At 38.8% G+C, this 144,179-nt stretch overlaps 1 protein-coding gene and 1 non-coding gene across 8 annotated transcripts; one reads left to right on the top strand and one right to left on the bottom strand.

Moving 5' to 3' along the window:
* Positions 1 to 46,454: 46,454 nt before the first annotated feature.
* On the top strand, positions 46,455 to 119,870 carry PTBP2 (polypyrimidine tract binding protein 2). Of its 7 annotated transcripts, XM_055145554.1 has the most exons (15): positions 46,991 to 47,747; positions 47,900 to 47,930; positions 48,098 to 48,233; positions 80,969 to 81,044; positions 87,737 to 87,909; positions 91,605 to 91,748; positions 95,612 to 95,776; positions 95,859 to 95,969; positions 100,692 to 100,887; positions 110,745 to 110,899; positions 112,345 to 112,378; positions 112,797 to 112,889; positions 117,770 to 117,986; positions 118,082 to 118,159; positions 118,307 to 119,870. In XM_055145554.1, the coding sequence occupies exons 4-15, from the start codon at positions 81,023 to 81,025 to the stop codon at positions 118,437 to 118,439; spliced, it is 1,521 nt and encodes a 506-aa protein (XP_055001529.1). In that variant the 5' UTR covers positions 46,991 to 47,747; positions 47,900 to 47,930; positions 48,098 to 48,233; positions 80,969 to 81,022; the 3' UTR covers positions 118,440 to 119,870. The 7 variants fall into 7 exon arrangements, with proteins under 7 accessions (XP_055001526.1, XP_055001524.1, XP_055001523.1 ...); XM_055145551.1 differs by lacking the exons at positions 46,991 to 47,747; positions 48,098 to 48,233 and adding an exon at positions 46,455 to 46,737 and having other exon boundaries at positions 110,760 to 110,899; positions 118,310 to 119,870; XM_055145549.1 differs by lacking the exons at positions 46,991 to 47,747; positions 48,098 to 48,233 and adding an exon at positions 46,455 to 46,737 and having other exon boundaries at positions 118,310 to 119,870.
* Positions 94,503 to 94,610, bottom strand: LOC129406873 (U6 spliceosomal RNA). The gene has a single exon (XR_008631301.1). It is a non-coding gene; the product is annotated as a U6 spliceosomal RNA (small nuclear RNA).
* Positions 119,871 to 144,179: the final 24,309 nt, after the last annotated feature.

Below are 144,179 nucleotides of genomic sequence, written 5' to 3'. Positions count from 1 at the left end.
TGAAGGCAATGACTGCCACAGTAGGTCTGTTCTATGGATGTTTATAATGGCACAATGACACTATTAGTGATGCATTTGTGTTCTGAGGGTGGGCTTATAGTTCTATAGAGAGAGCCAAATTGGAGTTTACAGCAAAATTGGATGAAATGGTGTCTATGTAGCAAAAGGCAACAATTTTAAGGGGTGGAGAAAACTCAATGTCACAATGACAACCCTAAATTTTCTTTTGTTTTGTCCCACTGAATTGAAAGCAATAACAACCCATCATCCACGTATTATGCATTAAGTCCCATAACTTGTCAGCTGCTAAAATAATTGTCCAACCACTTAAATATTTCCAATATATGTCAGCAAGTGATGACAGTGTCAAATTCTCCCCCAAAGTACAGAATTTATGATCTTAGAATCTACTGCCTTTTCCTCCTGAATCCCTCATGCATATATATTTAAAGCCCTACTTCTAATAGAGTTATTTGAACTCATAGTGCCTGTCATCTGTTATTCTCAAAGTGCTTTACTAATAATAAATAATCTGTGAAATTTGTCTGTGCTCTCAGTATTACTGCTTCTGCTTCAGTCACATGTCCCTGACATTGGTTCCTTCTATTACTGCCAAGATGTCTGATTAGAGAAATTAAGAGTAGAACTGGAGACCGGGAACAGATTGCAAGGTGGGTGGCTGGTGATTCTGATGCCTTTTAGTGCTATATGTGTAAAAAAAATTCCAACAATTGTTCTACATAGGAAATCAGTGTCAGATTCTGCAGAGTCAAGGATGTGGCTCAGTGTGAGATCCTGCGAGTTCAATCCTGGCCACCCTCCTAAAGGAGGCTAGCTAAAGAAAGAGCTCAAAGCACTAGAGCACGTGTTTGCACTCAAGAATCCCAGTTGGATCCCTGGCACCAGAGGAGGGAGAGAGGACCAATGAGAGGGGAGAAAGTGACAGTGTGGGAAAGCAAGTCAGAGTCTGATTTTCCAGAAAAACAGCAGCACAGTAAAACTCTAGGCCGAAGTGACAGGTCCAGTGCAAAAAAACAGTCCCAATTCATACCTGTTTATAATTTCTTTAACTACAATTGAGTCACTGTTCTTTATTCCAGAGATTTAGCTCCTTTGATCCAGGAAACCACCAGAAGACCAGAACGACCATTTGGTTGGTTTTAGTTTTAAATATGATCAATAAGAAATTTTAATACTCTCTTAGAATAGTAGCATTGGAAATAATATCACTTTCCTATTTTCCTTTTTATAATAAAGATATTTGTAATTGGGGCTGGAGCGATGGCACAGCGGGTAGGGCGTTTGCCTTGCACGCGGCCGACCCGGGTTCTAATCCCAGCATCCCATATGGTCCCCTGAGCACCGCCAGGTGTAATTCCTGAGTGAAGAGCCAGGAGTAACCCCTGTGCATCGCCGGGTGTGACCCAAAAACCAAAAAAAAAAAAAAAAAGATATTTGTAATAAAAAGCATAGGATAATCAAATCATCTCCATAAATAAGTTATAAAGATTTGTCATTCCAAAACTGTGTAAGATACAACTTCTTAAAGTTAGCTGTTGTTAAACCTATGATCTGAAGCACCTGGAAAATTTTGAGTTTCTAATTGCTATTTATTCATTTATGGATAATGCCTGAGTAACACTGCCACAATTAAATTTGTTTCATGGGGTCAGAGAGATGGCATAACAACTAGACTACTTAGCTGTTCATGGCCTACTTGAGTTCCATCCCAGGCATCCCATATAGTCTCCAAAGCCAACCAAAAGTGATCCCTGAGCACAAGAGTCAGGAGTAAGCTCTGAACACTACCAGGTGTGGCCAAAACAAAACAACCAACCACCACCACAACAACAAAAACAAAAAGACTACAGTAATCAAGACAGTGTGGTACTGGAATAAAGGCAATCTCTCAGATCAATATAATAGAAGACCCCATGGATGAACCTTAGGTCAATGACACATCTTTAACAAGGTGCAATGCATTAAGTGGAGCAAAGAAAGCCTGCACTTCAGCTAACAGCATTTAGAAAACTGGTTAGCCACATGCAAAAAAAATAAAACAAAATAGAATCCTTATCTAGAATCCCTATCTCACACCATTCACAAAAATTAATTCAAAATGGATTAGAACTCTAATTGTTAGACCCAAGTCCATAAATTACATCAAGAAAAACATGGCAAGATTTCTCATGAGAGTGACTCAATGTTCACTTTCAATGACTCAATGCAATTGGCCAAGAAAGCAGAAGTAAAAATAAATAAGTGGGACTATATCAAATTTCAAAGCTTCTGAGTGGCTTGATCTTTTAAGCTCATGTTCTCTCTTGAACAGATATTCCTTTCTTTCTTCTACCTCACATCTTTCTACGTAAATTTTGTTCAATAAAAAATATCTTGCTTCACAAAATAATGAATAAATAATTTCTACACTCTGAAAGAAATGATGACTAGGATTAAAAAGGCGATTGCCTTTTTAATGATTGGAAGAAAAAGTGTGCTCACCACACATCTGGCAAAGGACTAATATTCATGATCTATAAAGCACTCATAAAGCATGACAGCAAAGCACAAGGAATCCCATCCAAAAATAGGGAGATGATATAGAAACTCCTTAAAAGAAGAAACCAGTAGTCAACAGATATATGAAAAGGGTCTCTTCATCACTTATCATCAGGGAAATGCAAATAAAAATGACAATGAAATATATAACTTCACACCAGTGGAATTGGCAGACATTAAAAGGAGTGGAAATACCAGTGCTGATTGGAATGTGAGGAGAAAGGAACCTTCATCTGCTCTTAGTAGGAGTGCTGTCTGGTTCAGCCTCTATGGAAAATAGTATAGACATCTCAGAAAAGAATAGAATTTCCATATGACCTAGCAATTCTTGGAATCTACCCCAGGAGTCAAAAAACTATATTGTAAAATGATATTTGTATTCCTATGTTCGTAGCAGTTTTATTCACAATAACCAAGATATGCAAAGAATCCAAGTGCCTAGAAAAGGTGAATCAATAAAGAAGTTATAGTGTATATACTACAATAAGATACTATTCAGCTATCAAGAAGATACTACACTGAGTGAAATCAGTCATAAAGAGGGATAAATATAGAATGACCATTTTCACATGTGGAAGTTAAAGAAATATAGTAAGAGAATTGAAAGTGGCCAGTTGTTGGTCCCTTCCCTGAGTTACCCAGAATGAGAGACCAGCCTCCAAGCCATGGAAGCAATCTCCTGGTACTTATTTCTACTATTCTTGGGCGTTAGTCTTATAGTCTATTATTTTATATTCCACAGATGAGTGTAATCTTTCTATGTCTGTCTCTCTCTTTCTGACTCATTTCACTTAGAATGATACTTTCCATGTTGATCCACTTATATGCAAACGCCATGACCTCATTTTTTCTAACCGCTGCATAGTATTCCATTGTATAGATGTACCAGAGTTTCTTCAACCAGTCATCTGTTCTAGGGCACTCGGGTTTTTTCCAGATTCTGGCTATTGTAAACAGTGCTGCGGTGAACATATAAGTGCATATGTCACTTCGACTATACTTTCTGGCTTTTCTGGGATATATTCCCAGCAGTGGTATTGCTGGGTCAAATGGGAGCTCAACCTCTAGTTTTTTGAGAATCGTCCATACTGTTTTCCAAAAGGGCTGAACTAGCCGGCATTCATGGCTTGGAGGCTGGTCTCTCATTCTGGGTAACTCAGGGAAGGGACCACCAAGTAAAATGTGGTTGGAGGTCATGTGGGGGAAGGGTGATGTGGGCCGAATACAGACTAGAGCCTGAACACAATGGCCACTCAACACCTTTATTGCAAACCACAACACCTAATCAGAGAGAGAGAACAAAAGGGAATTCCCTGCCATAGTGGCAGGGTGGGGTGGGGGGAGACAGGACTGGGGAGGGGGGGAGGGATGTTGGGTTTACTGGTGGTGGAGAATGGGCACTGGTGAAGGGATGGGTTATCGAACTTTGTATGGGGGAAACATGAGCACAAAGATGTATGGATCTGTAACTGTACCCTCACGATGACTCTCTAATTAAAAATAAACTAATAAAAAAAAGAATTAAAAAAATAAAATAAAATAAAACCCAGACGAACAAAACTGAAAAAAAATTAAATTAAATTAAATTAAATTAAATTAAAAAATTAAAAAAAAAAGTGGCCAGTTGTAACAGGTCCTGTGAGTTCACTTTGCAAAGCCAAGTTTGTCAAAGGACTGGTGAAGAGGACCTGGGGACATTGATGTAGGTACCCTGATGTTCTAGTGTTGACTGTGATATTAGAACATTTTATACCTGAAACACTCCTACTGTTTTGAAATTTGAAATTATAGGGCCAAAATGGTTTGTAACACAGGCACTGAGAGGTCCATTATCTACTTTCGGCACACATCTCCTATCCTGACTGATTCCTCCAGCCATCATTTTCTTAGTGATCCATCATTTTCTTAGGGAAAATTGTCTGCCATGGAGGCTGTGGGAAGGTGGGAAAGGGGGGGGGGTATACCTAGGATATTGGTGGTGGGGAATGTGCACTGGTGGAGGGATGGGTGTTTGATCATTGTGAGATTGTAACCCAAATATGAAAGCTTGTAACTATCTCATGGTGATTTCAATAAAATTTTATATAAATAAATAAATAGATTTCATTCTCTGGATGCAAAAAGAAAAAAAAATAAAGTCATTGATTCAAAAGAGGAATCCTCATGTGGCCCCTGTGAGGCACCTTGGCTGTTGGGATGAAGCGATGCCTTTGTACATGCATCCTGGGCTTTAGATTTATCAAGAACTGAACCCAGACTTCAGTCTCTTTTATTTTCTTTGGAAACAGGTGCTTCAGTTTTCTACGAGCGAGTTATTTTCACATAATATGTCTGTTCATTGAGATGAAAAAAAAAATGTAAAACTTACATTCTCCGTCCCTCTCAGAGAGCCTGGCAAGCTAAGAAGAGTATCCTGCCCACACAGAAGAGACTGGCAGGCTCCCTGTAGTGTATTTGATATGCCAAATACAGTAACAATTACAGGTCTCATTCCCTTGACCCTGAAAGAGCCTCCCTCAGGGCTGGGATGAATGGAGACATTACTGGTGCCTGCTCGAGCAAATCAATAACAATGGGATGACAGTGGCAGTGACAGGGCCAAAATAAAACTTAGTGGGAAAAATGTCTTAGAAGTCTGGTTGGTAACACTAATTTAATAGAGCTAGTTCATAAAAGAGTCATCATTTATCATTACACTATTAGCAATAACCAAAACTAATTGCAGGGGCCAGAGTGATAGTACAGAGGGTAAGGGTTTTGCCTTGTATGCGGCCAACCCAGATTCCACCCCATATGGTCCCTTAAGCACTGCTAGATGTGATTCCTGAGTGCACAGCCAGGAGTAACCCCTGAGATTGCCAGGTATGACCCAAAAAGCAAAATAAAAAATGCAAACAAACAAAAAAACGAATTGCACAGGAAATTATTTTTACAAGAAAATGCTCACTTATTTCTCAAATATGCATTTATATTTTATTATTTTATGAATAAAATATGATTATATTATTTTTAGAAACAAAAGAGTCACCATATGGGGCCGGAGCAATAGTACAGCAGTAGGGCATTTGCCTTGCATGTGGCCAACCCGGGTTCGATCCCTGGCATTCCATATGGTCCCCAAGCACCGCCAGGAGCAATTCCTGAGTGCAGAGCCAAGAGTAACCCCTGAGCATCGCTGGGTGTGACCCCCCTAAAAAAAAAGATTCACCATTTGTGACTAAGGTTAAGAATGTGTATATTATTTGATAATGCTCATTTTGGTCTATTGAATAGGAGCATCATTTGGAAATTAAATTAAATTTAAACTGACACAATGATACTGACACAATGATACAAATCTAGTAAGATTTGACCAAATAATAGCTGCTTTCAAATAAATATGTTAGCATATATTCGAAAATTCATGAATATATTGAATATCACTTTGGGGCAGAAGCAATAGTACAGGAGGTACAGCTCTTGCCTTGTAAACAGACCATTCCAGTGAGAACCTCAGCACCACAGATGAGAACCACCCGGGGTTGCCACTGAGCACACAGCAAGGAGTGGTCACTAGTCCCCATCAGGCATGGCCCAACATAAATAAACAAAATATTATTTTGACCTCTCAAGAGATTATCATAGTGTCTTCACCCTCAACCCTCCCCCGGTGCCATCTTGTTGCACTCAGCAGTGAAGAAAACCAGCGGGCACCACAACACCAGAAAATTCTCCAGGCTGCATACTGAGTCAATGTCCCCAGGACCCCCAGATGGAGCAGGTGCAGTCTCCCTGCCTTCTCTCAATGGAATCCCAGAGACCATGAGCTTCTACAATCATGGCTCCAGTATGTGGCCACAGGACTATTCCTCTGAAGCGCACAGCCGCATAAGCGACGTTTCCTGATATACAAAGTGAGCAATGAAAAATAAATGATCTAGCGTCTGCCTCTGTCCAAAACTAGAGAGAGAGTGACGACATGTGGGTCCTCATAAGAGGGGGGGTGGAACCGTCCCCTCTCCCTGCCCTGATGAGGCCCGAGTTGCCGCCCACGAACGGCTCCTGGCTCCTGAACAGCCGTGATCCCAGAGGCACACAGACCAATCTCGGAACCCAGTGGCTTGTGGCAGAAATGCATCTGGACTGAGCATTAATACAGCACCATGCTACCCCGGGTGGGGAAAGGTGTTTATCCCTTCTGCCTTTTCTCCCTGGCGGTGCAGTGGCCACCACCTTTTCAGAGCCTATTGGATAGCCAACTATGAGACTGCAATGACATGACATGTGGGTCCTCACAGGAGGGGGTGTGGAACCGGCCCCTCTCCCTGCCCTGACGAGACCCCAAGTTGCTACCCACTAACAGCTCCTGGCTCCTGAACAGCCATGAGCCCAAAGGCACACAAACCAATCTTGGAACACAGCAGCTTTTGGCAGAAATTCCTCCAGACTTATTACTTAAATATCAGAAATCCAAAATGCTTTTCATATCAGCAATAGAAAACAAGTTATCTAATGATGCCTTTCTAGTAGGTCTGAATGTTGGGGAAAATTCCAAATAATAATGGTGGATCTTTTGTTTAAAAAAGAATATCATAGTGTCTTACCTGATTTTCCTTGATCTCTGCTAAAAAAGAAAAAAATTATTCTTTTAAGACATATATTTAGCTGAGGCTTGCAAATGAAGCATGATTAATGACTAAGATTTATTTTATTGCTAATCATTGCTAAAGAGAACATTAATTGGGGGGCTTAAAAATTTATGACAATAACAGTAACAATAAGTCTCACAATGGAGACGTTACTGGTGCCCATTTGAGAAAATCAATGAACAACAGGGATGATAGTGCTACAGACAGTGCTACAGTGCTACCTTTTGGAGTGGCTGATTGTATGTATTCAACTATCTGAATGTACTTTAGACGTGTCTAACAAAACATTAACTAAAACTCTAGTAGAAACAAGAGGTTATATGCAAAGTAGGCCATTTTATTTTTATTTGTTTCTTTTTTTACCTCCTTGATCAATGTACTGCTGAGGAAATAGATTTCTCACGCAAATCCACTTGCATAGCTATTTTGTGTTTACCTTGCCTTCCTTGCCCTCATCCCCAAATTTTCAGACTGTTGAGACTTATATACATTCTGGTGCTTCATAGAAACATATACACTTGTATTGAATAGGCTGTGTCAACAAATACTAGTATCTACTCAAAATATAAAGACCAATCCATAAAATAATAATAATAATTAAAATTACAACTAAACTGAGTAATTCAGCAAAACTTTTGCTGGAAAATGTTTGGTGGTGGTGATGTGCAGGAAATTTGTATATTATAAACATGAATACTGTTGTTACCATATTACCTAAGCTATAATAAAAACTTTAAACAAATGCATTTCTCCGTGCCCGCACCCCCAGAATGACTGACGAAGAGGAGGAAGCTGCTTGGGACACCAGCAGCCCACCAGCAACCTGCAGTATGTGACTTGAGAGTTTCCGCCAGGTCCCCCGTGCGGAAATCTCTCTCTCTCTCCTTCAACTTTTTCCCTGGACTTTAGACAGAAACCCAAAACCGCGTGGCCGCTGCCGCGGCAGCGCAACCTAATGTCATCTTAGTATCAGCAATATGTAATGGTTCCTTCTTAATGGGTCGGACTTTTGTGGGTGATCCTAACAAGAATAGTAAGTATTTTGTTGAAATATTGAAGGCAATCAAAATGGTAGCCATCTCTCTGACTGAACTAAGCTATATCCCCACGCCGGCTGAGAAGAAATATCCTTCTTTCTCGGGAAGAAACGTGGTGTGGTGTCAAACATAGTGTGATGTCCATTAAGCAAACAGACCTGGTGGCGTGGGAATGGGAAATAAGGGGAAAAATTAGGTACATGGACCAGCGGAACGCTGGTGGTATCTCGAGCCGGAGCCGATATCAGCGCAAGACCTTTGGTTCCAGAAACTGCTTGCAGACACTCTACTAGACTATCAACTAAGCCAGAGCCCCACGCCGGCTGATGACGGGAAATAACCATCCTCTTCGGTTTTTTTTCCCTTTGTCAGACAGCGTGGCGATTACTAAACAGGCGTGAACTCGGTGGCGCGGGGCAAGGGGGAAAAAGAAAAGTTATGTAACAAACAGCAGGACTTAATATCTCTATATTCTTAGTAATGGAGAACTATCAAATGCCTCATTGGCAATAGGACTGTCTTTTTCTTTTTGGGGGGAAACCCCAGCAATGGTAGTGAGTTGTGTGTTGAAACATGGAATGTAATCGAGATAAGCGCGAATGAAGTGAAACTTATCACGTACAAGGGTGGGGACTAGGGAGGTGGGAGGGGGCGGCAGATATACTGGGGGGGTTGGTGATGGAAGATGGGCACTGGTAAAGGGAAGGGTGTTTGAATATTGTATAACTGACATAATCCTGAGAACTTTGTAACCCTCCACTTGGTGATTCAATAAAAAAATAAAAATAAAAATAAAAAAAACTTTAAACAATAAATTAAATTAATATATTCTTTCCATGTTTTGCATAAAAATATCTTACTAAACCTGTTAAATGTTTTCCTGACTTCTGTAAATGACTTCTATTAGCGTCTATTAATGATTTCAAAGATATTAAATCATTTAGAAAGTAGTTTCAGTGGGGCAAAAAATGATTTCCCAAAAAATATGTCCAAAAGTATTAACTTTCTACACACATATATTTATTGAAAAGCAATTACATATAAACATAATCAAGGCACAGAGGAAAATTCCTTTATCCATCTGGGTCTTTCCAAACTGAACAAGTAATCAAAATAACATCTACAAGTTAACAAAGAAAAAAAATCAATTTAATAATGTGCACAAGGGGGAAGTACAATGATCATGTACCTCCCTCAGACAGCAGAAAGGGTTATAAACCCAGAGGTAAGGGAACTCATTGAATTTCACATGATAAAGCAGGCTCCACAACTCGAGTAGCCTTAATGTGTAGATCCTGGTTAAAGACGAATTTTGCCAATAATAAAACGCCTATTTCTGGGGACATCCCTAAATCTAGATAATGTTCCTTTTAGGAGGAGAAAGGTTGATTTCGGACAACAACTGGCTGGCAGTGATCAGGGCTTACTCCTGGCTCTGTTCTCAGGGATCATTTCTGGTGGGGCTCAGGGCACTATAAGTGGTGCTGGGAATGGAACCTTGCCTGTATTCTCTTACATGCAGGCTTAAATGGCTCCAGAATGAAATGCACAAACTTCACACACTTCCCTCTTATTGTGTTGGGAAGGTGCTCAGTGATGGGATTGGTGTTTGAATAGGATCTGTAATGAACTATTGTAAACTACTTTTATGAAAATAAAATATATAAAAAGAAAAAAATGAAAGAATCAGTATCTGAAGTGATTACAGCACTGTACTTACCGAGAGAACAACTGTCAAACAAACTTTCAGTATGAACTATCAAGGACACAAATTCATAGTATATGTACAATGTTGTTGATGAGAATTTTGGCCAAATGAAGAGACCAGCTAATGTTATATAGAATAAGAATGACTTTTCCTCACCCACTGAGGAAGTCAGAAAAAAGGCCCTTATAAGGTAACAAATTTTGGGATCCCAGTCACATCAGTTTATACTTCACAAGGTCAAGACTGTGTTCTCTTTTATTAACATGTATATTTGTTGGAGAATACATCATCATGACCATTATATTAACCCCGCTTACCTCAGTGCTTCTGCCTTCCATGTGCAAGAAGAAATGGGACTTAAAAAATCAAATTAACACTGTAGCACTGTCGCACTATTGTCCCTTTGCTCATCGATTTGCTTGAGGGGGCACCAGTAATGTCTCCATTGTGAGACTTGTTACTGTTTTTGGCATATTGAATACGCCACGGGGAGCTTGCCAGGCTCTGCTGTGCAGGTGGGATACTCTTGGTAGCTTGCCGGGCTCTCCAAGATGGAGGGAGGAATTGAACCCAGGTTGGCTTCGAGCAAGGCAAGCTCCCTACCCGCTGTGCTATTGCTCCAGTCCAAACAATCAAAGTAGCTAAAGAAAACTAATGCAGCAGGAAAAATATACAACTCCCAAGATCAACTTACAAAAGTAAACTTTGAATTTGAAAGAGAAGATCCATTGTTCAGTAACATATTCCCCTGATTATAATTTAGTTGTCTTCCCCCAGAACCACTTCGGAGAGACTGTAGAATCCTTAGGGCAAATTCTTTGCAAATTTTCTTTACTGTTTTATTCCAAGCATCAAAAATTGTGCTGGCACAAAATGGGACCTCCAAAAAATAACATTAGCATCACAGGGTGTGACCCAAAAAGGAAAAGAAAACCCTAAGAACATAAAAACAAAAAACCAGCATTGTCAGCCAGCACATGCCCAGAGACCTGGCAGCTGAAAGCTCCACGTTCCACAATCGCCGCCATATTGCCCGTGTCCTGACTCAACAGCCACCCCCACACACACACACACTTCCTCAGGATGAACCTCCCCAGAAATGAACCTGCTAAAAGATTCAGGTATTCAGGTTTTGTGACTGAAATCTCTAGGATTTCACAGAGTCAGGATGCAATACCTCCCCACAGCTCTCTGTACTTCCTGAAACCCCAGCAATTACACGCACACACCTCAAAGCCTCCACCCAGTTAAAAATTTAACTACAGCTGTGTCACCCTGCTAAAAATTCTGGACTTGCTGGAGCAACATTTCAAACTCTAGAACTTTGATAACTCAGCAGTAACATACCAGATTGAATGGGATGGTAACGTAGAAGGCAACCAGTCTCAATTAACAGAACATCAAAACAGAAGGCTTAACCTGTAACAATGTCTTAGTAATCTCTTATGCCAGGATTTAATGGCTCCATGGTGAATACAACAGTTTTCACTAATTTTCTTCTAAAAGAATATTTTTTGACGATTCTGCTAGAGAATTATTGATAATAAACAATATAAAATAAATTACTGCGGCCTTCTATGGGGGCTGCTTAAGGGGTGGTAGAGAAAACTGGAAACAATGCTGGAGGGAAGACATAATGTCAGTGGGATTGGTGTCGGAATATTGACTACCTGTAACAAATAATCATGAATGACTTTGTAAACCACAGCATTTATACAAAGAGTGAGGGGAAATTTTACTCAGGTAAGCCTTATATATTTCATTTTATTTATTTATTTACTTATTTATTTCCCCTCACAGCGGAGCTTGGAAAGGTACCCATGACGTATTTGGTGTGCCCAAAACAGTATCAACAACGTAATCTTTGTGTTCCTGGAGCGAGCAGATGCCATTGGGCTACACTAGCACGAGACAGGGACAAATGAAGACGTTACTGGTGCCTGCTCAAGAAAACTGATGAACAATGGGATAACAGTGATACAGTGACACAGTGATCTATTCCATGTATGTAAACTCCAAAATATATTAACACAGAATTGCTTTCAATGTGTTTTTATCACTATAATGAAATCCAATAAGATATACTTATTATAGAATACTATAAGTATAAAATAAATTTAATATAACATACCTCAGATTCCAGAGTTGAAAATATATATATATGTAAATGAAAATAGGCCTTCTTATATTGTATTAAGTGACTTTAATTTTCCTATTTATATAGGTCAAAATCACATAGTAATCAATAATTTGCTCCTACTAATTATTTTCTGATCATTTTATTTGCCTATTCTTGCTTTTTTTTTTTTTTTTTTTTTTTTTTTTTTGCTTTTTGGGTCACACCTGGCGATGCACAGGGGTTACTCCTGGCTCTGCACTCAGGAATCACCCCTGGCCATGCTCAGGGGACCATATGGGATGCTGGGATTCGAACCCGGGTCGGCCGCGTGCAAGGCAAACGCCCTACCCGCTGTGCTATCGCTCCAGCCCCTTTATTTGCCTATTCTTAAAGTTTTGCTGGAATAAGCAATATAAAGTAAACTCTTATGTGCTAAAGGAGCAGGTTGGGATTGGTAGGAAAACTGGGATATTGGTAGCGAGAAGATTACACTGGGTGGTATTGGAACACGAAATGCTTGAAACAACTGTATAATGAACAACCTTGTAAATCATAGTATTTTTAATAAAAATCAGAAAAAAAGTACCAGTATTAAATGAGCATATTTCCCCTCCCCTCACCCTTGGAAATGAAAAAACTTTTTTTTTTTAATTGAATCACCATGTGGAAAGTTACAGAGCTTTTAGGCTTAAATCTCAGTTATGCAACGCTCAACACCCGTCCCTTCACCAGTGCAAATATTCCACCACCAAGAGCCCCAATCTACCTCCCCGAGCCCCCAGCATGTGTAGCTGATAGATTTCACTTTACTTTGTGTACATTCACTGTTTCAACAAAAAACTCACTATTATTGTTTGGAGTTTCCTCCCCAAAGTCAAACCTGTTGAAAAGGTACCATTTGATAATGTTTTACATTGCTGACAAAGAGATATGAGGCCGTTGTTGTGGCCCTGTGGTTTTGGATTTCTGTATTTTAGTAACTAAGTCCAGGGAAATTTCTGCCAGAAATTGCATCACTGCAAGCTTTACTTCCCTTTTGTGGTGCTCATAAGATGGAAAAGCCGAGAGAGAAAAACCCTTCCCCTCCTGGTGCATCATGGGGCAGTGGCTCAGGTCACAGTCTAGAGACATTTCTGCGAGCTGCTGGTGCCCAGAGTAGTTTAGCTGGCCTCTGGGATCATGCTCCTGCAGCCTCAGAAAGGCCGCACACGTGTGGCCGCTGTGCTTAAATCTCAGTGGGAGGCGGGACCAGTACCACCCCCATCCCAGGATCTTGCACACGTCCTGTTGTTGCAGGCTCGTACCTCCTTTTTGTGTTCATAAAATGGTGGTCACCACGCTGTGCCCGGAAAGGAAGAGCCAAGAGGGCAAAACCCTTCCCCTCCTGGTACAGCATGGGGCAGTGGCTCAGTTCACAGTCTAGAGACATTTCTGCAAGAAGCTGCTGTTGCCCAAAGCAGTTTAGCTGGCCTCTGGGATCATGCTTGTGCAGCCGCGGAAAGGAAAAGACTTTTTGAAGGACAAATCATCTTTTAATTGGGCTTTTTACCACCAAAATTTTGTTCCCTGTCAGCCTTCTTTGACAATCACTCATACTTGTTGAGTTAATTTATTTATTTGGAAGTATATATAAAAGAAACATTTCCTACAATTTTAAGATATTTCATTATAAGCTGAACTGGAGCAATAGCATAGCGGGTAGGGCACTTGCCTTGCACTCGGCTAACCCGGGTTCAATTCCTCCGCCCTCTCGGAGAGCCCGGCAAACTACCAAGAGTATCCCGCCTGCACAGCAGAGCCTGGCAAGCTACTCGTGGCGTATTCGATATGCCAAAAACAGTAACAACAAGTCTCACAATGGAGACATTACTGGTGCCCGCTCGAGCAAATCAATGAACAATGGGAGGCCAGTGCTACAGTGCAGTGCTACATTAAAAGCTATCTTTGGGCCAACTGTATGAAGGTGAAGTTTTTCAGTTCTCCTACAAACCCTGCTATTCAGCAGAGAGCCTTAAAGGACAAATTATGCCATCTTTTAAATAAAATCCACGCAGAAGCTGATAAAACTCTCAGGATAGAGCACGATCCAAGATGGCTTTTCCCAGACTTCAAGCATTCACAGGTCACTTTTAAAATTGCTGCTTTTTCTGCATCTTGTTGCACTGATATATTTTTCAATTTTTAATATAAAATAATTTTAATGTTAGAATAGAGTTTTAAAGGTAGCACAGAGAGTTTCCATTTAACTTTCATCCAGTTGTCCCTAATGTTCACATCTTACATAACATTGGAACATTTGTCAGTCCTACAAAATTAACATTAGTACACTATTAACTATGCCTCAAATTGCATTTTAGTTCACTTGATCTTTCACTAATGTCTCTTTTTGTTCCCAGGATTCAACCCAGAATACCACATTGCATTTAATCATACCATCTCCTCTAATCTGTGACAGCTTCTTCTCACTCTTTCCTTGTCTTTCATAATCTTGACTGATGTAAACTGAAAATTCACAGCAAATATTTTCTAGAATGTTTCCATGTGCACTAAGGCTTGAGGCCTATATTAAATTGCAGGGAAAAAGCATCAACAGCATTTTAATCGTCCAAGTTCCTGGTCTCATAAGATGCTGAAAAAGAGGAAATGAGAATGTTTGGTAGAAAAATACCCTAAGTGACTATTGGTTATGCCACCAAAAATATCTCCCCTGATTACCATGGGTTGAATACTGGACTCTGTAAACAGAATCTGACAAACTAGGTCTGGAAAATTTTCCCTTTAGTCATTGCAAACTAAAAATTGTCTTTAATAGCTAAAGAGAAACTGTAGGTAATAACACATCAAAAGTTACATTGGTTATAAGAGCTTCTAATAACCAATCTTCTATCAAGCGACAAATAATACATTTTCTCTTACTTCTTTGTTGAACAAAATAAAAGATGCTAGAAAAAATTGTTTCCCTTATATTAATTAGACACATATATATCTAATAACATTAAACAAGGTATTTAGATTTTGTATAATATTAAAGTGAAGTATATCATGGAAAGTACAATTTCTTATTTCAGGGCAGAAAGCCAGTACAGCAGATAAGGTGCTGCCTTACCTGACATGTTGCCTTACCCAGACTCAATCCCCAAGTTCCAGATATGGTCCCCCTGAGCACCACCAAGAGTGAGCACAGAACCAAGGGTAAGTCCTTAGCATAACAGAGTGTTGTCAGTAATAATAGCTCTGTAGCACTGTCATCCCATTGTTCATCGATTTGCTTGAGCGGGCACCGGTAATGTCTCTATTGTGATACTTGTTGTTACTGTTTTTGCATATCAAATATGCCACGAGTAGCTTGCCAGGCTCCGCCATGCAGGCAGGATATTCTTGGTAGCTTGCCGGGCTCTCCAAGAGGGAAGGAGGAATCTAACCTGGGTCGGCCATGTGCAAGGCAAACGCCCTACCCGCTGTGCTATCGCTCCAGTTCAGTAATCACTGTCACTGTCATCCCGTTGCTCATCGATTTGTTCGAGCGGGCACCAGTAAAATCTTTTATTGTGAGACTTATTGTTACTGTTTTTGACATATCCAATATGCCACGGGTAGCTTGCCAGGCTCTGCTGTGCAGGCGCGATACTCTTGGTAGCTTGCCAGGCTCTGACGAGAGGGGCGGAGGAATGGAACACGGGTCGGCCGCGTGAAAGGCGAATGCCCTACCGCTGTGCTATCGCTCCAGCCCAGTTCAGTAATAATAATAATAATAATTTTTATTTACTACCAAATCCAACTGTTGCACATGTAATTGACATCATTTATTCATTATTTTCATTGTTTTAGATGTGCCAGGAATAACTGCAGGGCCTCACACCAACAATGCCTGTGCTCTGTCATCAAGCTGTCTCCCTGGCCCTATGTACACTACAGGGTTTTGTTGTTGTTAGTGTCCAGGATCAAACCCAGTGTCTCACACATGCAAGCCTTAAAGGTAAGTGCTCTATCATTGAACCACATTCTCAGTGGTTGTATTTTTAAGGTTTTCACAATATTTTTAAGGGTTTTACAAAGAAATCTAAACATATACATACCAACTGAAAAAGCAGTATTTCTATTTCCTGCCTAAGGAATAGTCATAGCTTAAAAAAAATTTGGAAAAGGTTTTTTCTTTAAAAACCACTCATATGATTGGAGAGATTTTACCTTCAAAGAGTTTTACTCCAGAGAGAACCCCCTTTGAGAATTTTAAACATTGCATAATAAATGCATCCTTTGAAAATTTTCATGTTAAGAAAGAGTTGCAGACTTGGGTATCCTCCTTGAAATTTATTACAAACAAAATTTAAAGGTTTTCCCCCTTTGATTGTTTTCATGTTGCTGAGTACTGCCTTTCTGGAAAATGTTGCTCCATATTCAAATTATTTGCGTTTCTGTTCATCTTTCACCATGACTGTTAACATGAATTTTTTTCAAATAAGAACTATTGAAGACTACTGTATTAAAGTTCCACAGAATATAAAACTCAACTCCGATTTCCCGATATTACCCCATACATCAGATTCAGAAGTACTATAAAAATTATTATATCCAAGACCAGAGAGACATACAGAGATTAGAATTGCTTTCTTTGCATGCAGCCAACCCTGGTTCCAGCTCTACTGCCACCTGAGGTCCCGTAATCACCACCAGGATGACTCCTGAGTATAGAGCCAGGAGTAAGCTTGGAACACCATGAGGTATGGCTCCCAAGTGAAAAATTATTACTTCATATAGAAAAAATGTTAATATAATCCAATGGGAGGTGTTAGAGAATTGGTGGTGTCTGAGTGAATTACTGAAGAACGTCATAATTATTTACAGATAACACAGAACATTTCTTATAATAATTTCATCATCAAGTCCCTAAGTCAATTACAGCAAAAGAAGAAACAAAGAAATTTTGGAGATTGGTTAGATGAGTTATATCATGCTAATCTCAGCTTTCTTTCACTTGGATAACTTATTGTGATACCTATGATCTTTAGATGCCAAATGGGACCTAGAAAAAATAAGATCTCAGCCCTATTCTCAAGATGTTCACAATTTTATAAGGAGACAGAAAATGCACACAAATGGTTATAATATAAGATCTTGTGTTAATAAATTCATGGGAAATAGAAAGCCTTTGCCAGAGTTTAGGGAAAGCAAAGGCTGTTTCTGATTAGGGGGATAAAAGGCATCTTACCAGAGGGGACATTTTAGAAAAACATTAAAGTACTGTTTCAATTGAAGAATAGTAACCCATAATTGGGTCGGAAATCAATTTGATGAGATTAGTGTTTTCTTTTAATGAAACAGAATGTTAGAGATTGGAATACAGAAAAAATATTACTTCACACATAGCAAGGAAAAATGTTCCATTTTATTTTATACACACATATGTGTCTATTGGATTGCAGTGTAATATTCACTTCATATAGCAGATTACAATAAAGCAGAACAAAAGACTGTTGCAGTGAGATTAAGCTGAAAAAATAAATGACGTGAGGAAATGAGTGAACTTTGGAGGATTCCATAGCCCAGTCAAGACCTTTTCTAAAGTAAAGAATAGTTTTTGACAGGAAGTGGTATTTAAGTAAATTGATTCATCAATGCTATATTGCAGGAAGCAAAATTATACATGGGAGAAAGATTAGTGGGTTTGTGGCAAAACTAAGAGATTGGTGTTTTTAGCTTTTTTTGTTTTCTAAGACTTTTTTTTCTTGTTCCTTTCCCCACTTCCCTTTGCTGCTGTTGACAAGTAATAAGTTTTAATGTAGAAGGTCCATTTGAAAATCCATAGTAATTATAAGCAAGATTTTTCTCATTGCCAAGATCATTTTAACTACTTCTCAAATCTACCAGTTTTGGTTCAACGTAGCTTAGACAGTATTGGGCTTCTCTCCAGAAAATAGCTCCAAATGTCACACTATAAATTAGCCATGCATTCTGAGCAAACTCAGTCTCATCGCCTTTTTCAATAAATCTAAGCATGTGGAATATTCTGTCTCACAAATATTAGTTTAAGGATAGACCTCTGACCTTCATTGAGCCAATCAAAACGAGAACCAGAACATTAATTCACTGGTTATAAAAGAAAACTGTCTTCCCTTCCTGAATTATTCAGTACACAAATGAATGACCTGGAATAGGGGCAGTCATATTGTTTCCATGAGGGAAACCTGGCCGAGGACAGTCAGCCCACAGAGACAAATAAAACCTGAAAACCAAAAGTAGACCAGCCTTTGCAATCAATTCCATTCTACATTTAGGCCTTTCAGTTCATGAGCCTAGTAAATTCTCTTTTTTTGTTGAAGACAGATGAAGGAGATTTTTGTAGCTTGGTTTTGAAAGTATGCTGTTATATTGTCTTAATTAAACCACCACTCAATGGATAAGAAAACTCACTACAAGATACGTTACTTTGCTAAATTCATTTTTTTCTAAGACAAAAGCAATATGTGTGAAGGTACCTAGCCCAGATCATGGCACAGAGTAAGTAGTATGAATGCTGATTGAATCGGTGTATTATTTTTAATAATATTCTTCATTTTATTAAGTGATATCAGATTATACTAAGGTTTTGACGTGCACTTTTTAAAATTCTCACAGTTACCATCTATTATTACCCCTCACTTTACAGAGAGAAAAACTAAGAATCTAAGAAGTAATTAGTCCAGGAGACCTATCTTTCAAATCAGGCACATATTTAATTTTTACCATTATAGTTCATTTAGATAAGATTTTTGTGTTCTGTTCTTTGGCTAAATGACTCATGTCTTAGCTCTAAGAGATTTAAAGACTAAAAAAAGGACACTTTAGTTTACCAAGATCATATGGAATATTTGACAAAGGGTCCAGATATTGTGAATTTTGGAAGTACTTTAAATTTCCCCAAGTTTTGATGTAGATAAAAGTGGGGGGGAGGTGTATTGTCAAGAAGATCCTGAGCAGGATGGTAGAAATGTGTTATCAGTTTAGTCTCTGTAACTTTCTTCTTCCTCTTCCACACTGAAAATTCTAGAAAAGTCATGGCAAAGTGGGGAAGGTGTGATTGAATGAAAAATAAAAAAGAGCTGGAGTGGAAAGTAAAATAGGGAAGAATATGGACCAAAAGAAATAATTAAGAAATCTTTATCTAATATACACTTGAGAAAACCTATAGGAAATTTTTGAATTTAGGATGTGCTCTCTATAAACCTGGATATTGCTTTATTGCTTCCATTAAAATTCTACAGAGCCTTGGTAATTTTTTTAAAAAATTCAATTTTTTTAAAAATCCAACTTCTGATGCTCAGTCCATTGGTTAGGATAGTGATAGTAAAGTAGTGCAAGTAATATGCATTACTGTAGTAAAAGTAATTTGCATTACTATAGAGTATTGGTTTATAACGGAAGTGTAAAATTTGTTATACAAAATAATGCATTTTCCCCACCAAGACATCCACATCCTCATCCTTAGATCCTATAAATATGGGGAATTTGCACACTTGATGTCAAGGATCTTGGGAAGATAAAATTATTATGAAAGTAAATTCAATGTATTCACCATGAAAGGAAAACGAAAGGGTCAGAGGGAAAAGGAGCAATAGACAGAAGTGAGGTTGGAGTGATGAACAATGACAACGGCAAAAGGGGTAACAAGCCAAGGAAATCGGGTAGAAAGAGCAAGGAAATAAGCTAGAAAGCTAGAAAGAGCAAGAAAATTAACTCTTTCCTGAAGACCACAGAAGTTATACAGTTCTGTTTTCTTGGTATTAGCACTCAAAGACTACTTTTGGATTTCTATCCTCCAGTTTTTTAATGAGTTGTTTTAAGCCTTTGAGTTGTGGTAATTTGTTAGAGCAGCCATAGAAAACTAATATGCCAACTAATCATAATGGACACTGGCCATAAACAACTAGTATAAAAATAATACATACTAACTGAATATATTGCAGTCTGGGGGGGAAATCATTTCCTATTTCATAAAAATAACTCAGGCCTCAGTCAATGAGTATGCAAAATACTATATGATAATGATGGTTGTATAATATATCATATTATAATGTATTATAATATGATCTATTGATATACAACAAAACTCCTATAACCATAATGATAGGTTTTGTGCTAGATTCATCTCTCAAGTAATCCAATCAGAACAAATCGCAAAACTTTTATACAAAGCTACTGATAAAGAAGCTGACGTTATCATCCACTGGATATGAAGTTGGAAAAATATAGGTTGGAAGTATACTTAATATAGTCCCTGAGAATTGGACTGATGTAGGAGTTAAGTTAAAAGCTAAAGAAGTAAAAAGTAAACATCAATGGAATGTTTAAAGTTCCTGTATGAAGAGTTTTCAACTATGCTATATCTGTTATCTGTTACTGTGCTAAGACAACCCACAAATTTAAGGACAAAAGAAACACACAATATGAGTTAGCTGGATGGTTTTGCTTATCTGTTTTACTGGCTCATTTTGACCTGGCTTATTCATTGGTAACTCTCTGAGAATGACTGGTTTCAGTTTATGTCATTGACATATCTACTGATTGGTTGGTTATACCTGGTCTTTAATCATCTAGCAAGCTAAAGTCAATGATAATACTAATGCCACTATGATTTAGGAAAGGGAGCAAAGGTATGCAAGGTTCCTTAACTCTTTTATAAGGATCCCCTCTGCCAAATACTGCTGACCAAAGCTATTCACAATGGAAGCCCAAATTTAAGTGGGAGGGAATAGACTCAGTTTTTGGTGGAAGGAGCTGTCACTCACACTGGAAGGTCTGTGGATAATGAAAAAGATTAAAAATTAGGGATTGAGAGTCCCTTTCCCTTCATCCTCACCAGCACTGGTTGTTGGTGGTAATCTGTGCCCGTCTCAGTTGAATGAGAAAATATCTTATTTTTTAATTTACATCTTTCTGATGATTAGTGATATAGAGCATTTTTTCTTGTTCCTTTTGGACATTAGTATTTCTTATTTGAGGAAGTTTCTGTTCATTTCTTCTCTCCATTTTTTCAAAGGGTTGGACTTTTTTTTTCTTACAAAGTTCTACCAGTGCCTTTATATCTTAATATTAACCCCTTGTAATATTGGTATTGGGTAAATAATTTTTCACATTCTGTGGGCTATCTCTCTATTTTGGTCACCATTTATTTTTAGTGCAGAAGCTTCTTAGTTTAATGTAGTCTCATTTGTTTATCTTTGCTTTCACCTGCTTGGTCAGTGTTGTTTCATCTTTGAAGACGCCTTTAGCTTCAGTGTCATGGAGTGTTCTGCCTGTGTTTTACTCAGTCCAGTACTTCTGGAAAATAATATGGGTATTCTTCAAAAAAACTAGAAGTTGAGCTCCCATACAACCCAGCTCCAGTTGAACTGGAGCGATAGCAAGCGGGTAGGGTGTTTGCCTTGCATGCAGCCGACCTGGGTTCGATTCCTCTGTCCCTCTCAGAGATCCTGGCAAGCTACCGAGAGTAACCTGCCTGCACGGTATAGCCTGGCAAGCTCCCAATGGCATATTCAATATGCCAAAAACAGTAACAAGTCTCACAATGGAGACGTTATTGGTGCCCGCTCGAGCAAATTGAACAATGGGACGACCCAGCAATGGTACAACCCAGCAATACCACTTCTGGGAAGATACCCTGGGGACCCAAAACGATACTTCAGAAAAACCATCTGCACTTTTATATTCATTGCAGCACTGTTCACAATAGCTAAAATCTGAAAACAACCTGAGTGCCGGAGGACAAATGACTGGATAAAGAAACTATGGTACATCTTCATCATGGAATACTACACAGCCACCAGGAGAAATAAAATGAAATCATGAAATTTGCTTTAAATGGATGGACATGGAGAGTATCATGCTGAGTGCAATGAGTCAGAAGGAGAGGAACAGACATCGAATGACTGCACTTATTTGGGGAATATATAAAAACAAGAGTAGGCGGCTAATACCCAAGGGCAGTCGAAAGAAGGGGCAGGACAGACCCATGGTTGGAAGTTCTCTACAAGTGGTAGAGGGGGAGGGAAACTAGGGTAGAGAAGTCCACAGTAACAGTGATTGCTGGAAATGGCCACTCTGGAAAAGATCTGTGATGAAAGTAGGTAAAGGGATAAACGTGATAACCTTTCAGTAACTGTATGGCAAACCATAATGCCCAAAGGAAAGAGAGAGAGAGAGAGAGAGAGAGAGAGAGAGAGAGAGAGAGAGAGAGAGAGAGAGAGAGAGGAAAAGTATCTGCCACAGAGGCAGGCTGGGTGGGGTGAAGGGAGGGAACGTTGGTGTTAGGAAATCTAACTGATATAGGGAAGAGTTTGGGAACATTCTTGTATGACTGAAACCCAACTGTGAACAACTTTGAAACTTTGTATCTCATGGTGATTCAATTTAAAAAAAGAAAATAGTAACTTTTTAAGTCTGTCTACCACAGTGGCCTACACTGAGTACTACACTTAGATCTTTTAGTTATATAAAACAGTAAATTAATTTATGATTCACTTTAAGTCATTCCCTTTTTTTTTATCAACAACCAGAATTCAAACTGATGGGATGCCTGCCTTGGCTTTGCAGCCAGAGTCAGAGCTCTTAGAGTATGAAAATCACAGACACATTTATGTCTCTCAAAATTTGGGTCTGGATAGGCCAGAGAGACAGTTCAGGGGTTAAAGCACTTTCCTTATGCATAGCTGAGCCTAGTTCAGTTCCCAACACCATATGGTCCTCTGTGCATTGCCAAGATGATCCCAAGCACAAAGCCAGGACTGCACCTGAGCACTGTCGAATGTGTCCCAAGTGCTCCCCCTCCTCCATAACAAAATGGAGTCAGGGACATAGTGCAGGAGGAGCACATGCATACCCTGATTTGGTCCCTGGTACCATATTGCCAACTTGATATTGCCAGTTGAAAGCTGCGTGCTTTTAAGTGGATAGGCATTTACGTTGCTTCGGAATCAATTTGACTTCCATGATTTATTTTGTAGTTTAGTCATAGATGGCGACAAGGAATCTTAACACTAGAGCACCCATTAAGGTACAATCTTTCTAGGATCTCCGCTGAATGTCCGTGGAGTGCCATGAAAACTCTCCACTATGGCCTATTGGACCTCAATTATTTCCTGATTCTCTATGTGCAAGGGGCTTTGACAAGTCTCAATGGCTTGAGTCTTTGACCAGTCTTGTGAACTTCCACTCTCTGTGTAAGCACTCGAGTTGAGTATTTAACAACATTCATTCAGGGAACTCTTGACATCGCTGGAACTCTTTGCTCTCCTTTATCTCCAGTTCTCAGCACTGGAAATTTCAGGAAATGTTGTCTCTTCTAAGCCCATACCCTATCCTATTCTTTTCCATGTGGTAGCAGTCTGATGTAGTTAATTCCTTCCTCACCAGTTAGAGAAATCACAGTGCTGACCTCATTTTCCCACTTCTTTCTTCCTTACACTTGTACAAAAGTATGGAAACAGAATTTTCTTGATTTTGCTTTTTTGGGTTTGGGTTTTGGGCCACTGCCAATGATTCTTAAGTGTTTCTCCTGGTTCTGCACTTAGAAACCACTCCTGGTGGTGCTCAAGGGACCATATGAGATGCCCAGGATCAAAGCCCAGTTGGCCACTTGCAAGGCAAGCACCCTAACCACTGTACTATCTCTCTAGACCCATAATTTTTACATTTTCTAGATTTGGCAATTTGATTTTTTATGGATTTTTTTAAAGTAGTAGAGTAAGTTAGGTGCTAGTTAATCTTTAGTAACTAAGAACAGTAGAGAGCTTTGCCCACATTCTTATCTATGATTGACTTGTCTTGATAATTTACTCATGAAGCTTCTCCTCCCCCATCCTCCATGAGCCATGTGACTATTTTTCTATGAGCCCTAATATAGAAGCGTTCGGTCGATCTACTCCAGGGATCTAGAGATAGATATAATGATATTTTAAAAAAGAAAGTGGCCTAGTCCCTGTAATCATTATTTTTGCTGTGGATCAAAGACTGTGTTCCCACTACAGCTGGGCTAGCTATCCAGACTGGTGAACTTGTTGCTCATTAAGAATCTTGGTTATTATTTCTGCACCCAATAGATCTTATTTGCATTAATATTTTTAAATTATTTATGAAAATTGCTGTGAATGTAGGGTGTATATAAATAAGAACAGTGGTTATGAGTCAAATATTGTTAGAGTAATTGAGTTAAGAGGTGACACCTGACACTTAGCAATGTTTAATTATAAAAGAGAAGTAATAGATAAATGAAGAACCCCAGATAGCAGTGCTATAAGGGACAAGGAGTAAAACTTTATCCCTTTAGAAGAAAGGAGAACGTGCAATGGTTTATGTACATTATTTCATAGATGACATATCTGAAGTTGAAAGAGATAATGCATTGTGACCCCAATTTTCTCAGTGTAAATGATCTGAAATGAATGAAGAACTTATTGAGATTTGTGCAGATCTAGAAAGAGAACAGGCTATAAAAGTCATCCCTTTCAAGGATTCATGCTACTTTTATAGGAGGAACCAAGGGAAATAGTGACTGTGTCTCTGACCTTTCACTGCTTTTGAATAAATAATTTGAAGCACAATTTAGCCCTGTGGTTTTCCCGTATCAAGGACATGACATTTTCAAACATCAGTGCACTATCACAGCATATGCAAATTTTCTGAGAAAGACTGGGTAACCAAAAACATAGGTGCCTTCAGTAACTGTTGTAAACTTTGAATAAAACCAACCTGTAAGTTCCTATTCCTAAAGGTAGGTAAGTCAGTACAGCTCTCAATCCTATGACTTGTCCAGGACATTAGAAAAAGCGGTCAGCAAGTGGGATTCATCCCAGGGATGCAAGGATGGTTTAACATTCGGAAATCAATCAACATAATCCAGCATATCAACAAAAGTAAAGATAAAAACCATATGATCATATCAATAGATGCAGAGAAAGCATTTGACAAGATCCAACATCCTTTCATGATGAAAACCCTCGCCAAAATGGGGTTTGGAGGAACTTTCCTCAAGATAGTCGAAGCCATCTATCACAAGCCTACGGCAAGCATTATCCTCAACGGGGAAAAACTAAGGGCCTTTCCTCTGAGATCAGGCACAAGACAAGGATGCCCACTCTCACCACTCCTCTTCAATATAGTACTGGAAGTACTTGCGATAGCTATTAGACAAGAAAAAGAGATTAAGGGCATCCAGATAGGAAAGGAAGAAATCAAACTCTCACTATTTGCAGACGACATGATACTATATCTAGAGAAGCCTAAAACCTCTACTAAGAAACTCTTAGAAACAATAGACTTATACAGTAAAGTTGCAGGCTACAAAATCAATACCCAAAAATCCATGGCCTTCATATATGCAAACAATGAGGCAGAGGAAAGTGACATGAAAAAAGCAATCCCATTCACAATCGTGCCCCAGAAAATCAAGTACCTCGGAATCAGCTTAACCAAGGAAGTAAAAGACCTTTACAAAGAAAACTACAAAACGCTACTCCATGAAATCAAAGAGGACATGAAGAAATGGAAACATATACCCTGCTCGTGGATAGGGAGAATCAATGTTGTCAAAATGGCAATACTCCCTAAAGCATTATACAGATTCAATGCGATCCCTATAAATATACCCATGACACTCTTCAAAGAAATGGATCAAGCAATCCTAAAATTCATATGGAACAACAGACGTCCAAGGATAGCTAAAACAATTCTTGGGAAAAAGATGATGGGAGGCATCACCCTCCCCAACCTCTCACTTTACTACAAAGCAGTAACAATTAAAACAGCATGGTACTGGAACAAAGGCAGAGCCGTAGACCAATGGAACAGGGTGGAATATCCCTACACACAACCCCAAATGTATGATCATCTAATCTTTGATAAGGGAGCAAGAGATGTGAAGTGGAGCAAGGAAAGCCTCTTTAACAAATGGTGCTGGCACAACTGGACAACCACATGCAAAAAAATGGGTTTAGACCTTGACCTGACACCATGCACAAAAGTCAGATCAAAATGGATTAAAGACCTCAACATTAGACCACAAACCATAAGGTACATTGAGGACAAGGTCGGCGAAACCCTCCACGATATTGAAGATAAAGGTATCTTCAAAGGTGACACGGAACTAAGCAATCTGGTAAAAACAGAGATCAACAAATGGGACTACATTAAACTAAAAAGCTTCTGCACCACAAGAGATACAGTGACCAGAATCCAAAGACTATCCACAGAATGGGAAAGGATATTTACACAATACCCATCAGATAAGGGGTTGATATCAATGGTATATAAAGCACTGGTTGAACTCTACAAGAAGAAAACATCCAACCCCATCAAAAAATGGGGCGAAGAAATGAACAGAAACTTTACCAAGGAAGAAATACGAATGGCCAAAAGGCACATGAAAAAGTGCTCTGCATCACTAATAATCAGAGAGATGCAGATCAAAACAACCATGAGATACCACCTCACACCACAGAGACTAGCACACATCCAAAAGAACAAAAGCAACCGCTGTTGGAGAGGATGTGGGGAGAAAGGGACCCTTCTTCACTGCTGGTGGGAATGCCGACTGGTTCAGCCCTTCTGGAAAACAATTTGTACGACTCTCAAAAAATTAGATATTGAGCTTCCATTTGACCCAGCAATACCACTCCTGGGAATATATCCCAGAGAGGCAAAAAAGTACAATCGAAACAACATCTGCACATGTATGTTCATCGCAGCACTGTTTACAATAGCCAGAATCTGGAAAAAACCCGAATGCCCCAGAACGGATGACTGGTTGAGGAAACTTTGGTACATCTATACAATGGAATACTATGCAGCTGTTAGAAAAAAGGAGGTCAAGAATTTTGTAGTTAAGTGGATGGGCATGAAAAGTTTCATGCTGAGTGAAATGAGTCAGAAAGAGAGAGACAGACATAGAAAGATTGCACTCATCTATGGTATATAGAATAACAGAGTGGGAGACTAACACCCAAGAACTGTAGAAATAAGTACCAGGAGGTTGACTCCATGGCTTCGAGGCTGGCCTCACGTTCCGGGGAAAGGTCAACTCAGAGAAGCGATCACCAACTACATTGTAGTCGAAGGCCATGTGGGGGAAGGGAGTTGCGGGCTGAATGAGGGCTAGAGACTGAGCACAGTGGCCACTCAACACCTTTATTGCAAACCACAACAGCTAATTAGAGAGAGAGAACAGAAGGGAATACCTTGCCACAGTGGCAGGGTGGGGTGGGGGGGAGATGGGATTGGGGAGGGTGGGAGGGACGCTGGGTTTACGGGTGGTGGAGAATGGGCACTGGTGAAGGGATGGGTTCCCGAACTTTGTATGAGGGAAGTATAAGCACAAAAGTGTATAAATCTGTAACTGTACCCTCACGGTGATTCTCTAATTAAAAATAAATAAATTAAAAAAAAAAAAAAGAAAAAGCGGTCAGATTGGTCATTATAGTAACTAATGCTAAATTCATTTAAAATTCATCTAAATTTGTATTTAAAGTGCCAGTGAATGTGGGGTACAACTTTATTTTTCAATAAGCAGCTTACCTTTATAGGAAAATATATTGGACATGTTTGGTAGTTTGGAATGTAGTGTTATATTGGGAACTGGAGAGATTTGTAGGAAAGGGAAAAGGTTTTCTCAATTCTCTAAGACCCCTGGTCAGTTCTCAAGTGTAATGACAGTGAAAGCATAACAGGAGGAAAGCATACAAATTTTATTGAATGTTCATATGTACTCTCAAAAAACGAACAACCCCAATAGAGTTTTGAAACAGAACAACCAAGAGCAGTTAACGTTTGGACAGTTTTAGTCTTACCAAAAAGTAGAATTCTAAACCATTCTACCTGAACTTTCTGATCAGGACAAGGGGAAAAAATATCAGCATAAGCCCACTCAACCAACCTTCCCTTAAGGGTAGATGACTTCTGAAATAAAATTTTATTTCTTTGCTAATGCCTTCTTCGTACCCTCTTTCTCATATATAAACCTTCCATTTTCTCAAAGATCTTTTTCTTTGGGGGGAACGGGGTGGGAAGAGCCATATCTGGAGGTGCTCAGGGCTTACTATTGGCTCTGCACTAAGGCAGTGCTCAGGGGAACATATAGAATAACAGAGATTGAGTCTGGTTGGCACAAGCGAAGTAAGAGTTTTGCTCTACTGTCTCTCCAGCCCTCTCAGGGATTTTAAAAAGCCTTTCATCTTGCTAAAGAAGATACTGCTTAACTTGTCAGTAGGTTAAAAAAGCTAACAGAGGATAATAGATAAGTGTAACTGTTGAGTTTTTCATCTCACTCAACACACGAAATACATAAGAAATGAGTAACGGAGTGGTGGGCTGTGGCAAAGGCAGGTGCAGGCAGGACAGGAGGGCCTTCCCAGGAACCGGGATGATGGGCGGACTCCCCAGCATCGTCCAGTCTCTCTGCTTGCGGCGCAGTCACAGTCATCGCTGTGACGGCAGTCATCAGAGTCCCATCATCCTAGTCTCCCCGAGGACCTCAAAGTCTCCAAAGTCTCAATTTTCCTCCTCATTTCCTTTTTGTTTTCTCTTCATTGTTCTGCTCTCTATCTTCTTCCACTGTGCTCTGCTTCTATGTGTGCCACTGTGTTTTTTCTTTCTGTCTCTCTAGTCTCTGACTCTTGTCTCTGTGGTCTTTTCTCTGGTCTTTTGGTCTCTAGTCTGCTGCCATTTTCTTCTTCAGTCTCTGGTCTTCTACTACTGACCTTGGAGTTGTGCTCTTCTCTTCAGTCCTCTGTCTTCTGTCCATGCCCTTGTGCTCTGTCTCCTAAGTCTTCTCTCTCCTCCTTCTGACACCTTCTGACCTGACTTTGGTGACTGATCCTCTGACAACTGACTTTGGCGACTGACCTCTACAGCCCCTTACAGCATATTTTATGCAGAAATCATGTAGGGTAGGGATACAAAGATGGGTTGAACATTAACCAGTCAACAAAGAGAGGTAAGGCCACTCCTCCAGTACAGGATTATTAGTTGTGCCTCAGTTGCTCTGTTGTAGAAGTGGCTCAATAGACCTTAAGCTCCCTGCTGGGGCAGCAAAGTGTTATCCAACATGTGGCCTGAAGGGGAAGTAATCACAAAAGCTTTACTCTTTTAGGAGAGTATTCCCTTATGCAGATATTGTAAAGACAAACAACTTCATTATCCTGTTATTTCTCTTATACAGTATTTTTTTTCTAAACAGAGCCTAGTAATTACTGTGCCCTGCTCTTGCAGGCAGGAAGATGGGAGTCCTGGTCATGTATGATGGGAAAAACAGTGTCTGAAACCTAAACCAGGCTGAAAATATAAAGGCCTTTGACAAAACAACCCATCTCAGGAGCCTAGAGAGCCAGTGAGATGCAGAATTCCAGGTCCAAACACCTAAGATGAGATGCCCAGAAATACATAGTCAAAAACTGTAATAGGAACTCAAGAATAGACCATCAAAGGATCTGATGGTCCCATTAACTCATCCTTGTGTAAAGAATTTGGGACAAAGTTACCCTTCTTATAGTAAATTATCTCACTTAGAAAACAAATCTATTCTTTTTAGGTTATAGCTGCCCTCTCTTGGGTGGTTAGATTTTATTAATAAACCTTGTTCTGTACCTTTTTCCTTGACTTGCTATTGAACTCTTTTCTATTTGAGCCAAATGACCTTAGCCTTGGATCTGGGTCCAGTGGCTTTAATAAGCTTTGTTTCTTCCAACAACAAAGTCAATTAGCTCTTGATTTATTTGAATGAATTTTGTCTGTTAACAGTTTACATAGGAGCCTTCACAAGAGAATGAAAATTGAAGAAGTGACCATATCGGAACACCATTATTTATTTATTTATTTATTTATTCATTCATTCATTCATTCATTCATTCATTCATTTATTATTTGCATTTTTGAGCCACATTCAGCAATGCTCAGGGCTTACTCCTAGCTCTGCGCTCAAGGTTCACTCCTGGTGGTACTCAGGGGATCATATGAGAGGCTGGGGATCGAACATAGGGCAACCTCGGGCAAGGCAAATACCCTCCCTGAGGTGCGACTGCTCTGATCCCCACCATTTTCTTTCCTTTAAACCAAGAAAGAATAAGTGTGTAAAGAATTGACAGGAGAGGAGTTTAAATCAGGAGTAGTAAATGGTGAAAAAGCACGAAAGTAGAGACTGGTGAGTTTAACAAGGTATTGTGTTTGTGTTTGTATAACTGTGTCAGTTCTAAAATCTCTGTCACTAGAGATAAGAACATTTTCCCCCTGGCATAGGGAGAGTTGCTCACACGGAGTTTTAGGATCTGTTTCAAGGAAGAACGATGTGGACGGTAAAGGGAGTGCGGAGTTACCCTGGTACTCTTGTCTCCCACTCCTTTGCATTTTTTTTTTTTTGCTTTTTGGGTCACACCCAGCGATGCACAGGGGTTACTCCTGGCTCATGAACACAGGAATTACTCCTGGGTGGTAATATGGGATGGGGGAACCATATGGGATGCTGGAAATCAAACCCGGGTTGGCCGCGTGCAAGGCAAACACCCTACCCGCTGCGCTATTGCTCCAGCCCCTCTTTTGCATTTTTCACCTTCATCTCATTCCCCTTTTCCTCTTTTCTTTTTTCATTTGAGACCATACTCAGTGATACTCAGGGTTTACTCCCAGACCTGTGCTGTCTTTTTCCAGGCCTCTGCATTCTTTCTGGGATGGAATATGAATTAAAATAACATCAAACAGGTTAGCAAAATACAGATAAATTTAATAATATATACTGGAAAATTTACGTGACATAAAATTCTAAAGAAAAATAAAACCCATACTGGTCCTGGCATATCGGTCCTGTGTTAAAAGACCTGGGTTGTCAAGAGGAAAGAAGGGGTAGGGGCAGGGGTACTTCATTTCACAGGGAGGGAAATGACTTCATCTTTACCAGTAAAAAGATGAGTTTCTCAGCTTTCTCAGTTTCTCAGAGAGGACATGTTGACTAGAACATTATACCTGGATAATATTCAATTATACCACCCTGTAGTTTGATGCACTAAAAGATATTCCTCTAGATCATAAAAAGGAGTAAAAAGGAAAAGTTCAAAGTACTGATACAAAGGATAAGAGCTTCTTCTTAGTCTCTCGGACCCATACTCTTTTAATATAAAATATCCTGAATTCCCACTATATGGTTGTGGTTTCTCCTGAGTGCACACAGAGATTATATTGATAGTCCATTCCCCACACAGATGCGACACTTCGAGATCTTGTCTGGTCTCATTGAGAAGAGATGATATGACTCTGGGGAATAACAGGGACAGAAAATGCTCCCCAGGACAGAAACGGCTTATCCTTGCTTTTAACAATAGCAGCAAGTGTGTAGGCCCATGCAAACCTCTTCTATCTCAACAAAAATGAAAATGCCAACTTACATAACAGCTGATAGCTAAAGGCCTTCAGTCTCTTCTGTTTCCACCAAATAAATAATCTCACCTCCCTTACACCAAATAGATGTATGCACCCCTGACAGGGTTTATTTCTAAGCAGAGAGCCAGGAGTTAGCCCAAAATAACAAAAATAAACAATGTTCATAGCTCACAGTGAACCCTGCTCCTTTTCAGAGTAGAAACTCTTCCCCACCTGCAGTACCCTGAATCACCATGACAGCTCTAATTTGTCTAGAAAAATATAGAAAAGTGTTGGAAGCTCATTTCCAGGTCAAGTGATGGAGCCCTACAACCTACCCATTGAATAAAATAGCCTGCCCCTTCATTACCACAAGGAATAAAATTACCCCCCCTCATGTCCACTCCTGGCAGTTTATTCAACAGCTGACCACCCATATCCCTTTGAGGGGACTTCTGCTCTCTTTAGTAAACGTGCTTGGTATTCTGAGATGTCTGGAGTTTTATTGAATGGCTTTGCAATTCACCCCAAGGCCTGCTTCTATCCCATTAGTAACATTGATCCCACACATTTAATATGTCGTTGCTATATTGAGAGGTAGCATATCCTGGACCCCATCAGATGAAAACCATAGTTTTGTAATTATGTTTTCAAAAATAATTCTAGGGTTCCCACAAGTGGATATTTTCAGAAGACGTAATGATGCTGTGTCCTAAACAAAGTAATGCCAACCAAACAAGTTGGTATTACTTTGTCACTAAGGAAAAAAGGAATGAGCCAGTTCATCTGACAAAGACAATGGACAGAAAACATTTCACAATTTCACCTTACTCTTTCATCTATCAAACCTTCCACAACTAAAATTTACAGCTAATATGTTGGCTAAAAAAATTCTTAGGGTACTCTTTTACTGAACAGATAAAAAAAATCATACATAAATTAACCACAATTAGCATATCAACTATATGTAAATTAATCAAGGTTGATGTATTTGAGGGTGTTGAAGGAACTTAGAAAGTCTATAGTCTATATTGCTTTAAACATTCTGCTTACACTTAGTAATTATATGCTGTTAGCTAGGACTTTTTGTATTTTGGCAAAGATAAGCTTTATTCAAATCTGACTCAAATTTGGAAGTTCTAAATTATAAAAAACATCTGGAGATTGTGAAGATTAAAAAAGGTTTTTGTCTCTTTGAAGCTGTCTTTTTCAGTGATCTGATAACTGTATCACTGTCATCCTGTTGCTCATCAATTTGCTCGAGTGGGCACCAGTAATGTCTCCATTGTGAGACTTGTTACTGTTTTTGGTATATTGAATACACCATGGGGAGCTTGCCAGGCTCTGCCATGTGGGCGGGATACTCTGAAATCGAACTCGGGTGGGCCATGTGCAAAGCAAACACGCTACCCTCTGTGCTCTCACTCCAGCCCTTTTTAGTGATACTGGCAAGAAAATTTAGTAGATGTGTTTTCATTTGACATGGGTGAAATAATAATAATTTTATAAATTATTGGAACCTTGAGACCAGTGAGGGTAGATAGCTCGGAGAGACAGAACATATGCCTTGCAAGTCCTGCTATAGTGGGTTCAGGGAGGTTGTTGCTTGTTTTGGTTTGGGCACACACCTCACTGTGGGCAGGTCTTACTCCTGGCTCTGCATTCAAGAAGGCAGATGATATGGATTGCCAGGATTGAACTGGGTCAGCTCAGTACGAGGCAAGAGCCTGCCCTCTGCTTTACTATTGCTCCAGCCTTTTGGGCTCAGGCTCTTGTACTCAAACTGTCAAAACAGAAAACAGAGATTTGGAGATGAGGCCGCTGAATCAGTAGTAACTTTATTTGAAAAAAGGAAGGGAAAGGTAAGGAAGCTTTCATATGTTCATATGTTGCATCTTTAAGTTTTTCACCCAGGAAAGGTGAAAAACTGTCTCTTTTTATATTCTTTTTGCTAGGGGGATGGGCAAGCTCTCTGCTTTGGGCTTAAGACAAAAGGTAGGATAAATAGCTGGGAAGAATAGAATATCTGAAAAGAGTATCACCCTCAGTTTATATCTTGGGCCCATTCTAGAGAATTTTTCTCTGGGGCCTTTCTGTTTCCTAATCTCATGCTATCCGTTTCTCTCTTGTGTCTGAATTGTCTCTGTCTCCCTCTTGTTTCTGTATCATGGTTTTCTTTTAATCTTCTTTGAAGTCTCTGCTTAAATGTCACCTTATCAAAATGGCCTTCCCTAATCTCCCTCTTGAAACACATCACTGTATTGCATACTTTCTGCGCAGCCTTGCTATTTTTCCTTATACAATTATCATTCTCTGACATACATTTAGTGTACACACACACACACACACTCACACACATACACACACAGATTTTTTTTCCTCCAGTCACTCTTTCTGCAGTATAGTTTTCTTGAGATCAGTCTTTGTTTTTTACTGTGTTTCTAATTTATAAAATAGTGTCTGAATCACAGAAAATGTAAAATTCATTTATTTGACAAATATTTACTGAGTACTGAGTGCTAAGTGCTTTGAACACATGGGGTAAACAAAGCAAACAACACATTCCCATGAGTAGTTATTGGTTAGCATGTGGTAAGAAAGAACACACACACACACAGAAAGACTCATAATAAGTAAGGCATTATTTACAACATAAGAGATTTGAGAAAAGTGTAGAAGAATAAAGAGGATGAGGTCCATTAGGGGCATCTTGCAGAATTAAACAAATATAAATGAATGGTTTACTGAAAAGAATGTGTTGTGTGAGTATATATTTAATGAATGAATGAATGACTGTCTCCTATTTCTTATAGTCAGCTATTTTCTTTATTTCTTTTTTTATTTTGGTGTTGGGGGCCACATGCAGTGGTGCTTAGAGCTTACTGCTGGCTGTGCTCAGGGATCACTCCAGACATGGACTGCCTTATGTCTATTTAAATGTAGATTTGCTAAATTTTAACTTCACTACCTTCAACAATTCTAACGATGAATTACTTTTATTTGGGCTGGATATTTCATCTACTGTAAAATTATTTGCAAGTGTAATTTTTTGAATAAGATAAAGTGACAGTAGAATCTTTTGATTAGAAGTAAAACTACATATTCCCTTATCATATAATGAATTTGAATGGAAAGAAGCTAAGTGGGATACCCCACCCAGTTTAAGGGGCTGGGGGAAAACCCAGCTCTCCTAAGTTCCTTTGCTCTTTCTAGCATATTGTTCTAGTTTAAATACAAACTTTCATTTTCGAACTGACTTGCCAGCGTTCTATAAATCCAACAATGTGTGTTTGTGTGTAAAGCCAATTTGTTTTCAATTACCTTATTCTACATTGAGATAAGGAAAGGAAGATCTGTCATCTATTTTGTAGAATATCACTAGAAAACATAGCATTCCTAAGTAAACCTTATTTTCCACTTTATGTCAAGTGTGTTCTAAATGTATTTATTTCTGTAATAAAAAAAAGTTTTTTGCCATCGGTTTTGACCTAGTACTGCTGTAAGCACTTAGAATATAGAAATGATCACCTCTTGATTTAATAAAATACATTTTTTAATTCATCCCATAATTATTTATAGGCAATTGACCTAATATCCCAGGCATTTTTCGAGGTGTCGAGAGAGCAGTTAAGAGCAAAGAGTGCTAGACCAGAGAGAAAGAATAATGGTAAGGCGCAACCTTGCATGTACCTGACCTGTGTAAAATCATCTGCTTTTTGGAAGTAGTTTGCTGGAATGAGTGCTTGCTTGTGGGTCAAAAAGGTCTGATCTCAGACATCCCCTGTCCCCTGAATGCCACCAAGAGTGATCCCTGAGCATATCTGGGTGTGGTTCTCCCAAAAAACAAAACAAAGCAAACAAACCTTCAAAGTTCACTTATTCTCCTATAGCTTGCATTTGAGGAATAAGACAGAAATGATCAACTAAACATACAGATCAGGGTGTTGATTTCTAAAATGAAAAATATAGTTAGGTAGTTAGGGAACAGAGTGACGGTGAGAGCAGTAGAGTCAGCAAACACAACAAATCAAAGCTTTTCACCAGTGAACCAGGTTCTTCAACATTTTCAAGAGTGAAAATATTGAAGAGTACATATGCTCAGACACAGAGCTGGAAAGTAGAAAAGTTTGTTGGAAAGTAGAAGTGAAAGGAAAAGGAGCTCCCCAAATGGGGAGGAAGTTAGTATAGGACTAAGTTCAAAGCTGGAGTTTTGTGTAGGCTTTTTAAAAGGCCCTTTGCATCTCTTATCAATATACATTATTACAGAGAGCGCAGGGACCCCACAGGGTGGCCCGGCTGGTCTGACTCTTTCTGGACGCCTGCTGCAGAGGTGTTGTCCATTATTTCAGTCTCCTGGGAGCAGGCTCCACACTGGCTCTACCTGGAACAGTGGGGGCTACCGGTGAAGAAGTGGCTGCCTATTCCTCTTCTCTGTCCTGATCCTAGCAAGGAGATCAAGTTTAACCTGGATTTCAGACCCTTCCCCAAAAGGGACTAATCACAATGACAAAAGCCGAGGGTGGAAGAATTTTAACCTAAAAGAACAAAAATGCTCCGCAGATGACAGGAACAGAAAACACTAATTAGCTCATCCTCCCCCAGCCCCAGCTCCCCACTGGGCAAACAGAGTAGGACAATGACAATAATCTTTATGACTTTAAGGTACACAAATAGAAATATATAGTACATATGTGAAGTCCCCAAGCACTCAGCATTTAACAAACTGTTACTAAAGGTTTATTCATTTTATGTTTCACACCCAGTTGTGCTCAGAGCTAACTTCCTCTGAATTCTCTCCTGGTGGGTTCAAGGGACCATATGGATTGCAGGAGATCAAACCTGAGTAGGCCTCCTGCAAGGCAAGAACCCTAGCTACCGCAATATGTCTCCAGCCACTACTTCTTTATTTGTAGAGATGAGGATTGAACTTTGAGCCTCATGCCTGCGCAGTGGATAGTCTACCACTCAAACACACCTAGGATCCTATCTACACATTAAAAAAAAATAACTTTATGCCTAGTAGTAATGTGACAATAAGGCAATCTGCACTATATGTCATATCACTTACTTTATTAATTATTGACAATGTATGTAATTTAAACTAATGTGTAGGTAGAATCTCTTTTTTATGTAAATAATAGGATATTTTGTTTGTTAACTGGTGTTTTATTTTTAGCAGTGACTAAAAATGTCAATTGTTTATTATGACTCTAATGTTGCAAGTAAGAGAAATAACTGGCTAAAAAAGTAAAGAGGGGAAGAAGGGATGGAACTGGTGTCTCTGTGTGTGTTTGTGTGTGTGTGCATATATACATATATATCTGTGTGTGTCTGTGTGTGTGTGTGTGTGAGAGAGAGAGAAAGAGAGAGAGAGAGCCTTAGAAAGAAATAGAACTGGAGACTGGAAAGTTCATAAACTTGACTGCCACAGTATCATCTTTGTCACATAGGTTTGTTTTTTCATTCCATCAGCTTTACTCTTTCTTATTCCTTCTGCAGACCAGCTGCCTTATTTATTAGCTCACAAAAATATGATTGCTCTTCATTCCAATTTTAGAAATTATTTTTTATATGTGTACACAACGGAATACTATGCAGCTATTAGGAGAGATGAAGTCATGAAATTTGCTTATAAGTGAATAGACATGGAGAGTATCATGCTACATGAAATGAGTCAGAGAGAGAGGGACAGATATAGAAGGACTGTACTCATTTGTGGAACATAAAATATTATAATATGAGGCAGACACCCAAGGACAGTGGACACAGGGCCAGTAATATTGCCCCATAGTTGAAAGCCTGTCTCATGAGCTGGGGGAGAAGGCATCTGGAATAGAGAAGGGATTATTAAGACAGTGATAGTTGGAGGAATTGTTTGGGATGGAAGATGTGTTCTGAAAGTAGATAAAGGACCAAACATGATAACCTCTCAGTATCTGTATTACAGAACATAATGACCAAAAGTTGAGAGAGAGTATGGGGGAATTGTCTGCCATGGATGCAGGGAGAGGGTTGGAAAGGGGGGGATACTGGGGACACTGATGGTGGAGAATGTGCACTGGTGGAGAGATGGGTGTTTGATCATTGTATGATTGAAACTCAAACATGAAAGCTTGTAACTGAATCTCAAGGTGATTCAATTAAAAAAAAGTTTCCTTTTAAATCATGATCAGTAAGAAGATTAACTGAGAATCTTCTATGGTCACTAAACTTTTCTTCATTTCCTTTTTTAACTTTTTGGTGGAGAGGCTCTCCTGATGGTGCTCAGAGGACCATGTAGTGCTGGAGTGTCAAACCAGGGACTCCTGCATGCAATGCACGTGTTCCAGCCTGAGCCATTGCCCAAATTGCTTGTTCCCTTCTGATCTAATCAGCTATGGTTAGAGCCTGGGCTTTTATGATAAAAATATGACTGCCAAAAGCCCATCCATGTCAAGAGAGCTAAGGAATAAGGAAAGTGTTTTGTTACAGATAAAACATATAGCTTATGTTTTGTGTCCACATCAAAATACTTCAAAATTCTAGAGTTGAAAGAGACTCAATAAAAAACCCAAGTTCAAGCCACTGTCCAAGGTAATAATCTCTTTTAGACTCTGTCTAATAGGTGCATTTAACTTCTTCTTGTACACATATGACTACAAAGTTGGCTAATGCATGAGGTAGCTCGGTCCAGTGTGAGGTAGTTTTATTGTTAGATTCATTCTTACTTTGAGCTAAAATGTGTCACTCTATTAAAATAATCTATTGCATTTGTAGTAAAGATAAATAATCCACCTAAATCTTCTTTTTATGTGACAGCCTTTTATTTATTTGAAGATGACAAGATCTTCATTGGATTTCCCCAAGATAATCACCTCCAACTCTTCAAACACTCTTTTTCTCATCCACATCCTTCATCCTTCACTATTTTAATGCAGAATTTGCTTTCCATTGTCTAAAGAAACATCAGTGAAGGAACCACATTTAACACAACTTTGATAAGTCTGGAGTCAGTCCTCAGGAAGTGGGTGGTTCTGGCATCTCAGTTACTCATTCCTCCTTTGTTAAATAAATACTTAGGCAGCACCTGCTATGTGCTGGGCTCTTTTTGGTGGGTGGGGAGGGGCAACATTAGCCATGCTCAGGGCTTACACCTGACTCCATGCTCAAGGATCACGCCTGGCAGTGCACATGGGAACCACATGTGGCCTTGGGGATTGAAAGGGGGTTTGTAGCCTGCAAGGCAAGTGCCTTATGACCCGTATACTTCTCTCCAGCACTGTGCCAACCATTTGTAATTGGCACTTACAATACAATAGAGACAAAATAAGCTGCCCTTCTAGAGATAACATATTAGTGAAAACAGTAAAATTAATGCTAAACATGAATCAAATTACAGTGTTTCAGAATGTGGTAAGGGCTTTTAGTAAGAAGAGTAGCAGGAAAGTGGGACTGAAATTGTTGGGTATGGTGAGTAGGTGTCTGTATTTAGGTTTATATTATTATTTACTTAGTTATTACTCTCCATCCCTATCATTGTTGTTGATAGAGTGCCAGCTTACACAGAGAGTTTTTTCCAGTATCTCTAAACTAAGATCACACGAGTGTTCCCCAGAGGTCACATTTCTGGTCACAGGATTTGCAGACTTTTCAGTGGTGGTGAAAAATGCATACCCTGTGTGCTGGATGTCAGTCCCGTTTGTAGGACTGGAGGTCCCAGGCTGCATATGCGCACACTGGGGATTGAACTTGTAGCTTTATAGGTGCAAAGCAGGTGCTGCCCTAGTGAATATGATCAGGAGTCTTCTCATTGAGAAGAGATTCAAATAAAAAAATTAATATGGGGCTTTATGGGTGGGTGGGGCTGAATTATGAATTGGTGGTACAAAGGACATGAATAATCTGGAAGGTGGGCAGGGGATTTTGAGGAAAGACAAAAAAAATCAGCCTTAGGATAAAACATGCCTTCCATGTTCTAAGAATGGCAAAGATGGAGTGAGTGGACAGGATTGAGACAAAATGAGGACAAGGATGTGATATGGATCGTTCTCATAGACATCTTCATAAGGACCCTGGCTTTCAGTCAGAATGAAATCAGATTTCATTTTTAAGTTTTGAGCAGAGTGACAAGTCCTTGCCTGACTTTTAAAAAGAATCTTCCTAAAAATAGATTGTCAAGAGGTGTGAGTTTCTCTCTGTAGGCTTTCTTTTTAGGTCCACCCCTTTTGTGATTTTGTAGGGCTTCCAGCAGTGATCAGAACTATGTGTGTCTACATCTATGGCCAGCAAGAGGGATATTAAGATTACTGGCACCATCAATTGATGAGTCCTTTTAGGTTGATTAGCCCATCCTCTTACTTAAGTCCCAGGATCAAATAAATTGGTTAGTCCATTTAGTGATAGATTAGGGTCAATATCATCATCATGGAAGGAGTTTATCACTTTTGGTTAATCCATGGGGCAGGACCAGGTGGTCAACCCAAGACTCCTTTGTAAGAATAGTGTGGTGACTGAGCTGCCAACTGCAGCCTAGCTTACCAATTTACCTGACATAACTCTTGGCTGTTTTTTAACTTTTATTCAAACAAACTTAATCTATGGTAAAATTTGAATGACTCTATGGGATTATTACATCTTTAATTAAATATGCTAATTTCATTTTTAAAATCTCGAAGTTGTAAATGCTTTGAGACAGAACTTAAAGATTTCTTGGTAGGGTATTTCACGAAAACTGTGGATGTTCTTATAGAAGAAGTCTTAAGCAACAGATTTTTAAAAATTAATTATAGTTTAGGTCTGTCTATTCCCTGTTTTCTTTCCTTATAGATTGCAGATGAATGAGATCACCCAGTATTTGTCCTTCTCCCTCTGACTTATTTAGTTTTTTTTTTTTTTTAATTTTTTTTTTTCTTTTTGGGTCACACCCGGCGATGCACAGGGGTCACTCCTGGCTCATGCACTCAGGAATCACCCCTGGCGGTGCTCAGGGGACCATATGGGATGCTGGGATTCGAACCCGGGTCGGCCGCGTGCAAGGCAAACGCCCTACCCGCTGTGCTATCGCTCCAGCCCCTGACTTATTTAGTTTAACATGATACTCTCCAGTTACATAACATTTAGCAAACTTCATGATTTAATCTTCCCTAACGGTTGTATAGTATTTCATTATGATTATATGCTATGACTTTATCCATTCATGTTATCAGACATATGGATTATGGTATTTTTGCTATTGTACAGAGTTTGCAGCTAAGTTTTAAAACATTTTTATATTCCTTTTGAAATCCTCTCAATATAATCTAAAATGCTAAGCGGTAGCACAGAGGGTAGGGTGTTTGCTTTGCACTCGTCCAACCCAAGTTCCATTCCTTCATCCCTCTCAGAGACCCTGGCAAACTACCGAGAATATCTTGCTCACACGGCAGAGCCTGGCAAGCTCCCTGTGGCATATTCGATACGCCAAAAACAGTAACAACAAGTTTCACAATGGAGACGTTACTGGTGCCTGCTGGAGCAAATCAATGAACAATGGGATGACAGTGCTACAGTGACAGTGAATATAAGCTGTCACTCATTTTCGAACCTGCAAACATAATTCACTGTAATATTAAATAATAAGCAAAATCATCTTTGATTCCCCTTTACTAATGTAATTCTGTTTTTTCTATACTGTGTATAAGAGCTAAAATGGGTATAGGGGCTGGAGCGATAGCACAGCGGGTAGGGCGTTTGCCTTGCACGCGGCCGACCCAGGTTCGATCCCCAGCATCCCATATGGTCCCCTGAGCACCGCCAGGAGTAACTCCTGAGTGCAAAGCCAGGAGTAACCCCTGTACATCGCCGGGTGAGACCCAAAAAGCAAAAAAAAAATAAAATAAAATAAAATAAAATAAAATGGGTATAATCAGAAACTGAGGTGGTAGTGCTCGGAAAAGAGATATCTATTTCAAAATATGAAAGAGACAACCAAATCAGAACTAAGTTTAGCTCTACATCTCAGATTTTAACTTTCTGTGCTAAAGAGTAAATATAATCAAACTACTTAAAAAAATCTACAAATAGTAAAATGTTTTTGAAGGCTGATAATTTCCATTTGTTACTTGGTTTCTTCCATTGTGGCAGTATCAAAGAATTTAGTTTGTGAAAATTACTAATCTAAGGAGTGAGTTTAAAACCCACATTTTCATTTGTAAATCATTGTCTTCAGTTACCCTTTATATGTGGCTATTTTCATCAAGCCATGTAACTTATAATATTCCATAGTTCACAGCATTGTAAAGCAAAATGATGTTAGTTTCTTTGGCATTTAGCTTTTTTTTAATCTTTTACTTTTCTGCGTATTTTTCCTTTTCTCTTTCTCCTAGTTTTGTTTATATGCACGATCATTCTAAAAACTGCTGATACACTCAAACTATTGTGCTCGCTTCTAAGAATAATCTTTATTATATGCACAATTATGGGAAGGACAGCCAGTTATGCTAAGCTTTTTTCAGTGAACATGTAGATAAGCAGTCACTTTTCCTGAATACAAAAGAGGCAATGCATTTGTACTAAGACTGTCCTTTGCTTGGTGTCATCTAATCCTTTCTTTTTGAAAATGTAAAAATTTATTTTTATCAAAGTCACACATGCACATAGCTTTAAAAGTAAGTAGTTCTGGAGGATTTATAACAAAACAAACAAAACTCAAGACAATACCATCTCCTCACTCCCTTCTTATCCCTCGGTCCTGTGCCCCAGTAACAACCATTTTTAGCCCTTCTTCGAGCTCCCAGGATTTACCTCTATGTTTCTGAATAACATCTTCATCTGATATATTTCCTCATTTCATCAGGCATTTTCTATGGACCTTCTACTTTGGAACAGAGAATTCACATTCCCATCTCACACGCAACATACATTCACCCTTCTTTTCCTTCCAGTATGTACTGATTATAATTTGTTACAACACATTTTTTTAATTTCAAAGTTAACATTTTTCTATGTATTTTTAATTTTTAATGATCCCCAACTTGTATGAAACACTATACAACTTTGACCAATTCATCAAGATAAGTTTGCCCTACCACTTTTATTGCTTTCTTGGAAGTATCTTTCCTGGAGCTGGGAGACCTCTTATAGTAGACCTTCTACCATTGATGTGAAATTTCTTTTGTCATACCCAGTGGTGCTCAGAATTATTCCCGACTGTGTTCAGGGATCACTCCCGGCAATGCTGGAGGATGATATGGAGTGCAAGGGATCAAATCCTGGTCAGTCATGTGTAAGGTGAGCACCCTGCCTGTTGTTCTATCCCTCCGTCCTGTTGTTGACTTGAAATTTCTTACACTCAAAAACGTTTGGAATTTATTTCCATCACTCCATAAGTTCCCCCAATTCCTGCTAGGACAGATCTCTGAGTGCAGAGACAGGAGCAAATCCTGAATTCCATGGGATGTGTTTCCCTGTCCCATCCCCTATTAGCAAACAAGATGAAAACAAACAAAAAGTTTCAGAAAAGCATATGTAGCAGTTACTACTTTGGAGCAGCATATGTGCTAGAAAAATCTCTGCAAGGACAGGTGGTAAACTGTAAGCTGGGTTGTCTTTGAAACATAGGACTCAGTAACTGGTGAACAGGAATGAAAATTAATATACTTTTCCTTTTTGCTTTATTGATATATAATTTACATGCTATGAATTCCAACAGTTTTAAATACGTAATACGGACTTTTTACTATATTTATGGAGTTGTCAATTCTCACCCAACCTAATTTTATAACATTTCCATTATTTCTAAAAGAAAACTTGTGTCCATTTAGTGATATCATATTCTCACTCCCAAACTGAGGCAACCACTAGTCTATTTTCTTTCTCAACATATTTGCTTTTTTGGAACATTTTGTACATACTTATGTAGCTTATTGTTCTCTACTTTGTATCACTATTCAAACTACAAAACCAAGTTCCCTGAAGAGAGTGACACAGAGTCTCTTGCCCCTCTGCCTGGCTGTCTTCACCAGAGCCCCTCAGAGGGAACGGGTTGCCTTTCCCTCCCCACCCCGAGCTGAGTCTTGACAGTTGAAGACCTTTGGAACTCAGCCATAGCCATGCTCAAGGCCACTCTCCACACGTTCAGACAAGCCTCACATATGAAGGAAGTGGCAGAGGAACGCAGGTGTGCGGGACCCGGGGCCGAGATCTCCAAGGCTGCTCGGATTGGGACTGGTCCTCCTCCACCCAGATCCCCCATTTTCCAGTAGCTAGGCAGCCATACCCAGAGACTGCCCCCAGAGCCATGTAATCCCATCAACAGCCAACATCCAGAGACTATAAAACCAAGCTTCTGGAAGCTAATAGCCTAATTCTCCCTCTTGGAGAACCTGACAAGCTACCAAGAGTATATTGCCCACTCAGGAGAGCCTAGAAAGCTCCCCATGGCGTATTTATATCCCCAATACAGTAACAGATGTATACATACCTCTCAGAGAACCCAGCAAGCTACCAAGAGTATACTGCCCGCACGGCAGAGCCTGGCAAGCTACCCTTGGCGTATTCGATATGTCAAAAACAGTAACGATAGGTCTCATTTCCCTGACCCTGAGAACCTCCATCGTTGGGAAAGACAATTAAGGAAAAACTGCTAAAAATCTCAGGGCTGAGTGTAATAGAGACTCACTGGTGCCCGCTCGAGTAACTTGATGAACAATGGGATGACAGTGACACAGTGATCATTATTCTAAAATACATAACCAAGTAAAATATTATCTAATTGGTCCTATTATTACATTTTCTCACAAGAAGAAACTGCAACATGTAAAAAGTTAAATGATGTCTTTTAGGGGCTGGAGTGATAGCACAGTGGGTAGGGCGTTTGCCTTGCACGCGGCCGAGCCGGGTTCAAATCCCAGCATCCCATATGGTCGCCTGAGCACCGCCAGGAGTAATTCCTGAGTGAAGAACCAGGAGTAACCCCTGTGCATCGCCGGGTGTGACACAAAAAGCAAAAATAAATAAAGATGTCTTTTAGTATGGTCAGGAATAAAATTAGAATGTCATGAATAAGGTCCCATTTCCTATTTTTATTTCATCAATATTATACCTCACTTTGGCTTAGCATACAATGAAACTTAGATTTAATCATTGTTCACTTAAGTGTAAATCTTTGTAAAAGGTCAAAACATTTACCATTTGGAAAGGAATGGACAAATCATTAGACTGAAAGAAGATATGGGTATGAGAGTAATACCGTATAGGAATTCCTTCTTATTAGCTTATTTTAAGAATCCATAAACATTGATATAATTGTGTCACCTATTACAAAGGACAGCCAGCCACTAATGTTGAGATTAATAATTCAGTCCAAGGTTGTCAGACAGATCATACAAATTTATATTTCAATAGTTTTAGAAATTTATCTATGATATTTTCCCAGATTCACTCCACTAGATACTTTAGTGACTTGTTTAACCTTAGACATACTTATGAAATTATTGTTGCTTGTTAAAAATCTAATAGTCAAATTCATGATGAGTTCCTTTGTAAGTGAATAATAATGGTTAATAAAAATAATGATAATGAAAAGCCCTTTAGTGTATTTACTATAACTTGTCACTAATTAGGGAGGTGCTTTATTGAACGCTAAAGTATTAGACCTCAAAAAGAAACTAGGAAGAGGCTCTATTTTCAATTCTATTTTCATTTTCACTGAAGGAAATCCAATTATTTTCATTAAAGAAAAGCTTTTCCTGGAGAGGTTAATGAATATGCCTAATGTCACAAAACAACTAAATGAAAGAGTTCCAGTTTGAACCCAGACTTTAATCAACATGCTTTTTAAAGACATTGTTACATTAGCCTCTTTCCTGACTTTTTGTTATATTTTGTCCTTTTGTTTTATTCCTGTTAATGCACTTTATTTTATCTAGTACGGTATGCCTAACTTGTAAATAACCTAAAATCTTTTTTGGAGTACAGTGGGTTTGAATTATTGTTTGGACTTTTGTGCTTGGTCCTGTACTCTATTAAGTGAAAAACAAAAAACTTGGGGGGTTTTGTTTCTGTTAATACTTTTAATTTCTCTTGCCACCTAAGGAAAGAGTTGTCCTCATGGAATAGTTTGTCTTTGCCAAGAAAAAGCAAGAACCAATCAATCAATATTGATTGAGTCAATGTGGAGAATATAAAGAATCATGCTCAAGTTCCTGCCCTTTGGGAGCACATTTAACTGTTGAGTGAAAACCACAAATCTGTGAAAAACGATTATTAACATCATTGATGATGGGCCGTCCACACAACATAAATCAATGGTTAAAGCCAAAGGAAGGTATAGAAATTATCTTCCTTTTTCTTTTTAAAGGATTGGTACTCTCAGTCACATCAGGATTTTTTTTTTTTTGACATCTGAGATACGGGCAAACTCTGAGTGGGTATCAATGATCTTTGGAGAGATGGAGGGAGCCTTCTTCATTTTGCAGGAGGAGTCGTGGCTCTGCCCGTGTTAGGACTGGGAATGAAGCGTAAAAGAGAGGCAAAGGTGATGACAACAAACTTGCTCACTGAGCACTTTCCAGAAACGGTTCAGCCTTTGCTAAAACACGTTGAAAGAAAACGTAAGGATGCGAGTAAATTAGTATCAAGAAGGGGGACAGAGGCAAAGAGTCCAAGTCCCTAAGGAGGAAGACCCACTTAGTGTAACGGAAGCTGCACCATGGCGATCACACCCACCTACCCTCCCCTGGCCCGGGGTCAGAGCCTCACCACCGGGGCGAGCTGAGGGCTTGCTACCTGGCAATGTCCCACCTAGGCGCCTCGGACCCTCGACGGCGGGAGCCTGTCCTGCACGTGGTCTGGCGTTGGGCTGGAGGCCACCGGCCCTGCGGGCGGGGCGCACGGCCCTTTCCGATAGGCCGGGGTGGGGGACGGGGGGGGGGGGGGGTTCTCGCCCTGCGGGCGGGGCGCACGGCCCTTTCCGATAGGCCGGGGTGGGGGACGGGGGGTTCTCGCCCGTCCCTCCGGGCTTTCTGTTCCCTGGCGTGCGCGGGGGGGGGGGGGCGGCTGTAAGTGACAAAAGGGCACGTGGCCGCCCCCCAGGCTGGGCCGGGCGCGGGGCGCGGGCGCGGCGAGCGGGGCGCCATGCTCTGCGGCGGCGCCCACTCCCCCTCGTCTCCCGCCGCCCGGCGCGGGCGCGCTCGGCTCTTTCCGCCGCCGCCGCCGCCGCGCGCTGCCCCGCGCGCCCCGGCACCTTCGGCAATTTCCGTCAGGGCCCGGCCGCCATTTTCTCGCCGCTCGCAGGTCTCGCCGGCTGCGCGGCTCGGTTCTGGGGAGCGAAGCTCGGTCCGGCTCGGCCATGGACGGGTAGGTCACGGGGCCGGCGGCCGGCGGCGGCGCGGGGCGTCGGGGCCGCCGGCGGCCCGGTTCGGGCCCGCGCCGGAGGCCCGCGGGCGGCCCCTCCCCGGGCCGGGCCGCCGTTACCCCACCCCCGCCCCGCCGCACACACCCCTCCCCGCGCTCGGCCCGGCGGGCCCGGCGGCGGCGGCGCCGGGGGGGCGGGGGGCGGCCCGGGGGGCGGCGGGCTCGGCGGGGGCCGTCGCGGGGCCGGGGGCGGCGGGGGGCGCCCGCCGCGGCCCTGCGGCCCTGCCCGCGCCGCCGCCGGGAGCCATTTCTCGCCGCCGCCGGGACCCGGCCCTGGGGGCGGGTGCCGCGGGCCGCCCGCGCCTTCCCGAACCCTCCCGAACCCTCCCGAACCGCCCCGAGCCGCCCCGAGGCGCCGGGCCGCGCGGGCTGGGGGTGCGGGGCGAGGGGCGCGCGCGGCGCTGGGGGCAGGGCAGGTGTCAGGCTCCTTTGTTGTCGCGGGTCGGGCCCGCGCCTGCCGGGGGCCCCGCTGCGTCTGCGGCCCGGGCCGCCCCCAGGCTCAGTGCCAGGCCGGGGTCCGGGAGCGCCCTCGAGGCCCGGGGCGGAGGACTGGCCCGGTTCGGGCACGGCCGGCGGGATGCGAGTGCCTCTCCCCCCGCGCGGGGACGAGCGGAGAAAGGGGCGGCGCGGGGGGGGGCGAGAGCCGCAGCTGAGCAGCAGCCCCCGCCCAGGGCAGCCCGGGGGCCAGCGCTCTAGTCACTGGCGCTCCCCAGGGGTCCGGAGTCCGCCCGCCCCGGCCCAGGGCGCCCCAGACCCGCGGCAGGGTCTGCACCAGGCCTTCTGGGCGCCCGCGCTGCACTTGGCTGGTCCAGGTTGCTCGCGGGAGGTTCACGCTGAGACCACCGGGGAGTGACCAACTGGGGTGCCTGCCCGCTGTGTACACGCACGGTGGTGGTGGGCTTGCCGCTGTGAGAGACGGTGGAGCACGTGGGTGTCCCACACCTGGAACCTAGGTCCGGGAACTGCAGTTGGTAACAGGCCCAGCGGCATCCCGACCCCCGTCGGGCGCATTCTCACTGTGGAGCATTTACGATGAAGAAACCTGAAAGTGACTCAGTGACCAGAAGAGTAAAAAGTTGAAACTCTTTTTTTTTTTTCCTTTCAGAATTGTCACTGAGGTTGCAGTTGGCGTGAAGGTAGGAACAGATTGGAATGGAAATGATTGAATCTACTTTTATACGATTTTTCAGTTAGCTTTTGAAAACTGTTATGTAGGCAACAAAACCCAAGGGTAAAATGTTGATTTAATTTCAAAAGTTTAATTCTAAGTGTAATCTAATAGCCCACCATGCTTTTTTTCCAGAACTGCAGTCTGTGAGAACGTCTAAAAGTTCTGTTTGATTGGATCTCAGGAATTAACTGTCAGATATGGCTCTTGTGATTATAAATGATAACCTAGTTTTCTGAGTGGAAATTATGGTTTTCAATGGATAGATAAGGTACTTGACCTAAATTTTTCTAATCGAAGATTTTTGAACTACATTTTTGCCTTATGAATACTGAAATAAGTTTGTGCACATCAAATCACATTAAAAATCAGCTACCTTGAACCATCAACAGTAAAGAAACTTGCGAACACAGTTTAAAATACGAGTCAGAGAGCTGGTTTTCTTACCTTCGGGCAGGGCAGTTTGGGCCACAGCCTGCAGTGCTGAGAGGGTCCTTCTGGCTCTGTGCTCAGGAGCTGCTCCAGCAGTGCTTGGGGAGTCTATGGGGATGCTGGGGATCATACCCGAGTTGGTGGCGTGAGCATTGCCCACTGTACTCTCTGGCACCAAGAGCTGTTCTACTCTCTGGCAAAGGAAAGTAGGCCTGAAAGTGGAAGCTGAATCTTTCCTGGCCAGGAAAACTGTTCATCTTTTAAATCTTAGCTTTTTGATCTTTAGGATTTTTATATCTGATTTTTATGACTTTTGTACCTTTGAGCTTCTTGTTATATTATGACTTTTGTTTGCAAACCTGTCTGTTCTGAGGATATTCTATGTATTACATCTTTTTCCTTTTCCAAACCTGGCACACCCTCTGCCAAAAAACCCAGTACCCAAATACTAGTTGGCTACAGTGGCATTTCCTCCCACAAGTGTGAGTGGACAAGAAGTTTCTTTGAATTCGTAGATTTCCGGTAATACTGTGACATTCTTATGTTGTATAGTGAACTAGATTCTTGTTTTAATATTTAGGCTTATTCATGTTACATATATTGGAGAGAAATATTGAGACCTTTGGGAGGGTAAATTTTTATTTTGGTAGTGTTTTTAAGTTGAGATAGATGTAGGATTTGCAATTGGGAATAGCTCCAGCAGTGCAAGCAAGACGGTGATAATTATAGTAGTTATTTAAACATATCTTCTAGAAGTAAATTTTGTGAAAGAGAACGAATGATGCACAACTTGAATGTCCCATTTCAGTGGAAGAGGGGGAAAGGAATGTATAGAGAAATGAGTAGGTAGAAAGAAATGGAAAACTTTTAAACGCATACTAAATGTCCAGATATGTTTGAAGGATCACACAAATTTTCTGTGTAAGTAGAGAAGAAAATACTAGAAATGAGGGTACAGAGTGAGAACACAGTGGGTGGGGCTTTTGGCATGGATGTGTCTGACCCTGGTTTGATCCCTGGCATCCCGTTTTTTCCCCTAAGCACCAAGAGGAGTAACTCCTGAGCACTGCCAGGTATGGCTCAAAATCCCAAAGAAAAAAGAATGATCACGAAAAATTTTGAACCTCATATATTATTTAATACAATTTGATATAGTATTTAAAAGTTTAAAGTTGCACATAATTTTTTAAGATAGTGGTTAAGAAATTTTTTATATAAGTATTGTTGATTTCTACTTAAGTTTCTTAGGAGTAGGTAATTTCGTTTTGTTTGGGGCCAGGAGCTACATCTGGAGTTGCTGGGCTTTTGACTCTGTACTCGGGGATGGATCACTTCTGGCAGGGCCAGGGGATCATATGGTGTGTATTAATAAAACGAATAAGAGGCTCTCTCTCTCCTGGGCGTTCGGTGGTCTCGGGCACCTTCCCCACAGGGACAGCTGATGCCATGGGCGGACGAAGGAGGAAATGAGGGCCAGGCTGGTTGGCGATGAGTTGCCGCTTATTCTGTTCTCCCCACGTGCCTATTCCAGTCTCACTAAGCTCCCCATTCCAGCCTCTGTCCCTCACCCCCACTGCTGTCTCCTCCAGTTCCTTGTGCTAGTCCCCTACACTCCATCCAGACCTGGTCTCTCTAGTCTCTCACCCCCTCCAAACCTTGGTGGTAGCTAACACACCCAGGTCTACTAGCACAATCAACATATGAAAGCCCTTGTTGATCTCCTGCAGCCAAGTGATCTGCTCAGGGGCAGAATACCACCTTTCCTTAGTCCAATAGCCATTTAGACATTCATCTTAATTAATAATATTAGTCACTGGAGCAGTAGCACAGCGGGTAGCGCAGTTGCCTTGCACGGACCCAGGTTCGATTCCTGTGTCCCTCTTGGAGAGCCTGGCAAGCTACCAAGAGTATCCCACCCGCATGGTGTATTCAGTATGTCAAAATGGTACACCATGGTACACCACCATGTGGTGTATTCGATATGCCAAAAACAGTAACAAGTCTCAAAATGGAGATGTTACTGGTGCCCGCTCGAGCAAATTGATGAACAATGGAATCACAGTGCTGCAGTGCTACAGTCATTTTGTATGGACACAGTAAGAGATACATTAAGCTGTAGGGTGGCTCTCCTGGGGACATCTCGCTATAGATCCCAGACTACAGTGCTCAGGACAGATTAATCTTTCCTGACCCTAGCAGGGTCCTAATTCAGTTGTTACTTTTTGGATCATGACAGAATTTGTCCATGGCCATGCTCTTAACTTAAAGTATTATGGCACTCTGGCCTGGCCCATTTCAATGCCAGGGCAGCTCACAGCTTGCCCTGGCCCATCCAGTCCCTCCTTGGGACCCCGCTTTTAAGATGCTAAGAAGTAAGGGCAACTGAGGCTTAAGTTGAGATAACAGATGCCCAGGACTAAGTATTGTTCAGAGTCAGTTAGCTCCCAAGTTACAAAAGCATAGCATTAATTGTCTAGCTGTGTCTGTACAAAAATGACATTGCTCTGAATTAACAACGCAAAGGACATAAGGAGAAGAGAAAAGCAATACTTACAGGCTAACAGAGTCTGATTAGGAGGTAGAGATGATTGACTGGGTGGGGAAGCAGAGCACAAAGAAAGGTTGCAGATAAAAACAGGAATAGGAGTGCTTTGAGAGCACTGTGATGGGTGTAACCCATTAGGTTTATTGAAACCTAAGCTCCCTGCACAAGGCAGAAAGGACAAACCAATGTTATCCTACAATATGGGATTCCAAGGATCCAATTTTGCTCGGCTGAGTTCAAGGCAAGTGCTTTACCTCTGCTCACACAGGTAATTTTGTTACATTTTTTTCCTGACTGCATTTTTTCTCCTAAAATTATATATTTACACACACACTTTTTTGTTTATTTACACAAAAGGATTTTATTCTGTATGTATGGACTTATTTTTTTTTTCATTTAAAAACTTTAACTGGATTAGAATTAAATTGCGCATGCTTAAGTATACAGTTATTTGAAACTATGAATATGCCTATGAAACCACCAAACACAAGACAGTGAACATCCATCTTCAAAAGTATTTTGATCTTTTGTAAAATCTACCACATTTTTCTTTTTCTTAGCAACTATTAGACAAGCTTTTTGTCATTTGGATTAGTTTTCATTTTTTAGAATTTTAAATTTTTTATTTTATTTATTTATTTTTTAGCTTTTTTTTTTTTTTTTTTTAATCAGACCCGATGATGCTTAGGGCTCACTCCTGCTCTGCTCTCAGGAATTACTCCTGGTAGTACTTGGGAGACCATTTGGGACACTGGGAATTGAACCCAGGTCTGCTCTGTGCAAGGCAAACGCTTTACCCACTGTACTGCTGTTTTGGCCGGAGAATTTTACTAATTGTAGCTCAGGACTAAGTTCTGTCTCTGCTCAGGGAATCTCCTTAAAGTGCTTGGGGTACATAAGTCGTAAGTGATGCTGAGTATGGATGTAAGCATGTAAGGCAAGCATTTTACCCATTGCGTTATGTCTCCAGCCTCTTTTTCAGAATTTCATATGAATGTAATTATACATGTACTCCTTTTTGTCAACTCAGCATAAGTTTTTGGAAGTAAGGGCAACTGAGGCTTAAATTGAGATAACAGATGCCCAGGACTAAGTATTGGTTAGTCACTGTCATCCCATTGTTCATCGATTTGTTCGAGTGGGCACCAGTAACGTCTCTCATTGAGAGACTGATTGTTATTGTTTTTGGCATATCCAATACGCACAGGTAGCTTGCCAGGCTCTCCTGCGTGGGCTCGATACTCTCAGTAGCTTGCCGGGCTCTCTGAGAGGGGCGGAGGAATCGAACTTGGGTTGGCTGCGTGAAAGGGAACGCCCAACCGCTGTGCTATCGCTCCAGCCCATTGGTTAGTCATGTTGTGGAATCATCCTTTGCTTTTTTTATTGCTTAGTATTGCTTTGTATTTCTGTGTAGCAGTTTAGTCATTCAACTCTTATTTGTTTTGTTTTTGGGTCACACCTGCTGATGACAAAGTTCAGGGGTTACTCCTCACTCTGCACTCAGGAATTACTCCTTGTGATATTAGGGGACCATATAGGATGCTGGGGATTGACCCCTGGTTGGCCTTGGATAAAGTAATTTGAATTAACATGTATCTGCATAGCAATTTCTAGAAAATTGACAACTTAATATTGAGTTTTCCCCACTCATGATTATAGTTTATTTCTTCCTTTTAGGGGTGTTAGTTTTTACCGTGCAGTTTTCATCTCTTGATTACGATTTATTCCTATTTTGTGTGTTTCTGTGCAAGAAAGGTTTGAGAGAGTCATGTCTTTATTAGTGTATATAAGTAATGGTTTTGAGTGATACTCTTGTATTCATGTGTCCTTGTCCATTATTAAATATAATGACTTTTTCTTGCTCCCAAGTGTGCTCAGCCAGTCTGCTGGGAATCTCAGCGTCAGAGCCCCAGAAGGATCGCCTGAGCCACACCATTTAGTTTGGTTGCCTCCAGGGCTGTTTCTGGCCATGCTTGGTGGACTGTGTGGTGCTGGGGTTCCTGTTTACCACTGGGATATCTCTCCAGTTCTGAGATCAAGGAATTTTTTTGTTGGCACCATCAAACTTTTTGTAGACTGTGTATCTGTGTCTCTTCCTTTTCTTGATAGTAACCAAAATGAAGTTATTTAGATTCTTTAGACTATTTAGATGATCGATTTTGTTGTTGTTGTTTAGACTATTTAGATTATCATTTTTTTGTTTGTTTTGGGCCACACTTGTCTTTGCATTCAGGAATTCCTCCTGACTGCTCTGGGATTCTGGGAATCGAACCCAGGTTTACTGTGTGTAAGACCAGTACCCTGCTTGCTGTGCTATCTCTCCAACCCTTATTTCTTCTTAAATGAATTTTGGTTCATTTGTGTCTTCCATAAAATTAGGAGTTTCAGATTTTATTTGCATGAAGTTTATTTCTGTCTCATATTTTGTATCTTTGGGATGTCATTTCTCAGTTGTGATTGTGGCAATTTGTGTCATGTATCTTTTCAGTCTGGCTTTTATTAGTAGTCAAAATTAATTAAAATATTCAGTCAAAATCAGCTTTCACTTTTATTGAGTTTTCTCACTTACTATTTTTTATTTCTACCATTTCTCATTTTTACTTTTGTTTGTTGCTCTTGTTTTTGTGTTGTTAACTGTGAAGTTAACGTCATTGACTTTTTTTCCTGTCTTAAGTTTCGGTGAAATTGTATGAATACTGGTAATTTATAGAATTTATTGGTTTATCATACTTAAAAATTTAAAAGCTCAGTTCACACCTCTGCATTTTTGTTCACTCCAAATACCAAAGTTCAGTGCCATCACTCCTTTCCTTCTCTACCTTGTGTGTTCTTTTTTCCTTTTGGTAACCATGTTTTTCAGTTACAAGATATAACAGTTTTGTTATATTTTACCAGTTTATTTGCTTTGGTTATCTGTATTGTTATCTGATTTCACTCCTATCTAGTAGAGATACCTTACCTAATACAGATTTTGTTAGTTTCGTATATTTCTATTTAAGCTCTTTTCCATGGCTTTAACTCAGATTTTGACATATATTAATCTTTTCATTTTTTGACATATTAATATTTTGACCCATGGATTGAGAAGTAGCTTTACAATTTCCAAACAGAGCATTTCCTTCTGTCTCTGCTGTTTCTGGTTTTCTCTCTCCTTTGTTGTAGTGAAGAGGAGGGCCCACACTTAGACTTGGTTGTGATGCGCACAAATTCCTTTTTTTGTGGGTTTTTTTGTGGGGCTCACTGCTCACTGGATGTGTTAGCACTCTTTAGTTAATGCTAACTTGCTCACTCACTCCTGACTGGGGTGTGTCAGATTGGGCACCACCAAGTTGCTCTGGGGACCATACTTGGTGAGCGTGGGTGGTGTTGAGATCAGAGCTGCAGCCTTATGCTTGCCAAGGCAGGTATTTTTTGTTGGGTGATCCCCGGGGGTTCCTGTTGATACCTATTTTAGCTTTATTGTAGTTAAGAAGCATATTTTGTAAGACTTGAGTCTTTGTTAAGTCTTCTTCTGTGGTACAGATAGCATATATCATGTTCGCTTCATGTACTTTAATAGGGACTGGTAGCCTTTATTCTCTAAATGTCATGTTTATTGATAGTGCTATTCAGATGATCTGCGTACCTACTTTCCTTCCTTGGGAGAAGAATATTTAAACTGCCTAAAGTTATGCATTTGTCTATCCATGCATTTTTTTGAGGGGTGGGGCGGTGTCCACTCCTTATGGTTTGGTTCTTATGGTCCTGGCATTCAGGGCAGGCCTGGGCTGGCCTGGGGGTCAGCCTGCTGCTTCCTCACACTTGCCGGCTCGCCGAGCCATTTCCTCAGCTCTCCACTTCCACCAGTGTTTCACGTTTACTTTGAATTAGTATGACTGTTTAGGAATAAAATATTCTTTCGATGCATTGACCCCGTTGTTATAATAACCATTTTTGTTTCTAACATTTATTGCTTTACAGTTTACTTTTTCTTTACAATAGCAGCTCTCTCAGGTTTCTTTTAATAGAGACCATATCATGTGTTTCTCTTTCTATTACTTTCAACCTGTTAGATGTTTAGACTTAAACTTTTGGGGGCAGTTTTAAAGTTGAGGTCTTGGGGCTACACCCACCGTGATCTGGAGCTGCTCTTGACCGTCATGACTGTAAGTGGAAGGGATTGCTTCTGCTGCTGCTTGGGGTCCTATGCACAGCATGTGCTCCAGCCTCTTTGGGTTCTCTTTCTGGTCTTGGAATGTTTTAATCACCTTTCTTCTTCAGTTTTCAGACCATATGCGTTTAATATGATTTAGTTTTAAAGCTGCCCTTTTATTTTTTAACTTTATCTTGTTTCCTTTGTTCTTTTTTTCCTTACCTGAGAGTTTCAAATTCCTTTTTTTTTTTTTGGAGGGGGGGTCACACCCAAGCAATGCTCAGGGGTTACTCCTGGCTGTGCGCTCAGGAATTGTTCTTGGCGGTGCTCGGGGGACCATATGGAATATGGATGGTGGGAATCAAACCGGGTTGGCCGCGTGCAAGGCAAACGCCCTACCCGCTGTACTATTGCTCCAGCCCCTACATTCCGTGTTCTTTGCTTTGCAGATTAGCTCTAACTGCATTGTTGATAACTGTTTTAGGATTTGTAGCATACATTTCTAATTTAGTAGTCTAATACCTCAAAGAGTTTTATATGCTATAGTAATATAGCACAGGGGTTGTGCGTTCGCCTTTCACGCAGCCGACCCGAGTTCCGATTCCTCCGCCCCTCTCTGAGAGCCCGGCAAGCTACTGGGAGTATTGAGCCCGCGCAGCAGAGCCTGGCAAGCTACCCGTGCATATTGGATATGCCAAAAACAGTAACAATAAGACTCAGTGAGAGACGTTACTGGTGCCCACTCGAACAAATCGATGAGCAATGGAATGACAGTGACAGTGACATAGTAATATTGGAATACGTCTCTTATTCCTTGGCCTGTATACTATTGTTACCATAAATTTTGCTGTTACCATATCTCAAATTCTTAAAAGTATTCTTTCTTTAAACAGCCACTCTTTTTTGTTTGTTTTTTGGGTCCCACCCACCTGTACTCAGGGCTTACTCCTGGCTTTGTGGTTGGGGTCCTGGTGATACTTGAGGGAACAAACAAACATATGAGGTGCTGGGGATTGTGATCCTGATTGACTTTTCAAGGCAAGCGCCCTGCCTACTGTACTATGTCTTCAGCCCCCACCCCCATTCCTGGCCCCTGGATTTATATATTTTTAGAAGATTTAAATCTTAAGAAAATAACCTTTTAATATTATTTATATTGGTATGTGCTTTGAATATTAAGTGGAGGGGATCCCTTCAGACTTCTGAATTGTCTGTCTGCATTCAGCTCTTTGGTATTCTGGCTTACAAACTCATGTTGATTTGCCATTCTTTTCTTTTTTTTCTTATCGGGTCACACGTGGCATTGCACAGGCATTACTCCTGGCTCATGCACTCAGGAATTACTCCCAGCGGTGCTTGGGGGACCATATGAGATGCTGGGAATCGATTCCAGGTTGGCTGCATGTAAGGCAAATATCCTGCCCACTGTGCTATTGCTCCAGCCCCAATTTGCTATTCTTGAAGTCTACTTGTTTTCAAATTAGGAAGTGTTTGAAGTTGAGGCTTCGTCTAAACTATTTCATGACCTGCACTTTTTTATTTATTTTTGGTTTTTGGGCCAAACCCACTGGTGCTCAGGGTTTATTCCCATCTCTGCTCTTAGGCGTCACTCCTGTTCAGTTTTAAGATCGGAAATAGTGTTTTGGAGTTTAAGTGTGATTATGCATAAAAGTATTTTCCACAAACTGAAGTGCACAGTTTATGTTAATTTATACTATGGAATATGCAAGTTTTTATGTTGAAATGTCATTTTTCATTAACCTTAAATGTTTAATGTTACTCAGTTTTCATTGATTTTATTAGATTCCTTATGGGAGAGAAGATTAGCCAATTATGGTAAAACAGAAAATTTGTGAATTTTTACTTTTATTCATTTATTTTTGGGTTACACCCAGCGATAATGTTCAGGGGCTATTCCAGGCTCTGCACTCAGGAATTACTCCTGGTGGTGCTCGGGGACCATATAAGGTGCTGGGAATTGAACCCGGGTTGGCCGCGTGCAAGGCTAACACCCATAACCCACTGTTGCTATCATTCCAGCCCCTTGTGAAATTTTAGTATGGAGCTTGTTGCATTTATTTATTTTTATTATTTTGGGGTGGGTGGACCACATTCAGTATTGCTCAGGGTCTGTTCTTGTCTCTGAGCTCAGGAATAACTCCTGCCAGCCTTGGGGGATCATATGGGGTTCCAGGATTGAATGTGGGTCCACCTTGTGCAAGACAAGCACCTTGCCCACTGTGCATTCTCTGCCATACCCTATCTCATTTCATGCCTTTAAAACAGCTTTTTATATTTGCGGTTGATTCTAGGAGTTTCTTTTCTCTTAATACCATTTTGTCATGGTGAAATTCTTGAAAAATAACGGGCCTGTTGGAAATACAGGAATGCATGCATGCATGAATAATACAGCATGGTACTCAATGTAGTTAACTTTTTTGGATATTGATTTTAATTTTGGTAAAATTAGTAGTAATTCTCTTCAGTACTAGCCAAAGGAAGTCTTTGGAACTGGACAATTAATGGAAATCAATTTCTTTAATGTTTCTTTAATTTATAATATTTCTTTAGAATATTACAGAAATACTAGTGGCTATTTTAATTCACTTAAATGATTAATTGGAGTTTTCCTTTTAGCCCTTTAAAGTAAATTTTTGGGGGTAAGGAGTTGGACATTATCGTCTAACCCTACCTCACCACCTGTTACCAGATAGCATCACGATTAATTCAGAGGTTAATTAATTAAAGATTAATTCACTTAATCTCTTTGTTAATACTAAGCTGTTAGCTTTTTCCAAATTGTAACTCACTAGCACTTTGAAAATGTTACAAATTGCTGGATTCAAATTCAGATTTTGAAATGGCTGTTACATTTACTTTTATTGGTTTTATGTCATTGTAATTAAATTTTAAATTGGGGGTTTATATACCCAATTTTCATGATCACAATCATGAAATCCTGTTAATCACCGATTTCTCAGGTGGGCTCAGCAACATCTCATTTCGTCCTTTCCCTGAGATCTTAGAAGTCCATCTCGACTTGGCCCTCCTAATGATGTTGCACTGGGGGCTCTTCAGGGTTAGGGGAATGAGATCCAGCCTGTTACTGGATTTTGCATATGAATACACCATGGGAAGCTTGCAAGGCTGTCCCATGTGGGCAGGAAACTCTCAGAAGACGCCTGTTTCTCCCAGAGGGAGAAGAAGGCTAAAGATCTTGTGCGGCTGCTTTGCGGCCGCACGCTTCTGAAAGTTCACTTTTAAGTCTCTGGATGTTGGCCGTTGATGGAATTACACACACCTGGATTCCTCTGCCGGTACCTTCATGCATGAGGCCCATCCGAACATGTGGAGAGGGGCCTCGAGCATGGCTGTAGCTAGGTTCTGGTGGTCTTCGGCCGCCGGGAGCTCTGCTCGGCGTGTGGAGGGAAGCTGGAGCCCATCCCCTCCGAGGGGCCCCAGGGAAGACAGCCAGGTGTGCGGGCAAGAGACTCTAAAATACCCAATTTTAGTTTACTAAAACTGAGTGTTTAATATTTGTTCTTTGTGAAGTATGAGATTTCTTGTTTTGGCACCTGGCAGTGCTCAGGGCTTATACTCCTGGTTCTGTGCTCAGGATCACTCTCAGTATGCTTGGGGGATCGTAGGGGCTCAGGGGATCAAACACTAGTCAGCAGCATGCAGAGCAAAGCACTCTGTGTGCTGTATTATTGCTTGGGTCCCTGAAGCAAGATAGTTTTATTGAATGAAACTTTTGGAGAAGGAAAGGAGTATATGGTTAAGAGAATACAGTCTTGAAAGAACAAGCAAGCTAGCAGAGGCACAGATAAGAGAGATTCATTTCAAAGGGAGAATTCAGGCTTGAAGAGCAAGTCTCCTTTGAGTTTTCTTTAAGACGCTACATAATGCTCGCCTTGGCATTTAAGTTTATAATAGAGTTAACATTAGAATTTATATTTACATTAGAATTTTAAATTATGGACATTCAGGAAACTGATGATTCAGATATAGAGACAGAATATAGATTTCTTGATCTGAATTCTTCATCAGCAGCAATAGGTGTCAAGCAGTAGGTAAACTCAAGATATTTATTGGCTCTTGGAGAGTCTTCATTTTTTTAAAATTTTTTTTAAGATTTTATTTTGGGGGCCCTGCCAGTGGTGCTCAGCAGTTGCTTCTGGTGATGTGTCAGGGGCCCCTGCATTGCTGGTCGTGTGCTTGTCTTGCATGTGGCCAGGCTGGACTGGACCCCCAGCATACCCATACAGTCCCCAAGCCTGCCAAGGGCTCAGCAAGGCCCCACAGAAAAACAGACTGAGAGGAGGAAGAGCAGTTCTAATGAGTATGTGATTAGGGTTGGTGAAAGGCATTGAAGGTTGCATAGAAGCTAAATTTGAAATGCTAAAGTGTGGAAATTTTCTGGAATTGACAAAGTACATGAATTTTTGGAGAAGAATCTCATATTCTCCAAGATGGACTAAAAACTAGAAAGACAAAATATGTTTTTCAAACAACAAAGGATCTAGAATACAGTGGCATAGTATGTTCAAAATGTCAGATGAAAATGCTCACTTAATCTTTCATTGTAAGCTAAATAAGGATATGTTTAGAGAGCTATATCACTCCCTGCCCCACCCCAAGTAAAGTTAACTAAGATATTGGTAAGATTGGGTAATTTTAATTATTGACGCTTAAAACATTTGTTTTTCTAGTTTTAAAAGTAAAATTAAGGGCTGGAGCAATAGCACAGCAGGTAGGGCGTTTGCCTTGCACGCGGCCAATCCAGGTTTGATTCCCAGCATCCCATATGGTTCTCTGAGCACCGCCAGGAATAATTCCTGAGTGCATGAGCCAGGAGTAACCCCTGAGCATCGCCAGGTGTGACCCAAAAAGCAAGAAAAAACCAAACCCAAAAAACCCTAATATTGTATTATTTAATAATAGAATTAAAAATGATTACTAAGCAATTATTATTTAATTTTCTTTTTAGTTTAACAAATGAAACTAATATATTGTATCATTTAATATAATAGTAGAGTTGAAAATGATCACTGTAGGACAACTGAGTGCTGAAAGTAGATAAAAGGACAAACATGATAAACTTTCTGTGTCTGTATTGCAAAAAATAATGCTCAAAGTTGGGGGCAGGATTGGGGTGAGGGAGAGAGGAAAGGAAAAGTGCCTGTCATAGAGGCAGGTTGGCTGGGGGGAGGGTTGGGAACTAAGAAATACATTGGTGAATGGGGTGGGGTTGAGTATAGGATGACTGAAACCCAGTCATGAACAACTTTCTAACTATCTCAAGGTGATTCAGTAAAATAAAAAAAAAATTAAGTAGAGTTAATGGGAGTTTTAAGTATTGTTTTGCACTATGCTCCTTTTGTTCATCACTAGTCGTGTGGTTATTGAGCACTTGACATGTAACTAGTCTAAATTGATCTTTTACAATTGCAAAATGCAGGTTTTTTAAGACATACAGGTCTTTTTTTGTTTGTTTTGTTTTTAGGTCATATCTGGGTGTGCTCGAGTCTTAATCCTGGCTCTGTGCTCAGGGATCACTCTTGGTGGGACATGGGGTGCCTGGGATTGGGGTTTGAACCTGGGTCTGATGGGTGCAAGGCAGGTGCCTTACAGTACTGTTTGACCTGGCCAGAGACAGTACAGTTTTATACTATCACATGCTGTAATAATTTGGCTTAAATATTTGTATTACCTTTTTCTTTCTACTTTGAAAAACAAGTCCACTGGAAAACTTACAAGATTACATGTGTTATTCATATTTCTTTTAGACAGTAGCAGTCTTCTTGTGGAATTGTTAAGTTTAAAGTAAATCATATAAGATATTTTAAAGTCATAAGGGTGAGCACTTCATGTGTGAGGCCCATCGAACGTGTGGAGAGGGGCCTCAAACATGGCTGTAGCTAGGTTCCAGTGGTCTTTGGCCGCTGGGAGCTCTCCTCGAGGTGGGGAGGGAAGCTGGAGCCCATCCCCTCTGAGAGGCCCCGGGGAAGACAGCCAGGTGTGCAGGCAAGAGACTTTCTTGTGTACCGGCAGAGGAACCCAGGTGTGTGTAATCCCATCAACGGCCAACATCCAGAGACTTAAAAGCGAGTTCCCAGAGAAAGCGATGCAGAGTCTCTTGCCCGCACACCTGGCTGTCTTCCCCAGAGCCCCTTGGAGGGGATAGGCTCCAGCTTCCCTCCCCACCCCTAGCAGAGCTCCCGGCAGCCGAAGACCACTGGAACCTAGCTACAGCCATGCTCGAGGCCCCTCGCCACACATTTGGACAGGCCTCATGCATGAAGGTACCGGCAGAGGAACCCAGGTGTGTGTAATCCCATCAATGACCAACATCCAGAGACTTAAAAGTGAGCTCCCAGAAGCGCGTAGCCACAAGGCGGCCGCACAATATCTTGTAGCCTACTTCTCCCTCTGCGAGAAACTGGCAAGTTTCTGAGAGTTTCCTGCCCACATGGGACAGCCTTGCAAGCTTCCCATGGGGTATCCATATGCTAAATCCAGTAACAAGCTGGATCTCATTCCCCTGACCCTGAAAGAGCCTCCAGTGCAACATCATTGGGAGGACCGTGTCAAGAGAGACTTCTAAGATCTCAGGGAAAGGACGAATGGAGAGGTTACTGAGCCTGCTCGAGAAATCAATGATTAATGGGATATCGTGATCGTGAAGGGTGAGCACTAAAAAATCATAGAATATCACATCTTAAGTATTAGAATAAATTAAGGTATAATTGAAAAGGAAAATAGTAGAGCAGAGTGAGAGGTCTGTTTGGTGTTGAGAAGGGCCTATGGAGTTTCCCCTTAGCCCTTTAAAGCAAATCTTTGGGGATAAGGAGTTACCTAACTCTGCCATCCTAAGTCCTGGTCTCCAAATAGCTCATATTGTTAGGCACAGTGAAGGAATTTTGAGGGGGACGTAATCGTTTATTCCCTACACTATGTACTTCTCCTTACTTTCATCCCAGGCACATACTATCAGTCTTTAAATTGGTATTTTTGATTCCTATAAATTTTGGTGCTCTGGGCTTACTCCTGATGTGCTCTGGAATCATGTCTGGTGATGCTTTGGGAACCACATGTAGTCCTGGGGATGAATTTGGGCTCGGTGCATGCAAGGCAGATGTCTTATTTCTGTACTCTCTTTGGCCCTTATATTTTTGAGTCTTAGGTAATATATGACATTCTAAATTTTTGAATAGTATGGGTTGGTTTATTTTGATTTTTTACATATTAAGTTACACGTGTTCTGTAACTTGCCCTTTTGGTACTTTAAAAAAAGGGTAATATTAATTTTTATTGCCTAAGTAGTATATGATTATGTAAACATAAGACTACTTTGTTGACAGATATTGAGGTTATATCTACTTGTTTAACATGCTTCTTTTAACATTTTTGTGCATATGTTAGTGTTGTCAAGGCAAGTTCAAGTTTCTCTAGCAATGACACTGCTGGATTGCAAAGTTTGTCTACTTTGTTTCTTTTGTATATGTGTGTGTGTGTGTTTTGGGGCCACACCAGCAGTGCTAAGGCCTTACCTCTGACTCTGCACTCAGAGATCACTCTGGCACTGCTCAGGGTGCTGTGTGGGATGCCAGGGGCGGCCACATGCAAGGCAAACACCCTGCTTGTACTGTTTGTTGCTCCGACCCCATTTATTTTCAGTCTCATTAGCGTATTGCTTTCTGAAGTGGACATGTATTTATACTTCATTAGCAGCATAGAAATGTGTTTCTTTTATAAAACCTCTCTGATATTTGATTATTGTTGAAATTTTTAATCATTGTCAATCTAATGTACTTGTGGATGATACCTTGCTTTAATTCTCTATTATGTATAACATTTTCTTTGCTGTGCACTTTGGTTTCTTTGTAAATGCCTCCTTGTATGGACTGTTTTCTTTGTAATGTGGTTTCTGTATTATTGATTCCTAGAAACTAATATTTTATTATATTGATGTATATAATTTATATTTAGTATATTGAGCAAAGCTTTTATTACTTAGTGTGTGCCAAAGACAACTAGCACATTTTTACCTTAATGAATAGAAGTTGGAAATTTTACAATCATTTTTATATTTAAGCTTTTTTTTTTTTTTTTTGGCTTTTTAGGTCACACCCGGCGATGCACAGGGGTCACTCCTGGCTCATGCACTAAGGAATTACCCCTGGCGGTGCTCAGGGGATCATATGGGATGCTAGGATTTGAACCCGGGTTGGCCACGTGCAAGGCAAACGCCTTACCCGCTGTGCTATCTTTCCAGCCCCCCCCCCTTTTTTTTTGATGGAAGAAGGGTTTGGGCAACACAGCAGTGCTGGGGGCTGCTTCATGCTGTGTGTTGAGTGGGTACTCCTAGGTGGGGCTACTGCTGGCTATGTGTTGAGTGGACACTTTGGGTGGTGTATGGGTACAGGAACCGTGTGGTGCTAGGATAAAATGTGATCGGCTGTATGCAAAACAGCCTTCTTAATCCCATATTCCTTCTCTCTCTCCCTCAGACCTACAGTGGGAGAAATCCTTCTTCAACTCGAGGTCTTACATGTAGTTCTAATTTTATTTTAAAAATTTAAATACTTTTACAGTTAAGACCTGTTTGCCTGAAATTTAATTTTGGTGTAGGGTATGGTGAAAGTTTTGTTTTACCCCCTTTTTTGGTAACAGATTTAGAACCTTATCAATGGAATAGTTTTTAACTTTCCCACTGATTTTAAGTGTCAACTGTCAAGTTCTACATATATGTGTATATGTTGAACTGTCTGTCTGCTCTCTGTTCTGTTGTTTATTCCTGTAACTATCGCAGTGTCTCTGTAAGTCTTAAAAGTAGCATCACTGTAAGTCTTAAAAGTAGAACAAATTTAACAACTTTGTTCTTCAAAATTTTCTTGTGGTTTAATTTATACATTTTTTTTTTTTTTTTTTTTTTTTGCTTTTTGGGTCACACCCGGCGATGCACAGGGGTTGCTCCTGGCTCTGCACTCAGGAATTACCCCTGGCGGTGCTCAGGGGACCATGTGGGATGCTGGGAATCGAACCCGGGTCGGCCGCGTGCAAGGCAAATGCCCTACCCGCTGTGCTATTGCTCCAGCCCCTTAATTTATACATTTTAAATCAGTTAAGTTTCCTGGAGAATGTCTGGCTTTTGATTTTATCTGCACTATATAAATTATTTGGGGAGTGGGGAGCAGAGTTGTAGCAGATTAATGCAAGTCTTTAATTTTTGTGCCTCACAAGATTTATTGCTTTTTCTGTCCACTTTAAATTAGATACAGTACTGATTTTATTGTTTTCTTTTTTTTTAATAAAATTTTAATTTTATTAAATCACCGTGTGGAAGATTACAATGCTTTCAGGCTTAGGTCTCAGTTATACAATGCTGAAACAACCATCCCTTCATTATTAAATCACCGTGTGGAAGATTACAATGCTTTCAGGCTTAGGTCTCAGTTATACAATGCTGAAACAACCATCCCTTCACCAGTGCCCATATACTATCACCACCAAAAAAAAAAAAAGCCCACACAGTACACCTCCCATCCCGCCCCCCCCACCCCCTACCTTGTAACTGATAAGTTTCATTTTACATTGTTTACTTTGGTTACATTCAATATTTCAACACAAACCTCACTATTGTTGTTAGGAGTACCCCACTAGATTCAGACGTACTGTGAAGACAAATAAGGTCGCGCGGCCGCTACGGCCGCGCAGTTTTGAATTTCTGTACTTTAACACTAAGTCCAAGGAGATTTCTTCTAGATATTGGATCATTGCAGGCTTGAAAACCCAATCTGTGGTCATCTTAATATGGCGGACACCGCGCCCTTCATCCCCGGAGAGAAAGAGGCGAGAGTGAGAAATACCTTTCCCCTCCTGGGCGGGCATGGGGCCGAGGTTTAGTTCTCAGGCTGGAGACATTCTGTGAGGAGTTGCCCATGCCGAAAGAGGTTTTGCTGGGTCTGGATTCATGCTTGTGCAGCTGCGGAGAGGCCGCACATGCGTGCGGCCCCCGGGGATCACATCTTGGCGGTGGGTCGATTTTATTGTTTTCAAAATGCACTGAAGGTTAAAAACAGTGACTACCCTTAGCAACAGTGTTTTTGGCTACACTGACTTTGCCAGGTGGATCGTGTGTTGCTGGGGAGTGAATGTAGGCCTTCTGCATGCCAAGTGTGCCCCTCAGCCCTTTGAACTTCTCTGACCCTGGCAGTAAATTTTGAAGTTCAGAACTTTTCTTTTTTTTCTCCATTGAAATAGATTTGTTATGTAACTTTTAGTTTTAAGTGTACAATAGGACTTGAAATGCATTGTGAAATGATGTTCAGAATAAGATAACATCACTCTACATAGTTAGAATTTGAGATTTGCTGCCTCAAGCTATGTAGTATACTATTAATAGTATATTATTATTATATTAAGTGTAATCACTGTAGTGCACATTACAGCCCCAGGAATAGTTAATAGCTACACAGAATAACTTTTGATCACCTTCACTTTTGTCCACCTTCCCCACCTCCATGCTTTCTGTATCTAAAGTTATTTTCTTTGGCTTTGGGGCCTTACCTGAAGGTGCACAGGGGTTATGCTTCTGTTTGGGGTGTGTGGTGGAGGTGGGCACACCTGGTGATTCTCAGGGGTTACTCTTGGCTCTGCACGCAGAGGTAACTCCTGGACCCTGTGGGTGCCAGGGATTGAACTCAAGTCTGCCATATGCAAGGCAAATGCCCTACTTGAAGTACTTTTTCTCTGGTCTCTAAAACGTTTCTCATGTGAGATAGTAAAGTGTGGTTTTCTATGACTTACACAGCAAAATTTTCTCAAGGGCGATCCATGTTAAAAGGAGCAAGATTTTTTTTATTGCTACTAATGTTCATATATTGGGGCTAGAGTGATAGCACAGCGGTAGAGTGTTCGCCTTTCAGGAGGCCGACCTGTGTTCGATTTCACCGCCCCTCTTGGAGAGCCCAGCAAGCTACCGAGAGTATTGCGCCCGCACGGTGGAGCCTGGCAAGCTACCCGTGGTGTATTGGATATGCCAAAAACAATAACAATAAGTCTCACATTGAGAGACGTTACTGGTGCCTGTTCAGACAAATCGATGAGCAATGGATGACAGTGACAGTGGAATGTTCATATATTGGGGCTGGAGTGATAGCACAGCGGGTAGGGAGTTTGCCTTGCATGCAGCCAACCTGGGTTTGATTCCCAGCATCTCATAGGGTCCCCTGAGCACCGCCAGGAGAAATTCCTGAGTGCAGAGCCAGGAATAACCCCTGTGTATCGCCGGGTGTGACCCAAAATGCAAAAAAGAAAAATAAAAGTTCTTATATCTATTATACATATCAACATAGATTTGAGTTTACAATTTATCAGGTTTTAATTTACTGATCTATTAATGAGAATGTTTTCATATCTCAGCTATTGTAAATACTGCGGTAATAAACAAAGGGGTGTGTTTGTTTTTTGAAAATACTGATTACTTTTCCTTAAACTGGAAACTGGGATTGCTGGATCTTAAAATAGCTAAACTTTTTTTTGAAACATTTCCATGCTGCTTTCCATGGTGACTTGACTGATGTACATTTCCAGCAGCAATGCATAAAGGAATTTCTTTATTCACTAGCTTGGCAACGCTGATTTCTTTTTTTTATTTTTGATAATTGCTATCCTAACAGATGTGGTTTTTTTCTTGTTATTATTTAGTTTTTATGTATTTAGTTAAATTTATGGAAAATCATTGCATATTTTTGATCTTTAGCCATGTACCGTATAAATGATTTGCAGTTATTTTACTTCTATTCTGTAAGGTTGCCTTATTGATGCCTTGTTGATGCCTTATATCTTACTTTGTTGTGCAGAGTACTAGGCTTGATTTAGTCACACTTGTTTATTTGTAGGCTCAAATTAAAAATATAATTGCCTGGATATAAAATATATAAAATATAAAATACAGTTGCCTGGGCTATGTCAAGGAGCTCATCACTTCTTGCATATGTTATGTTTATGCCTTGCTGTAATCTAATACATTTGCAGTAGCATGCTAAAAAGTGTATTTGCCTTAATTAAAAATACTTCTTTGCTACAAAAAAATGTTAACCATCTGTGCCTTTATAGAGGGTAAAGATTATTCATAGTCTTTTTCTCGAGGAGGTTCTTGTAACATGTAATGGCAGTAACTATAATAGTAAGAAAGTGGTGAAACTCAGAAAAAGGATTTCTGCTTGTAGTTTGACATTGTAGTTTCACCAGCTTTTTTCTCTCACAGTTTTAAATTTTATAATAAAGGCTTCAAGATGACAAAACTATATAGATTTTCTTCTTGAAGCATATTTGAAACATCTGATTATTTCATATGATTCTCAAATGGTTCAATATGTTTTGAGTGCACATATAAAAAATTTTCTTAACAATACAACAATACCATTATTGTATCTAATACTTCAATTTTTTTTAGACTTCATGCATGTGAGACATGTACTATTTATCACTGAGCCATATCCCTGGTTTGAAAGTAAATTTACTCTCCAGCAGTCACAAACATTTTCTAGTTGCCTTAGAAATACCTTAAATTTTTCTCCAAATCAGGAACCAAGGAAAATGGGAATTTGATTTGATTAATATCTTTTAAAGTCTTAGGAATAAATTTTGCTCTCTTCTCTTTTTTCATTATTAGAGAAGTTGGGGATTCTATTCTGTATAATTTCCGCTTTCCTGAGTTTTCATATTGTCATTTCGTATGTTCCTTATATCATCTACGTTTCCTGTGAAAGTGTAATTAGAAAAGATTTTGTTAAATTTTTTGCCCCAATATCTTGTGTATTGACACAAGATAGATCTCATGTATGGAGATATGCACTTTTGGGTCAAATCTCTGACTCTCAGGTTTAATAAAGGCAGATTTTGGTGTGGTGGTTCATAAACCACCTTTGTGCTGAGGGGTGGTTCCCACAGTGCTCCAGAAACCACATGTAGTCCTGTGGCTGGCTGCATGTATCCTAACCTTTCTCTCTGGCACAGTAATATTTTATACCAAGTTTGTTTTATAGATGTACTCTTATGTAACGTCTATGGCGGCATATCACAAAGAACATATCTTTTCTCGTTAATATAATATATTTTTGGATCACACCCAGCGATGCTTAGGACTCTGTGCTCAGGGATCATTTCTGGCAGATTTGGGGGGATCATATGGAGTTCTAGGAGTCGAGCCCTGATCAGCTGCATCAAGGCAAATACCCTATCTGCTGTATTATTGCTTTGTCCCTACATCATTTCTTTTTGTGATGTTTCAGTTCATATTGTCAGCTCCTTCATTTCAGTATAGAAAGTTCCCCATTATCTTTTCACATAGTGGGTTCCCATAGTTGAGAAATTCTATCAGATATTGCAAAAATGGTGGTGCTCTTTTTCCTCCCTACACATCTTTGGATGTTTCTAGAACTTTTTTCCCTGGCTAAGGATATATGACTCAGTAGTAGGGTGCTTGCATAGCATGTGAGAGATCCTGGGTTTTTGCCTTTGACAAGTGAAAAAAAAAATTTCCCCACTGAACATTGATCATTCTGAAGTACTCTTTTTCCCCCCTTTTTTGAAAAAAGTTATTAAAGCACTGTGATTTACAAAGTTATTCATACTTTGAGTTGTAGACATGCAACATTGTAGCATTGATCCCTGCATCAGTGTTCCCAGGTTCCCTCTGATACCCCTCCTGCAGTCTGCCCTCTTAAGGGCAGGCACCTCTCTAGATTAGTGGTTCAAGTTTGGGTCTCTTCATTTCAGTATTGTTGACTCTCTGGTTCAGTTATTTGGTCTATCTATCATTCCTTTGTATCTGAATCCCCTGACCTGGCCCCCATTGGTTCTCTTCTGTCTCTTCTCCCCCCTCTCCCCCACCCTTTCTTTCTACATTCTATACTCTGGGGTCAAGTTTGATCTGTGTATTCCCTCTTTTAAAACATTGGGTAGGGTACTTGCCTTGCTTGTGGCTGACCTGGTTCCATCCTTGGCACCACCCCATCTGATTTTCCAAACCTGAGTGCAGAGCCAGGAGTAAGCCTGAGCACTGCTGGGTATGAGCCATCCCCCCACTAATATTTTTTCTAATTAGCTGGTAATCTGGCAACTTTTAATATAATGTTTTCAGTAATTTAAGTATTTTCGGTAGATGCACATAATACCTTAATAGCTTTAATACTTGCTTGAATATTGTTTCTTGTTTCATATGTTTTATTACTTATTACTTGAACAAATGTTGGTTCTTCGGGTTGGAAATTGGTCCCTAGAGTCCATAGTAATGTGGGTGCAAAGATGATCATTTTGTTTTGGTTGTGTGTGCCTCAAGGTTTTCTCAGTCCACAACCAGCAAATCTCACACACACACACACACACACACACACACACACACACACACACACACACACACACACACACACACACACACACCCCCCTTCATACCTCCTTATTTGTGGCTGCCATAGCTGCCATTACTTGTGCGGGGGATCAGATCCAAGTCTTGCCACCATGTGTTTGGCCACTTGAGCCACATCTCTGGTTCTCACTTTTTTTTTTTTTTTGAGGCATATTCAGTGGTGGTGGTGCAGGGATATGGGCACTTCTCTTGATTCATGGCTTAGTGATAACAACTTGATGGTTCTTTGTGAGTCTCTAGTGCTTGGGGGCTGCCAGGACCATCCTGGCAGTGCTTAGGGATCATCAGGGCCTCACCTGACATGCTTGGGTGCTATGCAGTGGTAGGAATCCAACTTAGAACCTTGCTTATAGTAAGGCATATGCTCTACTGGTAATCTAGCATTAGTGATCTTGACTGATTTCCCCTGCACCACCCCCCAACCCCTCCAATTTTTTATGTTGTTTGATTTTTGTTTTTTATCTCTCTGAGCTTTAACTGGCTCTGTGCTCAGGAGCAGTCCCTGGTGATTCTCAGGGGACCATATACAGTACTGGAGATTTAATCAGTGTTGGCCTCATGCAAGACAAATTCCTTACTTTCTGTACTGTCTCAACAGCACTCCTTATTTTAAAGCCAGAATTATATTGTAAGCTCTTCCACTTCATACTTAATTTTACCATTTATTTTCTGATTTTATGCATGTATTGCATAGATTGGAAAATCACTAATAGTTGCTAACATTAACAAAATCATTAACAATCACTAACAAATTTTTTAAAGCATTTGTATTATACTGACACTAGTAACTGAATATAGATTAAGATTTCCTTAGTTGTTTTTGCTTATAGTGTACTAGTAGTATAGTTAAAGAATTTCAGTGTTAATTGAGAATTCTTTGGAAAATTCTTTGTGTGTATATATATGTGTACATATATATCACAATGTATATAATATACATTTCAACAATTAGAACTGTTGTACTGTGATTCTAAGTTTTGGGAACCTTTTTCATTTTCACTTATTGGTTTCAAAATCAAAGCTATAAAAAATATTGACTTTCATAGGACTTAGTTCTTCCACACCTGCCCATTTTGCTTTTTTAATTCATTCATCCCTTCCCAGAATTTATATTTTCATTAATGTTCGGTTTGGCATTTAATGTAAGCAAATATGAATTTCTTTCTATCTCCTTCCAAAACATTAGGAAGTACAGAATATCTGGAGTTTTGTAACTTCTTGACTTAATGATAAATCCGTGAGAGCGCGTGATTAATACTTTCATTTTGTGCTTTGTGCTTTGTATTGGTAGTGCCTTTTTGGAGAGGCCCATAAAACCTTTCTAGCAGAGTATATAGTGATAGGGGGCTTTGTAATCAGAAAGCTGAGATAAGATCCAGAGTGACAGTACAGTGGCTAAGGTACATTACTTATACATGATGGACCCAGGTTCAATTCCTAGAACCCCAAATTGTATTCCTAGCCTAGAGCTTCGAGTAAGTCCTGAGTATAAGTGGGTGTGGCCCAACAACAAATACAAAAAAAGTGAAACTGCATTTAAATGTAATATTTTTGTTTAAAATTTAAAAAAATGAAGATCCCAGCACTATATAAGTTTTGGAAGTACATTATTCAAAATCAGTTTCCCCCATTATGTAACTGGATTTGATAGTTTTTCAGTTCAAGGATAATTTTCATTTCATATGCTCAGAAATAAGCTCATGTTTTGTTTCTGGTTTTTTTTTGGGGGGGTATGTCTGGGGGACCTCAAGTGGTGCTCAGGGCTTTTTCCTGACCCTGCTCTTGGATCACTTTCTGCTGGCTTTGTGGTGCTGAGACCCAAGCCTTGGGCAGCGGCATGCAGGCAAGCACCTTATCAAGAACTGCTGCTCCAGTTCAACCTTTTTTTTTTTTTTTCTTAATGGAGTAACTGAACTTTCGAGGTTTTTTATCACACTCTATTTAATAAAGATCAGATCTCGTTTCCTTTCATATGGTGCGGTGTCCCACACTCTTACTCCTGGCTTTGCACTCAGAAATTACTCCTGTTGGGGTTTGGGAGACCATATGGGATGCCGGGGATCCAACCTACTGCGGTACTATCACTCTGGCCTGCATTTTTTTTTTTTTAAATCTGATGTTTAGAACTATGTCAAATTTTCTGTTTTTTTGAAGTCTTTTTGTAAATGTTTGACCATATGTTGGGTATGTACAATTTCTTATTTATAAAATTTATGATAATTTTATAATAAAATATTTATAAAATGTACTTATGACATTTATTTAGTGCATAGTATGCATTCTGCTTTTTAAGACTTCATTGACTTGAAAACAAATGGGGAAAATGCACATATCTTAAATAATAGGGGAGTTTTAATCCATAGTATTCCAGCCTGAGAACACTAGTGAAATGATAAAAGGAAATAGATTTTTTGTGTGCTGACCTTTTTATTGTCAAGGTCCTTTGGCCGAGAATCCCAACGATGCTTTTTGACTAATTGAACAGGCAAGTTAGTGCAAAGGCCCAAAGAGGTGATGCTGCCTGCACAGACTCTGAAGCAGAGATTCCGGAGCCATCGTGGGGACCCTGGGCACTTGCCATGATGCTGCGGTGCTTGAAGGGCTTCCAGGGCAGCACCTGGAGAAAATTAGGGACCTTGTGCTGGAGTTGAACAGGGTTTGGTATGTACTTAGGCGTGCGCCCTAACTGCCGTATTAGCTATCACTGGGCCATTTCTTGTGCTGATTTTTAGTATTAAGCTATGTTATTACTAAAAAGAGGACAAGTAGTGCATATGATGTGAACCTTTTTTTTTAATGAATATTTAAATTACACGGAAGGAATTGTCTGAAATTTGATAACATTCTACATTGTAGTAGATTGTTTATTTTACATTTTTTATATTTTAGATTTGTGTTTCCTATGTTTGCATATCAAGTTAATAATATCAATTCTTCTGTTGCATATGGTTGTATGCTTTATTTGTCCTACTCAGGTAGTAACTGCCATGTCTTATTTCTATGTTTTACTATCTTTTGACCTAGTCATGTGCACCTTTTTATTAATTTTATGAAAATACTTGCATATTTTCTGTGATTTTTTTCAGTTAAAAAAATGTTTAGTTGTACAGTACTTAACTGCCATGTATAATTTTTTTTTGTAAAAAAAGTACCAAACTAGCTCTTCCTCTAGGCAGACAGCTGAGGTTATTTAAAGTTTTGACTTACAGAATAGTAGTGTTCTGAACATTTTTTACTTAATTTGTGATGCATACATACAAGTATTATTGCGTAGATGTTCAAGGTTAAATGTTAGACTATGTTAAACCTTACAAGGTAGTAAAAGTTTCCCCACTTTTTTTTTCTTTTTGGGTCACACCCGGTGATACACAGGGGTTACTCCTGGCTCTGCACTCAGGAATTACTCCTGGCAGTGCTCAGGGAACCCTATGGGATGCTGGGAATCAAACCCGAGTTGCCTGAGTGCAAGGCAAACTCCCTACCCACTGTGCTATCGCTCCGGCCCCTCCCACGTATTTTCTTAGCAATACGAAGTACGAGTTTTTTAATGGTTTCAGTCTCATCAGCACTAATTTTAGTACTAGGTTGTTTCGGAGTCTCAGCATTAATTTTTGCCAGTTAGGTGTGTGGGTCTTTTTAAAATTTTGTATTTTCCTATTAGTGAGACATTACTTGCCCAGTGTATTTGTTGATGATTAGTATTCTTTTTGTTAAATTCCATACTTGTCTTTCCCAATAAAAATTTGAGTTTGACTAATTCTGTGAAATGTTTTGTTATACAATGTATTATGGTTACTCATTCTCCGTGATGATTGTGTTGCTAATGTCCTTTTCTAGCTAGCAGTTTAACTTGTCACTTCTGAGTCTTAGGTTTATCTTTTGGTGAATAAATTATCAGTTTCAACCTAAACTATTAATAAGGCCAAATTTCTTTTAAAATTCTGTGGTCCCATTTTTTTATTCAGCCATTTAAATTTGTTCCTTGTTTCTCTGGACTTCCTGGTGATTTTTAGGACTCCAAAGCAATCCCCAATAGTTTTTAAGTTTCATCTGTTTTTTTTTTTTTAAGATGAAAAAACAGTTCTCATTCAGGTTTCTTTTTTCCCAATTTTTAAAAATTATTATTATTATTTTTATTAATGAATCACCGTGAGGGTACAGATACAGATTTACATAATTTCGTGCTTGTGTTTTAGTCATACACTGCTTGAGTACCCATCCCTCCACCAGTGCCCGTTCTCCACTGGTGACCCCAGCATCCCTCCCCCCATCCCATCCCCCTCCCCTGTGGTAGGGCATTCCTTTTTGTTCTCTCTCTCCTTTTGTGTGTTGTGGTTTGCAGTGGAGGTATTGAGTGGCCATCGTGTTCAATCTATAGTCTGCTTTCAGCACACCTCTCCCATCCTGAGTGGGTCCTCCAACCACACTTTACTTGATGTTCCCTTCTCTAGCTGAACTGCCTTTTCCCCTAGCATATGAGGCTGGCTTCCAAGCCATGGAGCAAACCTGGTACTAATTTCTACTATTCTTGGTTGTTAGTCTTCCATTATGTTTAATATTCTGCAGATGAGTGCAATTCTTCTATGTCTGTCTCTCTCTTTCTGACTCATTTCACTTTCATTCAGGGTTTTTCTTAGAGGTTTTGTGGTCACTTTGTAGAATTTACCATTTTCCGACATGGTATTAAAACATATTTTAATATTCAGAATATGAAATTGTTTTCTTCTACAGATTTTTTAAGTTTTGCCGTTTGTATTTGTCTCTTCAGAAAATCGCTTTTGATTTGTTTATTATGTTATTCTAGGGATCCCATTCCATTTTTGCCCCTTTTCAGAGGTAGTTAATTAAATTAATATTTGCAGTGCCATTTCTTTCACAGTATAGGTATATCTTATGGTAAACGTTAAGCTCTAACAAAATGCAGAACACAGTGGCATGAATAGACCACAGTTAACATTTCTCAAAAGCTCTGCTTATGTAGAAAGTGATAATCTGTTCTATGTTATTAATTCACTGGTCAGTGTTTTGTGTTTCACCTTGTTGCTTCATTATTTCTCAAACTTTTGTGTTGGAATTTCTTTTGGGGGACAAAAGACCTCCAAGCAGTGCTTTATTTGACCCAGGGGCCCCACTTGGCTTGCTGTACTGTGCATAGCTTCTGTGCAAGGCCCCGTGATACTCCTGTGGTCTTGTGGTATTGTAAATACTTGGACCCACCTAGCAGTGCTTGGGACATCAGTGCTATGCCGAATCATTTTTGGTGGCGGGAAATCATACCCTGCATAGACATGCAAGGCTATATTATATCTTCTGACCCCAATTTTTGTTATTTCTGAATTAGGCTTTTGTTCTTTGGATTGTGTGTGTGTTTGTGTGTGTGTGTGTGTGTGTGTGTCCTTCCCTTAAATCTCACCTGAGATTTATTTGTTACATGTCTTAAAAAAAAAAAAATTGAACTGGGGCCAGAGCTATAGTACAGTGGCTGTCATGTGTCGCATGCCAGTGAGTTTCTGGCACCCCATATGGTTGCCATATCACTGCCAGGAGTAACCCCTGAGCGTCACTGGGTGTGCCCCAGAAAACCAAAAAAAAAAAATCCAGACAAAACTTTGATTTCTTACGTGGGTTATTTGTAGTCAACATTTTTATTGTCAGTGCTTTCTGAGCCTCTAGTGATAGGCTGGACTAAATCTACTTGTTAATGTTGTGTCGTTGTTTAAGGGTACCAGAAATGTGCATGTGTGCGAGTATCTTCCTTCCTGTCTGTGAAGACCTGACTTTCCTCAGGAACTTACTAATTCTTTTTCTTAAGGTTTTGGCCAGTTCTCAGTACCTAGACTGAGTAGCACCCGGGAACTCTTACAGTGCTCGTCGTCAGTCCCTGCTGGCTTTCCAGGAGCCACTGGAGCCCTTCCACTTGGTAGTGACAGATAGTAATTGAATCGGGCTCTTAGGGTAGCTGAGGGAAGAAAAGAAACATTCCTGCCATTGGAATGGAAGCCAGATGTCATTTAAATTGCACTTTGTACTAATTTTTACTTTTCAAAGTTTTTTTCTCTAGTTGACATACAGATTGCTTATTTTTGTTGTTAGCATTTTCCTAATTGTTTTGTAGGATGTTACTTTCTTGGGAAATGCTTGTTTTTACGTAGGAGAAGTAGTTCTTACTGTCAGATTTGATACAGGATGCCAGTACCTATTTAAATGATTTTTATTGAATCTAAATTCAGTTCATGTCCATCTTGAATGAATTAAATTTTAAACATTGCATAATCTTAGAGATTGTGATTTTAAGTTTAAGTAGCACTAATTTAATTTGTTTCAGTAGTCATCATAGAACAGTCTTATCAATCACTATATGGTTGAATAATTAGATTTTATATCTTTTGTGTGGGACCCGGGCTTAGATCTCCAAGCCTGCTCGGATTGGGACTGGGCCTTCTCCGCCCAGACCCCCCATTTTCCGGTAGCTTGGCAGCCACACCCACAAACTGTCCCCAGTGCCGTGTGATCCCACCAACGGCCAGCATCCAGAGACTATAAGACCAAGCTCCAGGAAGCACGCGGCTGTTTGGCCGCAAGACATCTAATAGACTTGTTCTCCCTCTTGGAGAACTGGACAAGTTACCAAGAGTCTATTGCCCGCACGGGAGAGCCTTGTAAGCTCCCCATGGCGTATTCATATCCCAGATACATACATCTCGGAGAGCCCGGCAAGCTACGGAGAGTATCCTGCCTGCACGGCAGAACCTGGCAGGCTACCCGTGGTGTATTCGATATGCCAAAAAAAAAAAAACAACAACAGTAACACTGAGAGATGTTACTGGTACCCATTTGAACAAATCGATGAGCAACGGGATGACAGTGACAGAGACAGTGTCTGAGGACTGCTATTGAAAATAAACCTTCTGAGAGACACACAAAAGAATCTTGGAGCCGAACAGCTAGCTGCAGAGATTTCTCCAGACCCTAATTATATAATACTTTAGATTTCTAGGAGTGCACAGCCACGTGACACCCTGTGTTATTTATAGCGGGCAGTACAAATAATCTAGCATCTGCTATTCGTCAGGTTTGAGTGATGGTGGGAAATTCAAAATAATGGTGGTGGGAAGATGTGATGGTGGTGGGACTGGTGTCAAATTATGGAATGTAGTCCATTATCGTAAACAACTATGAAAATAAAAGTTTTTAAATATTAAAAAATAAAAAACCTTCTGAGAAAGTGATAGTACTGCAGTAGGATGCTTGACTGGCTTGTGACCGTCTTGGGTTTTGTGCCGAGTATCTTGAGCACCAGACCATAGAGCCAGGACTCAGCCCTGATCACTGCCGCATGTGGCCCAGAAGCCAGAAGAAAAAAACTTAATCCCATAACATCAAAAGAACTCTTAAATCTCAATAAGGAAACAACCTAATTAAAATTATGACCTAAGTTCTTAATAGTCACCTCACTAAGAAAAAGGAATAGTTGAGTTTTGAAGAAAATGAGTTTTTTTTTTTTAATTTTACTTTTATTTACTTTTTAAATTTTATTTTCCCCCTTACACTTTATATGGGGTTGGAGCGATAGCATAGCGGTTGGGTGTTCGCCTTTCACGCGGCCGACCCGAGTTCGATTCCTCCGCCCCCTTGGAGAGCCTGGCAAGCTACCCGTGCGTATTAGATATGCCAAAAACAGTAACAATAAGTCTCTCAATGAGAGATGTTACTGGTGCCTGCTTGAACAAATCGATGAGCAATGGGGTGACAGTGACACTTTATATAAACACTGTGGATTACAGAGTTGTTCATGATTTGTTACAGGCATTCAATATTCCAACATCAGTCCTACCACTATTAACATCTTCCCTCCACCATTGTCTCAGTTTTCCCAACCACCCCTTGGAAATGAGGTTTAAAGGTGCTACAAAGCATCTATGTTGAAAAATCTCCTCTTTGACTTTCTCCACACTAACAGGCTTTAAGAAGTAAGTCTTCCAGTCAATGGTTAATTCACACGATCTATGGACTGTATTATTTACTATATTCTTAAGATAAACTAGAGGAAATATCTCTGTATAGCTGTCATCCTGTTGCTCATTGATTTGCTCGAGTGGGCACCAGTAAGGTCTCCATTGTGAGACTTGTTACTGTTTTTGGCATATCGAATACGCCATGGGTAGCTTGCCGGGCTCTCCGAGAGGGGTGGAGGAATTGAACCCCGGTCATCAGTGTGCAAGGCAAATGCCCTACCCGCTGTGCTGTTGCTCCAGCCCATTAGAGAAATAAATTACTAAAATAAGGAAAATAACTTAGCACTTACTGTATATTGATAACCTGAAGTTTATATTGTCTGCTTACAGGATGAATTATATGTCAGTTTTTATCAATATTATGTATGGTATGTTAGTCTTGTGTCTTATCTTTGGGGAGTACTTCTAGCATTACTATTGGCAATTTGTGTAGGTCACGTGGTGTTATTCAGGTTTTGTGGAGTTTCATTAAAAATGATGAATTACGTGGGAGAACCTTGAGATCACCTTCTACTGCAATAAGCAATTTACTAAAGACGCGGATTCACATGGAGGTGATTAGCATCAGAGTAAGCAGCTAATCGTCAACACTTGAGCTAACCAGATAGCAAAGGAGGTGTCTATGAAATTATTATAGAGTGATATGCACTATAGTTAATTTTGTGCTCTTATGACTTAGTGGTGCATTGTTTATATTTCCCTTGACTGTGGATGTCATGTACAGCCTCTGCATGTTTGCCTGTGAAGGTTTTGTAAAGAGTAATTCATAATTTGTTTAGTAAGTAATAAAGTGAATTATTTATGCATTTTATGCATCATTTTCAAAATATTTTAATCTATACAATCCATCTGGTAGTTTTATTCAGATTTTCTCAAATCTCAAAAATTTTTTATTATTGAAGAAAAATCATGTGTTAGAGTTACACAGTTCAAACCTTTTTCGTTCAAAGGTCAACTGTGTGGATGTGATAAAGGTATTCTCTGTCATATATCATCAAGAAAAATACAAATTAGTATGAAATGGATAGCTTAAACCAGGGAGTTCATAAATGGTGGTGACAAGCAGAGACCCTCCCCTACAGTGTTGATGAGGCTGTAAAGTGATATAGGCGCTTTGGAAGAGTCTGGCAACTCCTAGAAAAACCCTAAATGTACTCAGATGATCCAAAAGTCATGCTCCTTGGTTGTTATCCAGAGAAGTTGAATACTTAATGTACACACATAACTTATACATAAGTGTTTTTTAGCAACTTTATTCACCATTACCAAAACTTAGAAAAAGCCATGGTATCCTTCAGTAAGTGAATGGATGTGTAACTTGATACATCCATTTAACCAGAGGCAAAATAGACTACTAAGCCATGATAAAACATGGAGGACCTTAAATGTATTACAAACAAAAATAAATCCAACAGAGAAGATAAGATTGTATACTGTATATATATCTGATTTGATATCCTGGAAAAGAGAAACTGGAAACAGAAGATCGATCAGTGACTAGAAATAACAAGCAGTGTAAGGAAGGAAAGACTGGTAGACTGTAGAGGGCTTTCAGGACAGTGAAAATGCTTCAAGATGTTATAGTGATGTCTTACAACATTTTTCCAGATTTATTGAATATTCAGTATTAAGTGTGAGCACTTGTTTACTTTGGGTGATCAGTGGGTGTCTCATATTTTTCATTGATAGTAAATATACCACTTATGTGGGAGATGTTAATGATGGGAGAAACTGAGGCATACAGTATTTGGGAAATCTTTGTTACTTAAGCTTATTGAGAACTGGGAAATATTTTTGTTGACAATTAACCCATGAGAGTGATTCTTAGACATTATGTGTCAGAAGGCTTGGTAAATTGATCATTTAAAAATGCTTGTAATTTTTAAAATTCAGATTTAGGTGAATCTGTCAATATTGGAATGCTGTTCAATTTATAAATCTAAAGTTAGTCTAGATATGTCATTTGAGAGACTATAGTATCTAATTCTTGTCATCATGCTGAATCTTTTTCACGATCTTACAAAAATTAGACACTGGGAACTAGAGACAGTCCAGTAGTTAAGGTGCTTGCCTTATACATGACCGACTCCGCTTTAGTTCTTGGCACTGCAAACTGTCCCCACCCCCACCAGGAATGAAGAGCCTGCCATATTCTGAGCACAGCTGAGTGTGGCCCAAGTGAAGTGTCAGTGTGGCTTGATACTCTGTCTAAATTTTTTTATGTTCGTTTTTCTCCAAATATTTGATGCTAATGAATAAAAAGTTTTTAAAACACTTAGAAAAGATGGCCTATGAATATTTGAATTGGTTTGTGTTTTCAAAACTTACTGTAGTTTAAACACATTAAAATTAATCTTATGGTTAATTTTAATGTTTTGGATCTTTTGAGTTATTATAGCACAGCTGGTAGGGAGTTTGTCTTGCACTCGGTTTACCGGGATCGATTCCTCTGTCCCTCTTGGACAGCCCGGCAAGCTACTGAGAGTATTGCGCCCTTACGGCAGAGCCTGACAAGCTCCCCGGGGTATATTCGATATGCCAAAAACAGTAACAATAAGTTACAATGGAGACGTTACTGGTGCCCACTTGAGCAAATTGATGAACAGGATGACAGTGATACAGTGCAGTGCTACTTCTGTTTTATACTTCATTCTCATGTCTTTTATATTCAACTTCTTTGTATTAATTTGGTTTAAATTAGCTGGTAATGATTTAGCTGTTCTAAATATTAATACCTTTATATGTAAATATACACACTTAATGTAGGCTAAACTGCTGGTTTAGCTATTTTAAATATTAGTGTGTTCACATGATCTGTTTGTAAATAAATATATGCATTTAAAAATAATTTAAACTGCATAGCTGGTTTGAACAACATGACAGTTGTCCCAATATGAATATATAAAGTTTAAAGAAAACAGCTAAGGACATTATTCAGTCTCTTTTGACAGGAGGAAAAGATCTCATCTTGAATATTTTGTGTTTTAATACTTAAACCACTGAATATGCATACCTGAGCATTTAATGATAGGTTTGTTCATCTGTAATTTCTTAATGACCTTGAGTTTCCTGGAAAAACAGGCATAGAATAGAGTATTAACAGAATATGTATGGAGAAGTTGAACTACTTTCATTTTCGTTTGTCTACAAAAAGTCAGTGCTTCAAAGGTTTGGATTTGAACCTAATTCAAATAGTAACAGAAATAGTAATTTTTTCTGTTACTATTTCTTAGATTTTAGTGAAAGTTAGGACACATTTTGTCTTTGTAGAAAAGGGGAAAAATCAGTAGGAGAGTCAATGTTTCATTTTAGGGATTAAACTTTTTAAAATTTTTCCTATATTTTCATGAATATTTTAAATTCACTTTGAGATTGATAATTAAAAATTTAAAGATAATTGAAATTTTTCAAATATCTTGATGCAAATTTGTTTCTTTTCTTACAGAGAGGATCTGACGAACTACTGTCAGGCAGTGTTCTCAGTAGTCCAAACTCTAACATGAGTAGCATGGTGGTCACAGGTAAGTGTTACTCTCGCGAGGAAGTCTCTTTGCTAACAATATTAGGGATGGAACGTAAAAATTTAGTTCATTTTACCCAGTGTCCCTCCTTTTCCCTCTTTTTCTCTTTCTCCCCTTTTCTCCCTCTCCCACCCCTTTTTCCTGGGATCTCGCCCCCTCCCAGTCCCCAGGGAATTTTAGTTGGGCTATACTAGACACACTGTTCTGAAGTGGAAATCCACATTGCAAAAGACATTTCAGAGACAGAACACATTTAGGAGGTGAGCAGAGCGGAAGGCTATCGTTGATGGAATGGGGTAGAAAGGAATTTATAGACATTTATGTAGTTTAAATACCTATTGAAATATTTTAGAGAAAATTTTGCTAGATTGTGTGCCAAATTTTAAAAAGGTAAATTTAGTGACATCTATAGTGGGCACTTAGCAGAAGTCTGCTTTTCTCTTTTTCTAATAAAAAAAAAAAAACCCTCTTTCTATTTGGTATAAATTCATTCTTGCCCTTTTTTTATACTTTTGTTGTTAGTTTTTGTGTGTTATGAATATTTTTTATATTCTAAAGCCTAAACTATGAAACCTCAAAGGTTCAACTTGGTGTTTTTAGTATGCTTTCAAGCTTTTTGTACTACTATATTAGTATTTTAATACTTTTGAGTTGCTTTGATATCTACTTGAAAGTTTAGATAATTTATTTAATCTTAATATGTTTTTTCTTAAATTGTATGTTTGGATAAAATTGTATCTGATTTTTATATATGATTGTATTAAAGTAATTTTCACATTGAAACTACTTTGATTTTTTTAAGTTGGCTTTTGCATGTGTGTATGCAGTATATATACTTTAGCATGTACATAGACATCTCTGACAAGTGAAAATTATGACAGTTTATAATTATAATAGCATAAATATTTTTCAGATTACTGTGTAAGAGTGTGACAGAGCTACTGATAACAGCAGCAGCCTTCTGTCCTCATCTGCTCCCCATGCAAATTATAAAAATGAATAAAATAGATGAGGCACTGTTGCCTGTGTTTAATGAGCAGTCTATAGAAGATCATGGTGGGGGAGGGGCACAGTAGGTAAGTTCCATGATCCCATAGACTTTCTGCCTTGAGTATTATACTGTTGTAGCACAATAGGATGGAGCACAAGTAGGGCATGGAGATTCCACTGAGCTGTCAGAGGCTTAAGATTGAAATTCAAAGCTGCTTAGAGATCTGGGCTTTGTAGAGGAGGATCATGAAAAAGGAAGATGCAAAAAGGTGCAGCCTGACAAACGTGAAGAATTTGCCATTAATTACCTCCCTATAAAAGCAGGATGAGAAAGTCTTGACCTTAGTCTGTTATTCTTCAAAGTAATCCCTATAGTTAAAGATCATATGAAGAAGGGTAAGAATATTTCATAAACTACAGAAAAATAATTTTGTAGGAATAGTCTTTAAAATGCCCATAGACAATAGAAATATCATGAGAACTGGTACCACCTGAGGAGGTGGGGACATAGGACAGGGCGTGGGTAACAGCTATGGTGGATTGGGGGGAAGAGGAGGTATTGCTGGAAGGTGGTAAAGTGTCGTGTACGAAACCCTGTTTGCAACAGTACAGTAAACCACAGAACAGAAACTTCATTATTTTAGAAAGCTTCCTGGCCGAGGCAGACTGGTGGATGGGAGGGAATTGGTGGAGGGCAGTGGGCACTGGTGAAGGGATTGGTGTGGAAACAGTGTTTGCCCTAGTCATGAATGACTTTGTAATTTCAGAATGACTGATACAATTTTTTTAAAAAACAGTGACCAGGATGTCAGAATTAGCAGAGGACAAAAGTAACTTGTGGGGTAAGGGATTGTGTCACACTGTGTGCTCATGATACTTCTTGTGGAGGTTGAACCAGGCTTGGCAGCCTGCAAGGCTAGAACCTTAATCCCTATACTATTTCTGTGATTACAGCAAAATATCTCTGTCAGGCTCCTAGGATTCAAGTAATGTATATATTCATGGAAGAATTTTTAAGGTAGAATTATGAAGAATTACAGGAATGCTACAGTGAAAAAATACATTATTTGGAAAGTATAATTCACTTTTCAGGATTGTCTACAGATTGGAAATAATAGAAGAAATATTAGTGAACTTTAATACGGGTGAATAAAATTTATCAGAGAGGACATTTGAGGACCAAAAAATATACCTTTGATACAATCAAGCAATCTATTTGATAATTTTAGGTCCATGGACTACAGAATGGTGTCAGATGTGTTCAGCTTTCATAAGATGCAGCAGCAGCCAAGAGAAAAGAACCCCCCTAAAATGTGAAGATAACAAGTTGGAATAAAACACATAGCAATCAAACTCTTGAAAGTTAGGCACATAATAGTAAAGTTATTAAAAGAAATAGCTAGTTTTATAATCAAACAGGAAAAAGACATTCTATAGACCAACACCTTCCACTTTTTTATTTTTTGCTCAGAAATTATTCCTCCTGGTAGTGCTTGAGGACTATATAGGGTGCCAGGGGTTGAACCCAGGTTGACTGCCCATAAGGCAAGTATCCTGCCTGCTGTACTGTCAGTCTCGCCCCATAACACCTTGTATTTTAAAGGAAATTTTAGATTATCATCTTTTTAGGTCGAATGGAATGATATTAATAAAAACTTACAAGTTCATAAATTTAAAAGGCATAAGTTCCTGACATTTCTGTTTATACATAACATGTATGCGTTGTGCTGTAAGATTTTGACAACTAAATTATGACAATGGTTGTAAATGAAGATAAATGGAATTAAAAGTTGCAGGATTCTTGTTTTACATGAAGTGACAAAATTCTCATGTAAGTTTGCACCTTGAAATAATGTCTCAAAGAGATAGTGAAAAAAATTTTTTCCTTGTTTTAAGTTACTGTAAACCTACAGAATGAAGTTTAAATATCACCCTATTTGGACTGCTATGTTGAGTGAAACTATTAAATAATGCATGACTTGCACCTAATAATGCCAGACTGCATACTTCATGTACTCAGCTTATTTTGTGTGAATTTTACCACAAAAAGTCTTTAGAAAAGACAGTAGAGGAACTAAAATAGAATAAATATTGTTAACAGTTCAAGAATAATAAAACCGATTCCAGCAAGCTACCGAGAGTATCGCGCCCACATGGCAGAGCCTGGCAAGCTACCCGGTGGTGTATTGCATATGCCAAAACCAGTAACAATAAGTCTCTCAATGAGAGATGTTACTGGTGCCCGCTCGAACAAATCGATGAGCAATGGGATGACAGTGACAGTGACTAGAAAGTAACTTGATGTTCAAACACAAAGCCATAAATCTGTAGACTGGCTAAACAAAATCAGATACAGTAACATACATTAGTCATATGAGGCCATTGAACAGTTAGAATGTGAGTACTAACTGAGATGTATATCATATATGCTTTTTAAAAAAATATAACATTTTATTTTTTACAAATGTTTATTAGATACTAATACTGTATTATTTGATATATATTGAGTTAAAATAGTTTGAAATTGATTTTGTTTTATTTCTTGATGTAACTACTGGAATATTTAAAATTGTATTGCTTGCACCACTCTCTTTTTGATTATTACTAGTATAAGTATTCTGATTAAAAGGCAGGGATTTTTAACTGGACTAACAAGACAAATTCTGATTATACTGTCCACTAAAGTTGGCACACAAAAAACAGCAGGAAGGTAAAAAGGTACTCAAACAGTAATAACTACAAGAAAGTTAATGTGATTTTATTAGTATCAGGCAGTAAGTTTTCTTCCTGGTAAATTAAAGACAAATTTACCAGAAGGAAAGTATTTTATAGTGTTAAAAGGGTTGGTCTGTCAGAAAACACATTTTCTAATTTTATACTAGTAATAACAGAACTCAAAAGTGCATTATAAAAATGACTGAAGTGGGCTGGAGAGATAAAATAGTAGGTAGGATTCTTGCCTTGCATGCCGCTGATTCAGGTTTGATTCCTGGCATTCCATACGTTCCCTGAGCCCTCCAGGAGTGATCTGTGAGCACCATCAGGGCCCATGACCTCCAACTTAAAAATTCAAGAAGTCTACAGTGAAAATGATAACATTATTCATAGTAATTGTTAGGAAAATTAAATCTTTTCAAAAGTAAAAAAGGATTTGTACTATCAACTAATTTATAAAGCTTGAATAACTTTTCGAGTATACATGGAGTTTTTAGTTTGGTAGACTACGTTAGAGCATAAAATAATTGTTACCTGCATTTGAAAAACTATGAAATAATTGTTCACAAATAAAAAAGAGATCTAGGAATTACCACAAATATTGAATCATACAGTTCTGAATAATGTATGAATTAAGGAAAATACAGGGCACTGGGGTTGATAGTATAGTGGTAAAGTGCTTACTTTGTATGTGGCTGATCCAGATTCAATTCCCTAGCATCCCATATGGTCTCCTGAGCACCATCAGGAGTAATTCCTGAGTGTGGAGTCAGGAGTAACCCCTGAGAATCTCCAGATGACCCTAAGCCAAAGATAAGTAAATAAAAATAAAAGGCATTTACTGACAAAATGTGTGTGTGTCTGTGTGTGTATGCGCATATATATATATTTTAACTTTTTTGGTGATGATCAGGGGTTACTCCTTCCTCAGCCTTTAGGTGGGACCATATGAGACTCCAGGGATTGAGTGAGCTCAGGTCAGCCATGTGTAAGGCAAACCTTAACCAGGGTGCTATCACTCCAGCCCCCTCTACCTATATAATTTTTTAAATGTGGAAGTTTTAAAACTTAGAAAGATTGATCAGGAAAGGAAGAAAACAAATTACAGAACTGAGTGAAACTTGAAAATGTCTATAGGCTATTATAGTGAAAATAAGACAGTATTCAAGCTGTTAATGCCATTAACTAGGTTAAATAGATTTCATAGACATAATTTACTCAGCTGATATCTATCGCTACATTATATGTGTCCATATATCTGTTTATGTTTTTAGCTTTGTATCTTATCAAAGTTGAGTCTGTAGAAAAAATTATTTCCACATTAATTGCTTTAGGTGTAGATAGTATTACTCAGGCTTTCTTTAGTTTTCACAGTTGAAGTTCATGAAGCTTTAAAGGAAAGTTTAGGCATTTTCACTATACATTTTTAAGAAATAGAAGGATTACCTTTTGATTTACAAAGTTAAGAGCACACAGTGTCACTTCTACACACTAATTCAGTTTCAGGCATTTTTCCTCCAGGTACTCAGAGGTCATTGTGTTTGTTCAGGAAATTCAGTATTTTTATTGGGAAGGTAAGGCTGGAGTAGCTTTTATAATTGGGTGGCCGCCGCTTTGGGGTGTGGCTGCTGTGACTGTGGAGGCTTCTCAGTGTACCAGGAAGTTGAGGGAGGTCTCCCATTCTGACCCTGAGAAAGCCTGGAGATTTCAGCCACAAAACCCATATACCTGAAATTTGAGCAGATTATATCTCAGTATGGTCCATCCTGAGTTGATGGAATCTGGCTAGGGAATGGCAGTGCTATTGGATTGTGGGAGCAAGCAGACACCAGACTGACCCTCCCCCTCACATTTACCCTGGTCTGTTCAGCCTTGTGCAGGTCTGAGATCAACTATGCTTTTGGTCCCCATCACGGTTTACTTACGGGTCTCTGAGGCAAGGACAGTAAATGAGCTTGGATGGATAGCTGAGCTGGAGGTGTTTTGTGTGTGTGGCTCCCACAGACCTAACTTTTAGCAGTTTAATTTCTTGGGAAACTTGATCTCAAGTTGTTGGGGACAATTTTGGGATATCAGGAAGCCTGAAGCTACCATCAGGCTGCTGATGTACTTGTCCTAGGTATAGGCTGACCTGCTGGCAGAACTGCACCCCCAAGGATATTTGTAAGGACTTAAAGGTACAGTGGCACAGACACATATCTTGTTTATAAAGCACAAGATTTCATGAGAAAGGAATCAGAAAACTGTAGACAAAAATGTTAGGACTTAAAGATGTGGTTGGTGAAATGAAGAAACTCACTAGAAGGCCTTAGCATCAGAGTAACACCATCTGAGAACAGAGTCAAGTGAACTCCAAGGTGAAATGAAGAATACCTTGAGATAACAGCAAAGATGGGGGGTGGGGAAAAGCATCAAAATAAATGAACAATTTATAATTTTTTTAAATTAACATCTGCCTAAGTTTAACTCATTGTCTTTCTCCTTTCATATTTTTGTAGTTGGTAGTAGGATGATTAAAAGAAGATAAATTATATTTTTGGTTTTAGGCATTTTTAAAAGAAACTAGTTGAGATTGTTTTTGTTAACAGTAACAAACTATTCAACATGTTTACTGAAATTTTAAGTAACATTAAATTTTTTTTTTTTTTTTTTTGCTTTTTGGGTCACACCCAGCGATGCTCAGGGGTTACTCCTGGCTTTGCACTCAGGAATTGCGCCTGGCAGTGCTTGGGGGACCATATGGGATGCCGGGGATCGAACCCGGGTCGGCCGCGTGCAAGGCAAACGACCTCCCCGCTGTGCTATCGCTCCGGCCCCAACATTAAAATTTTTACTTTAATAGCAAATGGCAATGTTTTCTCCATTTCCTTGAAAGTCCAGATACCGAATTAGTCAACTACTTTCATCAGTGTTTTAAATTTTAAAAAGATTGATATATAGGTTTTATGCAAATAAAGAACATTAATACTTTTAAAAATATCTTTCAGCCAATGGCAATGATAGTAAAAAATTTAAAGGTGAAGATAAAATGGATGGTGCTCCTTCTCGTGTACTTCATATTCGAAAATTACCTGGTGAAGTGACAGAAACAGAAGTTATTGCTCTAGGCTTGCCTTTTGGTAAGGTGACCAACATTCTAATGCTGAAAGGAAAAAATCAGGTATGCATCTTAGGACTTAAAAAATGTTACTCCTCGAATTATGTATCAGGTGTGAATTAACTATTGTCTAATAAGAGGGTACGATATAGTATGTTAGTTTACTAAAAGATTGTGTTAGAAGACTTATGCTGATTTTCTTTTTTTCTATTATTTTTCTTTTTTAATTTAAAATTTTTTTTTTTTTTTTAGTAAATCACTGTGAGGTACAGTTACAGACTTACAAACTTTCGTGCTTATGTTTCAGTCATACATGATCAAGTACCCATCCCTCCATCAGTGCCCATTCTCTACCACCAATGTTCCCCGTCTCCAACACTCCCTCTCCCCCGCATTTGTGGCAGGCACATTCCCTTTCTCAATCCTTTTGCAGGTGTTGTGGTCTGCAACACAAGAATTAAGTGGCCGTCATTCTCGGTCTATAGTCTACTTTCAGTACACATGTCCCATCCTGAGCGGGCCCTCCTAGCATCCTTTACTTGGTGGTCCTTTCTCTATTTCAGCTCCATTCCCCCAGCATGTGAGGCTGATTTCCAAGCCGAGGAGCAGACCTTCTGGTCCTTATCTCTACTATTCTTGGTTGTTAGTCTCCCATTCTGTTACTTTATATTCTACAGATGAGTGCTATGTCTATCCCTCTCTTTCTTACTCATTTAACTTAACATCATACTCTACATGTTGATCCACTTATAAGCAAATTTCATGATTTCATCTTCTCTTAACAGGTGCATAGTATTCCATTGTGTAGATGTACCAAAGTTTCTTTAACCAGTTATCTGTTCTTGGGTGCTTGGGTTTTCTCCAGATTTTGGCTATTGCGAACAGTGCTGCAATGAACATACAAGTACAGATGTCATTTCTACTATATGTTTTGCATCTCCAGGATATATTCCCAGAGGTGGTATTGCTGGGTCAAATGGGGGTTTCAATTTTTAATTGTTTGAGAAGCGTCCATACTGTTTTCCAAAAGGGCTGAACCAGTCCGCGTTCCTACCAGCAGTGAAGGAGGGGTCCCTTTCCCCCCACATTCACACCAACACTGGTTGCTTTTGTTCTTTTGGATGTGTGCCAGTCTCTGTGGTGTGAGACGATATTTCACTGTTGTTTTGATCTGATGATTAGTGATGAAGAGCATTTTTTCATGTTTCTATTGACCATTCGGATTTCTTCTTTGAGAAAGTTCCTGTTTATTTCATCACCCCATTTTCTGATGGGATTGGATGTTTTCTTCTTGTGGAGTGGAGATTAATCAGTGCCTTGTATATTCTTGATATCAACCCTTTATCAGATGGGTATTAGGTGAATATCACTTCCCATTCTGTAGACTGTCTTTGTATTCTGGTCACTTTTTCTTTTGAGGTACAGAAGCTTCTTAGTTTAAGATAGTCCCACATGTTTATCTCTGTTTCCACTTGCTTCGCCAGTGGTGTGTCATCTTTGAAGATACTGTTAGCTTTAATGTCATGGAGGGTTTGCCGACCTTGTCTTCAATGTACCTTGTGGATTTCTGGTCTTATGTTGACGTCTTTAATTTATTTTGATATGACTTTTGTGTGTGGTGTTAGGTAGAGATCTGAGCTCATTTTTTTGCATGTAGCTGTCCATTTTAGCCAGCCCCTTTTATTCCTTGCTTCACATTTCTTGCTCCCTTATCAAAGATTAGATGATCATATATTTGAGGGTGTGTGTAAGGATATTCCACCCTATTCCATTGGTCTGCGGCTCTGCCATTGTTCCATCACCATGCTGTTTTAATTATTACCACTTTGTTGTAGAGTTTGAAGTTGGGGAAGGTGATATCTCCCATCTTTGTTTTCCCCAGAATTGCTTTAGCTACTCGTGGTGGTTTGTTGTTCCATATGAATTTCAGTAGTGTTTGATCCATTTCTTTGAAGAATTTCATCGGTATCCTTATAGGGATCACATTGAATCTGTATAGTGCTTTGGGGAGTATTGCCATTTTGACAATGTTGATTCTCCCAATCCATGAGCAGGGGATATCTTTCCATTTCCTTGTGTCCTCTTTTATTTCGAGAAGTAGCGTTTTGTAGTTTTCTTTGTACAGGTCCTTTATCTCCTTAGTTAAGCTGATTTTCTGAGGCATGATTGTGAGCGGGATTGCTTTCTTCATGTTATTTTCTTCTTTCATTATTTGTGTATAGGAAAGCATGGACTTTGGGGTATTGAAAAGTAAAGCCTGCAACTTTACTGTACAAGTCTATTGTTTCGAGGAGCTTCTTGGTAGAGGCTTTAGGGTTTTCTCAATATAGCATCATATCATCTGTAAATAGTGAGAGCTTGATTTCGTCCTTTCCTATCTGGATGCCCCTAATATCTTTTTTCTTTGCTAACTGCTATTCACGTACTTCCAGTACTATATTGAACAAAAGTGGTAAGAGTGGGCATCCTTGTCTTGTCCCTGATCTTAAGGGGAAGGCTCTTAGTTTCTCCCCACTGAGGATAATGCTTGCCATAGACTTGTGGCAGATGGCTTTGACTATATTGAGGAAAGTTTCTTCAGTACCCATTTTGGTGAGAGTTTTCATCATAAATGGGTGCTGGATCTTGTCAAATGCTTTCTCTGTGTCTACTGATGTGATCATATGGTTTTTATCTTTTCTTTTATTGATATGATGGATTTTGTTGATTGATTTGCAAATGTTAAACCATTCTTGCATCCCCTGGATGAATCCCACTTGGTCGTGGTGTATGATCTTTTTGATGAGTTGTTGGATTCTGTTTGCTAATATTTTGTTGAGGATCTTCGCATCTGTGTTCATTAGGGATATTGGCCTGTAGTTTTCGTTTTTTGTGGTGTCTCTTTTCTTTCGGTATTAGAGAGATATGTGCCTCATAGAAACTGTTTGGGAGAGTTTCTGTTTCTTTAATTTCTTGGAAAAGCTTAAGCTGATTTTACCTGGTATCTGTGTGTGACAAATGGCTGTTAGAAAGTGTAAACATATAATAGTTTTCTCTTAATGTACTTCAGAATAATTTTGAAATAAAAGTTATAAAGCATGTTATTGTAATATTAGAATCAGTTGGGATGCTAACTAGTAATAGCATTTTATGTTTTACGCGTATCCCATGGAAATATTTACCTGATAGCACTGGAAGGCATTGTGTATTAATTCTATTCATTGAATTAGAGGTACTAATAGCATTAGGATCTAGGCATATTAAATTAAAAAATTTGTTTTTAAATTTCTGATGGTACTATTACTTTGCATTTCTTAGATGCCATCATTAACAAGCTCTAACATTTGATTTTACTTACTTTCTTTTCACTGCTTTAAAAGGGATTTTAATATTCTTTATCTAGGTTGGCAGTGGTAAGGTTCTGGTAATAGATTATATTAAAATTTCATTTTCTTTGGCTTTTGTTGGAAGAAGTACATTTGTGTAACATGGAAAATTGCAGTGGAGAGCATTATGTACTTATTCAAAAAGCTAATAAAAGTGTTAGCTTTAATTATATACATTAGTTTTCTTTAATGTGTAGTTATGCCTAGATGCACTGGTAAGTATAGAAATCTCCTAAAAGGATTTCTTATTTCACTTAGTAGAGCATCTAAGTATAGCTAGAAAGATTATATTCTAGATATTGACATTACAAATTAATTGAATAGACTATGCATACATTGAAGTCTAGTTAAAGTTAATTCATAGAACTGAAATTTTTGCAATTTAAATTTTAGGCGTTTTTGGAACTTGCAACAGAAGAAGCAGCTATTACTATGGTTAATTACTATTCTGCTGTGACACCTCATCTTCGTAACCAACCGATATATATCCAGTACTCCAATCACAAAGAACTAAAAACAGATAACACATTAAACCAAGTGAGTATGTGTTGTTACGTAAATGGTTTAGAGCATATTAATGATCTCAGGTAAACTGACAAAGATTTTTTATTACTGAAGGCGTTTTTGTGTTATTTCACATATTTCCTGCAGCATGTCCCCAAATACTAGCTGTAAATTTACAGAAAGTGTGTATAATCTGTTACTTTTATATTCATAGTAATAAATGAAATTCTTAATTATTTAATGCTTTTAGTGTATGTCAGAATGTTGACTTGTGGGGTGAGTGTCTTAATTTCTTATAGAAGTAGTTCTGTTGAAGATGCACTAATGACTTGAGGGGAAATCTAAGATGAAGAGTTAGATGAATATATTTACTTTTAAGATTTAGAATATAAGACACTGATAGTGATACCATTGTGAATCATGATTTCACTATTAAAAAGTAATGATAATCTTTAGAACTAAATAGAACCATTGTAGTTGGAGACCTAAAAGTGGTCTGAAAACTAGATTTTTAAATATACCTTTAAGCTAGTTATATTTTTAGTAAAATCTAAGGTTTTTCTTGCAAATTTAATGGAAAATAATTTCATATAGTTTTTTTCCTTATAAATAGTAAAATGATCAATTTATCTTAAATCAGGCCTACCTTTACCTGTTTTCATAATTTATAATTTAATTACTTTTTATCCATAAATTGTACTCCTCAGAATTTATGGGGGATTAAGGGAAAATAAATACTTTTGTCTCCTTTTAGAATTTAATGTCCAATTTGTTTTCATTAATTTTTTAATTAAATTTTATGTATTATACTTTTAGTAAACTAATTTATCATTTAAAAGATTCTAATATAAAAATCATGTTAAGAATTACGAGTCTATAACTAATAATGCCTTAGGCACAAGGAAGTAGCATGTATCTATAATAGAGCACTTAGAATGTTACTCATACTAGATACAAATTGAGATCTGAAATCATTATCTCACCAGTTTTTAAAGCTAATATTGGCCTAAAAAGGAGTGATTCAGAGGATGATTAGCACATTTTTTAAAAAAAAAGAATTAGGAGTCTATAATTAGATATATTTACAAAAAGATAGATTTGTAATTTTACATTGACTTTATTTCTAAAACAGCTATATTATTTACTCACTCTGTATTTTTTCTCAGTATAGGTTCACACCTTTTGTATGTATTTTTTCCTGCCACACTTAACACCACAGTACCAATAATTCTTTACTCAGCCCATTTGGAAAAAGTCCTTTGTCAGACTGGTTGACTCCTTGGCCTCATGCCTTGGGCACCTTTATACAGTTTTCACTTGTGACCTCCTTGGAATCTCCTAAGGAATGCATCTTTCCTTGACTGAGAAATGCTGCTTTGAATGATCTTGCTTTCTTCAATTAGTCATTATGTCTTGGTCTGACATCTTCCTTCTTGTTGTCTGTTTTTTTCTTAGAATAGTCAGTTTTGATTTTTCTTCATAGTGGTTCAGAAAAATCTGAACAGTAGTGTTAACTAGTATTTTGATGCTATACCTTCTTATCACCAAAGTGCCCCCAAATCTTCCACCCTTGGTCGTAGGCTCTTAGAATCTATCTGTCCTTCTCTGCTCTCCTATTCCTGCTTGTTAATCTTAATTTTGCAATCAGAGACACTTTGGACACTTCCGTGACCCCAAATATGTCGGTTTATAAAATAGAACAGATTAAAACAATTACTAATAATCATAAATTATTTTAAAGCAAATGGTTAAACGTTTTTTCATGATTGGCTGAAATGATAGTGTGTACAGATACCACATTCAGTTGCATGATTGACCCGCACTTTTACGAAGCTAGACTCTAAATTAATAAGGAGTTGGATGCTAACCTGGAATTCTAACCAAATGAAAGTAGCTGGGCCACTGTAGATTACATACTCTGATTCAAGTTACACAGCAGAGTGGAAATAGAAGCCTGGCCACTGAAGTGGCCAGTGGTCCTGTTTAAAATCTGAATGGGCATTACGCAGCTCTGTCTGGTTTGTCATACTTTATTTAGCTGTGTACCTTTATTCGAAAGTCCCTTTGCATGTTTGTAATGTTTCAGTAAGATTAAAATCTGGTTTAACAAGCCAGCTCTGTTTCTTAAAATTCTTAAAAATGGTATGAAATATTTGCTAGTATTAGTAAAGAAAATAATAGAGTAAAAAGGGAGGCTGGAAAATGTTGGGTAGTATTGAAAAATAAGTATGGGGTAGATACATATATGTACATGTTTGCTTATGTCCATGTATTTCTAAGAAGAATATCAAAGATAACCATTGGTGAGGGGTGGGAATGGGAAAGCAGACAGGGTGAAAAGGGTACAGGTTTTGGAACTCCTATTTTTAAAAGATACTTTATAATTTAGAAAAGAAGACTAGTGTTTTCCTAAGTTGTGATTTTCCTCGACTTATTATTTCAGATAAAATTTTCAGAAAGTTATGCTTGGTTTGATGATTCACTTCGGCTTGCACATTTATAGGTCCTGTTTCAGTTTTAGTTTATAAGCAATGAAGTTATACCAGATAAGTGATCTTTCTCATTCCTTATATGAAACCCTTGTATGAGTCAAAACTCTATGACCCCTGGCTGTATATTTTTTTTGCCAGTAAAATTGCTATTTTATCCCCACCCCTAGCTTTATTGGTACTTATACTTGACAAACGATATTTTATAAGCTTAAGGTTTGATGTGTTGTTTTGACATACAGTGCATACTAAATACCATCATATTATTAACTAAACCTTTCCCAAAATGTAACACTTCAAAAAATTGCATGTCCTCTTCGCCCAGTTTCAAATCATCTTTTCACAGAGCCCATGCTAATTTACTCTGTATAATTTCAATTTTAGTGCATATGCTGTTGAATGACCTCTGGTTTTTTTGTTTGTTTATGAATCCTAATGTTTTTCATGCTTTTCAATACTTATCTTAGTCCTATTCATCTCTGGGTTTTAAAAACTATAATAGTATCATTTGTCATTAACAATTTAATAATTTTTGTGTTTTGATTTTCTGACCCTAGTTAAAGTTGAATAACATTCTTTCCTTATCATTGTATCTGTCACAGTAATATGGGAAAGAAAGACAAAATAATGGTAGTCTTTGGAGCACTAAGGTGTAGTTTAATTGACAGATAATGGGTTCATTTTCATATGTATTTTTTCATATTCTAGGATATCAGATATAAGTATTGATATTTTAGAATAAGTGCACCTGTCTTGGTTTAATTAGAAATACCTTAGTTGTATATGAAGTAGTAGTGTACTTTGTTGTTTGTATATTAGATATATTAGTATGCATGTAAAATATGTTTCATATTTAAATTCTGAAACTTGTGTCTTCTGTAGAATTTCTAAAGTTAAAAAACTGTAGTGTTAGAAGTTATATCTGTGGAGAATAAGATTTGTATATTGAATATTCTTTAATAATTTTTTTAGAAATAAAAGACTCTGTTAGAATATATGCCATATATGAGGCTCTGCATTTGATCGCGGGCAACCCTCCTTACCCCAAAAGAACTTTGTGGAAGTTATGTTTTAGAACCTAGTAGTCATCTTTTTAAGAAGGTTTATAATGTCCTGTTAAGTGGAATGAATAATGTTAGATTTAAGTTTTGTTCTGTAAAAATTACTTTTCATAACATTTTTTTAACATTAGGCTCAATCCTTTGAAATTGATTTGAAGTAAATAGTCATAGAATGCTTGAATTATTAATAGCCGATTCCTGAGGCATGGCAAGTGCTTGGAAATATTTGAATGTTAAATTTTGTTTAATTTTGAGTCCTATAAACTAAGTGAATTAATGCCATAATGTGTAGCAGTATCTAAGTGGAAATACTTGGTGTATTAATAATTTACCACTCAATTTTCAGCGTGCTCAAGCAGTTCTTCAAGCTGTGACAGCTGTCCAGACAGCAAATACTCCTCTTAGTGGCACCACGGTCAGTGAGAGTGCAGTGACCCCAGCCCAGAGTCCAGTACTTAGAATAATAATCGACAACATGTACTACCCTGTAACACTTGATGTTCTTCACCAAGTAAGATTTGTTTGCATATTTACTTAAAAATTGGTGAGATATTAATGCAGTAAAAACTAACATTCTCTTTATTTTTCAACAGATATTTTCTAAGTTTGGTGCTGTATTGAAGATAATCACATTTACAAAGAATAATCAATTTCAAGCTCTCCTTCAGTATGGAGATCCAGTAAATGCTCAGCAAGCAAAGCTAGTAAGTTTAGAGCTTTCTTTTGATGTGTTATTTTCCCACAACAGATGTACCCATATTGAGAAAAGAACACACACTCTAATGATAAAACTGATAAAACTTTGCACTACCCTAAAGCATTTTAGTTGGCAAAAATAAATAAATGTCATTAAGATAATATTTTAAAAAGCTTCAAATTTGTCTTCCTTTTGCATATCTAATTTATTTGTTATTATTATTTTTTTGCTTTGTGGGTCACACCCGACCATGCGCAGGGGTTAACTCCTGGCTCTGCACTCAGGAATAACTCCTGGCGGTGCTTGGGGGATCATGTGGGATGCTGGGAATTGAACCCGGGCCTTGCTGCATGCAAGGCAAATGCCCTACCCTCTGTGCTATTGCTCCAGCCCCGCATTTCTAATTTAAACATACCTTGATTCTTTTTTTTGTCATATTAATATTCCATTATTAAATCATTAGACTGTAGGTGACTTAGAGACCATAATATAGGCCAAATTTTTTTGGGGGGGCGTTGTTTTAGTTGGGCAGAGATTATGTGCTCTTAAGGATATAGCAGGATTGTATTTTGTATGTACACCTAAGATTTTATTTTGATTTTTCTATTGAATCATCGTGAGATACAGTTACAAAGCTTTCATGATTGGGTTTCAGTTATACAATGTTCCAAAGCCATCCCTCCACCAGTGCACATTTCCCACCGCCAATATCCCCCATATCCCTCCTGCCACCTGCTCTTCCCCCAACCCCCTCAGTCTGCCTCCATTGCATATTGCAGGCACTTTTATTTTCTTCTTTGTCTCTCCCTCCTCTATTTTTGGGCATTATGGTTTGCAATATAGTTACTGAAAGGCCATTGTATTTATAGTTTGAAATTTCTCAACTTATTTGGTTTAAATGCTCTGATAGGATCTTAGTTTGGTACTAGATCTAGTGTTCTTTAAAACAGATTTTCTTGATAGGTTTCTAGTCATTTTTTTATTCACATACTTTTTTGTTGTTTCATGTGGAAGACATATTTTTAAAAAGTAATAATCTTTATTATGACTACTTTTGAGAACTACATGCTTTTACTTGTAAATGCCTTAATCTTTTGTTTGCTTATCTAATTTAAATCTGTTTTAGTTTTCTTTACTTCCTCTTACTACAGCACTGTTGTTATTCCATTATTAAACCATTAGACATCCATTATTAAACCATTGCTATCAGAACATTGGATCAGCTGTCTTTGTATTACAAAAAAGATCACTTTTTTTTTCTCCCACTCTTTCACTTTAAGATTAAGAAGGCCTGTGGAACCCAGATGAGTTTTACTTTTTCATGGCATTTTTATCTTCAGAATTTTATTTGGGGAACAAAAGTAGCCTTAGATAAGAGTATAATTGGAATAGTTTACAAAGTGCTGTAATTTAATTTTTATTGACTGATCTGTGTTATAAACAGTGATTTTTTTCCTTAATTTACAAAGGGAAATGTCAAGATTTATTAAGTGGTAAATTACTTATAATGCACATTATATTTCCGTCTGCTTTTCTCCATTATGTTGTTGCTCACTAGTTTTCCAAGGTTCATGGTCTGATACTATATGTATTTTTTAAATTTTTCAGCCATAAGCTAATTAAAATTTCCTTCTGTCACTCACCCCTCTACCCCTAGAAAAAAATTATTAACATGGCCTAGTCTTTAAACTTTAAAATATAAAATAGTTCCAGGTAGTTATTAAAAATCAGCGTGGTACTAGATTTGTTCAACAAAAGATAGTTAAGAACAGCTATGATTTCTTTGCCTCTTGCCTGAGGTAATTTATAGTACATTTGATCTCATAATAAGAGAATATGCCTCAATTGTATTTGAAATTTTCATTAAACCACTCTCCTGTGTACTGATAATAAACTTAAAATTAAGTGTTAGATATTCATATAGTCAGTTTTGGTTTATGAAAGATCTAAGATTGTAATTTTAAGAGTGTCCATAGTTGTTTTATTAAGTATATATTTGGGTACCTCAATTTTATTTAACTTGCTAGGAAAGGAAAAAGAAACTTGCAGACTTCTTGTAGTATGATTTTGTAATCCAGGCTTCTTGTTAAAATGTGCAGGCACATTTTTGGTAATCTTCCTACTTATTTCCAAACTGTTGAGTAAACCTACAGTATGTCACATCATCTTAACAATTCATCCCATAAAACCTCTACCCAGCTACAAGTACGCCCTACAAGTGAGAAAAATCTCACATTTCTCCGGTTATCATGTTTTCTCATTTTTCACAGTGAGAAAACATCGGAATTTTCTATCATCAAATCTGTCCTCTCTTCCTTTTTATGACTTTTCTTGCCATTTTTCAGGAGGTGAGGGTGAATAGAAAGCATCAGGTGGTAACTTACACAATTTTTGTCAAAAGATCTAGTTCTGTATATCCACGCTTTTCTTCTTTGACCAGTAAATACCACATCATATTTGTTTCCTGCCTCTTGCAAGGCAGGAGTATTTTCTGTTATCTGTGTCTCATCAGTATTTCAAAGCTTTAAACTTCTCTCACTTTACTATTAGGATAGTGTATATATAAATATATTCTGCCGTGTATAGTGCCTTTAAGTGAGCTTTCATCACAACTCCATTAAAATACGGGTCTAGTGGGTAAGGTGATTACCATGTTTGTGCCTGACCCTTGTTCAAACCCTGGTCCCCGAGCCCCTCCAGGAGTACAGTCGGGAGGAGCCCTGGAACACTACCGAGGGTAGCCCACAAACAGAGAGAAGAAATTGTATTAACTTGTTCTTACTCTCATTGTTTTGGTTTGGGGGACATAATCTAGTAGTGCTCAGGAGGGACTTTTGGCAGTGCTAGGGGGTGGGGGATACCGTCGTGTTGCCTGGAATTCAAACTAGGGGTTGACACATGCAGCACAAGGGCTTTACCTCTTAACCAATTTCACTGGCCTCTATTGAATTTTTTTGGTTTTGTTTTGTAGGAGGGTGTGGGGGGACCCATGGTAGTCTGGGCTAACTCTGTCCTCAGAGATCGCTCCTGGCAGTGCTTGGAGGATCATAGGTAGTGCTGAGGTTTGAACCCAGGATAACCATGTGCAAAGCAAGCACCTTACTTTGGATACTCCCTCTGATCCAGAATTAATTTTATTTTCACCTTGATAAATATATTCATGTAGAGTTTAATTTTAATAACATTATGGAAAAATATTTTCCTCATCCAGAATATTGGAATATCTGAATAAATGGAAAACTTCATATACTTTTTCAGATACAGAGTGTTTTTTCTCTAATAGGACACTTTGCTTGATTTTGATTTTGCTTGTGGGGGCACAGTAGGCAGTGTTTAGAGGCATCTTCTGGCTCACTGCTGTAGTTCAGAGGATATCTTATGTTAGAGGTATGCAGATGTTATTCAGAGATTAGATATATGCTGATATTAGAGGGTGTCTGTGACACTCCAGGACTGGATGTAATGACTGCTCTCCCTTTGTCTCTTAAACTAACAGTCTAAATCTGTTTCAGACTTTCCCTAGTCAAGCACATGACAATTAAAGTAATCCTATTGAGTAATTCAGAAATTCTCTTTCAAGGGTGGAGAGGGTCTAGTGGGCTCCTGTTGAAAGGGAATTGATGCTCTTGAAGACCTTGTCATGTAACATTATACTCCAAAGATATATAAACATCTGCTGCTTGTAAACTGTTACCTAAATAAAATACTGTCTTTTAAATTATGGGGAAGGGGGGAAGGTTGGACTATCAAAATACTCCTAAATTTATTTTCATATCATTTTGACTATGTTTAGTGTCAGAGGGTTTTATTTTTACAGTAATACTACTATGTAATATTTATTCAAAAAACTAAACATGTTCTGTAATTCTGAACTGTTATATAGTGTTTATTCTTTCAGTGAAAAAGTAATAATGTATTTCTCTGTTCTCTAGTTTGTTTCAGACTTTAGGAGCAGAAAATAAACTATTACAAGAGCAGCATAGTCCTTTCTAGTTTATAGTATATTTCAGATGTATGACTCTTTTTTAATCCTCGTTATACCCAGTGAGGAAGCATGGCAGCCATTATATTTTTCAGAGTAAGAAAGATCCTGAGATTCAGAAAGGTTCAGTAACCCACTCATGATGACCTAATTAAATATGTAGACTTTCAGTTTAGAGCTTGCAGTTTTATTCAAGAACTTCCCTGAAATGACAGCAGATTTGCTAACTCAAGTTATTCCATTGAATTCTCAACACCTTTCACTTGGGAGGATATTAGTTTTGGTATCATTCCATGGCATAATTTTTATGCACCATAATGATATTTACTTAGCTTAAAGCACCTTATGCTTTGTGGTATCCAATATGATTTACCTTCTAAGTTGATAAAATTGTTTTATCATCTAGAAAAACTTCAATTATATAAATTACTGTGGTACTATGGCAGGACTGATTGTATGTGACCATGGTTTTTCTAATTTGTAGTTCATTTTTAATTAAAAATATTAACACATGTGATTATTGGATTTTATTTCAGACTGAAGTTACACTATTTCTGTTTAAAGAAGTAACATGTATGGAAGTTAATGTATGGTGCAGCTGGAGTAGCAAAGAGAGATATTTCAAATTTGATCCTTTACCTAGTAGCTTTTGGGTATATGCTTTAATTGTTGAGTTTTATTGTCAGGGTCATACATTTTACTAATTTTCATTCCTTTAGACTGATAATATACTATTTACTTTTACAGGCCCTTGATGGTCAGAATATTTATAATGCTTGCTGTACTCTAAGGATTGATTTTTCCAAACTTGTGAATTTGAATGTGAAATACAACAATGACAAAAGCAGGGATTACACTCGACCTGATCTTCCTTCTGGAGATGGACAGCCTGCTCTGGATCCCGCCATTGCTGCGGCCTTTGCCAAGGAGACATCCCTGCTAGGTATGATTCTTACTGTCTTTACGCTCTTCCCCCATCTTGCCAGGTGGGAGAGTGCCGCTAAACTCCAGTAAGTACAATTAATTACCCACTTTAGAAGTTAAAATTTAGATTTTTGGTTTGTTTTTTTTCCCCAGCAGAGAAGGCATATGGATGCTATTGAAAGAAAACTTTTGTGTGTTTTTAGTAGTATTAATAAAATTATATCAGTTTTGGTTTTTCACTACCCTCACCTGCTCTCCCATACCACTTTTCCAAAAATAATAGAAGAAAAGCTCTAATGAAGAAAAATTGTTGAATTCTTAAAATGTATTTTATTTTAAACTTGATATTGTGCTGTCTAGGTGCAACTCTAGGTAGAGGGGCCCTGTGGGTATCCCTTAGGACTACTCAGATTATTTTTGTTTGTTTGTACAGCATAAGATGCAACAAAAGATGAAATGATGTAATTCACTCGAATGTGGGTGGAGCTGGATGGTATCATATTAAGTGATAGAAGTCAGAGGAAGAAGACCAGGTCCTGGATGATCTATGGTGTAAAAGGAGAATAGACGGTATCAAACAATGACAAGAATTTGACCTGGGAATGCGGAACATATTAATGAGCTGAAGGGGAAGGATAAAGGGAGTGAAGATTGAGGGTGTGACATTACATTAGTGGTGAGGGTTCTGAGCACTTTATAAGTGGCGTGCAGACATTTGTACATCCATACCATAAACTTAAATACTATTGTAGTCGTATTATCTCAGCTGTTACAATTTTTGTTTAGTTTGCATATAAGAAACAGTGAAATGTAACATAAAACAGGTAATGGAAGCAGACATGAGTGTTTCAGTGAAGTATAGCCTCTTGGTTTTGTTTTGGGAGGGACTACACCTGGACGTTGCTCAGGGGCTACTGTGGCTTGTTGCTTAGAGGTTGCTCCTTGCAGTGCTCAGGAGGACATTTCTGGACATCAAACCCATATAGCCACTCTTTGCAAAAGCAGTTTAATTTAGAATTTTCTATAAAATTTATGTGCATTTGTCTCAGTTTATACTTCACCTCATGCTACAATGCATTTTGCTCACACAGTGGAATAATTTGCAAATTACAGTTGGTGGATTCAAGAGGAAGAAAATATTAGAAAAAAATGTTTCTTGTAAGTAAAATTAGTATATTGTAACCAGAAGTGAATTTTCAATTCTTTTTATTTTCAATTTTTTTTTTTATTGGATGTGTTTTGGAATGTCATGATTTCTGAGATTTGGAAGATTATCCATAAATTTGAGTTCTCTGCCTATGAAACCAAGAGTGATGAGTCAGAAGATAGTTTTAACAGTTTATAAGAAAAAAGCAGTGTACTGAATTAAATTTTGGAAATAGAATTTTATTTTGAATTTATAACAGTTTTGCTGTCCCTTTTAAAGTATATAAAAGTATATAATAATACAAATGGTATATAGGTTAATACTCAAAAGAAACAATTGATATAACTATTCTAATTTTCTCACACATTAAGCTCAAACCACAGCTAATTATCATGACTAAATATTTTAACATTCTTTCCTGATAGAATGAATCTCTTATCACCAGCTCTAATTTCAGTCTTTTTTTTTTTTCTCTCAGATTAGGCTTGCATGTACTTTCCTTTTTGTTTTGGCTGGGTTTTTGCTCTCTACCTGTCAGTGCTGAGGGCTTAGACCTGGCTCTGCTCGGGATCACTCCTAGTGATGCTCAGGTCACCATCTGGGATTGCCATGGATTGATCCTGGCTCAGTCTTGCACAAGGCAAGCACCCACTGTTCTTTTATCTCCTGCTACTGGCTTTCATGTAAATAATAACTACTTTCATAATTGGTCATTTTGTAAAGTTGAAGTGAGATGCAATAAATGATGATATGTGACTTTTTTATTATTATGGTAGATCGTTACATTCATAGAAAATTGTATTCTGACAGAAGGGAAAAAATAATCTGCACTTGTTGAATAACATCTAGGTTTCAGACATTATGCTGTGCACCTGACCAGAATTATTTAAACTTTAACCAAGTAAAGTAGGATGTGGCATAAAAATTTTATATTTAGAGTCAGGAAAAGTTAAAAACTTCATATGCAGTTTAGAGGAGCAGCTTAAGGGTAAAATACCAAGAAATTCCAATTAGTATAAACATAGGACAGTAGTAATTAGTTCTTTGGACCCTAAGGACTTGTGTATATTTCTCATCTGAATATACTTAGATCTGTTTGTGCATATGGATTCTGGGTCTGCTCTTCTTAGATGTCACCTGGACTCATCTCTTAGGGAATTAATCACTGTTTCCTTGTAATCTTATGGCCACAGTAAATTTTACTTTTGAAGCCTTTTGCATGAAAGATTATAAAGCCTTGACAGTATTAGTTTGATCTTACTGTGTGCTTTCATTTTTCAGGGTTCCACATACTTTTTATTGAAAGCATACGAGTAATGTATCTTCTTAATATGTCAAAAGGAGGGCAGAGGAAAAATAAATTTGTCTTTTATCTCTGCATTGGAATTTTTAATGCAAACAGTATATTTTTGTTTCTGAACTCTATCTGAATAGAGAAAGGAGAATATTTTGTTGTCAGAAACAAGTGCATACACCTTCCTTTGCTAAAGAGCTGTTTTACTTTTTAAGTATTTTTTGCATCTCGGACTTTTTGAGTATCCCCAAAGGGTTTTGAAAAGTTAGAGTTCAAAATTATAAAAATCATAGTTGACTATCTAGTACTTTTAGCTTGCTAGATAACCACTAAAGATTTTATATTTTATATATAAAAATATATTTTATATTTTTATATTTAAAATAAAATATATTTTATATTTTATATTTTTCTCTGTAAATTTCTCATACAAATTAAAACTATACTTTGTAATTTTATTTCATTGTAACTGCCAATTCACTAATGTTTTCAATTTCAATTAAAAGAAAATTCTTCAGGGAAGCAGAGTATTTTTTATTGTACAAGAACTTAGAAAGATGTGAGTGGGAGAGAAAGAATGGAATGTGTTCAAGAGAGAACACAAGTTTGAAAGCACAAGCAAGCAAAGAAACAGGAAGAGACATGTCCCGGGAAGAATGTGGGCTCGAAGGAGAAAGCCTCTTTAAAATACACTTTATCCATACTCATCATTTATACAAGAAATATTGTGATAGGAATACTGTACATAGCTTTATTCTCAGAATTATTTTCTTAGATTACAGTCCTAGAACTAGAATCACTGGGCCAAAACCTGTGATTTTTATTACAAATCTCTAAATAGGTGATAATCATAACTAATGTGGTGGGTGAGGCTGGCTGTTTTGCTTTTTCTCTACCCAGCAGTGTTTCACTTTTTAAGAGAGTCAAATTAGCTTAATTTTTATTACTTCTATGAGCTAGTATGTAATTTCAAATGCACACTATTATAAATCTCTGAATTGTTTGTATTTTCTGTTTGGTTATGGAATACTCCAAAATGCTTGTTTAGGTTGTAAATGCTTTTATTTGGTATGAAATTGAGATTTCTGCTTAATCCATGTATTTTATGCTGACTAGATGAAGTATTTTTAAATTCTCTCAGTTCAAAAGTATCCATTGGTAATAAGGACACTAAAGTAGTTGTTTTTTTTTTTTTTAATCTACATATAGGGTAGATTTTTGTGATCTTTGTGGATTTTGTGATCTCTGTGCTTTGCTTTTTAAGTAGTCCATATAACAGCAGGAGCTAATAGATTTAAATACAGTGATATTTAATCAGATGATTTAACAGTACCACCAAAGTCTAGAATTGATGCGATCATCATTTCCTGATGATTCTTTCCCAGATAGTAGCTGTTTAAAATGAAATGATTAAGTATTACTTTATTTAAAAAATTTTAAAAGGAGGAAAGTTCTTTTCTGCTGAATATTTAGGGGGCATTCACATTTTAACCTTTATGCTTTTTATATCTTAAGCAATGAATTTAATTACTTTGCCTGGATTTAATTACTTTGGAATCGGTATTACACATTTTAATTGATCTTACACAGTAATTTTTTTAATACTAGCATTTATATTTGTTTCTTGTAGTGCTAGAGGTAACTGTCTTACTATAATTTATTCAAAAAGGGAGACTTGATTTGTAATTAGTTACAAATCTGACATCTAAATATATAATCACAAACTAGCAGACTATTAGTTATTCACATATTCTACTTCAAAGAACAAGGTGATCAAAAATCTTGAGATTATAAATTGAGACATCATTATAATGATCATTTTATCATGCTTCAGAAGTATAGTTAATTTATTAAGAGGTGGACCAGTTGTAGGAAAATTGCTGGAAGTAATTAATTTTTCATGATCATGTTGTTTACACCTTAAAAATGGGGAATGATAATATGTAGAAAGAATATTTAAAGCTTTCTGAAAGTACTTTGAGTTTGAGAAAATCAGTTATCCTCATTATAATATTTTAACAGAAAGGGGAGCAAACTTTTATAGATCTAGTGATAATAAAGTAATTGGTAATTGAGAACAGATTAAGAAACATTTATAAAGGTAACTTTATAGTCCTTACAGAACAATTCATCTTGAACTTAAACAGTATTCTTTATAGCGTTAATGCACTATTTTACTCATTCCAAATCTACCTCTCTTCTGATAGAGTATTGCTTAGCTTAGCTCTTAAATTTATGTTTTCTGTGTTTAAGATGCATAAAATTAGTAGGTAAGCTTAATTTTAAAAGTTTTCAATTTTTTCAAAGTTGGACATGATTTGTTACAGGTACTCAGTATTCCAATACCAGTCCCACCACTTTTCCTCCGTTTTCCCAGCCACCCCTCAAGCCTGTCCCGTGACAGGCCCACAATAATTTATTTTATATTGCTTGTTAGCATTTAAAGTATTTTTAAAACATAATCTTAGTTTCGAAAAATCTTTCTAATAACTTTTTTTCTCTTTTTGTTGTTTTGTTATGTTTGTTGGGGTGCTCCCCCAGTGGTTCTCAGGACTTTTCTTCCAGCTCTGCGCTTAGGGCTCATTCCTAGAAATCTCAGGCTGTACTGTTATTCTGGCCCCCGTTCTTACTATTAAATGTTTTTTAATATAGTAGCTTCAGATATCATTTACTACTGTAATTCTGTATCTGCTCTATGAATTATTTAGACAAAACATGTTTATCTGTTCGTGTTTCAGTTGTACTTTGAAGAAAATCCTTGGCATCATGTCACATCTCAAATATCACCATACTATTTCTAAAGTCGTGACTTTTTAAAACTGCATGCATAATTATTTGACAGTACGTTTCTTAGTGTTATTTAATGCCTAGGTTTTTCAACATATTTTTAGATGTTTTATAAGTATTTGTTCATAGTAAGACCCTATCAAAGGCAACAAAGAGTATTTGGTTATTAGGTTTTCACAAGTTCTGTTGACTTACTGAGGGAGGAAATCTTATTATTTTAGAAAGTTCCAGTCTGGACTGATCTCTTTTTTGGAGGGGCGGGGGGAGGAAGCCGGGTAAGTGATTTTGTTGTTTGTTTTCTTTTAGTTGTTGGGCCATACCTGGCAATGCGTTCCTGTATGAAAAGCACATGGAGCCATCTCACCATCTGTCACTGATTTTTTCTGTTTTTTGCTTTTTGGGTCACACCCAGCGATGCTCAGGGGTTACTCCTGGCTCTGCACTCAGGAATTACTCCTGGCTGTGCTTGGGGGACCATATGGGATGCTAGGGATTGAACCCGGGTCAGCCTCGTGCAAGAAAACAACCCTCCTGGCTGTACTATCTCTCCAGCCGCGCCCCCCCCTCCCCCCCACTGATCTTTTCAAGTTGGAAATGAGAAATTAACCCCAAGTCTTGTCAGTTCAAAAGTATTTTTTTGTCTAAATAGCATTTATTTCGGATGATAGTTCCTACACTTGATCTTAGCCAAAATGCTGAGAAGCGTTTAACTATCTCGGATGATAGTTAAATCTTGCTTCCCTAGAAAGTTTTGACTTCTTTTTGAAAATGCCTGATACCATTCTGTTGCATTTCCTAACTATTGAGAAATTACTAGTTTTTTTTTTTAAGGAATTAACTTGTATCTCCTATGAGTTTCTCATTTTATGTATTTTATAACAAAAACATTTGAAATTCTGTGCCTTAGAGTGAAATTGTCTCAGTCCCAGAAACCAGAAATTCTGATTCCTGAGTACTAGAAATGTATTTTGTATCTGAAATGTATTTTTTCCGGGAATGCATTTTGAATCAGCACTGTAATTAAAAGCCTTTGCTCACTCCTAAATAAAGTTGTCATGAGAGGTTCAAACAGTACACAGAGTTGCAAGGCAGTCTGACCCCAAAAACTGTGTTCCTATTAATAACAGAATAAAATGCATAATAGATTAACTGGGTCTCTTATTTTGCCTATTTTCTTCTTAACAGATTTACTTACCTAGAATAATGTCATGCATGTAGTGAATCTGTGTTTTAATCGTAATTTTCTTTCTTGTTTTATTTACTAAGATGTTTTCAGTCAGTGGGGCATTTTGTTGTTTATGCCAAGTTTATTTTGTGTTTAACATGGTTATCTTATGATCGATAAACCAAAAGTAAGTTTTTCTCATAGGATCTGAAATAGGCATTTAAAAAAATTTTCTTGGGGCTGGAGTGATAGCACACCGGGTAGGGCGTTTACCTTGCATGCGGCCAACCCGGGTTTGATTCCCAGCATCCCATATGGTCCCCCGAGCACCGCCAGGAGTAACCCCTGTACATCCCTGGGTGTGACCCAAAAAGCAAAAAAAATAAAATAAAATAAAATAAATTTCTTAAAATATACAAACTTTATCTCTTATTAATAACACCAGTATAAATGTTTCAAACATACACATTATTTTTTCCATGTCTTTAAAATGGCACAGGGAAAGACATGTGATGGATGACTTAGAACTCTAAATTTTGTATGGTGGTATGTAATTTAAACATGCCTCATATGTATGTAGCAAAGCGTCACACCTAGTTTTCATAGCTGTGGCAAACAGAATGTTGTCTAGAAATGTAGATCTTACCATTTTCAGATACAGAAAGTCCAAACTCTTTATGACAGTATAGAAATGTTACTTGTGTGATACTGAATGGGTTGACTGCAAATATGTTTTTGGTTTTTTGTTTCTGATAACTTAAATACCAACTGATATAACAGTGAACAAAAACTGATGCTCAATAGGGTCCATTCTTCAGTGTACAGCATAGTTCAAGATAATTCTAGTAGATAAAGAGGTGATAATATTTTAATAAGTGAGATAAGCAGTAACAGTCAAGAGAGATGCTCCAGAGGGGTGGAGTGATAGCACAGCGGGCAGTGGCGTTTGCCTTGCATGCGGCTGAACAGGTTCGATTCCCAGCATCCCATATGGTCCCCCAAGCACCACCAGGAGTAATTCCTGAGTGCAGAGCCAGGAGTAACCCCTGTGCATTGCCGGATGTGACCCAATAACCAAAAAAAAAAGAGAGAGAGAGATGCACAGAAACTGGCTTCCAGGGTATTCAGAAAGTTTGGGGATTATGTTTTGGTAGCCAGGTATAATTCTTCAGTTAGGTGTTTTTCTCACTTAGTGGCCCCTTCTTGCCTTTAGAATTGAAAATGAAATCAGAAGTTAAATTTTTTTTGTGTGCAAAACGCAGGGCAAATATAGGTCTTTGGTGGGTTTGGATTTTTTCAAGTCTTTGTTTTTTAAGGGAAATTTGAGGTTTAATACTGAACTTCTGCATGGCATAAGTTTTAGTCTTGTGTCATCAGTTAGAACTTATTAAGACCAAGGAACTTATGAAAGTTACTTTTTCTACTAAACATAATCAAAATCAGGGAAGTAATGAGACTTCTTTGATAGTACTTCCCTGGTCTGGAACTTCTGTTCTTCCTATGTGTTACGAACTTTAGTTGAGTGCTGTATGTGTGCAGCCAGTTTTACTTGAAAATACTGAAGAGCATTGTTTAAAGAAAGAGGGCATTTTCTAGATAGAGTCGAAAAAGGGCAAGTACATGTCATGGAATGAAGAGTGTGTCTTCATACATTGGAAAACAAATCAAGGTACCCACTGAATGTGAAATAAACAACAACTAGTAAAGTATAAGGCCCATAGTTACTTCATACGGAGAAGTTGAAGAAGTTGGTTAAAGGATTTTACGGTGATGAGTTCTAAAAGGCATTAAAAACTACTGCTGTGCATTAGTAAATACTAAATATGAAGTGTTTCAGTTTTTTTTTTTGTTTTTTTTTTTTTTGCTTTTTGGGTCACACCCAGCGATGCTCAGGGGTTACTCCTGGCTTTGCACTCAGGAATTGCTCCTGGCAGTGCTTGGGGGACCATATGGGATGCCGGGGATCGAACCCGGGTCGGCTGCGTGCAAGGCAAACGCCCTACCCGCTGTGCTATCGCTCCGGCCCCGAAGTGTTTCAGTTTTAAGATGAGTTCTTCATATATAGTATTTGCTTAAAATTAAGTGAGTGAAACAAGATTTGCTGTTAGTATTTGTTAAACCAGTGTGGTGCTATACGTAGGAGCTACTCATTACAAGTCTTTGTAAATGTTCAAAGTTTTTCAGAACAAAAAGCAAAAGCTTAAAGTAGAAAATGGGGGTGGGGGGGTGGGTATTATCCAAAAGCGTGATTGAGGGAGAGTGCTGGAATAAACTTACGTAAAAATGAACAGAAATGTACACGAGGAACATACCGTTATGTTAATGATGTTCTCAGAGAAGGACGAAAAGGAAACTGGAGCAGAGATCAATAACTGTGATCTTAAATATAAAACTGCCAGTGAAAGGTTTACTTTCTGTAAACTGAAAAGATTAAAAATTTTACTAAAGAATAAGATAACCAAAACCAAAAGTTACATTCAGCACATCCTGTGACACAAGAAAGCTGGAAAGAGAAAAGAAGAAATAAAACGTGAACTTGTGGGACAGCAGTGCTAAGGGCGGATACCACTCAGGTATGTCATGTATTAATTTCATCTCGGTTGGATATTTCCATTATCCTCAGAAGGAAAACAATTCATTTAATTATATATTAAAAATTCCCTTGTCAAAAATTTCCTTGTCAACCTTTTATGTAAATTACCAATAAAAAACTTGAAATCCCTTACTTTCTTGTAATACATACCATCCTATTTTTTAAGTGTAAATGTCAGCTGTTACAGTTTTATACTTACGCAGTATTTAGGCATCAAACTATGAAGTATCTCAAGGATGACCAAACTAAGATGGCAAAGTAGACCAGTACAAATAAATGTTGAAGATGGCTGTCTGCGGATACCAAAATGTTGAAAAGGATAGATACGATGGCATTTTCATGTTCTTTCTATTCTGGAAGTATGTGTTTGAGAAATTTACGATGATTTTAACCAGTGGAGGATGGAATTAAACAACTTTTGATAAGGTTTCTTGGGGTCATTTGAATGATTTTTGGTTGATCTGTCTTTAGAACTGAATAATCTTGTTTGTTTTAATAAGCTGTAATTTGATTTGAAACTTGAAAGTGTGAGTTACTATCATGTTTAAGATGTGCATAGGGTTTGGCTCACTAAACCAAGGAAACTAATTTTTGTGGGTTCTAACTTGATACATACTTTTTATGCTTTGTTTGCTTTCCATAGGAAATGGAATATTCTATGTTTAATTTTTTAAGATAATACAGGTATGTACTTACAACAGTGATTTCATTGAAAGCAGTTCTATTTCTCTACTACATACCCACAAACCATTTTTCTAAGTATTACAAAAATTAACTTTCAGGAACCATTTGGAGTGGTCAGCCCTGGAGCCATCCTGCCTTTGTGCTTAAATTGATTTTTGTAAACGACTTGTGTGTGTTTCGTAAAATATGCTTTATTTTAAAATTAGGGCTTCCTGTTGCAGCTGTTCCAGGAGCTCTGAGTCCTTTGGCTATTCCAAATGCTGCTGCAGCAGCTGCCGCAGCTGCCGCGGGCCGAGTGGGTATGCCCGGAGTCTCAGCGGGCGGCAATACAGTCCTGTTGGTTAGCAATTTAAATGAAGAGGTTAGTAAAATAACTTCCTGGTTTTTATTCTTTAATTTCATTTCATTTGTGAAAGGGTTTCATGTTTATTTCATTTTGCACTTGCCTTTCTTTTTATGTACATTCATTAGTCAAAGTATTTTCTATATGTTTCTACTTCTAAATAAAATCTATGTACTTGCTCAGGTAATAATACTTTATTTCTTTAGATTTTCATATTCCTATATATAATATATTTTAACCTAACTACCTATTTTTCCTAAGAAAAATATGGTGAAGTACCAGTTTGGCTTTTTATCTTTTTGTTATTCTCAAAGGCAAATGTGATCCAATTTACAGACTTAATAACTGTAAAATAGTTTTACCCTTTGCCTTTTTTAATTATTTGCTTGTTCATTTCACGCTTATATGTCATTGCATTTTTTTTTAAATCTTATTTTATGTGAACTACTCTAATACATTTTTCTTTGAAGGTTCTTCCAAAGATCTTGACGAGGCACTCTTCCAGTCTTTCTTAGTAATTTTTTCTTTAGAGTTATTAGTCATTGTCTAAAAATATTTTTCAACCTTATTTCCCCCTACCTTCTTGTTAAATAAAATTTATTGCCAGATTATTTTTTGTTATACATTTTATGTCCGATATATTTTATTTTGATTGCTATGAAAGCTGGTATGAAATGTGGGAAGTTCAATGTATCAGTTTGGTGTATAATTTGAATATTTGTTTCATTTCAATTGGCCTCCTCTGTCAATGCGAACATAAAGCTTATTTTATCATTTAATACTGTTGTCATTCACAGTTCTGCATGCTAAAATGTTTGAATCAGAGTGCCTTTGTTTTTATTTTAAGACTTTTGCCTGCATTTCATAACCAGCCATGCTTATGCAGTTAAAGTTCAAAGTTTAAAATCCCTGTGCATGCTTCCTTCCCTATGTTGAGATGAAATGCTATAATTACTCTTTGATATAGATGTACTTTACCCATATTTGTCTTGGATGACTACATTTTACTCAGATTTTCTTGTACAGTACATAAACCAACCATTTTCTGACCAAATTCCTGCATTTCCTATGTACTGACCTATATTTTATTTTTTTTTTGTTCCCCAATTCCTTATTTTTTTCTTCTGCATTGCTGTTTCCCTTCCCCATTTCATCCTTTTCCCTGTGTGTTCACCTTCCCTCTCCTTGTCTTTCCCCAAATGCCCATCCCCTCCCTGTCTTATCCTTTATTTTCCTTGTCCTTGTCTCATCCCCTGTCTCCATTCCCTATGTTCATGCTTCTGTGCTTGAACAAATGTTCCTCGGACCAACTTGCCCCAATTAACCGCCTTGAACCATGATCCATGACCACCTCACCATTCTGCGGGAACCACCCTTCGTTATGGATGATCTGTTCATCTCCGCTCTTCCTCGACTCTTCTCTCTTCTTGTCTTACGCTGCTTGCTCTTCTCTCCTTCTAAAGATGGTTACGCCCCAAAGTCTGTTTACCCTCTTCGGTATGTTATTGTTAGCACTATACTTTTATTATTGATTTGATTTTGGTTTCACCTTAATTCTTATTTGTAGCTAGCACTTTGGCTTAAAGTTGAATAGTAAATCTTTTGCTATTTTTCTTTGCTATTTAAAACTCTCCATAGACACAAAATTTGTTTTAATGCATGCTGATTTATTTTGCATGGTCTTTAATTTAATATCATTCACATAGCTTTGAGGGTTTATCAAAAATTATTCTTTTCAAAATTCACTGTTCAAATTCTTGATCTTCTTTATTCATTTGTGAGAAAGATGAGTTTGAATGAGTGATCATGTTGATGTCTGAATGTTTCATTAATTTGTCAGAAAGATAATTTGTAGTTAGTTTGCACATAAAATTAATTTTATTTTTGGATTACCTTTTCTGTGGCTTCAAATAAGGTGTTTATGGGGATGTGCAACGTGTGAAGATTCTGTACAATAAGAAAGACAGTGCTCTAATACAGATGGCTGATGGAAACCAGTCCCAACTTGGTAAGTTTAAATTGCGTTACCTAGACCTGATTTCAAGTATATGATATAATCTGAGGTGGGAGGGGGATCGTTTTAGGTTATATATACTAGCAAATAATCACCATGGCTGCTAGAATAAATTTTTATTTCATTATATGGCCATAAAGGTATATGCTTGTACTTAAACCAAAAACATACACAGAACTGAACTATTGAAACAATACTTTATTTTGGGTTCTTTTGTAATTTATTACGGATTTCTTGGAACTCTAGAAATACTGTAGAACTTTGAACAACCTAGATGGTGTTAGGAGTGCTGAGCTCTGTGAAGCCAAAAATTCACATTTAACTTTCTATTACCTTAAGATTTCTCAACATTTTTTGTTTTTGATTTTTGAGTCATACTGGTGATGCTCAGGGGTTACTTCTGACTCTGCACTCAGGAATCACTCTTGATGGCGCTCATTGATTTGTTCAAGCAGGCACCAGCAATGTTTCTCATTGACTTATTGTTACTGTTTTTGGCATATCCAATATGCACGGGTAGCTCGTCAGGCTCTCCGAGACGGGCGGAGGAATTGAGCATGGCTTGGTCGCGTGAAAGGCGAACGCCTAACCGCTGTGCTATCGCTTCAGCCCCTGGTGGTGCTAAGGGGATCATATGGGATGCTAGGGATTGAGTCCAGCTTGTCTGCATGCAAGGCAAGCACCCTACCAGCTGAGCTATCGCTCCGGCTCCAAATTTCTCAATATCTATGGTTTCCATGTTTTTATATGCTGTATTTTTATAGTAATGTAACTTAGAGGAGAGATGTTAAACTATAAGGAAGGGATGACACATCTAGAGCATTGTATTGCTAGCACTTTGTTTTTACATTTCATACAAACAAGATGAATCCAAGGAAGTGGACTTATGCCATTTAAGCTCAGTCTTGCTGGGACTTCTGTAATAAGTGCAGTTTTGATGATGCAAAACAGTGTGCTTAGAGAGAAATAGCAAGAAGAAGTAAGAAATACTAGCATGTCCAGTCAGATCTTAAAAAAAATAAATGTGAATGCAGTTATGACAAATCTTAGGTCACATTAAATTATTCCAAATGAGATTTTGAAATGTACAAACATTAAGATATTTATAACATTCTAAAAACTTTCTGTCAAAACACTATGCTACATGACTAATTTGTACAGAACTTTCATTAAAGTAACTTTTTTGGTTTAAGACCTATTGGAATCTCTTCAGCTTCTAGACATATGGGCAGTTTAGAATATGATTCTCTGAGAGTTAAAGCTTACAGCTTAGTGTGTGATCAGTTTTTTATAAATGTTATGTGTGTACTTTAAAAGTGTATTGGCTATATTGGATACTTAACAGCTGTGTAATTCTGGTAAGGTCATTGTGCTGAATCATTTTATCTATTTTGGCCTGACAAGTTATTTAGAAATACAGGTTGGGGGGCTGGAGCGATAGCATAGCGGGTAGGGCGTTTGCCTTGCACGCGGCCATCCCGGGTTCGATTACCAGCATCCCATATGGTCCCCTGAGCCCTGCCAGGGGTAATTCCTAAGTGCAGAGCCAGGAGTAACCACTGTGCATTGCGGGTGTGACCCAAAAAGCAAAAAAAAAAAAAAAAAAATTACAGGTTGGTAACATCTCATGATGGTTGTGGCAATTTTAGTTAGGCACATCCTTAAAACTTTCATGTACTTCTAGTGAATTCAGTCAGAATATTTGACCAGTGATATTGTATTACTTTACTGAGTACAGGTTTGCATGTTTGTTGCTATTTGTTCGGTATTTCTTTTTTATATCTTTTTTACTTTTCAATCATTCCATAACCACATTTTGTACCTGGTTAAATTGCATATGTAGTTTTTTTAAAAAAAAAAAATATTAGTATTTTTGGGGGCTGGAGCGATAGCACAGCGGGTAGGGTGTATTGCTTTGCATGCGGCTGACCCAGGTTCGATCCCCAGCATCCCATATGGTCCCCTAATTCCTGAGTGCAGAGCCAGGAGTAACCCCTGTGCGTCGCCAGGTGTGACCCAAAAAGCAAAAAATATATATATTAGTATTTTTTAATAAAATTGTCAGTTTTTATTAATTTACTCCTTTTTATTATTACTTGGTTCTATCACACTTTTAAGATTATTTTTTCCCTCAGTGATTTGGAAACAAAGGTTTGTTGAGATTTCTCTTGTATGACTAGCAGTGCCTTCAGAGTATGACTTAAGTTCATCACTGTTCATAGTGGAGATGAAAGCTGCTATACACCCACATAACAACTGGAGTTTATGATTTGTATGTATTTAAAACATACTTTGACAGCTATACATTAAAATACGTGTTTAAAAAAAATCTTTAAAAACTTTTTTTTTTATTTATTTTTTTTATTTTATCACCATGTGGAAAAGTTACAAAGTTCTCAGGTTTATGTCTCAGTTATACCGTATTCAAACACCATCCCTTCACCAGTGCCCATATTCCACCACCAAGATCCCCGGTATACCCCCCACCCCCACCCCAACTGTATAACTGATGAATTTCACTTCATTTTCTCTTCACCTTGATTACGTTCCATATTTCAACACAAAACTCACTATTGTTGTGGGAGTTATACCCCCAAACAAGATAGCCCTACTAAGGAAGCATTTGATAATTAGTTTTCCATTAAAAGATTGTATGTTTTCAGGTTTTAGGAAAGGTCGTGCGGCTGAGTTAGAGGCCGCGCGGCTCGGATGTGTCCCAGTCCCGAATCCCAGAGCCATGTTAGTTGCTGCTCAGTGTCACCAGGGCTCCATCTGGAGAAGGTGTGCAGGCTGCACCTCCACCTTCCGGCTCCCCGGTGTTGTTGGCCCCAATTCGGGTCCGGAGCATTTTCCGGGCCGCGTTGCTCACCAGAATGCCTGGCCACTTCTCTGTTGATTGTGGCAAAAAAATCTTTAAAATCTTAAGATTTAAAAAATCTTAAGTTTTAATTGGAAAAATAATACAGGTGGCAGTCAGGGAGTGATCCTTGAGTTCACTGTGGCCCCAAAACACAAAAATTACCCTTTGGCACTTTAAAAATTCATTTAAAAATCATTAAATAGGTCAGTGTTTTTCAGCTGCATGCCTGCAGGTGTTAAAAGGTCAAAAACCATTGTCATAGAGCAGTAGAAAGAAGAAAAAACAATGGCATTGTAAAAGAATTACATGTGCCATCACTTATGGGTGGATAATTGACTATTTCATAGTACACTATAACATGTGAAATGTTAATACAGTTGGGAGAAGTCTATTGCACTTCTGTATTAGGAAGAATAAATTTTTACATATTCAGAAAGCTGTAGCACTGTCATCCCGTTGTTCATTGATTTGCTTGAGCAGGCACCAGTTACGTGTCCATTGTGAGACTTGTTACTGTTTTTGGCATATTGAATACGTCTTGGGGAGTTTGCCAGGCTCTGCGTGCAGGCAGGATACTCGGCAGCTTGCCGGGCTCTCCAAGAGGGACGGAGGAATTGAACCCGGGTCGGCCGCGTGCAAGGCAAATGACCTACCCGCTGTGCTATTGCTTCAGAAAGCTGTAGCAAGAAAAAAAAATTTTTTTTCTTTTCAAGAACGTTTGATTTTCTTACGCTTTCACGGCATTGTTGACTTGTTTTTTTATATTGAAGTTTTTTTCTCTTCAGGTATATATGACAGTATGTAGTGGATTTAGTAACTTCAGGGTAACTGTTAGATTTTGTATGCTAATCTATTTAAATACACTTGAAGAGTAGAAATTTGTTGTACTTTTTATTCCTCTTCCACATTGCCTATTTTGGTCTTGGGCCTCATGAAACAAGACTGCCAGTGAAATGCGCTTTAGCACTCTGCCCTTTGATCTCTGTTGCTTTCATTTTGAGTAGTCAAATCATACCGTCACTTTAGCTTTGAGTATTAAGGCTTAAAGGAATGATCTCTTTTTCATTATTGCGATTGGTGAATGAAATGCAGCTTTTCTTGACCTGGTTAATGTAGTTTGAGACAAGGAATAGAGAAAGAACTCAGTTGGTTAAGTGAACATAGGAGTTCTCGGTGCAATCCCCTAGCTCTTCTTGTTCTTCTGAGCAATGCCAGGTACAGCTCAGAAACCGGAAAGTGTGTGTGTGCGCGCACACACACACACACACACACACACACAGAGCTCCCAACTGTCCTCTCAAGTCATAGTCTTTAAAATTTTCGATACTTTCTCCTTCTGTATACAGTCTGAAGAAAAGTATATGGCAGCTTAAAGTGAAGGAGACTACAAAAGGTTATTTAGTGAGATTCTCAGACGATGTAAAAAGACCTTTCTGAGGAAGTAATATTGAAGGCTGAATAGACCAGGAGGGAAGAAAGATAGTTATAGATAGAACATCTGGTATTAAGGGCTAAAGATAGTAAAAATAACTTGCACCAGTTTAAGGAGGCACGTTTTGTATAACTGGAGCAAAATATGCAAGTAGGACAGTCTAAGGTAACAATCTGAGGATTAGAATGGTTCTTACCATTTGATTCAGTAATAAAAAAAGGTTGGTATTATAGAGCATCAATAAATAGCTCTTCACATAGACTGGAAAATAGTCACCTATGTCATAGTTAAGACTTTGTTTTTAAGAATTTTAAGCAGGTAGTAACTAGAAAAAGTGTGCAACATAGTGAAAGTCATTTGGTGTGATGTAGAGTAAAATGGAGTAGAGAAATAGCCAACAGGAAGACAAATAGCAGATTGAATTACTTTAAATAAAAAGTTTTTTCTTGCGCACTTAAAATAATAATTTGTCTGCAGGATTATTTAGAGATCTATAATATAGATTTTTGCTCTCTGAAAATGCTGCCTCTTCCCAGATGTCTCATATGTGCAAATGAGAACTTGATTTTTTTCTTTTTATAGCCATGAACCATCTTAATGGACAGAAAATGTATGGAAAAATAATCCGTGTTACTCTGTCTAAACACCAGACTGTACAACTACCTCGAGAGGGTCTTGACGATCAAGGGCTAACAAAAGATTTTGGTAATTCCCCATTGCATCGTTTTAAGAAACCTGGATCCAAAAATTTTCAGAACATTTTCCCTCCTTCTGCCACCCTTCACCTATCCAATATCCCGTAAGTATTAAAGCCAGAGTTATTTAAAGGATATATACCTTAGGGCAAAATGTGAATATCATTAATCTTTATTTTTTTTCATCCAATTTTCCTAGTCCTTCAGTAGCAGAAGAGGACCTACGAACACTGTTTGCTAACACTGGGGGCACTGTGAAAGCATTTAAATTTTTTCAGTAAGCAAGCTTTCTTGTCTTTAAATTTAGTGATTTGATAGAAGTAAGAGTCCTTCACATAGTTGTGTTTATAGAGATTTCTGGGCTTAATTAACTTGAATATTACACAAATTCTATAGAGTAGCTAATTTCATAATTTTGTTTCAGAAGAGATCACAAAATGGCTCTTCTTCAGATGGCTACAGTGGAAGAAGCTATCCAGGCTTTGATTGATCTTCATAATTATAATCTTGGTGAAAACCATCATCTGAGAGTGTCCTTCTCTAAGTCAACAATTTAAAAAAAAGGAAGATGGGGGTGAATCCTATTGTATGGTGTCATCACCTATTGACTGTTCAGAAAAGTGGGGACCAGAGTTTGTTTTGTTGTTTTTTTTTCATGCTGTTATCATTCCTTGGTTAAAAAAATAAAATGGCATATGTAAAGGCAGAGTTATTAACTGCTTTATTTCATCTGTTCCATAGGGAGCCATTTTAATGTCTGTTTAAAATTTTAGTTTAATTTTAATTTTGTTCTCAACTTAGTTGACATACGTGCCTTAAAAAGGAAAACTAGTGTTGCTATTGTGCATTTACTAGAAAAAAGGAATTGGTTGTCTAGGGCACATTGTTATATGGGAATTACAATATGTTTAGGCAGGGGTGTGTAAAAAGGTTAAGTTTTTGTTTCTCCTGCTTGGTACTTATTTTGAATTATTGGCTTGTCACATTTCTTTCTATTAATCAGATAAGATACATGATATTGAAAGAATTAAACAGCATTTTTAGTTTTTACTATCTTAGGCTTTATTGCTTTAAAAAACATTGGCCTTTTGTATCTCACAATTCTGGTCTAGATTCAGTTATGAATGTAGGCATTAGTTAAAATTAACAAGATGCAGAGTATTAATTTCTTTTTTTTAAAAAAAGTAATTTCTGTAAGTTTGAGCCCTATGTGGAAAGCATTGTGGAATCTTAACCTTTTTGTACACACTCTTGTGGGACGTATCATATAAATGTCAGCACTAAGTAACGTCTTGTTTGTGGCTGAATATTTTTCGTAGATGTTTTTGAAGTTGACATGACTTATGTGCATTTAAATATATCTTGCCATCCTTAGTTTGTAATTAAGATTTGGAATATGGTTGTGGATTTCTGAGCATGTGCAGACTGGTCTAGCTAGTTCAGGAACTGGTGCATGTATTTTTCAAAGATAAGGAAAGTGTACTGCGAAAGTTTGCAGGAAGATTAATTTGTGGCAGTTTTCTAAAACTGACAACCAGGTGGGACCAAAGTTTATGTGCCTTTAGTCTTAATTTACCTTGCATTGTAATATTCAGTTTTAATAAATCTTCAAAAATATTTTGTATTTAGGAATAGATCTGACTTTAATAAAAACATGGCTCAGAATCTACAGGTCAAATTAATTTGAATAGTTCTTGTCAATCTGAATTGTTGATTCTGTTTAAATGACCAATACTTTTTGAAATTGATGTACTTAGTTTCAAGATTCATAGATTCTGTTATCTGTGTAGACAGAATGGTCATGTATATTTTCTATTAGTTGAGTTTTTACATCTTTAGAAATGTAAAATTCAGTATAGTTTGAAAGCGGCACAATTAAAAATTAATTTTCTAACAAAGTTGGGAGGTTTGATGGTTGTTTAATTTCATTTTGTGTGTACTCTGCTTACCTCTGTAGCATGCTCAATAAACACTTCTGTAGCTCTGTATTCACCTTTTCTGTCTTTCTCTGCTGCCTTTTCTCTCTCTTATTTGTTTTCACTCCACTGTGCTTCTGAATTCATGTTTATTCTCTGCCAGGGTGGGAAAGGAGTAATAATATTACAATCTATAGATTTATACCATAAATAAATCTACATGCTGTGAAAATACACCAGCTGTTTTTTTTTGTTTGTTTGTTTTGTTTTGTTTTAATTTAAAAGACAGTAACTGCTTTTCAGGAGGACACATATTAAACATTTCCCACCCTGTTAAAATCTACTGCTTTAAAGACATAACTTTTATTGTAGCTTGTTAATTCTATCTCTTTTGTTGTTGTTGTTGTTGTTGTTGTTTTTTCTTTTCAGTAGATTTATGCACTAATAGATCTTTTGGATTTGCCATGCTCTCTTGCTGCAGTTTCATCTTTCATCTTTGTGTCTGCTAAAGATTTCCTACTAATCTTAGGTGACTTTATGAATTTCAACAAAGGGTACATGTGTTATTGGAAAGAAGCAACAACATAACACTTGCTTTGAATGTGAAAAAAAGATTCACAGCTATACACACACAGAAGTACTCTTAAGAGTACATAATTCATGATGGTAGTTTGTCCACTTGTTAAAGGATTCAGATTAGGATACTCTTTGTATTGCTCAAAATACTTTGGGTTAATTTTGGAATTATGTAAAACACTTTGGAAGATAAAAACACACACTAGTGCTATGTTATTGAGTTACATTCTCTAAGAAAGTAGGGTAGTTATTTTTTTCCTTAAAGTAGCACTGTAATACAGAAGCACTCTCGAAATAGTAGATGTGCCTAAAACCTTAAAAAAAAAAAACACATGGTGAATGAATAGTTAATGAACAAAGTACAGTATTTCTTAGTATTGGTAACTTAACTATCTACAAATACATATCAATCCCCTTGGGATTGGCCTGGAATCAGAAACTCGTGAGATCTGCTTGTGAACTGAAATTGTTCCATTTCCTGAACTGGAAATAATTCCTAATGTCTCTAATGTGTGATGACTGAAAACCTAAGTTCTTTCTGCCTCTGGTGTGGCATACATTACCATCTCTCAAAGTACACTCCTCAACAGTACACAACTCCACAGGCTTCCAAGGTACCAGATCAGCGACTGGAATAGTTCACATTCTTTCCATATAGTCAGCCAGTACTCGGTGAAAATTATTCCTTTGTGATTATTTTTATTATATGTCGGTCTTAATTTCTTAGCATGAACTCTTAATACTGCAGTGTGTTTAAAACTTAGCTACTTGTTAATAGGTAATTTACCTTGAGTATTTAGAAAGTAGCTTGATTTTTTTTTCCTCCTGTGACAGAAGACCTTTTCTTTTTTCTTTCTGGCCCACACCCCTGGCAGTACTCGGATTGTTTAATTTCATTTAATTTCGGGGTTGATCTAGCCCTTTGAGTTCTCACTACAGTCTGAAAAACTGATTTTTTTTTTAAATTATTTATTTATTTTTGCTTTTTGGGTCACACCCGGTGATGCACAGGGGCCACTCCTGGCTCTGCACTCAGGAAAAACCCTTGGCGGTGCTCAGGGGACCATATGGGATGCTGGGATTCGAACCCGGGTCGGCCGCGTGCAAGGCAAACTCCCTACCCGCTATGCTAGCACTCCAGCCCCAAAACTGATTTTTTTTTATTTTAACATTTAACATGGTGACACTAGTGTGTACCACTGATGGCTCACACTTTGATGTGGCTTAACACAAAATGGAATTCTGGCATTAGTGTGTTAAGGGAAGAAGTTATTTTGGAAATTACCAAGTACTTGAACATTAAAAATCTAGTTTGACATTTGAAAGCAACTAGAAAACAACGAAGTGTAGTGAATCTTATATTTGGAATATATCAACATACCTTTGAGGCATTTGAATTTATAAGGTTTGAGGTGAGTATAATCAAATTATGGGTACTAATTTGTAGTTTCTAGGAAAAGGTCAAGTCATTTTTCTAAGCCTCAGTATTGTCTGTTAAATGGAGGTAATAAGATTCCACTCGGCCAACCTTGCAGGGTCATTGTGAAGCTGAGCTAAATGCAGAAATGCTATGCAGTTGGGAAACTGCTGTCAGAGGAGCAGGGGCAGCGGCGGTGCTGAGAGGGAGTTACAGTGCCCAACTTTGTTGTTCTGCCACATTTGCCTAGTAAGCTTAGTATCCATCTAATGCTTCCTCCTGCAGAACTTGGTGCGGGTGGAGAACAGGCCTGGAGCCCTGAGCCCTGATGTCCCGGCAGTTGTCAGCCTGCTGACCTGCTAGTCATTGCTGGCACCCCAAAAGTCTGAGAAAAAAAGATGCAGCATCCAAGTACACTGTGCCTTTCAAAACCAAATGGAAGACTGTATTTAACTATACATATTCTATTTAGACTATCTGATGTCCCAATAAAAAAGCTGCTTCGTACTTAGAGATTCCACTTTAAAAGTGCTGTGAAATTAAGAGACTTAACCTTTTCTCATAGGTAGTTTTTGGCTTTTAAAGACTCTTTTCATCCTTTTCCGTAATTCATTGCCTTAATATAATGTTAAATGGAGTATGTATCTAAAAATCTTTATACAAAAAAACAACTACAGAATTGTTCAGTAAAATTGGGCACATACAGGTTTCCTCACCCCAGATTAGCACTTGTTTTATTTTACTTTGTTTTATTTTATTAATTAAGATTTTTTTTTTCTTTTCTTTTTGGGTCACACCCAGCAATGCTCAGGGTTCATTCCTGGCTCTGTACTCAGGAATTACCCCTGGCCGTGCTTATATGGGCTGGAAATCGAACCCGGGTCAGCCGCATGCAAGGCAAACGGCCCACTATGCTATCACTCCAGCCCCATCACTTGTTTTATTTTTTAATTTATTTTTATTTTGGGAGCCACACCCCGTCTTGCTTAGAAATTACTCTTGGATGTAAGGCAAGTGCCCTATCTGTTGTACTATCTCTCTGTTCAACCAATACCTATCTATCTTGTTTAATTAAGGTGATGGTTTACCTAGGTGTGTATATGTGTGTGTGTGTGTATGGTGCACACTAATATATATTATAATGTATTATCCTAATACATATTAGATATCCAACAATGCCCTAGACTTGACATAAACATAATTTGACACATCTAATAATATCAGGAGTGATAGCACAGCGGGTAGGTTTTCCTTGCACACAGCCGACCCAGGTTTGATTCCTCCGTCCCTCTCAGAGCCCAGCAAGCTACGGAGAGTATCCCGCCTGCACGGCAGAACCTGGCAAGCTCCCCGTGGCATATTCGATATGCCAAAAACAGTAACAAGTCTCACAATGGAGACATTACTGGTGCCCACTCAAGCAAATCGATGAACAACGGGATGTCAGTGCTACAGTGCTACTCTTAATATCTTAAGAAATCAAAATGAGGTTTAAAGTCTACAGGGTCAGTCAGCATCTATTGCTTTTAAATATTCATCTCTAGAAACTGGTGTTTTGGTTTCAGTAGAGAATCTGTCACTGTCAGCCCATTGCTCATCAATTTGCTCAAGCTAATATGTGTACCGAGTATTTAAAACCTTAATTCTATAGTTCCTCTATATTCTCCAGAATAGTAACCCCCTGTTTTTTTTACTTTAGAGATTGCAAAGAAACAGGTAAATGTCAACTTACCCATTTATAGGATATAATGACATATTCATATATACAGATAAAATGTTTATGCACTTAATTGGTAAGACAGTTGAGTATTGGCATGTTCCATACTTTATATGTAAGTTTTATATTTGACTTGAATGTTAGATTGATTGAACCTAACATCCCTTACATATACCTTTTCTTTATTTTAGTCCCCACCTTACTTTTTCTGCACAAATAATTGTAGATTGAATTTAGGCTTTTAAAATTCAGTGGTTGCATTTCAAAGAAAGTTTGGTCTGTGTATATATATTTTAAACTTATGAAAATACTAAATGCATTTGTATTCAACATAATGTGACCTATAAGTGGTAAAATATTTCTTGTCCAGAATAATTTTAGAATGTTTGGGCATCAGTACTCTCTCCTCATCAAATGTTATATAAAAGGTTAACTTATTTTTAAGGCAGTAATAAGTTTTCAATAAATATTGAATGAGATGAAATTTCTCAGGTAAAGATCTTAGTGTTTTTTAAGTTTAAATTATGTGATATGGGACAGGAAATAACACAATGTGGAGTGATTGCCTTTCATATGTGAGACCTTGGATCTGTGCTAGGTACCCCTCCCCTGCACAAAGATTAAATACAAGCATACTTCTTGGCTCACATGCTACTCTTTAACTTTCTTTCTCTCATTTAAGTGGGTAGCGTACTTGACATCTGTATTATATCCCCTTAAATGTTACAGACGAATTTTTAAAGGTATTTTAGCTTATGAAAAATTAAGTGTAAAGATTACGAGAAAACCTCTTGAGCTCTAGTTGTCAACTTCAGACCTTGTCGATTCATGCACTGCTCACCATTCTTTAATGCAAATTCCAGGCATATTATTAGACACTTTCAGAATTTCCTTACAGTGTTAACTCCTGGTCATAGTTGTTCTATAATATCTGTGGTAGCATAGCTTGTCAACATCACAGTTTTTGTCCTGCTGCTAGTTGCTAATCAGAATTCAGTTCCCAAACCAACAGCAATTAGGATCACCTGGGACCTTATAGAAATTCAGACTCTTGTGCAGTCTCCCACCTATTGAATCATTTTTACTGGATTGGTAGGTGAGGTCCATTTGGACATTAAAACGTAGAAGCACTACAGTAGGACTTTTTTTTTTTCAGTGCTATAAAAATCCAGTTTTTTTTTTTTCTCGGAGTGAGCTGTCAAATATTTGTTAATGAGATATAATTGTAGAACTGGAAAAGAATATATAACATCTAATTTCCAATAGTTCACAATCTCTGAAAGAAAAACTGTTGTAGGGAATTGGATAGTTTAGAAACATTGATAATGACTTACCTGTAATTAAAGTACAGCTCCCTGGGTTTCCAATCTAGTCCTCCAATGTATTATCCTAATTAAAGAAAATAGAGCACTGCTATTATTCATACATTAAAATTCTCACGTGCAGTAGACAATATAAACATTTTATTTATCATTGTAAATCTGAAGTTTAGCCCAACATGAACTTCCATGTGAATTGTTATTTTTTTAATGTGTAAATTAATACACATGCCCTGGCAATTATATTGTTATGGTATATTAAAATGATACTCTAGGGTTATTTCAGTAAATAGCTTTCCAATTTACTGAACACTTTTCCAGTCCCTATTCTCACTCCAATAGGATATTATACTATTATAGTTGAAATACCTAATAATTCCTGAATGGTAACTCTGATAGTCTCCAAGAGATAGCCCCGTGATATAGATGAAGATTTAACAGTGCCATAATATTCCTTTAGAGACTATTCTTAGCATGGGTTTTTGTTTATTGGGGGTTTTTCTTGGGCAGGGGGAGTTGGTCATTCAGCAAGTTAACACTTTTGTTGTTGTTTTACAATAGAGTTACTGTCTATGCTTTTGATATATGTACCTCAGCACCTAAAGTGCCCAAGACCCTTCTTCATTGTCCTCTGTTCTTTTTAGTCCCCCTCTCCTTGCCCCACCCCAGCCCCTCCCCTCACTGCTTGGTAGTCTGTTTTGCATTTCAAAACCAAGGGTTTGTCTGTTTCCTGTCTATGTATTTCTTAGATAAGTGAGACCATCATCTGGTGTTTGTCTTCTTGTGACTTAGTTTTTAGTGTAGTTGGAAGGTTTCTCTCTTGTCCTAAGTTTTACTGAACTGCTTACCATCCCAGTACTGTCTCTAAAAGTACTGCCTTAGCTCTTTTTTTGTAACTAAGTTTGCTCCTGTGACATTTAGGTAGCAAATAGATGGTCCCATTTTACCTCTGGTTAGTGAACTGACATGAGAGAGCATTCTTGAATACTTCAATCATTTCACCAGTTTTGTCTGGGTCAGCTTAAAATTCTTTTTTTAAAAACTTCTGATATTTAAAGATTCCAGGTGGCTAAACCATCAGACACCTCCAGAAACCTGAGCATCAGTGTATCACGAGTGAGCTCAGCGTTAGCAGAGGGGAAGTGTCAAAACATTTGCTCAGTTAGGAAGACTTGTGAAGTTCTAGAAGTGATTCCAGTTCTTGTAGTCTGATTCCTAAAAATTTAAGCAAGTCTAAGGGAACAATGAAAAAAGTAAAACCTGTCACTCAGGCCCTGCAGGATTTTTCTGAGTGCTGTGTTTTTACATTTCAGAGCCTGTCCTCTGCATAACAATAACAATTGACATATTTGTGATTTATTCACTATCAAATTTTGTTTTAAAAATGATTAAATGCAATTATAAATATAAAATTACAAAATTGTTACTATAAAACACCGGCATTGTTTTCAAATTAAATACTAGCCCTAGAACCATGGATTTCTATGAACTAGAAATATATGGGGGACTGGGGGTGGGGACTATGTGGTGCCAGGGATCGAACCCAGATCAACCAAGTGCAAGGCAAGCACCTTATCCACTGTACTATCTCTTTAGCCTCAGGTAAGTTTTATGGAGAAACTGCTAACACTGTATTCAATATCAACAGTTTAAAGATTTCTTGGAAGTAATTGTGCATAGTCAGAAGTGCAGAAATATGGCACAGGGGGTAAGTCACTGCTTTACCAGAGAACTCCCCTTCAGTGAATTCCTGTCACCTGTGTATAAGGCCCCGGAACATTGCCAGGGCTCACTTCTGATCAATTCCTGGAGGGCCACTTCTCTGCCCCCACCAAAACTAAAAATGGATAGTAAGAGAAGGAATATTGGAGACAATAGTTTTGGGGTTTTTTTTTCCCCTTTTTTAAAAAAATAAGACATTTTTCTAATCTTTTGAATAAACAGTACTTTGGAGAAAGAGTTTATTATTGATTAAGGCATAGATGAGAGAAGGAAGGACTAGAAGCTCTGATAAGAAAAGATCAGTTTATGGGCCAGGCTAACGCATTTTAAGATCAGCTCTTGAAACAGTGCACTTAAGAGGGGACAGGATCCACAAGGCTGACAAATGAAACCTTACAAAACAGTTATCCTTATTCTAAAAATCATGAATCACGAAATCCCGTTGATGGTTGATTTCTCAAGCGGGTTCAGTAACCTCTCCATTCGTCCTATCCCTGAGATTTAGAAGCTTCTCTCCACTAGGCCTTCTCAATGATGCCGCATTGGAGGCTCGGGGTCAGGAGAATGAGATCCAGCTTGTTGCTGGTGTTAGCATATGAATACACCATGGGAAGCTTGCAAGGCTGTCCCATGTGGGCAGGAAACTCAGTAGCTTGCTAGTTTCTCCCAGAGGGAGAAGTAGGTTATAAGATACCGCTTCTGGGAGCTTGCTTTTAAGTCTCTGGATGTTGGCCATTGATGGGATTTCACACACCTGGGTTCCTCTGCCGGTACCTTCATGCGTGAGGCCTGTCCGAACGTGTGGAGAGGGGCCTTGAGCATGGCGGTGGCTAGGTTCCGGTGGTCTTTGGCCGCCTGGAGCTCTGCTCGGGACAGGGAGGGAAGCTGGAGCCCATCCCCTCTGAGGGGTCCCGGGGAAGACAGCCTGGCGTGCAGGCAAGAGACTCTCTTTTAAAAAAGACTTCTAAAAACAGAAGATAAAGTGATACTGTGGTGATTTCAATACAGCCCTATAAGAACCTCAAAACTTGGGAGTCCTATTAAAGAATACAAAACTGAGAGGCCAAAGAGCTACTTATTACAGTTAGGCATAAGCCTTGCATATGACAACCCCTTGGATAATCCTCAAGTAGCACCGCATCTTTGGGCAACTGCATGGAACCCTTCGCCACGTTAAGAATTGTTGGAAAAAGGGCTGGAGCAATAGCGCAGCGGGTAGGGCGTTTGCCTTGCATGCAGCCAAGCCGGGTTCAATTCCCAGCATGCCATATGGTTCCCTGAGCACCGCCAGAAGTAATTCTTGAGTGCATGAGCCAGGAGGAACCCCTGTGCATCGCCAGGTGTGACCGAAAAAGAAAAAAAGAATTGGGAAAAGCCCCTGGGCGGACCTCCTAAGCACCACTTGGGAAACCCCTCTTCCCAACAAAAAAAATTCAAAATCAAAATTCCCAACTTTTTTTTTTCTGAACACCATTTAAAAAAAAAAAAACTTAATCTAAGGTTGCATTATCTTCCAATAGTTTAAACTCCACAACCAAACTCATGGTCAAGCCTCTTTATATTAAACTTAGAGAAAGCCAAAGTTGAGGAAATAGTAGTGGTGTTAAGACACTTGCTTTTGAAAGGTGGCAGCTTAGCTCACATCACTGTGCAAGGTCCCCTGACCATCGCCAGCAGTGATCCCTGACCAGAGCTAGGAATAAGCCCTGAGTATACCTGGGTGTGCCTCCCACCCCACCCCAAAAAAGAAACCTAATTAGACAAAGCCAAGGAAGACATGTACTGGGGTTTGGATTTTAAAAATGTTTTCATAGAGTATGTTAAAGTATTTCCCCATTAAATGTAGGCACTGTAGCCGTGCACTGTCTTCCCATTGTCCATCGGTTTGCTCAAGCGGGCACCAGTAATGTCTCCATTGTGAGACTTGTTAATGTTTTTGGCATATCGAATACACCACGGGTAGCTTGCTAGGCTGTGCCGTGCGAGCGGGATACTTTGGGTAGCTTGCCGGGCTCTCCTAGAGGTACGGAGGAATTGAACCTGGGTCGGCCATGTGCAAGACAGACACCGTACCCACCGTGCTATTGCTCCAGTCCTAAATGTAGGCACACAGTTAAAACAATACCACGTTGGAAAGAGCACAAAAGGCTGAGCTGCATGCTTTACATGTGGGAAGCCTGAGCTCAATTTCTGGCATTGCATCATCCCCTGAGCACGGCCAAGAGTGAACCCTGCCCTCTTCATCAAGCACCACTAGGTAGATCCACCTCCTAAAAAAAAGAAATTTTTTTTTAATAACATACCATGAAGCTCATGAATTGTCTCTATTCCAAGGAATCACTCCCAGAGTGACCCAAGGGTCCCTTTGGTGCATTAGGACTCAGCCACAATCCCCCTGGCCAGCCCACTGAGATGGACAAACAAGAGAATGGGCCAGTTGGTAATAGTGGCCATTTATTCAAGTCTCACAGCTTTAGTTAAATAGAAATCAGGACAGGTTGGAGATAGCAGTTACACATAGGTGTGGCTGGATATTATAACAATAAACACTTATCTGTCCCTTCTTGGTGTCAGGGTAGCTTAAGGCTTGCCCTGGTCCATCCAAGCTGGGACTTGGGGGGTTGACAACCTTTTATTTATTTATTTTTAATTCTTTTATTGATTCACCATGTGGAAAGTTACAAAGCTTTCAGGTTAAAGTCTCAGTTATACAATGCTCAAACACCCATCCCTTCACCAGTGCACATATTCCACCACCAAGAATCACGATATACCTCCCCCCTTCCCCCCACCTCCCCAGCCCCCCACCCCGCATGTGTGACTGGTAAATTTCACTTTACTTTCACTTTACTTTGATTACATTCAATATTTCAACAAAAAAATCCATTATTATTGATTTGGAATTTCTCCCTCCTAAAGTTGATCTGCTGAAAAGGAAGCATTTGGTAATTTGTTTTTCATTGCTGAGAATGAAGAGATATGAGGTCAGGAGGCCGCACCAGCAGCAGCATAGTTTTGGATTTCTGTATTTTAGTATTTTAGTAACTAAGTCCAGAGAAATGTCTGCCAGGAATCGCAACATTGTAAGCTTGTACCTCTCAGCTACTTTATTGTAGGGAGCCAGAGCACGTGGAGCAAAGATGGCGCCGACTCCGGCTGCCCTAGGTAATAAATAACCTCCAGAGCGCGGGCCCCCGGCATCGCCCCCCATGGGGTGATTGGAAGGCAGCCAACTGGCGAGCAACACGTCAGAAGTGAGGGGTCTTCTCTATAAAAAGGGTATCGCTCTGAGGGTCGGGGCCTTCCTCCCCCATTTGTGTAAGTGTGGAGATCTCCAATAAACTGCTGCAGAAGGACCCTCAACCGGTGTCGTCTCTCTTTGCTGGCAAAGGGAAACTGCGACAACGCGATTAACAACTGGTGCCGAAACCCGGGACGCCGGGTAAGTTTCATTCGCACCTTGGGGAAGGCCCCTTCGTTCCGAAGGGAGGGTTCAGAACTGCAGCACGGGATGCCTCGGAGAGGCAGACTATAAGTCTGTCAGAAACCGAGGGGTGACTCGGAGAGGCAGACTACAAGTCTGTCAGAAACCGAGGGGTGACTCGGAGAGGCAGACTACAAGTCTGTCAGAAACCGAGGGGTGACTCGGAGAGGCAGACTATAAGTCTGTCAGAAACCGAGGGGTGACTCGGAGAGGCAGACTACAAGTCTGTCAGAAACCGAGGGGTGACTCGGAGAGGCAGACTAAAAGTCTGTCAGAAACCGAGCGGTCGGAAAGATTAAGCGCGCATGAAAGGGTACCCGGGATTAAAAAAAAAAAAAAAAAAAAAAAAAAAAAAAAAAAAGATTGCCCGATGGAGGCAAGGGCGAGGGAAGGGGGAGGGGAGAGTTCTCACCCACTCGCAACCAAGGAAAAAGGACCGCCCGGAGGGGGCGAGAATGAGGCGGGAGAGGAGGAGGCCACACCTCCCCCCACAGTTTACACAACTTGCTCTAGGCCGGGTGGGCCGAGGAAAATCTATCCCTGGGGGGATATGGCTGCAGCCAGCCTGAAACCCAAAGAGAGCTCTTCAGAAGACTCCCTTTCGAGCTCTGAAGAAGAGCAAATTCTAGACCAGGAAGCGGCACGCTACAAAGCGGCACACCGCTACGAAGCGGCACGCTATCGCCCCCCTGACCTCCGTAATCGAAACCGAAGCAGCAGAGCGCACTCACCGCGCCCCGTACCCTCGGCTCCCCCGCCCCCGCCGTACGCACGGGGAACGGAAGGAGCCCATGCATCCCAAACATCGTTACTTTCTGCTGACCTACATAGGCAGATGAGACTAGCCTTTCCTGTCTTTGAGGGAGATGGGAATGGAAGAGTTCATGCTCAGGTAGAATTCAATCAGATTAAAGAGTTGGCAGAAGCGGTCAGAAAATATGGGGCAAATGCCAATTATACCATTTCCCTACTTGAAAGACTGGCCCGGGATAGGATGACCCCCCCCCCCCCTTTTGCCTCTAGATTGCTAGCTTCTTATTAGAAAGAGCCGGATGTACATTGTAGCAACCCCATTGTCAGGGGGACAAGACCAAAGGTAATGTGGACTCCCGTAGGGCAGGTTTAAGAATTTCTGTGTGAATGTACTGCGTTGGGTGCGCACCGAAATGAAAGAGGACCGGTCCGAATGAGTGCAAGAGTGTGATTTGCGCGAGTGCCTTTAGTGTGTGTGTATATTTGTTTCATTATATTTCTTTTAGTTATGCTTATTATTATCAGCAGAGAAGTCAGGAAAATGCAAGATCATGTGGTTGAGTGTTTAATAATATCAGGAATGAAAAAGAGTGTCACTAAGGTGGTCTATCCACCTCAGAAGTAGTCTTGATCTTAAAATTGTAACATCTGACAACTTAGGTTTCAACAACTTTGTCATGGATTGTTTTGCCGGCTTATATCAACAAAAGCGCTTTCTTGACCCGTTTTTAACAAGCAGGAAACTGGCTGGTCAGACAGAGAAACGGGGAGCAATGTTCCCAATCGGCCGACAGGGCTCAATTTGCCCTGGGGACTGCTCTTTCCTTTCTCTGTCTATCAGTTTTTCTCCCTGCCTTTTTGAAGGGTCAGATCGATCGATCAACTGCAAATGTGTGCATGTGTAGTGGTGTTTTTTAGTCAGTTCATTGTCTGTCTGTCTGTCTGACTGTCCGTCTGTCTGTCTGTCTGTCTGTGGAACACTCGAGTGTTAGAGCTAGTTTGAAGTCATTAATTCTTAGAACTGAGCAAACAAAATCAAGGGAGTCAGAGTGATATGTAGTCCAGCAATTTAAAAGATTTAGGTATCTTTGGAACTTGTTAGATCAGGTTTAAAGAAAGATTTCTAATCAGAATGTGGCGACCACGAAATAACTGATATATGAAAACAGGCTCAAAGAGTAATGCTTAGGTTTAAAATATTATTTTCTAGAGTTGCAATATTGGTTGAAAAACTTATCGTACCTGTGTTTTATTAGATCTCTGAGATTTCCGGTAACAAAACTTTTTAAAGCTACTTAGCTCAGGGTAATGAAGGGTTAATCTTAGATGTCAGTTTGAGAGATTTTTTTTTAAGATTTTCCCTGGGTCTACCCATCCCCCTGCTTTTCCAGCTCAGCAGGCTCTGCCTCAGTCGGGCTGGATATGCAGACCCTCCCTCAACAATGAATTCTAATTACAGGTTTGCCCAGCAAATAAGACTTGCTAATCGGGTTTCTTAACTCTTCCAGGTATCTGGTTCTTGCAACTTTGTGAATGAGAAAGGGTCTGGGAAAACAATTGATTCTTATGTTCGCATTAAAATCTGACAAACACACAAAAAAAAGAAATAGTGTGAAACCCCTTGTAGGAGGAAAAGTCTATGCTTATATTTTAACAGATAACACCTACTATGTACTCTGGGTCCTGCTATGGCTTGGCTTCATCTGGAGTAAACTTCATTTTCCTGATAAAGACCCCAAACCACCTCAAACAGACCTCAGCTGGAAGTCACAAGGAAATCTGAGGAAGAAAGAACAGGCCGAATTGGCCTGAGGGTTTAGTCTGGGTTTTACGGTACCAACCTTATCCTGAACCGAGAGAACTTTGTATGCAAGTGTGAGATCCTTAATGTTTTACGGTAATCTATGAGTGTTTTAATCTTTATATTTGTGTTTTCCTAGAAATCAGAATTCTAAGATGTCTCCTGGTTAATTTCTATGTGGAGTGAACCTTTGCCCAATGAATATGTTGTAAGAACTTTAGTTGTGAGCATCTTTAAATTTGTTGAATATCTATAGAACTGACCTAATGCTTTTGAAATAACACTGAAAGTAGTTTTGTCATGTTAAATGAAATGATTGGTAATTTGTGCCCAAACTTGGAAGATCATGTTGTACTAAGTTCAGTAAAAATAAGAGTTTAGACTTGTGGGACTATAAAGAATATAGATGTATGTCTTAAGTCAGAAAGATAATGGATGCAGATATCATCAGTTGGAAAAAGGAAAGAAACTGATCACTGTTTTAAGAAACTCTTTAAATCACATGCAGAATTGTTCTAGTATGTTTTTGGTAGGATCTATGGAAAAGATATTGGATGGATTGTCTGGAACTCCTGTTACAGTGCTCTTAGATTATTGAATTCTTCAAAAGTTGTGGAAAATCAAGTGTTTTTTTTTTAATGGGATTAAATGAATTAGACATGTTTAATTGTACACTGGACTCCCAGTACAGTGCTCTTATTAATGGGAAGTCAAGGTTTTCAACATGGAATTGAATGGGTTAAACATGATGTAAATTGTACACTTTTCCTCTACAGATTTTAGCTTCTTTGACTAGGACCCACAACAAATGGGTGTGTTGCATCTCACTGTGAGTAAAGTGAAATGTTTGCTTTTCTCTTCTTTTGTACCTTCAGTATGTTTTGATGCTTCATGGCACTATGTTGGTTTGCATAAATCCAGATAAAAGTCTTTCCTCTCTGTAATAGGGTCCACCCCTCATGCAGACAGGAAAATCAGTTATGGGGCCCCAAAACCCTCTTCCAGGGAAACAGCAAGGGATTGGTTTAAATGACAGGAGCATGTATTTAACAGGTACTGTTTCAAGTACCCTACAAACCTCAGGGAGACCCTAGAGGCAGGCCGGCTCAAGGAAAGAATGGAAATCATCACTGCTATGGAGAATGAGGAATCCGGAAATCTATGTGACTGACATGGCCTGGCCTACTCTCAGCATCAAGAAAAACCCTGGAAACTAGGATCTCTCCCAGCCCTGAAGAAGGGAGGGGAGGGACTCCTTTCTGCCAGGATGCCTCTATGGCAAATGAGGCTCAAGGTCACCTCCAGTTCAACCTGAAGACCTGAAGCCATCCAGTTCATCGTGGGACATTTATGGCCAGGCCTGGGTAACTCTGACGTGCCACATAAGATTAATGCCGTTATTGGTATGCCTCCTGTCTTTAGCCAACCCCCAGGACTTCTCAGTAAATAATGGGGTACCCCAAATGGAGAGTTCTCCAATCTTGCTGTATTTATGCAAAAGAACAAGTCAGATTTGTTAAGCCATCAGGCAAATTTTAAAATGAAGGTGGAGAGAAAACCATGTTTCTGTAACTTGCTTTTTAAAGAATCAGATTCAAATTCTACAGAGTAATCTAGTAAATGTATTCTAATCTGGATCTAAAAGGTATCCCTTTTGGGTAATTCAGGTATAATGTGTTTTGCTGACTGTAAAGTAAGCAGCCTAGTCTTTGGGACCCAATGTTGAACATGCTGTCACTAGTCTGACCAGGGTATTGGAAGCCAGAGCTTTAGTGGGGGGAACCTCAGCTCAAAGTGCAGAATTAATGCTTTCCCCCAACCTGTCAATTGGCTACAGTGCCAAGTGTGGACATTTAAACTGGTTCTAAGTATTCACTTTTAGTTCTATGAACACAGTCATTTGGAGAGAACTAGAATTTTAACAGCTCTTAATTCTCGTTCCATCATGGGATTAATACCCCATCCAGAGAATACTCATCTAAGATACTCTGCAAAAGAGGAACAATAGGCATTGGAACAAGGTTTTCAAAAGGAAATTGATAAAGGGTTACACTAAGCTTCCAACACAAGTGAAAGCCATCTTTCATGGGAAGGAACTCAGAACTGTGCTTTCTGTTTCATTAATGAATTGTGGGCCTCCTTTCCTAACACTTGTAACTTCAAGGAACTTGCCGAGGAAAGGATTGGCAGATTGACATGCAAATGATCAAACGCTCATATATTCAAGATACGAACATCTACTGCTTCCAATTGATAGCTTTAGTGGATGGATAGCTTTTCCAGTCTGAGAAGTAGCTTGGTGTTTCTATGCCACTAGAAAAATCTGGACATGAGAAGTCATTTTCTATCAACCATGGGTGAAGCAGTTATTCCTTTTTCATTGTATTTATAATAGAAATGGGTATGGCATTACGTTGCTTTGATTTCTGTTGCTTTAACTCTTATGTTTTCTAAGACAGCAAACTATTTTGTCCTTACTAGGTCAGAAAGGACCTTCCACATCTCCAGGGTCTAATCATTTCAAAGTGCCATCCCTCAGTCTAATTGATCTGATCTTTTCTTTCAGATAACTTCAGGATCCCAACCAGTTCATTGCCTGGGGCCCACTAAAACTAAGGTAGCATGAGGTTTCACCCCTTACATAGGCAGAGTCTGCGCCCATCTGTCAGCATGAAGCAGCTTCAGAAGATGGATCACCGACCATTTTCCCCTTAAAGATTTAAGGTGGTGAAATCTCTAGGGGGGAATATGATGTAGACAGGTAGATAGGAAAAGGCCCTTGGCAATGAAAATTGAGATTTAACAGAGTCTCTGGGAAGGAGGCTCTTAAGATGTGCAGATTCAAGAAAACAAAAGACCCGGAATCTCTTTTGGTCCTTGGGCATTCCAACGCCTAACTCAGTTTATTAAAGATCAGGTGAATGCCGTGACCTCACGCAAGGTGGAAGTGTACTATCACCGACTGGTACAAGCCTATCCAGAAGAAGAGTTTGCATGAATTTTGTACAATAGCCTATCCTGCATAATACTGTGCCTTGTTTTTGATTGCGTATAATACCGTGCCTTGTTTTTTGATTGCGTATAAGACCGTGCCTTGTTTTTGACTGAATCTTGGCAGAGTGTAAGCTGGCGTAGGTGATGATGCCTAGTCTTTTTAGATCGTTTAGTCCCAATGGTTGCTCAGCCTAGGTGGTCTGTCCCCCCGCCGGAGGCATCGCTGCTTTAAATCAAGCTGCTCAGTGCTTTTTTTATGCTGAGTGTAGCCCCTGCACACTCGGGATCTGTGAATCCATTGCACGAGTCTGGGTGCACCGGCAATGGTCTCAGGGAAGGGTGTCAGACTAGATGGTACTGCACTGGGTCTCTCTCCTCCCTGACCCAGGGCGACGAGCCGCTTGCATAGGGCCGCCGTCGAAATTTTGCCCTGCCTGGAAAAGCGGACGGCGGGACAGGAGGAGCCTCATGGGATCCTGAAGAGGGACCCGTTGAGGCCACCTCAGTCCCTGATATTTTTACAGGCAGTGGTGTCCGTCGCCCCCTTTCTCGCAGAGACCGGCTCCTTAGTAAAGAGATAAGGGGGAGTTGTAGGGAGCCAGAGCACGTGGAGCAAAGATGGCGCCGACTCCGGCTGCCCTAGGTAATAAATAACCTCCAGAGCGCGGGCCCCCGGCATCGCCCCCCATGGGGTGATTGGAAGGCAGCCAACTGGCGAGCAACACGTCAGAAGTGAGGGGTCTTCTCTATAAAAAGGGTATCGCTCTGAGGGTCGGGGCCTTCCTCCCCCATTTGTGTAAGTGTGGAGATCTCCAATAAACTGCTGCAGAAGGACCCTCAACCGGTGTCGTCTCTCTTTGCTGGCAAAGGGAAACTGCGACAACGCGATTAACACTTTATATTCCACATATGAGTGCGATCTTTCTCTATCTGTCTCTTTCTGACTCATTTCACTCAGCATGATACTTTCCATGTTGATCCACTTATATACAAATTTCATGACTTCATGTTTTCTGACAGCTACATAGTATTCCATTGTGTAAATATACCAGTTTCTTTAGCCAATCATCTGTTTTCGGGCACTCTGTTTTTTTCCATATTGTGGCAATTGTAAACAGAGCGGCAATGAACATGGAAATGCAGATGTCATCTCTACTATACCTTTTTGCCTCTCCGAGATATATTCCCAGGAGTGGTATTGCTGGGTCAAAGGGGAGCTCAATTTCTAACTTTTTGAGAATTGTCCATATTGTTTTCCAAAAGGGCTGAACCAGTCGGCATTTCCACCAGCAGTGAAGGAGAGTCCCTTTCTCCCCACATCCACGCCAACACGGGTTGCTTTTGTTTTGGGGGATGTGGGCCAGTCTCTGTGGTGTGAGATAATATCTCATTGTTGTTTTGATCTGCATCTCCCTGATGATTAGTGATGTTGAACATTTTCTTATGTGCCTCTCAGCCATTCGATTTCTTCTTTGGAAAAGTTTCTGTTCATTTCATTACCCCATTTTTTGATCTGGTTAGCAGTTTTCTTCTTGTGGAGTTCAACCAGTGCATTGTATATCCTTGTTATCAACCCTTTATCGGATGGGTACTGCATTAATATCCTTTCCCATTCTGTAGATTGTCTTTGTATTTTGGTCACTGTTCCTTTTGAGTTGCAGAAGCTTCTTAGTTTGAGATAGTCCCATTTATTTATCTTTGTTTTCACTTGCTTGGCCAGTAGCGTGTCAGCTTTGAAGATACCTTTGGCTTCAATGTCGTGGAGGGTTTTGCTGACCTTATCTTCAATGTACCTTAGGGATTCTGGTCTGATGTTGAGGTCTTTAATCCATTTTGATCTGATTTTTGTACATGGTGATAGATGGAGGTCTAAGTCCATTTTTTTTGCATGTAGCCATCCAGTTTTGCCAGCACAATTTGTTAAACATGCTTTCCTTGCTCCACTTCACATTTGTTGCTCCCTTATCAAAGATTAGATGATCATATATTTGGGGGTGTATGTCAGAGTATTCAACCCTGTTCCATTGGTCTGTTCCATTGGTCTGCAGCTCTGCCTTTGTTCCAGTACCACGCTGTTTTAATGACTATCGCTTTGTAGTAGAGTTGGAAGTTGGGGAGGTTGATTCCTCCCATTTTCTTTTTCCCAAGGATTGCTTTAGCTATTCGTGGGGACTTATTGTTCCATATGAATTTCAGGAGTGCTTGCTCCATTTCTTTGAAGAATGTCAAGGGTATCCCTATAGGGATCGCATTGAATTTGTACAATGCTTTGGGGAGAATTGCCATTTTGACAATATTAATTCTTCCAATCCATGAGCAGGGGATGTCTTTCCATTTCCTCGTGTCCTCTTTTATTTCTTGAAGTAGTGTTTTATAGTTTTCATTATACAAGTCCTTTACCTCCTTTGTTAAGATGATTCCGAGGTACTTGATTTTTTGAGGCGCAATTGTGAACGGGATTGCTTTTCTCAGGTCACTTTCTTCTCTGTCATTATTTGCATATAGGAAAGCCATGGACTTTTGGGTATTGATTCTATAGCCTGACAACCTTTTAGAGTGTTGAGAACTCAGGGCACCTGAGGCTTAAAGCAAATGAATATGATGAATACCCAGGAGTAGCCATAATTCAGAGTCAGTTAACTCCCAAGTTACAAAAGCATAGCACTGTCTTCCTGTGTCTGCTAAAAGGACATTGCTCTAAAGTAAACTATGCAAAGGACAGAAAGGAAAGAGAAAGCAATATTTCACTTATATATACAAAATCCAGAGCCCTCAGAAGATTGACCTACAGGTTACAGGGTATAATTTGGGGATATAAGAGATTAACAAATAGGGGAAGTAGAATAGAACAAAGGAGAGGTTAAAAATAAACACAGAGGATTAGAAGTGCCTGATGGAATTGGGTGTGCCTTGAGAGCACTGTGATGGGTGTAACTCCATAAAACTAAGTTTCCTATGGGGAACTTAATCCAACAATGAATTACAGGACTTTTTCGCAGGGATGGGGAGTGGGTAAGAATGACTTACTTTGTGTGTGTGTGTGTGTGTGTGTGTGTGTGTGTGTGTGTGTGTGTGATCTCTACATCCCCAACCTTACAATTCAATTTTGTTTGTGGGCCACACTAGGCAGTCCTCAGGGCTTACTTCTAGTGCAGGCTCAGGGGACTATTTGGGGGTGCCAGGGATCAAACCTGGGTCTACTGTGTGCTGCATGCAAGGCATGCACCCTATCCGCTGTACTATCAAGATAATTAAAATAGGGTTAAAGGGACTTGTGTGCAGCAGTGACATCCAGAAGTGATAAAGCTAAGATCCAAAGCTGGACTCAACAGTACTGAAAACTGGAGATCCAAACATCAACAACCCAATTTAAAAATGTGTTTGTCACAGTGGCAGGCTTGGGGATGGGGCACATGGAGGCAGCCTAGGAACCCTGATGGAGAGAAGTTGATACCGGTGATGGGACTGGTGCTGGAACATTTTATGTCTAAAACTCAATTATGAATAACTTTTTAAATCATGGTGTTTTCACTTAAAAATTTTTTTTAAAGAAATTCCAAAGCCATTTAAGCCACTGTGCCTTGCAGGCAAGGTGCTTTGCACATGGCAGACCCAAGTTTGATTCCCAGCACCCTATAAGGTCCTCTGAAGAGTGCCAGGAATGATCCCTGAGCACAGAGCCAGGAGTAAGTCCTAAGCACTGCCAGGTGTGACCCCAAAGAAAACAACCAAATCAAACAAGATAAGCCACTGTGCATTTAAAGTTGTGCTTCAAGACACCCCGAGCTCTATTAGGAATAGAGCTATTCTATTACTACTTAGGCTGATGTTTTGGATTCAGAAAATCTCCTCTTAATATAGACCTTTAAAATCTGCAGTGCCAACGTTAGTCAAAGAATTAATGTAGTTGAGCAAAAACCCCTTTATAAAAATGTTTTAACCACTTAAAAATGCTGAAGTATCTGTTAACCATGATTTATCTTTTGGCTAATTGAAGTAGAATTATACATGCAATTGAGTTTTCGTCCACACTCAAAACCAGCTTAATGACTGAAATTTCCTGCTTTACCACCTGTTACCTCTAAATTTGCTATCTACATCATATGTAATTGAGAATTATTTAAAATGAAGTAGACAAGATGTCTGTGGGAATATTAAGCTTTATAATAGATAGACTTTCCAAAATTACTTATTAGCAGTTTAAGTTCTTTCTAAGTACTGAATTCACAATCTTCATGAAGAACTCTAGAGGTTCCTAACCGATATATTCTTTCTCTATCGAGTATATTCCCTTTCTATGTCTCCCCTTTTAAAAAAATTATTTGTGTGGAGGGGCACACCTGGATGTTCTCAGAGCTTATTCCTGGCTCTGGGCTCACGGATCATTCCTGGTGGTATTCAGGAAACCATATATGGTGCCCGGGATCTCCCCCAGGCTGTTCTTAGGCCTTACCCGCTGAGCTCTCTTCATTGATAAATGCAATGGATACTCAGGTCAAATACCAGTTTAGGAACTCGAAAAGACACTCAAAGTTTTTATATATACTTTAAATGAAATGTTACTGAGTGAATGTTATTTAGTTGTAATTAGTGTCTCACTAAACTTGTTTTATAATTAGTGTAGTTCACCTCTTATTTGCTCTATATTTAATACCATTAGTACATTCCATACCATTTTGTTCAAAATAATTAGCAAAATTAAAATTTTTACTTTTGTCATTTCACTATTTTTACTAAATTATATGGGTGTGTAGGTGTATGTGTGGGGGGGAGAGCATACTGGTACAAGAGAATGTTGTCTTCTCAAGAGTAGTTAGAATGTCTTATGGTGGGATTGAAGAACTGTATGAGTTTTATACAGATTTGTTAAGCAGATGATAGGAAGCAATTCAGATTATAAAACAAGACAGAAGGAAGTTGTAAAGTCCTTATAACAAGATTTCTAAAAGGACACAATATGGTTAGGTTGTCCTTTTCCTTCAGTATATCTATACTTAAAAATAAATTATTGTGTGATGATAATAGTTGGAAATGATCACTCTGGACAAGAACTGAGTGTTAAAAGTACATGATAGCCGTTCAGTATTTGTACTGCAAACAGATAATGCCCAGAGAGAGAAAGAGAGAGAGAGACAGAGACACAGAGACACGCAGAGAGACACGCAGAGAGAGAGAGAGAGAGAGAGAGAGAGAAAGAGAGAGAGAGAGAGAGAGTCCCTGCCATGGTGAAGGGGGGCGGCGGCCATGGCAGGAGGGAAACGGTACATTGGTGGTGGAAAATGTACACTGGTGAAGGAAGGGATGGGTGCTGGAACATTGTATGACTGAAATCCAATTCATGAATAACTTTGTAGCTGTGTATCTTACTGATTCAATTAAAAAAGTAAATATAAAATTTAGAAAATCAATTCTTTGTGTATTGGATTCTGGAAACATAGATGAAATTTTTCTTTTCCCCGGCTTTTTCAGGAAGAAAAATATCATTCATTTAGGAACCAATAACCACTCATTTTTTAAGAATTAAAAGCTCAGTCTAAGATTCTAAATTTACAGGGTTTTTTTTTTTTTTTTTGCTACAAGAAAGATATGGCCCAGATTAACCATGGACTCAGTCTAGCTTTGTTAGTGCCAGAAATGCCAGAAAAGGACATTCTTTTGTCTATTATGCCCAACACTAAAAGCATACAGCTACCACAGGAGAGCCCTTCTGTCTTCCAAAGATAATAAAAAAGAAAAAACAAAAACCTTTTTTCAGTCACGTTCTTTTGATCCTGGTCTATTTACTTATCCTTGACACCATTTTACATCAGCAGTTAGGCTATTTGGATTAAGTATTAGTTTTTTAATTTTCATTTTAAAATTAAAATCTAAGTGCATTTTTATAGTTGAGAGCTAGAACCATCAGCTGTCCTCCAAAGTTCTCCAACAGGATAAGGAAGAAAACATGTTTAGAAAACATGTTTACTTTTTTATTTAATACATTGTTTGAGCAATGGCAACAGGACATACAAATCCAACAGATATTTACTACAAGGTTAGTTCTGTTGATTCAATACAATTTTTAAAAAAAAGTTCTATAGTAATTCTAGCACCAGTGCTGTCGTCCCGTTGTTCATTGATTTGCTGAACAGGCACCAGTACCGTCTTCATTGTGAGACTCGTTGTTACTGTTTTTGGCATATCCAATATGCCACAGGTAGCTTGCCAGGCTCTGCTGTGCGGGAGGGATACTCCCAGTAGCTTGCCGGGCTCTCCCAGAGAGATGGAGGAATTGAACCTGGGTCGGCTGCATGCAAAGCAAATGCCCTACCCGCTGTGCTATCACTCCAGTCCTCTGTAGTAATTAATAGCTAGGATGTTAAACTATTTTCTTATAATGCATATGCTGATCCCTAAATTCATTTGCTTATATCATTCAAATAGCATTGATATGGGGGCAAATAAAAATTCTATATTAGGGAAAATGAAATTCAGTAGTAGAAGACCAAAGTCTCACAGTAAATCAAAGGCCCGACCTCATGTTTCTTTTTGGTGTTGGATTTTATTTTATTTTTGTTTTGGGGCCACATCCAGCAGTATGCGGGGGTTACAATTGGCATTGTGCTCAAGGATCACTCCTGACGGTGCTCAGGGGACCATATGGAATGTCTGGGATTCAACCAGGGTTGGCTGTGTGCAAAGCAAATGCCCTACCCATTGTACTATAACTCTAGCCCCTACTCTTTTTTTAAGTCCTTATCTCCCCCTATCTTCTAAGCCCACTCTTTAGAGTGATAATACTTTTATCATGTGCCCAATAAATATGAACAACTTATTGACTCAGTTATTGTTCCATTGCCTTGTCTACCTGTTACAGGCTCTAGGAATCAGAGCCTAGTGATGGGACAGATTATATTAGATTCACTTTCTAGGTGATACAGCTTTCTCAGAGATTGGGCAATGTTTGCGACTCAATCACTGTGACTGAGTCTTTATATTAGGCATCTCCATTTTTACAGATGTCAGTGTAGCAAAGCTTAATCCATTCTCAGCTTTTTTTTAACTCTGTCTCCATGTCTTCCCGGGGGCCTATTCTGAGACCAGTTTCAATATCACACACTTCTTGTCTCCTTGTGAGCCTTTATGAAGTTATAAAACAATGACTAGTTTAATCATAGCTCCATTCAGCTTCCAACACTTTCATAGACTTCAGCACACTAATAAGTAATTAGGAAGAACTATTGTAATCTCGTTTACACAAAACACTTGATTCATTTTCCAAAATCAGAGTCATTAGTAAGGCTGTAAGTTGAACTGAGGAGGTCTCAAAACCTGGACACAACCTATTGTTTTTTGTGACATTAGAATTAAAGTCCCCACCTCACAGTTCCCCAAAGGTAAATTCTCTATCATTTATGTTCCTTATACTCATCCTCTTACTTCTCTTTTCTGAAACATTTCTCACTGCCATTGTCTTTACTTGACCTTTTTGCTGTACTGTGAAACCCTTTTCATTCCAAGATAAATGAAGTCCTTAGAGGGGTAACACAATATATCTTCTCCTTCCTCAAGAAGAAACCTCCTTCTCAGTTTACATGAGAAGAGGTCTCACAGGTCAGAAGACAGGGCATACTCTTTTCTCTCACATATTGTTTTCTCCACCCTCTACCTTCATGTAAACGTTACTTCAGTGAAATTTCTGCATTGTATTACACCTTTGATCCATTTCCACTGTAGAATCTACCAATTCATGTCACCGTCATCCCGTTGCTCATCGATTTGCTTGAGCGGGCACCAGTAATGTCTCCATTTTTTTTTTGAGACTTGTTGTTATTGTTTTTTGGCATATCCAATACACGACAGGTAGCTTGCCAGGCTCTGCCGTGCGGGCGAGATACTCTCGATAGCTTGCCAGGCTCTCCGAGAGGGGCAGAAGAATCGAACCTATGTCAGCCACGTGCAAGGCAAACACCCTACCGCTGTGCCATTGCTCCAGCCCACCAATTCATGTATTCATAGTAATTGAAGACTTTTGCACCTGACTTTTTTCTCATTGACTATGTACTGACAGTTTCCTGTATTTTGTATACTTATGACTGAAGGAATATATATTTAATGATTTTCACTCTCAAATACCCATTTCCCTATAATACTAGTTATTCCTTCTCTCATGACAACATCTGATCTTAGAATCTTTCAGAACTTCTTAACTTCTGGAAAATTAGCTTCAGCAAACATCTTGAGAATTTTTTTCTTTTTCTTTTTTTTGTGTGTGGGGGCACACCTGGCCCTGCACTCAGGAATCACTACTGGCTGTATTTTGGGGATCGTATGGGATGCTGGGGATTGAATCTGGGATGGCTGTATGCAAGGCAAGCATCCTGCCCATTGTCTGTCTGCCCACATCTTGAGATTTTTTGTCTTTTTGCTTTCTCTTGTATCACCAGCAACTAAGGCTTTATCTGGCACTTAGTAAGTGCTGAATAAACACTTACTGGATCCAACTTTTAACTTTCAATTTCAGTATATCTAGCTATTTGAAATTGAGCCTGGGTTCCTTGATTCTTTGTAGTATTCCTGCTTTATCTGGAATAAATAACTCATCTGAACCAGTCAATA

The sequence above is a fragment of the Sorex araneus genome, chromosome 8 (genome assembly GCF_027595985.1).
Source record: "Sorex araneus isolate mSorAra2 chromosome 8, mSorAra2.pri, whole genome shotgun sequence".
In the NCBI taxonomy this organism is placed as follows: Eukaryota; Metazoa; Chordata; class Mammalia; order Eulipotyphla; family Soricidae; genus Sorex; species Sorex araneus.
Note: the sequence above shows the minus strand (reverse complement) of the source record. Positions and strands in the feature narration are given on the sequence as shown.

Bases quoted from the DNA above. Each gene is read 5' to 3' on its own strand.
- PTBP2 (XM_055145548.1), top strand. The intron at 95,970-100,691 runs GTAAGTTTAGAG...TTACTTTTACAG, and splicing joins ATGCTCAGCAAGCAAAGCTA to GCCCTTGATGGTCAGAATAT. The intron at 118,160-118,306 runs GTAAGCAAGCTT...ATTTTGTTTCAG, and splicing joins AAAGCATTTAAATTTTTTCA to AAGAGATCACAAAATGGCTC.